Source organism: Pinus tabuliformis, chromosome 1_2 (genome assembly GCF_031772625.1).
Source record: "Pinus tabuliformis cultivar Carrire ecotype Pingquan chromosome 1_2, CPIR1, whole genome shotgun sequence".
Lineage (NCBI taxonomy): Eukaryota > Viridiplantae > Streptophyta > Pinopsida > Pinales > Pinaceae > Pinus > Pinus tabuliformis.
This window is the reverse complement of record NC_142298.1, coordinates 553157207-553301385: the sequence shown is the minus strand read 5'-3', so window position 1 is coordinate 553301385 and position 144179 is coordinate 553157207. Positions and strand designations below refer to the sequence as shown.

Genomic DNA, 144179 nt, shown 5'->3' with positions numbered 1-144179 from the left:
GAGGGGCAGCTCTAGAGGACCTCTAATGCGGACATAGCTGACGGAGCCTGGGCCAAGTCCTCAACAATGCTATAATGCTATGCAGCATGGGCATTAGGGTTGTAAGAAGACTTCCGGAGCACCCCTTTAGGAGGAGGTTGGATGACTGACTCAGTACCAGGTCACTCGATATGGAGCGGACCCAGCACTGGACAAAGGAGCACTAGAGGGGACCTCAGTTTCCTTCTTGGCAGGCGAAGGATACTCTTTTGACCAAGTACTGATATGGATGGGAACTATCCCAGCCATAAATACCTGAGAACCGAAGGGAGAAGAGGATTGAGATGGATCAACCACCATTTGAGTCTGCTGCGAGGGAAAAGGCTCTTTGAGCACTACGGGAGTCCCAGGGGCACCTTTTAAAAAACGACTAACTTCATACTAACTTGGGCAGTCTTTAGTATAGTGATCCTCATCGCAAATAAGACAATGATACTTAGGTTTGCGCTTGGCACCTTCCTCGATTGGAGGTTTAGGGGAATCTTGCTTCGGTTGATCAGCTTTATTCTTTCCTTTTCCCTTCTTCTTTCCTTTCGAAGTTTCATCTGCTGTGGTGGACAGGACGACGTTAACCTCGGAAGTGTTACCAAAATTGGATACAGCCTAAGAAGCATTTTCATTCGGGAAGTTAGAATTTTTCTTCCCAGGGTTCGCGGAAGATTTTTTAGAGGACGCATTGACAGAACCGATGACTCTGTCAACAGATGGTGTTGACAGGGCTTTAGAAGTTCCGGGTCACGGAGCATCAAGCAAATTATCATAAATCATATCGGACTGGGAGTAAACCAAGTCAAGATACTGAGCACACGCGCTAGCTTGCTCTTCAGTTACACATGCCCCCATAGCAATATCCCGGGCTATTGGACAAACAAATGAGGTTGTGAACCAGTAAGTTGGAAGCTGATCAGGGATCCAGAACTTAATCAAATGGTGACATCTCCTCCATTCATGGATATGATCGGAGATATGCATGGCAGTGTTCTGCTTTAAGGATGTCAGGAGATGCGTGCCTGTTTCATATCGAATCGGCAACTGAAAATGAGTTAAAATGCCATAGCCAGCGAGTTAAAGTCCTGAAAAGATCTGTGAGCTAGCTCAATATACCATTTTGTGGCAGAGCCAGTGAGAGTCCGTTGAAAAAGGCGGAGCCGGATTGAATCATCAAGCCATGAATTTTGATGAGCACCATAGGTGATAAGTCATGACATGATCTTGGGGATCTTCTCCAGCTTTACCATCAAATTTGGGACAATCACCAGGAATTTTAGTTGGAACTGGTGGCCAATATGGATTATGAAGAATGGGACATGTGTCAGTTTGGACACATCCGGTAATTCCGACATCACTACAAAGGGTGATTGAGGGTTAAAGGACATCTGAGGCTGCGGGTAAGAAGTAGCACCAGAGTTCCATCTAGTTCCTGGTTGCCCCCATTGATTTTGTCCAAACGGATTCATCCCATAAGGGTTTTGTCCGTAGGGATTTTGTCCATAGGAGTTATAATTGTAACTAGATGGTTGACCATGGATTTGACCCCCAGCATTCCACTGATTACCAAATTGTCTCGCAGGAGCAACATATGGTTGCTCGAAATTATGATAAGGATTAACTTGCAGCTATTGATAATTTTGGTAAGGGGCAAACTGAGTTTGCCCTTGGGACTGCTGAAAACCATAAGGCGGATGGGCCCCAAACTAAGCCTGGGGACCAGGCTACGTTTGATAAGCAGGTTAGGTTTGAGATCCAACATGAGTTTGGAGACCGGATTGGGTCTAGAGCCCAGACTGGGGCTGAAAACCGGGTGGAGGTTGAGAAGCAACGAGCATTTGAATGCCCGGTTGAGCAGGCCCAGACAGATGTCCTTGGGAAAACTGAGGCTGAGCCATCTGGCTAGAAGATTGGCCAGGTTGAGGTTGAGGTTGGCCCATTTTCCTAGAAGTTTGAACTTGCTAGGTATTGGGTTGACCTTGCCCAATCGAAGGTTGTCTAGACTGACTAGATGGTTGAGTAGGCTGAACAATTGGTTGGCCTTGTTGAATTTGATACTGACCAACTTGTCCAGAAGGGTGACCCTGCTGGGTACCAGGTTGGCCTTGTTGGATGTAAAGGTGTCCTGGGTTGGCAAAAGGTTGCCCGAAGTATGTGAAAGAAGACCCACTAAAAGCCGAAGGTTGTCCCTGGATGGGTTGTCCTTGTGGGCCGACAGGTTGCCCTGGATAAGGTTGCTTGTAATACGGTTGTCCGTAAGACGGCTGACCTTGATAGGGTGGACCTTGAAAATTTGAAGATTGTGCTTGGCCACCATGATAAGCGGTGGTACCCCAAGCGATAGATAACGGAACCGAAACCTCAACCGCAGGCTAAGAAGTTATGGGTCCAGGGTGGTAAATATGGGCTCCTCGAGAATCATAATAATGAAATGGATTTTGTGGATTCGGATTCTGAAGAGCTTGGAAATATTGATCATATGCCCCCCTGCTAGAATGGAACCAGAAGAAGGTGGGGCACTAAGGCTAAGTTAACAACCCCAAATGTGGATGCCGACAAGCCACCATTTGGAGGACCAGCTGAAGGTCCGGCAACAATGGTCACGACTGAAGATGCAGTGACGTCACTGACAACGGGATCTGAGGAAGCCACACAAACGGTTGGAATAGTAGGGACAAATGTGACAGTTACGTTGTGAATCTGAGGAGTAAAAGGTCCCGAAGTCAGAGTGATAGTACGAGGCCACATGGAACTTGTAAGGGGAGACCTATAACCTATGATATCAGCCAGAGAATTATAACGCAGAGGAAACGTAATACCAAGAGGAGTGACACGGAGGGGTGAAGTTTCTGTATGTACAGGGATTTCACCACTTGCCATAAAGGTCTCTTCACTCGTGACGGGGTTCGTTTCATCCGTGTTAGAGGAAGATATTGGGACCGAAACACCAGGAGGAGTAAGGGGAAAGTCTTCTTCGGAAGGCTCCTAGACGGGGTTCCAATGAATATCGTACGACTCATCTTCCAGAGTGCGAGAGTTAAGCAGTTGGATACTCAGAATGACAGGAAGAGTATCACTAACAACCGGTACCTTAGGAGCGACAGAAGATGGAGATCCTTGGTCACTTGGAATGGGAGATGGGATCAATGATTCCGCTAAGATAATTTAACTCAAAAACCCTAGGGAAAACTAATCGAGTAAGGAAGACAACCCTACACAAACTAAAATGCAACAAGATCTAACAGGGTAAGTGTGAACGTGGCCGAATAAATTTTAAGACACAGGAACAGAACTTGACCTTTTCATTTTTAGAGACTTGAGAAAAGGATGAAAAGATGACTCTAGTCACCTTCAAATATTTAATGAGCCTAAAAGGACAAGTGCTTAGATGGACCTTTTCTTTTAAGGAGTCTGAAAGGGAACGAAAGTGACTACTTTGGAGAAACTAGGCAAAAGGTTTACCAAACAACCTGTAAAATTGCATATACACCTTGGCGATCATATGAAGACCAAGGATTTTCCGTACTGTAGCCAATCTTCTCGAAGGATATATTCGGTGCGTTACGATTTGTAAGGCGGCAGACAAGGCTTCCTAAGTATATAGGATGATAACCTAGTGGGGTCTCCCAACATATACTCGACGGTACTGGGAGCACAATTCCATACTAGACCGTTATTGAGTCACAGAAGGAGGAATCACCCAACCTTAAGTGAAAACAATAGTGACTAGGTTTAACGACATCAGAGCACATCTCTAGCCGAGACCTCTAAATAATGTGCGTTATGTTCCAATGCATTGTTAAGTTCATTCAGTTCATTTTAGAGTTGATCTTGAATTATGTTTCAATTTCCGGGCCCTACCGTATGTATATCAACAAACCTAGGATGCAGCTAGAATGAGTAAAGCATATTTTACTTCAATGAACACCTACCTACAGGAGGGTAGAGAGATCATTCCCAAACCAAGAAAAACCAAGATCAGCTAAGAGACACAATGCATAAACACATCAATCCTATAGTGCATGGATACTACTGATGATAGATTTTAAATTTGCTTTCCAATTTCTCAAACATGAAAACTCGAAATGCAAATATACTTTCACTTTCATATACTAAATGATTGCAGTATTTTGATTTTGATTGTTTTGAATTTAAAGAGACAAACAAGCAAGTGTGAAACGATCGATCCCAACAGTTGTGATTGATGTTTGATAGGGAAAAGAAATCGAATCAATATCAAAGATTGGTTCAATAATTGTAACTAAAAATCAACTGGCAAGAAACAAGCAATGAAGAAGCCTCAAACAAATCAACAAGAAGGTTGCAGATGAACCTTGGGCAAACAAGCAACCAAGTCAAGTAATTCAAAATTTTGAAAAAACTAGGTCACAAAGCCAAAAATGCAAGATCCACTCAATGAAACCAAAGAAAGAGTATCTTAACCAGAAACAATTAAAAACAAACTAATGGGCAAGAGAAAGATAACAGGGGATCAACAAGACTGGTGAATTCAGGAGGTAGAATTGAAAAAACAACTCTACAGGAATCGTCGCGGGCATAACACCAGCAACTAGGGACGATTAGCCACTAGTTGTAGCAACAGAGTGACATCGTCGCGAGAGTACATGTCTCTTCCGCGACGGGCCGATTTTAGGAATCGTCGTGACTGTACGACAGGATTCAGCGACGCACAGAACTTTAAAACAGAGACAGGGCGATGTCGGCGCGACTGTTAAGATTTTTTCAGCGATGATCTTAAAAACAATGAAAGATGAACAAAAACTCCCAAACAAAGACCAGTCTATCCTTACAGATAATAAAGGGACTTCCCAGATTGACCCAGGTAACCCAAAAGACTGATAGTTTAACCCCAAAATTCAAGAGACACTAAATCAAAACCAAACAAGAGCAAACAAGAGAAAAACATGCGAAGGACTCCCCAGCAGAGTCGCCAAATTGTGAAGTAGGAAATTGTTCCCTCTGCCGACAGAGGCAACCCGTCTAGCCCTAGAGTGGGTCTAGTCACAACAAGGACAAAACAACAATTAATTCCCTTAAATAGTCATCGTTGGAGGCCTACCTCAAACTGGCGGTTGATGAAGTTCCATTGCGCTGCTCCAGCTTCCATTTCCTTCTCCTTAATGAGCAATCAACCTGAAACACCACAATAAAACAACAAATCACGTAGCCAAGAACAACAATGATCTATTTACTCATAAAGTCAAGAAATCATGAGCTATCAAGTAAATTACATACAAGACATAGGAAATCATCTTTGATTGTATTAATAATAAATCAAGAGCAAAGCTTACAACCAAGTCTTAACGTTGTTATCACTCAGATTTTCCTTGAAGTTGTTGGGAAGAGGAAAGGGGTATGATGTAACCACAAACCAACTTTTAGATACATAATCTAGCTAATCTGTATCCAGAGAGGGCTCTCTCTTTATGATTTAGCTTGATTTTGAAAGATATTAGGCTAGTTGTGAAGTTTAGGAGTTTTGTTTAAGTTTGGGTGGTGAGATTCAGTAGCAGAGGGGTAAAACTGAGTAGCTTAGGCCATTGGGCTAATGGAGTCAAAGAATGATGGCTTAACTAGATTTGGATTCTTAACAAAAGATGGTTTCACAGAGAAAGATGGTCAAACAGGGAACGAATAACAACTTGGAAAAAATGAAATGGGTTCAAAATGGGTGAAGGGCAGTTAAGAATCCTTCAGCCTCTTTAAAGAGGGAACTCTAATCATTACTACTAAAGAGGAGTTAAGTATTATGTAATAAATAATCAAAATGAACGAACTAGAAAACACGAGCAATTAAGATTTCACTGTTTATCCTAATTCAGAAGAAAACATGGAGAATAATAACGATTGAAAACAGAGTGCAATCAAGCATATTCTGAATTACTCTTTTTCGTTTATCATTCAGATATGAAACATAGATGATATAAGAAACAAGGCAAACTTTAAAACATAAGGTATAGAGGACTTATTGATCCGATATTTGATTCAAGAAATCTGTGGAAAGTCCTTTGCATCAATTCTTTATCCAACAAGTCATACAAAAGTTGGTCCAACAACACTTTATTCCAAAAAATCAATCTTACAACAATGTCTAAGAATCCACCCTCAATACTCCAAATGAGGGAGTATTTATACAAAAAAAATTACAATGAAATATCTCATAACAAAGTGAGATATAAACTGAGGTGACTAATCTATCTTTCAAGAAAATAGGGCTAGAAGACCTCGTAGATGACAGATAAGGAAACCAAATGGTTTGTTGTCCCTATTCTCGAGAAAGTGTTGGAGTTAGGCCCTATGATTTGGCCTCTTGCTATCCTTGGTGTAATTATGTGTTGGCTGCTCTGTTTTGACCTTCCTACTGATACACTTTACCTGCATGGCCCTCCCTTTCAATAAGTAATCTAATGAATTACTGTTTTGGCAAGCCTCCTTATCGGCAGGGCAGAAACAGGCTTCATAGGGCGGTCTTCCTTACCGCTATACGCTGGAATGACTATAGACACTGGCTGGCCACTGGAATTACACTATACACCGGCTGGTTTGATGCTCGAATGACTGTCGCTGGCATTTCTGATACTCTTTATCTGTTGATCTCTTTTCATCCTCTTTACCTTATTAATTGTAGTAAAAATCAAAATTTACCTTTTACCAAGAGTGAATTACAAAATTTCAAGCATTTCGTCCCACCATTTTGGCTGTGGTATTCTGGTTTTTTTAAGCTTTCTGAGGGTTTCATCTGTTTCTGTATATCTGAAAAATGTAGGCTGAATTGGGAACAAAAGCTTCAGTTCATGATCGACATAGAATAAGTTCTCTAGGCTGTCATAGAGAACTCTACCTGTAGGCAATGCTTTTATTCCTGATGCACTTGTTGATGAACCTGCTTGGTTGCCTGCATTATTATTCAATTTCTCCACATAATATTTATGCCTCATTAATCTGTCATTAATCACTAAAGGACTGGGTAGCCCTTTACCCTGCAAAATATCAAAATTCTCCATAAAAGCATTAATCTCTGCCTGCATGTCATGATATCCTCTTTCTAAATTCTGCATCAAAGTTTTCTTGGTTAATACCCTTTTGATTTCCAAAATGGTTTCAGTTCTGTCGTTAATGCCCAACTCTTCCAGCTTTTCTTTATTTCTAGTATTCAAAAAATGTATGAGCCTGTTGGCTTCCTCAGGCATTTTTCCTAATTCTGCTTTTGTTCTTTGGACTTCTTCTTGGGTTGTCTTCACCTTATTTAGTTCTGAAACTTGTAGTTTCAGGTCCTCCATTGACTTTATTAGCTCTTCTGTGCTCAAATTAGCAGTACTTCCCTGTGCTACTCCTGTTGTTCCTATTGTTGTTGTACCTGTAACTGCCTCTGTTGTGACTACTGGAATATTTGGTGTCAATGTTGCTCTAAGAGTTGATGGGACTGCTGTTGATACTACTAGTATCACATTGGGAGGCTAGGAGGTCGACTCTCCCTGATTGTCCTTCAATGCCTTTTCAAGTGCCTTTTCAGTATCATTTAATCATTCATTGATCTTTAAGAGTAAATCCATCATCTCTTCTTCATATTTTTGCTTTATAACCTCATCAGTCTATGGATGCCTTGAAGGTGGCAGTTTTAGTTGCTTCCTTAAGGCAACAATATCTTCATCTTTATTTTTGATAAAGGCTTCTGTAGCCTTTGCATCTTTGGGATCATGGCCCAATCCAATAATTATTTCTTCTAAGGATTTTATTATGTTATCTTTGGCCTGAGAGGAGGCCTTTTCCAAGTGTAGTTGAGCAGTAGTATTGTCCAAAGAATTTTGTAACGTTTGAGCCATCATTGCCTTGCCAGTCAAGGTTGAGTAAATCATTTCTCCCGTTTGCTTATGCAACTCAATTTGATCCAAAGGATGAATATCCTTTGCCATGACTTCAAATTTGTTCTAAGATAATCTGCTGTTGATCTAGGTTGCTGCACTTTTGGCTTAAAATAGCTCATTATCATCTTGCCTTCTTTAATGTCATAGGCTGACATCAATCTATGTTGATTGGTAGGAGCCATCTTTAAATATTGGTTATAAAACTGCAGCCTCAATGGATCATTCCTGGCTTTTATTTCTGTGAATTCTTTCTTAATATCTGAGGCATCAGTCCCTGGTGGCCTGAAAGAAGATATCTCTGCACTTTGCTGCCTTTCTAGCTCCTGCCTATGAGAGCTAGACGATGTTCCTCCTGTTGGGAAAGTTTGCTAACTTTCCACTCTTTCTTCCCTCTGACTATCTGTAATATATTTTGCAAATTCCTCCTCTGATAGGGGATTTAGTCTTTGTCTCTTTTTTCCAGGATGTCTTGAAGGTTCACTGGCAAGGGTATTTGTTTCCCGGTTTCTCTTTTTGTTTCTTTCCTCATTTAGAGGAGTTTGCATAACTAGAGGCTCTCCTATATTGATCTGAGTGGGAGGAGTCTATATTTGAGCCTGTTATCTGGAAGTTTCAGGCTGCTTGGACATTGTATGTTGTTCAGTGTGTTGAAGGCTGGTCTCTAATTCCTTACCCTTGGATGACCCTGTAGCTGGTGTATTTGTTTCTTGTGAAGGTTGCTGAGAGGTTCCAGCACTGGAGGCACCAACTCCTGATCTCTGAGATAACTTAAATGGTACCTACCCAAAAGAATCCAAGTCAAGTGTTTTCTCAAGATTTCTCATAACTTTCTCAAAATTGACCTGTTCACTATCATGCTCTACTAGGGTTCCTTCCCTCCATTCATCCATATTTGCATATTTTTCAATTTCTGGAACCATATGGTGAATATATGGGGACAACCTATTCTTCATTCTTCTATCACATATAAAGTTGTTAAGATCATATGGTTTCCACCCAAAACTCTTTTGTAAATTAAGATGCTCTTCTAAAAAAAATTTTGCTTCTTTCCCTGCTTCCCTAGTGTTGCAGACAAAAGGGCCTAGCTGGTTCTTGATTCTAAGCTAAGCTTTCTTCTTGGCATTACAAAAATGGACTAGGTCTGCATTTATCATTTGCCTAAAATATTCCAATGCAAAGAGTCTCATTGGAACATACTTTGGTAGCTTAAAAGGGTAGAGTTCACACACATAAATCCTGATTTTTGTGTGATTCTTATATAGGTACCAGTCACCTATCTTGTACTACTTGGAGAGCTGGAGGATTTTCTTCATATCACCATTTATCCTAGGAGGGGAAACTCCTGTCAATAAAGTTGTTGCTGGATGGATAAATTGGTCAATGAACTCATTGTAGGTGTAAGGGGTCTCAATGGAATTATTTAAGATGGGACTCTAAAAGATGACAGACCTTGGATTGCCTCTAGTGTCAAGTTTCTTGACAGGGAAAGGGAAATTGTCTGACTGATAATACAACATAAGATGCTAGATGAAAGTAGTGTAACTCCTTCATTGTCCAATCTTAGGAATTGGTCATGAATATTGGCAATATAGGTGGCATAATCATATTTAACAGTAGGGGGTTGTCCAGGACTGAAAATTGACAACAACACTAAAGTTACCTCATCAACATATTCTCCGGAGTTGAATCCCATGATGGAGGCTATCATATCAACAATAAGTTTTCCTGTATCTATAAAGAAAACCTGTAGATAAGGAGGTGGGCTTTTAGGCTGATGTTTAGGGTCCATGAACATCTGACAGATGCGAGTCAGTTCTGATTGAGACAATTGGGAAGATTTCTCAAGTAAGCATCCCATAGAAATGGGAGTGAGAGCTTGGCTGGAGTGGAATTGCAGCACTTGATTGATGGACTGAGTAGTTATAAGAAAAAGGATTGTTTGACTAGGGGACATGACTACTCTTTGGTTAGGGTCATAATTGGCACAGCAATGATGAATGATATCTGGGAAAACATGGACTGAAGGGAGGAAGTACATGGAAAGGTTGGATTCCCACAGTCCTAAGATGTCAGAGCCATTCAGATAACTATCTCTAGCCTGACAAAAGATCTTAAGGTGGTTTTCATTACCGGATAAGTCTTTTATCTGAAAATCTTTATCGGCGAGAGGTAGATGATCTAAATCTTTATGTGGAGCATTCATGGGTCTGACATTCAGAGCTATAGGGGTTTCCATCTCTGGTTCTTGTGGATTCAGAAATGGAATTTGGATTTTCTGTGAAAAAATAGTGAAAACAGAAGGTCTGGGAACCTCTATAGTGAAACAAAGAGTGAATTTATAGTGAAATTGGCATTTTTCTGTGGAATATTTAGTGTGAAACCAAAACTTACAGGGTTTCAGTGGAAATAGGTAAATACTTGTATTGGGGAAGTGAACAATGCAATGGCAGGTTGAGTAACAGGTTCCAGAGTGCGTTGCTACAAATTTTCTGACCCAGTGTGATTGGGATGTCGCTTTGCATGGGAACACAGTTTGCCGTATAAAACATTGAAAATGACATTTCATTGGTTTTATTCGCAAAATCTAGGTTGGCGGGGTTTTTTGTATTATCGGGCGGGTGACGTACGCAGGGAAATGACATTTTGTCATTTGTGGAGGGCGGTAAGCGGGATGGGATCGCACTGCTTTTGGGATCGGGTGGTATTTGGCCAGGAGACAGCGATCCCACTGATTGCACGACGCATGGCGGAGGTACGGGAGGAAAACCGCTTGGTGATCGCGCGTTAACGCGTGGTCACCAAGGGGGGCGTGATATTGATAATGACCATCAGATGATGGGGACAAGATCGAACGATGGATGGAAGCGAGGTACAGCGGAACTTTAAATGTGGCGGTCTCGATTTAATTAAAAAGTTAATAAATCATATCAGGGTTTTTGTGAATAGCGGGGAGGTTCTTAATTAGCCTTAGGGGTTAATTAATTCCTTTTTGCGGAGAAGGGAGATTAGGTTATTAATGAATCCCAGATTAAGCCATTAATCCCTTTTTAATTGTGTTTATGGTTATAATTAACCGGGGCGGGGTATATAATAATTTGGGGATTTTAATATATAATTAAATAATACGGGAAAGGGTGGAACTTTATTCGGGAGTTATATAATATGTGTTAAAAGTTAATATGACATAAAATGAGAATAAGCGCTAAGTAAAACATTAGAGAGTATATTTAACTTAGGCTTAAGTGAAAAGGGGATTTATGTAATATTGTGTAATCTTCCTAAGTAAAATGGGATTTTACTTGGGAAAAGACTTATGATAATGAATGAATGATTATTTTAAGTACTTTAGGCTTTTAAATTATTGGGTCAAGGGTCCAGTCCCTCCAAAAGTCAGAGAAATGCTCTGAGCCCCTTTAATTTTCAAAGACCTTAATACTTTAGGGGGAATTAGTGAAATCTTTAGGGAAAAATGTGAAGGGAAGTTAATTATTTGACCTTGTCTTGCTTGAATTGCATCAAGTGTAATGTCTGCCTTGCACTTGTGATAAAAGTGAAAATTAACACATTTAGAGACATTATCCATCACAAGTAATTCTGCAACATCATCTACCTATTTTAGCATTACATTTTTTATTTCTTTATTAGGGTGCACTTGGACTGGCAAACCCTTATCACACTTTTTCTTTCACATAAAGAAATCTATCTACGTCTAACCTTATTACATCCAAGGGCTCAAATTAAACTGTTGAGCTCCTTTTATTCACTCTACCTATCTACTTATCTGCCAAGATTAAACAGTTTAGTCAGATTTTATTCTCTATCTCTAAAACATAAAATTGAAAATATGAACTAGTCAACTTTAAACTATTTGACTGTTCATCAATTGTGGCATAAGTTACAAGTTGCACACAATTTGTTTATTACGTAAGAGTAAAAGGTAGTGGCATTTAGACTTGCACACTTTCCTTGGTCTTTCTTTTGGTGGGGTTCATTTTCTTTCACTTTTTTGACCATTTCATTTTTTTCACCCTTTGATTTTTATTTTAGGGTATACCCTCTTTACATTTTTTATTTTTTTATTTATTTTTTGACAATATGGAAAACCTTTGCAACAAGTAAAGGCATGAACCTATTACATAGCCTATCAAGTCAATCATGAAATATGACACCTATTGGTATAGGAGCATAACACTGGCTCCACTTGGGGATGGCTTTTCCTGGTGGAAAGTCAAGAACAGTAGGTCAGATGGCCTCTGAATGACTTTGACTGTGCTCTGAAATCTCCTTCTGCTTGTTTCTTTATTGTATGTATGACAGTAACACTTCTGAAGCTTAGGGCCTTCTCTTCGGGCTTCAACTCTAGCAAGTTACTATCCAAACCAAATTGTGACGTTACCAACGATATAGTATGTACATGTTAAAATCAGAATACATTAAAAGGTAGGATCATAGTAATGTTTCAGCATCATGCTATTAACTGGCCCTTCTTCTGTTTCTATGCCATCCAAGTTTTTCAGATAGTAAGTATTGTTCCCTTGTAAGGCATGGATAATAAAAGGTCCTTTCCATAGGAAGTCAAACTTCCCATGTTTTCCCTTATCCTCTCTCCTAGAATCCCATCTTAAAACTTTGTCTCCAAGGTAGAAATCTTCTGCCTTGGTTCTTTTATCAAATATTTTCTTAAGCTTCTCTTGTAACACTTGGGATCTCTGATACACTTCCTCTCTGGTCTATTGCAAATGGATAGTCTAGTTTATCCTCCTTTGAATATCATTAGGTTCCACTTGAGCTTCTTGAAGTAATTTCATTATAGGAACTCCTAAAGATGAAGGAAATATAGCCTCCATGCCATAGACTAATTCATAAGGACTAGTTCCAATAGATTTCTTGGTGGTGAGTCTATCTGCCCATAGTGCATTAATAAGTTTCTTGTGCCAATTTTTCTTGTTTTCCTCCAATAATTTCTTAATAATACTAATTAGGCTTTTGTTGGAAGACTCAACTAGACCATTACCTTGAGGGTAATAGGCTGTGGAATGGCCTAAGGTGATATGGTACTTATTACAAAAACTTATCAATTTCTTCAATTTGAAGGCAACAGCATTATCAGTTATGATTTTCTCAGGACAGCCAAATCTAGACAATATGTTGGTTTCTAGGAATCCTATAATCAATGTGTCATTGGCTTGTCTGAAAGGAATGGCTTCTATCCATTTAGTGAAATAGTCAGTGGCAGTGAGAATCCATTTGTGTTGGCGAGAAGAGGGAGGATGGATTTCTCCAATGAAGTCCAGGCCCCATTGTTGGAATGGTTTTTCAATGGAAATTGGTCTCAGGGGTAAAGGTAATAGTTTTCTCTTGCCTTCAAAATTTTGACATTTATGGCAAGCAGTGACAAATTTCTTTACATCAGTGAACAAGGTTGAGCAATAAAATCCAGCCCTTAGGATCTTGTCTGCAGTTGATTTCTAGTAAAGGTGTCCACCACAGTCTCCTGCATGAAATTCTTGGAGAACCTTGTCAGCCTCTTCTTTTAATAAACAATTCAATAGAATACCTTCATGATTTTTCCAAAAAAGAGAATTATCTAAAATACAAAACTTTGAAGCTTTCATTTTTAAAAACATTTTCTTTGTTCTAGATAACCCTGAAGGAGCCTGCATGTTTAATAATACATAAATTATATCAGCATACCAAGGTGAATCTAAGAAGGCCTGGCTGATTTGTGGAGTCGCCATCTCCTATTCATTATCCAATTGATTAATATCTAGGGCTTGACAATTTGTTTCAGTCATGAGCTTGGCCAATCCCTATCCTTTTATAAGCTTTGTCAGTTTTATTTCATTATCATACTCCAATATAGTAGCAATCCATTTACCTCACTCTGAAGTCTTTAATAGCTTTTATAAGTGCAAAAGCTTGTTTTTCCATGATTTTGTATTTTAGTGGTGCATCCCTAAGTGCTTTACTAAAAAAGGCTATGGCTTTTTCACATCCTTGATCATCCTTTTGTAGTAAAACAGCTGCTATGGTGTGTTTTGATGCAAATGAAAATATCATGAAGTCTCTATCAAACTTTGGACTTCTAAGGACCGGTGTTCTGGTCAAATCCATTTTAATTTCTTCGAAGGCTTGTTTGGCTTCAACTGTCCATTTGATATTTGAATCCTTTTTCAACATATTATTAAGCAATCTAATTAATTCAGCTAAATTAGATAAGAATCTTCTCAAAAAGTTAATCTTTATTAGGAAAGCTTGAAGTTCTTTGACATTTCTAGGGTGGGGTATTTGCAAAATAACTTCTATTCTAGCAAGATCAATTCTGATGCCATCTTTGGAGATGATATGGCCTAAAAGTTTGCCTTCCTCTAGACCAAACAAGGACTTCTTAGGATTTAAATAAATACCATATTTTCTGCATTTTAAGAATACTTGTCTAAGATGATCTAGATGTTGTTGATCTGATTTAGAAAAAACAGTTAAATCATCTAGATATATAACTAGAAAATCATGAATTTCTTTTGCAAATGCTATGTCCATTGCTCTTTGGAAGGTTGCCCCTGCATTTTTAAGTCCAAATGGCATTTTGATATACTTGAATGTGCCCCATGGTGTTGAAAAAGCAGTCTTTTCCTGGTCATCAGGATGAACCAGATTCTAGTTATAGCCTGATAACCCATCCAAAAGTGAAATCCTAGAAGCGCTTACTACCCTTTGTAAAATGTGATCCATCTTGGGTAAAGGGTAATTATCCTTCAAAGAAACCTTATTAACATTTCTTAAATCAACACATAATCTGATTTCTCCAGTTTTCTTCCTAGTAGGTACTAGATTAGACACCCACTCTGAAAATCTGATAGGAGCAATTATCCTTGCTTCATACATTCGTTTGATTTCCTTTTCAATTAAGGGAAGCAGTACAGGGTTAATTCTTCTGAGCTTTTGCTTGAATGGTTTTTGATTTTCTTTCAGAGGTATGGTATGCTGAATTATGGAGGTGTTATAAGATTTCAGGTCTTCATAACTCCAAGCAAAGACATCCTGGAATTCTCTCATTAGTTCAACATATTTGAGTTTTTGGTCAGGGGGCAAAGATTTAGATAACTTTACCATTTTAGGATTTTCTTCAGTTCCCAAGTTATAGTCCTCAATATCTGCTTTTAATGGTTCCATCTTAGGTTTCTTTGGAATATCGTTAAAATCAAAGAGATCTTCTAAAGGGGTTAACCCCTTAGGCAAATGATTGTCTTTTAAATTGATAACTTCACATTCTCCTTCAATAATCTCATCAATATCCATTTCTTTAAGGTCTTGCATTTCTTTGTTGGTAAATTTTGTTGGATGAAGCATTTGAATTGCACTTTCTGTTGAAATGTCTGTTTCTATTTTATTTGTTTGATCAAACTCACTAACTGTATCTACATCTATGTTAATGCTAGAAAATTCTTCATCTAAGGTTAAGAAATTGTTAATCTGCTTATCACTATCAAACACTTGCCAGTTCTTCAAATTTCCAGGTATAACTGGTCTGTGTCTAATCTCAGTTGTGAACTGATGATTAGGTTCGAATGGTAATATGCAGGTGCTGGCAAACATTTCCAGACTATGAGCTTGCAAGTTATGTTTTCTTGGGATTTTGGCAAGCTTAGTTTCCAGAAATGTATTGATAATCTCTATCATTGTATCTCTGTAATACTTCAATTTGGGATCATTTGTTGAATACTGTCATTTAATTTGTTGAATTATTAACTCAGAATCTCCTAAGACAGATACCCTAATTGCTCCTAATCTTTTAATCAGTTTAAGACCTAGCAACAAAGCTTCATATTTTGCCATATTATTGGTGCATCTAAAGTTTAGTATGTAGGCATGGCCTTCAGCATGATCGTTTTCAAGATTGTGCACCCAAACTCCTTCTCCTACTCCTAATTTGTTAACTGAACCATCAAATTCTAAGTGCCAAGGAATTTCATGTTCATAATTGGTATCAGGAGTTTCAGGAATCTGTTTAAAAGGGAGATCTGGTTTTTTAGTTTCTTCCAGTTCTCTTGGATGTCTGATGTTTCATTGTTCTCAGGAATTTCTTGGATTTGAACACTAGATTTTTCATTTGTAATTTCTTTTGGTTCTATTGCTAAAACTTCCAATTCATTTGAGGAATCACTTTCAACATTGTAAAGAATAAAAGAATCCATATCAGAGTGTACTGAGTAGATAGGGAAATTTTGAGGTTTCTCCTGGCTACTTACCACGTATTTCATTAAGGTTTCTTTGTATAGTTTCTTAGGCTGACCGAACACTGAAATAGTAGCATAAGACATGTCCAATTGTAGAGATCCTTGAAGCTTTGCACTCCAAGACCTGGACAATAACTTGCCATACTTTGGTGGAATATCTGCTACTACTATGTCCATTAAGATTGTTTTGGCAGGATATTGAACTAGTGATACGAACAAGTCTTTGATTAATCCTAAACATCTGACATGACTTGAATCAAAAGAAAAGAGGTCTTTGTATGGCCTGGTGATGTCTAGGTCTAATTTCTCCATTACAAATTTAGGCATTAAGTTATGAGATGCACCAGAATCAAACATGGCATTATGAAGTATTTTATCATGTATGTTCAAACTTACATAGAAAGGAGGGATTCCTCCATCTACTGTTTTTCCATTCACTCCAGGGACGAAGATCAATTCAGGCTGGTCGTCAAAAACATTTATTGAATCTTCATTAACAGAAATTTTGAATGATCTACTGATTTGGCTTCGGTAGACATCATGTTTAGCTAATTCAGATAACATAACAATTATTTTTAATTTGCCTACTTCAGTCTCCAAATTAAAAGGTTTTTCAGTTTGATTTTTTGTATTTTGGACATTTTGGTTCTCTTTATCTTCTGTATTCTCTGTGTTTTTCTCCCTTTCAGGAGTGGGGTTATGGACTGAAGTTGTTTCCAAATCAACTTTTGGAGGTTCTTCCACGTTTTCTTTAGAAGGAAAAGAAGTGGAGAGTTGTCTATTATTTGGTTGATTATCAGATACATCTTCAATAATTGGGTTAGCTGGATTAGGATCTGTTCTGGAAAGAATATGTACAGGGGTGGAATTGGTCTTAACTTTGTTAGGTTGTTTTGTAGCTTTATGTTTATTGGTTTCAGGGATATCTATTCTTCTGCTCCTCAGATTATATTATTTTTGGACCTCATAAATGGTTGTATCATATCCCTCCCTGAAGTAAAATGATTCACCTGACTGAGTTTGGAATTGTTTAAGGATGTGAGCTTCTTGATCCTCTTGGGTCAATAAAACTTGTTGTTCGTTGTTGAGTCCCATCAAATTGATTTGGGTATCTTCTGTTGGTTCAACAAAAGTTGAGGCTTTAGCATAATTTTCTTGGAATGGGGGCCTAATTTTTTGATCAGGGCCAGTGTTTCCAGTGTTCTGGTTTTGGTTCTTCCTGAAATTTGGATTTCTCCCAGTATTGCTTGGTTGACCATCCCAAGGGGATTTCCTTTCAATTGTTTCTACTCTATCTCCTAGCCTATCCATTCCTTTAATAATAGCATCCAGTTTCTGTTCAAAGGCTGAGGGTTCTTCTTTTAAAGGTATCCTCCTTTCACTTCTGGCTTTAGCTCGTTTGGATATCAGGTTGGCTTCAACACTGACAGCTATACTTTGCATATCTTCTAAAGTTCGAGGAGCTCTTTCCCTAAGTTGGTATGCCATATCAGAATCAAATCCATCAGGGAATTTGATCAATGCCAAATCTGGAGGAGGTCTGAGGTTTTGAGGGATAGCATTGTAAACATTATTGAACCTAGTGCAGTAATCTTGTACAATTTCTTGTGTTCCTCTCTTCAGGTTTTCATATTTTGATAAGATCTGGAGAGGATCTTTCTTCTTTTCCCATCTGTTCAAGAATGTTGTATAAAGGGCTGCTAGGTCATTGATATTATTTGCAGGGAGGGCTCTAAACTAGGTTCTAACATCTCCAGTCAGACTTTGAACAAATATTCTCATTCTGACATCATCTGTATCTATTTCATATATCTCAAAGTAGTCTGTCATCTTTTTGGTATGTTGTTGTGCAGTGTAAGTGCCAGAACCATCGAAAGGAGTGATTTTACTTTGATAGTCTTGGGGCATAGCCCCTGGATTGGCTGGTAATACCAGAGGAGTATATATGTTTGCCATTGCAGTAGATAAGGTTGAAACAACAGCTGAGGTTGGTCTTGGAGTGGTGGATAGAGGGGTGGAACGGATGTTTGAGGTTGATATGTTTGAGGTGTTGTTGATGAACTTGGAGAGGCTGAAGTGATCACAGAAAGGTTTGGTGTTCCTTCAGAGGTAAGCTCAGATTGTATGGAATTCTGCAAATGTCTGTCAAGATGTGAAGTGACAACCTCAAGTTGTAAATCTTCAATAAATAATGGGTCATGAACTGTGTGGGCTAACCCAGAATCAGAAAAGGTTACAAATAAAGAGGTCTCAAAATACTCATCAAAGGATTCGTCCTCAAGGTAAATCCACTTCACAGGATAGGATCTTGATCTGTATAGAGGCCGAGAACTAGCAAAACTCTCTTGGCTTTCTTGTCTCCTAAGAATCCTAGGGATCAGATTAGGGTTTTCAAACATAGGTGGTGGGTTTGGATCAGGATTAGCTCTAGTGTAATGAGTCCTTTCTGAAGCCAGGTTTCTAGGTAGGTTTTGGTTTTTTCTCTAAATAGGTTGGACAATACAACTTCAACAGTTTCTTTAAGAGGCTTTAGGTATGGGGTTTGAACTTTTTTAAAAACTTATTTGACAAGAGGAACTGATCAACTATTTGAAACCAGATGTTCAATCCATAAACTAGACCAGAGATAGACTGAAGAAGCATTCATTTATTTATGCAATTGCAAAGCAATAGCAATTCAAAGGCTACCTGGTTAACTTTAGGCTCCGTCTGTAGCTTATAAAGTAAACAATAGTAACAAGCAAATTATTCAGGTACCCAGCGGATTCGCCACTATGTTATCACTCAGATTTTCCTTGAAGTTGTTGGGAAGAGGAAAGGGGTCCAAGGTAACCATAAACCAACTTTTAGATACAAAATCTAGCCAATATGTATCCAGAGAGGGCTCTCTCTTTATGATTTAGCTTGGTTTTGAAAGATATTAAGCTAGTTGTGAAGTTTAGGAGTTTTGTTTAAGTTTGGGTGGTGAGATTCAATAGCAGAGGGGTAAAACTGAGTAGCTTAGGCCATTGGGATAATGGAGTCAAAGAATGATGGCTTAACTAGATTTGGTTTCTTAACAAAAGATGGTTTCACAGAGCAAGATGGTCAAACAGGGAACAAATAACAACTTGGAATAGATGAAATGGGTTTAAAATGGGTGAACGGCAGTTAAGAATCCTTCGGCCTCTTTAAAGAGGGAACTCGAATGACTACTGCTAAAGAGCAGTTAAGTATTCTTTAATAAATAATCAAAATGAATGAACAAGAAAACAGGAGCAATTAAGATTTCATTGTTTATCCTAATTCAGAAGAAAACATGGAGAATAATAACGATTGAAAACAAAGTGCAACCAAGCATATTCTGAATTACTCTTTTTCGTTTATCATTCAGATATGAAACATAGATGATATAAGAAACAAGGAAAACTTTAAAACATAAGGTATATAGGACTTATTGATTCGATGTTTGATTCAAGAAATCTGTGGAAAGTCCTTTGCATCAATTCTTTATCCAGCAAGCCATACAAAAGTTGGTCCAACAACACTTTATTCCAAAATAATCAATCTTACAACAATGTCTAAGAATCCACCCTCAATACTCCAATTGAGGGAGTATTTATACAAAAAAATTTACAATGAAATATCTCATAACAAAGTGAGATATAAAATGGGGTGACTAATCATATCTTTCAAGAAAATAGGGCTAGAAGACCTCGTAGATGACAGATAAGGCAACTGAATGGTTTGTTGTCCCTATTCTCGAGAATGTGCTGGAGCTAGGCCCTATGATTTGGCCTCTTGTTGTCCTTGGTGTAATTATGTGCTGGTCGCTCTGTTTTGACCTTCCTACTGATACACTTTACCTGCATCTGACACTCTTTATCTGTTGATCTCTTTTCATCCTCTTTACCTTTATTGGCTGTAGTAAAAATCAAAATTTACCTTTTACCAAGAGTGAATTACAAAATTTCAAGCATTTCTTCCCACCATTTTGGCTGTGGTGTTCTGAAGCTTTCTGAGGGTTTCATCTGTTTCTGTATACCTGAAAAATGTAGGCTGAATTGGGAACAAATGCTTCAGTTCATGCTCGACATAGAATAAGTTCGCTAGGCTATCATAGAGAACTCTGCCTGTAGGCAATGCTTTTATTCCTGATGCACTTATTGATGAACCTGCTTGGTTTCCTGCATACTTATTCAATTTCTCCACATAATCTTTATGCCTCATTAATTTGTCATTAATCACTAAAGGACTAGGTAGCCCTTTACGTTGCAAAATATCAAACTTCTCCATAAAAGCATTAGCCTCTACCTGCATGTCATGACATCTTCTTTCTAAATTCTGCATCAAAGTTTTCTTGGTTATTACCCTTTTGATTTCCAAAATGGTTTCAGTTCTGTCATTAATGCCCAACTCTTCTAGCTGTTCTTTATTTCTAGTATTCAAAAAATGTATGAGCCTGTTGGCTTCCTCAGGCATTTTTCCTAATTCTGCTTTTGTTCTTTGGACTTCTTCTTGGGCTACCTTCACCTTATTTAGTTCTGAAACTTGTAGTTTCAGGTCCTCCATTAACTTTATTAGCTCTTTTGTGCTCAAATTAGCAGTACTGCCCTGTGCTACTCCTGTTGTTCCTGTTGTTGTTGTGCCTATAACTACCTCTGTTGTGACTACTGGAATATTTGGTGCCAATGTTGCTCCAAGAGTTGATGGGACTGCTGTTGATACTACTAGTATCACATTGGGAGGCTGGGAGGTTGACTCTCCCTGCTTGTCCTTCAATGCCTTTTCAAGTGCCTGTTCAGTATCATTTAGTCGTTCATTGAGCTTTAAGAGTAAATCCATCAACTCTTCTTCAGATTTTTGCTTTATAACTTCATCAGTCTGTGGATGCCTTGAAGGTGGCAGTTTTAGTTTCTTCCTTAGGGCAGCAATATCTTCATCTTTCTTTTTGATCAAGGCTTTTGTAGCCTTTGCATCTTTGGGATCATGGCCCAATCCAATAATTATTTCTTCTAAGGATTTTATTCTGTTATCTTTGGCCTGAGAGGAGGCCTTTTCCAAGTGTAGTTGAGCAATAGTATTGTCCAAAGAATTCTGTAACCTGTGAGCCATCATTGCCTTGCCAGTCAAGGTTGAGTTAATCATTTCTCCCATTTACTTATGCAACTCAATTTGATCCAAAGGATGAATATCCTTTGCCATGACTTCAAAATTTGTTCTGAGATAATCTGCTGCTGATCTAAGCTGCTGCATCTTTGGCTTAAAATAGCTCATTATCATCTTGCCTTCTTTATTGTCATAGGCTGACATCAATCTCTGTTGATTGGTAGGAGCCATCTTTAAATATTGGTTATAAACCTGCAGCCTCAATGGATCATTCCTGGCTTTTATTTCTGTGAATGTTTTCTTAATATCTGAGGCATCAGTCCCTGGTGGCCTGAAAGAAGATATCTCTGCAGTTTACTACCTTTCTAGCTCATGCCTCTGAGAGCTAGGGGATGTTCCTCCTGTTGGGAAAGTTTGCTGGCTTTCCACTCTTTCTTCCCTCTGACTATCTGTAATTTCTTTTGCAAATTCCTCCTCTGATAGGGGATTTAGTCTTTGTCTCTTTTCTCCAGGATGTCCTGAAGGTTCACTGGCAGGGGTATTTGTTTCCCAGTTTCTCTTTTTGTTTCTTTCCTCATTTAGAGGAGTTTGCAAAACTAGAGGCTCTCCTATATTGATTTGAATGGGAGGAGTCTGTATTTGAGCCTGTTCTCTGGAAGTTTCAAGCCGCTTGGACATTGTATGCTGTTCAGTGTGTTGAAAGTTGGTCTCTAATTCCTTACCCTTGGATGACCCTATAGCTGGTGTACTTGTTTCTTGAGAAGGTTGCTGAGAGGTTCCAGCACTGGAGGCACCAACTCCTGATCTTTGAGATAACTTAAATGGTAACTGCCCAAAAGAATCCAAGTCAAGTGTTTTCTCAAGATTTCTCATAACTTTCTCAAAATTGACTTGTTCACTATCATGCTCTACTAGGGTTCCTTCCCTCCATTCATCCATATTTGCATATTGTTCAATTTCTGGAATCCTATGGTGAATATATGGGGACAACCTGTTCTTCATTCTTTTATCACATATAAAGCTGTTAGGATCATATGGTTTCCACCCAAAACTCTTTTGTAACTTAAGATGCTCTTCTAAATTTTTTTCTGCTTCTTTCCATGCTTCCCTAGTGTTGCAGACAAAAGGGCCTAGCTAGTTCTTGATTCTAAGCTGAGATTTCTTCTTGGCATTACAAAAATGGACTAGGTCTGCATTTATCATTTGCCTGAAATATTCCAATGCAAAGAGTCTCATTGGAACATACTTTGGTAGCTTAAAAGGGCAGAGTTCACAACCATAAATCCTGATTTCTATGTGATTCTTATATATGTACCAGTCACCTATCCTGTACTGCTTGGAGAGCTGGAGTATTTTCTTCATATCACCATTTATCTTAGGAGGGGAACTCCTGTCAATAAACTTGTTGCTAGATGGACAAATTGGTCAATGAACTCATTGTAGGTGTAAGGGGTCTCAATGGAATTATGTAAGATGGGATTCCAAAAGATGACAGACCTTGGATTGCCTCTGGTGTCAAGTTTCTTGACAGGGAAAGGGAAATTGTCTGACTGATAATACAACATAAGATGATAGATGAAAGTAGGGTATTTGAAGACTCCTTCATTGTCCAGTCTTAGGAATTGGTCATGAATTTTTTTGGCAATATAGGTGGCATAATCATATTTAACAGAAGGGGGCTGTCCAAGAGTAAAAATTGACAACAACACTAAGGTTACCTCATCAACATATTCTCCGGAGTTGAATCCCATGATGGATGCTGTCATATCAACAACAAGTTTTCCTGTATCTGTAAAGAAAACTTGTAGATAAGGAGGTGGGCCTTTAGGCTGATGTTTAGGGTCCATGAACATCTGACAGATGCGAGTCAGTTCTGATTGAGACAATTGGGAAGATTTCTCAAGTAAGTATCCCATAGAAATGGGAGTGAGAGCTTGACTGGAGTGGAATTGTAGCATTTCATTGATGGACTAAGCAGTTATGGGAAAAAGGATTGTTTGACTAGGGGACATGACTGCTCTTTGGTTAGGGTCATAATTGGCATAGCAGTGGTGAAAGATATATGGGAAAACATGGACTGAAGGGATGAAGTACATGGGAAGGTTGGATTCCCATAGTCCTAAGATGTCAAAGCCATTCAGATAACTATCTCTGGCCTGGCAAAAGATCTTAAGGTGGTTTTCATTACCGGATAAGTATTTTATCTGAAAATCTTTATCGGCTAGAAGCAGATAATCTAAATCTTTATGAGAATCATTCATGGGTGTGACATTCAGAGCTATAGGGGTTTCCATCTTTGGTTCTTGTGGATTATGAAATGGATTTGGGTTGTGAAAAAATAATGAAAACAGAAGGTCTGGGAACCTCTATAGTGAAACAAAGAGTGAATTTATAGTGAAATTGGCCTTTTTATGTGGAATATTTATTGTGAAACCAAAACTTATAGGATTTCGGTTGAAAGAGGTAAATGCTTGTATTGGGGAAGTGAACAGTGCAATGGCAAGTTGAGTAACGGGTTCCGGAGTGCGTTACTGCAAATTTTCTGACCCGGTGGTAGTTGGAAATCTTTAGCAGTTGACTGGGACATCGCTTTGCATGGGAACACAGTTTATCGTATAAAAGATTGAAAATGACATTTCATTGGTTTTATTCGTAAAATCTAGGTTGGTGGGGGTTTTTTGGATTATCGGGTGGGTGATGTAGGCAGGGAAATGATGTTTTGTCATTTGTGGGGGGCGGTAAGCGGGATGGGATCACACTGCTTTTGGGATTGGTGGTATTTGGCCGGGAGACAGCGATCCCATTGATTGCACGACGTGTGGCAGAGGTATGGGAGGAAAACCACCTGGTGATTGCGCATTAACGCACGGTCACCAAGGGGGGCGCGATATTGATAATGATTGTCAGATGATGGGGACGAGATCGAACGGTGGATGGAAGCGGGGTACGGTGGAACTTTAACTGCGGTGGGCCTGATTTAATTAACAAGTTAATAAATCATATCGGGTTTTTGTGAATGGTAGGGAGGTTCTTAATTAACCTTAGGGGTTAATTAATTCCTTTTTGCGGAGCGGGGAGATTAGGTTATTAATGAATCTCAGATTAATCCATTAATCCCTTTTTAATTGTGTTTATGGTTATAATTAATCGGGGCGGCGTATATAATAATTTGGGGATTTTAATATATAATTAAATAATACGGGAAAGGGTGGAACTTTATTCGGGAGTTATATAATATGTGTTAAAAGTTAATATGACACACAATGAGAATAAGCGCTAAGTAAAACATTAGAGAGTATATTTAACTTAGGCTTAAGTGAAAAGGGGATTTATGTAATATTGTGTAATTTTCCTAAGTAAAATGGGATTTTACTTAGGAAAAGACTTATGAGAATGAATGAATGATGATTTTTAAGTACTTTAGGCTTTTAGATTATTGGGCCGAGGGTCTGGTCCCTCTAAAAGTCAGATAAATCCTTTGAGCCCCTTTAATTTTCAAAGACCTTAATACTTTAGGGCGAATTAGTGAAATCTTTAGAGAAAATGTGAAGGGAAGTTAAATATTTGACCTTGTCTTGCTTGAACTGCATCAAGTATAATGTCTACCTTGCATTTATGATAAAAGTGAAAATTAACACATTTAGAGACATTATCCATCACAAGTAATTCTGCAACATCATCTACCTACCCTACCTACTTTAGCCTGACATTTTTTCTTTCTTTATTAGGGTGCACTTGGATTGGCAAACCCTTATCACACTTTTTCTTTTACATATAGAAATCTATCTAAGTTTAACCTTATTACATCCAAGGGCTCAGATTAAACTATTGAGCTCCTTTTATTCACTCTACCTATCTACTTATCTACCAAGATTAAACAGTTTGGTCAGATTTTATTCTCTATCTCTAAAACATAAAATTGAAAATATGAACTAGTCAAGTTTAAACTATTTGACTGTTCATCAATTGTGGCATAAGTTACAAGTTGCAAACAATTTGTTTATTACATAAGAGTAAAAGGTAGTGGCATTTAGACTTGCACACTTTCCTTGGTCTTTCCTTTGGTGGGGTTCATTTTCTTTCACTTTTTTGACCATTTCATTCTTTTCACCCTTTGATTTTTCTTTTAGGGTATACCCTCTTTACATTTAATTTTTACTTTTTGACAATATGGAAAACCTTTGCAACAAGTAAAGGCATGAACATATTACATAGCCCATCAAGTCAATCATGAAATATGACACCTATTGGTATAGGAGCATAACAGACGTCACAAGCCTTCTCGGAGGGTCCAGCCAGCATGTTTCTTCAAGCATTCACTCTCAAAGATGGGTCTCCCAAACAACAATATCTCTCTCTCACTCACAAGCTTTAATACAAGGTTAAGGGCACTCCACAACCTCTTGCAAACTATTTAGCAATCCCACACTTGTCACACTCACACCAAAGCTATCTACCAAACTCAAAAGCAACAACAGCACTGTACAACCAAAAGAACTAGCAGATCATAGCAATGGTGAGTGATTTTATAGGAGAAGGAGTCTCCATGAAATGAGGGAGAGGGAGCTTATCCTCAAGGAAAGCAGCACAAAAGACGGAACTACCATCCCAGAGGGGGAAGGGCGACCCAAACTGACCCAACAACCAGGTCTAGAGACATCCAGAAGGCTGACTATTGGAACAAATTCACCCAATCTGGATCATCGTTGGTCGTGAACTAAGCCTCAGTGACGACATCGCTAGGAAGCAATGTATGCAGACCGACTGTCGCTAAAGATAGTTAATAGCCTCGCGCCGGGGCTTGAAATCCGACCGTCGCGGGAAACAGGTGTACTCCCGCGACGGGGTCACGATGGGACCGTTTATGACAGAGGTCCGTCATGTATATTAAGTGTATTCTCGTGACAAGGCAGAAAACTTAGGAAATGAGGGTCAATTGGCAACATTAGAGAGCATTTTCTTAAACTTCTTGTATTGGTGGGAAGATATGAGCATGTTTATTTGACACATGACACAGTAGAGGCACTGGGATGAAGACAATGACAAATTACTGTGTAACAGCACTGCAAACTAATATATCCCAACCAAGCCCCTGATCCCAGCCCCGCTATGACTGGCAATTGCTATGGCACTGCCCCCGTCTGTCAATGAACTGTTTCTCGGCACTGCCCTTAAGGCACGTACTCCTGGTCACGGAGAGCTGGTCACATACAACTATTGGGTACGTACTATGGGTCACGTAGAACCTGGCACGAACACCTATCGGGCATGGGGGATGGAAACTGGTGGGCACTAACGACCTCCTGGGCACTAACAAAACTGGTAACTGAAGGTTGTAGAACACTGACCTATTATAGGGAAAGTTCATGAAATGGCCTATTGAAGTAATAAAAAGATGACTTTGAGTACCGCGATGAGCTGTGTTTCCTCGGCCCCTCTAAAAAGGAGGTTTTGCTAAATGAAAACAGCAAATGCAAATATTTTCTAGAATCTATTCCACTGCATGATACTACAAGCTCTACTACAAGCCTTAGTCTTGATAGTAGCTGTACTACTTGCACTTTAGACTAGAGTAGCTTCCTCCGTCTGTAGAGTAATTGGACTTACTAGCCCTGTAAGAACTACTAGCCCTATAAGAAGTACTAGCAGCTTTAGTTTATGCAGTAGGTCTACTTGCTTTAGTCCACATGCAGTAATGCTCATATCCTGAATACAGGTGTATAAGTATTGCCATTAGTCCCATGCCTTAAGCCTTAAGATACAAGCCTTAGCCTTAGCCCCATGGACTGCCCTATGGACACTACTTTCTTTCTTACTTGCCCTAAGGCCCGTAGAGTCAATAAATCAGATCAATAAAAAATCCTAAAAATCTCATAGAAACTCCATCCAATCTCATGGCATTATGATAACAAGATCTTCTAATTAAGCATACCCAATTTTTTTTAATCAAACGACAATATTCTCTACAACTACCTATATTTTAGTGTAATGTTTAAAAATATATTTGCTTTTGACACATGAAATCAATACGATGACAATGTGGTATACACACATATTAATTAAAAATATAAAAAAATTGCCATCTCCATATATGTACCATTTCCTTCCTACACATTCATACATAAGATAATATTATTCCTTTGGTAGTTTCCACAATAACCTTCTTGTTGGTTGTTATTGCTTGATGCACAATTTGTATATCTACATTTCTTTCTGTTGGTTGTTATTGCTTGATGCACAATCTGTATATCTTTATTTCTTTTAAAAGTGATTAAATTATCAAACTTGAACTCTTGCAAAGTATGAGTAATGAGCATTCTATGAGAGGATTCTACCTAGTCAGAGAAAGAGATCTTCCTTTTTGTAGATGTGTGAAATGATCGCTCCAACACTCTGAAGTTTGACTGAACAAACAAATTCAAAATGGGTATCTTATGCTCAATCAACCACCCTATGATTGGATGATCCCTCCAACGCTTTGAAGTTTAAATGAATGACCAATTTAACAAATCCAAAATGGGTTCCTTATGCTCAATCAATCACCCTATGATTAGACTGCTAGATTTCTCATTAAGCCATAGGTACGAATTTCCATCAGGTGGGGAAGAATGAGCAGGATGGTAGTCTGAGAGGACAAAATTAACATAAATCTATACAAGTTCCAGATATTCGAAGCTTTGCCCAAGGTGCTGATAAAAATCCCAAATGGAAGCCATCAAAGATGGTTTCACTGAGAGAAATCAACTGGACAGTGGGAATAGTAATCAGGTGAGTAGTAAGAATGACCTTGTTCCTGTTCTCTCTCAAATGCATAGGAAATTCAATTCTACAAGTGTTTCTGATTTTGATTGCAATAAAGGGCAAGGGGGTTGTAATCAAATTCCAAGGGAAGTAAGAACAGAAAGAACCCAAGTTGAGAGAATGGGTAAAGGTCAAAACCATTGTTCAATACATAGTCCTTCATATCTGCAAAGAGAAATGAATTTCATTGCAAGCACTAATTGGAAAGCTTCAATGAATAGTGAAGAATCCAACGTTGGCAATGGTCAAAATGCCTGTCCACTACATTCATCTATGTTGAGGCAAATGCCCATGAATATGAATTCAAATTCGACACCTGTTAATTAGAACCATTGTGAAAGGAGAGGGGACACTGAGAGTTTTCAAATGGGTGGGAGCCAAATTCAAAATCACCCTCAGTTGCATTATTTTACTATTGGACAATTGCCTGTGAAAACTAACAACAAAAGCAAACAACCACCTATAGAGCTTGTAACTTTGAGAGCGAATAACAGTTCACTGGCTATAATGAATGTATATGGAGGTGAAATTAATGTTGGGGATAAAGAAGGAAGAGGGGATCATGTAGGATTGGTTACAGTGAAGTCAAATTGTGGAAGTGAAAGCACAAATAGGGCCAAAGAAGGAAAAGGGAATTCTGTAGGATTCGTTAGAGTGAAGAAAGAGCATGGAAGTGAAATTACTATTGGGGACAAAAGGTTTATAGTATCAAGAGTCAAGTACCCAATGTAATCAATTGAGATATTCTCTTGCTATGAATTTGATTCGTTTCAAGGACTTGACTGTGCTTGGAACTAGTTCCATGCTATAGACTACTGGTAATTTGCTTGCAGAAACATAAAAATATAGAAGAAAACAAAAGTATGGTGTCAAAGAGACATGTTATTCATACCACTAAAGAGAATGCATCTTCTTTGAGTCCAATCCTTTCCAAATTTTTGCATCTTATTTTTGTTTCAATTTAAGCTTTACATTTGCATTGTTCACATGTTTTAGTTTGGTCTCTAGAATGCGAATTTGTCCTTCTGAGTTCTTCAAGTTTGAATTATGGTTGGATTGTTAGATTTCTCATTAAGCCACATGTATGAATTTCCAACTACAAACCAAATATCCAGAGCATTGGTCCCCGAAACATAATGTGTGTTTTTTTCCATCCAATAATTTACCCAAAAAGGGTGTAACCTCAATTTCATAGCTGGGCAGATCAAATGACCCAATACCAGTAACAGGGCGCCAGAACAATAGATTGATCCCTCCCGTGTAAACCACAGGAAAAGGCCACACAACACCTACAATGACCCCATCGTTGAAAACCACTACCTCTCTAAAAGGTCCATTACCAAGTGTGCTACTCAATTTTTTTGCCTCAATATACACATTGGGAGGATTGGACTATCTAGACTCATCACTATAATGAAAGAAACAAAAAAACTCCAAAACTGCCTTGTAAGCGTTAGGTGGTATTTGCAATGACTTTGAATGCATATGAGATGAATTTATTTGAAACCAGGAAATAAAAAGGTAGATGTCAACGTGCATGATAATTGACAATGTGTCGAGCAGTGGAAGATTAAGGCTTCAAAGATTAAGCCATGTTGCACAATAATTGACAATGTGTCGAGTAGTGGCACTATGACCTTTCAAAAGCATCCGCTTGCCAATTTCGAATGTTTAATATGGATTCATAAATTCTTTGTAAAAATATAAAGCACAACTATGTTGTTGCTGTTGTTTTTTTTTTTAATATGGTTCATTGGTAGACTCTGTTTAGTTTCCATTTGTTACAGACATTGTACTTTGGTAATGATACCTGTGGCCACTCTAACTCTTGCTATAGTCGACCTTCGTATACATTAGGAAGTCTCCACTTCATTAGTAGTTCAAGCAGGTACATACAAGGAAAGTCAGTTTGGAACTCATGACCATCCAATGCTATTTTTGCAAGGTTTTAATGGCTCTTCTAATTTCAAAGGAATCGTGAATGAATGAGGAAACAACCCTCTCCAATTCCAAGAAAATAATAGAATAGTCAGTGATTTCCTAATTTCCAGTTAATAATCTTCTGATTTCGAGAGATTTAGCATCCACAAGTCATTGGAAAGCTTTTATGATAAGCATTTAGGGCTTGATTTGTAAACTCCGCTTTAGATGTTATTGGACTCAAGTGCTCATACAAAAATTCTAGAAATGGAAGGCGTTAGATTCCCCTCTTTTTTCGCCTCCCTCGTCTTTATGACATGTATGCATACATTTTATATAAATATACATGCACTATACAATCTCACCACACCATCTTCGATAAATTATCCAAGCACAAGAATATTGAAAGTAGGTGTGCCTTGGAAGAATGTGTTCACATAATTCATCTCAGTAGAAAGAACCAAAACAAACTTCACTTTCGGGGGATTCTGCGTGAAGGTGTTTGAAGCAGCTATTAAAACACAACCAGGGATTTCATATTTTGTCACGAATCCATCTTCATAGCAGAAAACGTTTGTCCATGAATATGGGTAAGAAGGATATGCATTTCTTTCCAATGTAGAAGACGACCAGAGGAGTTGGATAAGCCATCATGGGATGCCTACATAGGGATTCGATCAAGGGACTTTTTAGTGGACATGGAGTTATATGTGGACATGGCGTTGTGTATTGCAGAGAGGAAAGGCCAAACCAAATAAAAGACTCTTGAAAACCAACGACAACAATTCGTATGGAGGTGACAACAAGGTATGAGGGCTTGACGTCATTGTTGAAATTGTCATGACCAACGACACTTCACACTTCCACGTGTCAAATTTTAATTTGTGAGTAAGACGAAAATGAACGTCTCCCATTGGCTAGGTGAATAGTATCTTCTCACCCAAAGGCCGCAAAAAAAATGCCTATCAACGTAATTACAATAGTTATAATATAATAATACCCCATACCTTCAAATGAAAATGCCCTAACTAAATATGAAATTAGCACTACACCATTTCGAAAAGGGAAAAAAAAAACTTTATCTAGTGCTTCTTCTTTTAACCAACAAAATTTTAAAATGTTTAATTTAAATATTTTTCTTTTTTAAATACTTAATTTAAATATTCTATTTTAAAATGTTTGAATCATATTTTTTATCAATATTATTTAAAGTTTGATTAAAATTTTAAGAAATAATTAACATTATAAATATCATTTTTAAAATTACAAAATATAAATATAATAAAATTTTAATAATTCTAAATTTATTTATATATTTAAAAATACAATTTAAATAATAAGAAATTATAATTTCCAATTATACAATAGAACTTTTATAATAGCTTAAATTTTTCATAAAGCCGGTCTAATGGTTAAGTGTGGAGGTTTGGTCCCCACAATTTATTTGTAACTTAAATTTTTCATAAGACTGGTTTAATGGTTAAGTGTGGAGATTTGGTCTCACAATTTATTTGTGGAAGTGTGGTCCCACAAGTCTCACAATCTAAAACTTTTTGGGAGGCTATATAGTCCAACTAGTGGAAATTAAATCCCACCAGTCTTGTGATCCAATCTCTAACAAAACTATATACACTTATAAATAACTTTGAACCTAATTTCTTACCTTAAAAACACTTCGGAAAAAAAAAAGAAATTTAAATTGTTTTTTCCTCATAACATTAAATAGAAAGATATATCTACCTCAAAATTAAGACGTTTATGGAACCATTGTACACTCTAAATTAAAGTGGAACATTCATAAATTCTAAAGCACCTCACTTCTCCTCCCGCCAGAAGCCCAAAAAGTTTGGGCATGATCTTAATTTCCGCTGAAATTGTAAGAGGAGGGAAGTGATACACGTGTCAAACAACAGACGTGCGGGAGGTTTATCTCGTTTAGATTATAGTAATCGAAGCTAAATGCTTTCGCCCTTCACGCCAACTTTAATCTTTGAGACATTTATTTTTGCCTTTGCCTGCGTGATGGCAATGGTAGCAGCAACTGCACCTTCTCGTCTGGCTGACCTTCACTCTCATTTCCTTCAGAACTCCCATGCTGTCCTATGCGCTCCACTTTTTCCTTCACTGGTTAAGAATAAGAAGTTCAATATAAACACACAGGTGAGGGCTCGGAAAGTAAATGCAGGCACAGTTGCGGTTGACAACAGTAGAAGTCAATTGCGGGGCAGGTTCTATTTCAACATCACCGGCTTCCCATTTCCTCTGGGTCCATTTCTCAGTCGTCCCACTCTAAGGAAAGAGGTAATCATTTATTCATTCTCCCTCAAAACCTTAATTTCATTACAGTAAATGTGGGGGCCGATGATTGATTATATCATGATTACAGAGGAATCACCATCATAAGTTCTGAAACTTTATCAATAAGTGATGCCTCTGTGCTCCTCTTGAACTTGCCATACAAATTATTGTACAATTGTCCAAATACTTTCATACCCACTGTTGCAGCTGTTCAAATTTTGCTGGAAAAATTGAATTTGGCATTCACTGAGTATATTGCTATCTGGTGGATTGCCTAGAGTACAGTCCTCTCGCCAGTTGTCCAACTGGATGACCTTCTCTACCAAGTGTACAAGTTGAACACTACTCTCATCCCAAGCTACCATAACCACACTGAGAGAGTCTTGGCATTCAAGAAATCACTTCTTTAGCAATGGTAGCAGTCTTGTTTAACTCTCAAAGTTACTCTCCATCTCTCTCATCCTCTGGTTAAACATTTGGACTTGTTTCTTCAAGTGCTTATTCTCTTCTTGAAGTTGAGCATTGATGGCCTACAAGTCTTCCAACATCTCTCCGTTTGCTTTACCCATGGTAAGTTTTCAAGGTTCTGGCAGCAGCGTCATGGTCAATGATTCAACTGCTTTGATACCATATGATCCATAAAGGAGGGACTTATAGCTCTCTCACTTTTCCAACACAGATCCTCCTTGAAGTTAACTTCTGATCTTTGTTTCTTTGTCTTGTACATACTACAAACATCTCTATCCTTGGTGTAACCTGCACATAAAAACCCACTAACATTGGCAATACATGTCAGGATATTCAGTTGGTTTCTTTGGTGTTTATCTTTAGGTAGGCACACAAAAATTGGTTATATATTTCTCTGGTGTAGCCTAGCACTTGTTGGAAATAATACTGAGAGGGGGGGTGAATCAGTATTATCAGATCAATCAAACTTTTCAATTCTCAGAAACATATACGCTACTTCAGTTAGGTGAACCAGCGTGTACACGCTACTGTGATTAAGTAAAACAGCGTATAAGAAGAAAACTCATAATTTAGTTAGCTTATTCTTCAGTTAAGTTCATCAGGACATTATTCACCACATTAACAGTAAGCAGGTGCAGTATAACAGAACAGATCAAAAACCACACACATGAACACCAAGATATAAGGTGGAAACCCAATGTGGTGAAAACCACCTGCTGCAAGTTGTCTCTATCTTTCTTTAATAAGAAACTTCAGTTTACAATATTTTGTACTGGTGCAGCCTTGTACCAGTACGCAGGCTACAACCTGCAGAAGGCTACAACCTTCTCTCGTTCTCCAAACTTCCTTGGAAGGGAGCTCCAACCCCCTTTGCTCTTGTACTAGCCAAGATACTAGTACGTAGGTGCTGGCCTACAATCTTCTTTCTTTCAGGTACCACCTTTCATACATTTTCAGACTGGATATTCCTGAAGCACATCATTCAATCTGTAGAACCCAATTCATTCAACTTTCATAACAGATCCATGAAGCATAAAACAACCAATACTAGAATTATCAAACTTTGAATCACTGAACCACTGAACCCTGTCAATCACCAGATACCAGAACCCAGAGCAGTCTACAGAACTCTGCAATAACAGTCAGATCCAACTGCAAACCCAAAAATCAAGCTTTAAGAGATATACGCTACTTCAATGAGCGAAACCCGCGTGTACACGCGTTTTTACTTAAGCCAACCTGCGTACAGATCTAAAAATAGATTCTCTCAACTTGCAGCTGTACCAGACATCAGTTAGATCCAGAACATAATATTGCGACAGTATGCAGATCTAGAAATACGCATAATCAACCATATCATAATAGAGCATTTCAAACCATTAGATCCCGATTTGTCCTTAGATCTAGTCTTCCATCCGCCGATGTGATTTCTCCTTAGCTCATATCAAGCAACCCGAACCCTGCATATCAGATCTCTTTCTCTCTTAGATATTCAAGCCTTGTCAAAAGATGATTTTGCCTAATGATCTTCTTCTCCTTATATAGCCTTAGGCCTTGCTCAATACCAAGAGCCAAAACCATAGTAACACAATACCATCAACTTTAAAACTAGGGATCGACACGCCCGTCGAGACATAATGGTCCGAAATCATAGGCACAACTTCCAAGGACTAACCACCATGGACCAAAGGAACCTTTCCACATACACGCGCTTTTTCTGAATCTAACTAGCGTGTACACGCGACTTGGGCTTAACGAAACAGCGTGTATGAACTTCCTTGGCATGCTGTACTGAGATCTGTCTTCTGATTAAGTTGCCATCACCTGTACCAACCTCTGAGCACCTGTACCAACCTCTGAGTGAGTTGCCATCAAGGACAACACTTGAATCATAATGCCAACAGCACTCTCATGAATGGACATCTATGTCTATTTCCTAGCATAAGAATAACACTAGCTACTCAACACATCATTCAGGCTAATTTTTTGAATAGAAGCCACATCCAAATATTTACAAATTTTAGTTATGTGGTTGAGCTGTGCGATGAAGTGCCTGGATCTAATTATGAAAGAGATGGCTGAAGCCAAAGAGTTCTACATGTTTTCAGCCCTTATTCTCTCACGAAGCAAAAGAATGAGCACCTATGTTCATTGTTTAGTTAGACAGAGCCCCACTCAACAATGTTCTTATCCAAGGTAATGCTTTGATTCTTAATTGCAAAACAATACATGAATGTGCATACACTTGTGCTCTGAGTTGAGGCATCCTATTTTCATCTATGCTCTAACAACCAACACATATATCTTCAGATTTTGAGCAGCAACTTAAATATCATTGATCTTTTAAGCAACCTATATTCTCATGCAATTAATTACCAGTGTTGTTTATATCACAAGTCATAACTCCTTTCCCACAATAGCCCAACATATATATTTGGTAGAATTCCCTGCTCAACATCTACAACATTCAACCATCACAAAGCTCTAACCTAGAACTAAAAGGTTGTGCGAATGGTTCCACTATATGGTTGTGGCTTTCCACAACATCCAAGCAAAGAATCAGTTGGGGATTTAATTAGTAGTCTGAATGGAGCAACCCATATCTGCATGTCATTTTATTCTAACGTCCCAAAGAAATGAAGCAAACAATTATATTCTTTTTTTAAAAAGAAGTGAACAAGGGTTTTGTATTGATAAAACTGGATTATGGGCCAAAACCCTTACAAGATCCTTTTTTTCTTTGATAGTGGAAATATTCATCAGACCATACAAAATTAATGCCAACTTTGGAGTTTCATTTCTTCCCTATGCTAAAATACATGTCTACTTTTGACTCGACAAAAGATCCCAAGTATGAGAAGGTATTTACAATGCAACATGTAACTTCAAAAAGTTTTAACAAAACCAACAGACCCAACCTTAAATTCTCCCATCAGCAGCGACCAACACCAGGATTGTCATTCCTCTGCGAGCGACAAGACATTTTCTTATCAGAAACCGCATTAGAGTCAATGCCTTAAAGGTCGAGCTGAGCATCACGAGCCATAGAATTATCCAGAGCAGTGACCCGAGTGCTGAGAGCAATAACTTCCTTGCGCAATTCATTCAGAGAAATTTCCAGACTACTTAGAAGCAGGAGGAACTTGGCTTCCAAGAGGAGTTGAGAAGACTGTTGTTGTCTCTTTGCTATTTTGTCCTGTTGTTTCTTGGCAACCCGCAACGCCTCAACCGATTCCAAAAATTTATTAAACAACAAACCAACATCAAGGCTCTCTGTAAGTGAGGGAGGACCTGCCATCACAGGGGAGAGCCGATGAACTTGTCTTGAAAAAATGCCAACAATCTCAACCCATGCCACAAGACCAACAAGGAAAACCTTCCCATGAATTTTATGTAGAACCACATACACCACTATGTAATCAAGATTGAAACACTGCTACGAGCCAGATTGAGGAAAATTTTCCATATCCAACCCAAAATCCTCCGGAGGACGATGAATAGACTGATGATTGAAAGCACAGGACGACATAATTAACTCCAACCTACTGCTTGACGAATGATACTCCATCGCCATAGTGATTTCCAGCCACTCCCACCAAACGCGACTCAAATGCTTCTGCTTCTTTGAGTTTAGGAGAGGATGGGTTATGTGACACATAATAAGATGCATGGGACACTTGGTGGAAACCATAGCAGACCAACATCAGAAAATAATAAACCTCTAGATCCTGATGCCACTTAGCCTTATAACACGAGCCGAAGATCAAACTGAATGGGAGGCTAATGTCCCATCCCCACGACAAAACAAATTTCCGTATGTATCAAAATTTAAATGAGAACATAATCATCTTATAACTCTCATCATATCTAAGGTATATGGTCAATTTTGATGTTTCCATGATTCGTCTCTAATTTGCCTTGCCCCAAAGTGGAGCGTTTCTTTTACAAAGCATTAACCACTGAGTTTAGATGTCTTTAAACATGAAAAAACTCTAAGCACTCAAACTGAGAGGCAAGAAAAATAATCCTTTGGAGAGTGGAAGGGAGATCTGAGCACGACTCCATCCTAGCCTTGACCACTTGGTGAATAATAATCATTGAATCACCGAAGACCAGAAGATTGGTGACATTCCTTGCCAACGTTGTTTCCAGACCTTTCCATAGAGCAAGAAACTTGACTTGATTGTTTATCATGTGACCAAGACCCAATGTGAATTGCGCCACAATTTTTTTCGTTGGGGCTAAATAAAGTCCCTCCTGCTCCTGCCTCGCCCAATGAAGCAAACAATTATTAAAAGTAAAGCATCGGATTATAATGAAATGCTCAGAATAAAGAAACCAAATGGTGAATGGAACGACTTTACCAATGCCACACATGCTCCATATATATATATATATATTCAAACAGAGGACAAAAATTGATTAGTTAAATGATCTTCAGTTTTAACCAAGCCAAACAACATTTAAGTGCCACAACAAGACAATGTTTTAATGCCAATCATTGCCAACCACTACAATGTACTATTTGAAAATGTATGCAAATATATTTATTTCTTGTGTATGGTTGTACAATAATAGACTAAGTGCATCCTCTATTTCTAGCCAAAAAGACCCTTTGAGTGTGTAAGTACAAAAAGAACTAGGGAGATCTGGGGTAATGGGAAGGGGAAACAAACCCAACCTTTCATTTCTCATTCATCAATATTTTCTTTTCTATGTTAATTAATTCAAATTTTCTTCTCCTTTTTCTTTTTCCACTTTTTTACCCACCAAAAGTGGGTGACCCCATAGGAGAAATTTTTTCTCTCACCATCTCTTCCAACCAATAGCCAGTAGCCCGTGATAGTCACTAGTAGCTGATGACGATGTGCCATTCATATCTCCACTGCTTGCATCAGTGATATGTTTCCTTTCCCATTTAGCAAGAGCACATGTTGGAAGGTGGGCTTCCAATCAAAAGGTGCTTTATTCATTTTGCAATTGGGTGCTTATGCTTGTTTGTATTTTGGGAATTTGACATGGGTTATGGGGTCACCAAGAAGGAGGAGGCGTTTTTGTAAAAAATCGGTTACCCGATTCCTACTGAAGAAAACTGATAATATTTCACCTACTTGTTAAATTACTTGAACAAGTTACTTGCAGTTTTCTACGACAAATACTGAAATACATACATTCTAGCCTACACAAAATAAAATACTGCGGAAACTAAATACTGCACTGGAGAGAAATAAACACATACATCAACACAGTGGTTTTTGGACAATGTCCCCGAAAAAACCCAACTTGGGAAAACTGGTGCAACAACTGAGGGTTTTAATTATTATGCAGTAGTAAATCTGAGTACAAATCGTTGGATGCCCAAACTGGCTATCTGATACAGAGAAATACTGGCAAAAAGTTAGTGAGAAGAATCTCACACTAATCCGGGAGATCTGACTCTGATCAGGGGCTTGCTAACTGGCCCCACGCTGCCTCTACGCAGCTTCTGCGTCAACCCTACACAGATCTACGTCACACTGGCTAGGCTCTCCGTCAATCCCTTTGCTGACCTCCTGCTTTCTGGAAATTCGACGTCTTGGGACCTCCGGTTTCACACCCCGACTTCTGACACTGAATCTCGTCTCTCCCAGTTGGAATTAGAATTCCCTTTGAAGCTCCGCACTGCCTCTGCGTGGCACTGTGCTGCCTCACTGAATTGCTCTCTGCCTTCTCTGCCTTGCACTCCCTGGATTTGGAAAACTTCCTCCGGTCTACTATCCCTGCCCCTCTCTCATTGCTTCAACTTTACTGAATCACTTCTGGCAACTCACAACTGCTACTCAAGAAATCGATTCTCTAGCAAAATCGAACTGCTCAAGTGTATTTCTCCAACCACATCGAACTCCTTATAATCTCTCGTTGGAGTTCCATTGACCTGGATTAAAACATAATCGATGGCTAAGATTAACTTGGAGTTGATCCTCGTCTTCTTCTAGAAGATCCACGCTTGATTTAATTAATACCCTTTAACTAACCAGATTTCCTAAGCTTACACTTAGGGAACCATTTAAAAAAGTTAATTATTTTAATTAAATTATCTCTGGGTGGAATTTCCAGAAACAATTTCTGGGTTTTGGAGAATGCATGTGTCTTAGCCTCTTTGCAAAGTTTCAACACTAGAGCACATCCGATACTACAAAAATCAACAGTTTTGGCTGTGATCTTGTTGCCTCACCTTAAATGGGGGGTTAATCTTTCATCCTAGTCTAGTGGGACCTCCCCAAATGGCTTAATGGGTATAGGAGGGGCACTACTTGGGAAAACCCAATTGAGATAGCGTAGTCCCATCTTCCCTATTCGATACTTACCACTTTCCATCTCACATTACAAGCCCCATATTCCATCTCCCTTCTTCGGGTTCAACTGACCATTGGTTCTCTAGGATTTGGCACCATACATCCTCATACCTGGTTAGGGCCCAAAACTTGGTCCTAGGAGGTTGATGTATCTAAAAGAACAACAAAAAACATATGATGGCTGCAAGCACAAAAAAGATCAAAATGCAAAAGATGGCCAGGACATACACATTAGCACGTGCGCAAAAGCCTAGCATGAGCTCTACCTCACTCACTATGCCCATCACCCAGTTCCTGAGCACACGTTGCTCTTCATATTTTGAGAAGAAACCCTTGCATGTCCCAACCCCTGGTGAGTAATGAGTTGCCTCACCATTAAGGGATTAACCACTGCTATATATCATACAAAGCAAGCTTTAACCCTTTGAGCTATGAGTAGTAATACAAAGAAAAATTAAGAAATAGTAAAAGACGCACAAGAGAGGTGGAAAAACAAAGGCCGAGTTGGTAACTCATGCATCCACGATTTCTCCCTCCCCACAACTACACACTCAGATGAAGAGCCCATCATAGTTGGTCCCTTTGACCATGGCACTCTGCCATGAAGTCGTCTCCCTTCCATTCCATCATTATTTACATGAAACATATCAATTGAAGGGTGGACCAAGGACATGCCACTTCCCCTTGGGGGTAGGACACACCTAATAGGGTGGTCTATTAGCCACTCCTACCTTCGGAGGTAACACCATTGCGAGCTCAAAGCCCTAATTTTGGAGGGGGAAGCCTTGTTTGAAGGGTCAAATTGCCCATTACTTTCCAACTTGGTTCACTTAGATGCAAAAATGATTAAATGTACCTAATGATGTGGTTTCTAGCATTGGATATTGTGTGTAATTGTCAGGTGGTTCCATAGCCATGGCTTGGACAACTTAATTGGGGCCCAAGTCTTTTAGAGGAGCATATTGACGTCCACACGTGGAGTGTTAAGAGTCATGGGACTCCAACTAGTAGCAGAGCATCATACATATCCATGGGCACCTCCAGCACCCACAACATCCCAACACTTTTCCCTACATTGATGACTTTTATGGGATGATGCACCTGGACCCAACATGTCCCCAACCGACTTAGCACTTCATGAGGGGTTGGCAGCTGATCTAGGGCCCAGAGGAGGATGGTTTCACACCTTTGAGACATATGAGGGATAGCACCACCTTGGGACCCCTAATGTTGGAGTAGAGACAAACATTTTGACCACCTGGAGACCCATGAGACCACTTTTGTACCCCAAAAAAGGAAACTGGGGTCCATAGGGGAGCATTGGCAAAGACCTAAGGGCCAACCCTTAGGAAGTGATTTTATAGGGCTTCTACTCACATCTTGGCACCAAGAAGCCTCAACGCTAGCTCTAGAAGGGCTCATGCATACATGGCATCATCATTCTCTCTTTCATGACTCACACGTGTGGGCAAGAGTTACGTTTTATCATTGGCTGCTAGGTTGGCTTGCGACCTAGCTTGTGATTAACACATTATTTTATGGTTTTTTAAAGGCATTAGACTAAAATAGACTTTATGACTCCTCATATAAGTAGAGGATACATTCATTCTTGTAAATCATCATCACAACTTGGAAATTTCAGCATCTCTTGAGAATTTTGACCCTCTTTTCTTGTGGTAGAGATCAGATCTATGAATTCATTTAACATTTGGAGCTATTGTCTTGGATCAATGGATGGAAATCTTTGCATGTTATCTTGTAAGCAAGCTTATTGTTGAATATTATTTTCTTTACGTTTAATGTATGAAATATATTGAATCTAGGGTTTTCTATTGTGCCCTAATTTATTGAATATCTATTGAAAAGTATCTAGATGTCATTATTGCATGCATTACTCATTGAATAACATGTGAATGATAATCCTAGTGGTGAACTTTGATTAGCTCTCCCATGAAACTCCTTGATTCATTGCATAGGTAATTGTTAGTGTTTTTGATGCCAAGGCATCATTTATCCTTCCTCCTTAACAACTTTTTGGTCATTTAATCAACTCATAGACTCCATCCACCCAAGAATAAGGCACTGACCATCCTTTGTTGATGTTCACTTTAACTTTTATCCATAAATCTTTTCTCTCTTCTCCTTGCCCTAATTCGACCCCTTTAAGGCCAAGCAACCAAGCTAGGGCTTGGTGCAAATTCCTAGGGAAGAGGAATTTCTAGGGTTGGAGAGTCCAAATGCAAAGAGGATAGTAATTGCCACACGATCCTTTCTTTTGTAGGAAGTCACTTCAATTTCATCCATAAATTTCTCTGCCCTAGCTACTAGCCCTAAGCTAACCCTAGTTTGGATTTAGCTTCAATTTGGGACTTCTTGAGGGTTTCATGTCCCTTGTTCCTATTGAAAACCATTATTGGAAACCCTTTCTCCTTGTCATGACCTTTGGCCATCCCAACACTCAACTCACTTAACAAGCCATAGGTCTCGTGCCTCATGTTATAGGTCTTTATAAAGAAAGCGAATTGCCTCCTATTGGAGCGTTGAGCTTGACTTGTGCCTTTCTTGTAGAAGGCCTCCTTAAGTCACCTTGTACCCCAACACTCAACCTATCAATCAAGCCCTAGGTCTAGTGCTTTCAACCCTAGGTCTCCACGAAGAAAGAAAATTGCTTCTCATTCAAGCCTTGGGCCTAAATTGTGTCTTCCTTGTGGAAGGCCTTTTCAAGTCATCTTATACCTAGACCTTAGAATACCAATTAAGTGACCTTCTTGCATATAGAGACTCCTCCCATTGGTGAAAATCCGTAAAGAGCAGGGGGTTTTCGTTGTGGTAACAGTGGGCCACTACCCCATTGTTGTCACTTGGTCTAATGTTAGCCTTGTAGGGTACCCCTCTCCAAGGCTTGCTAGATTTTGCGGTAACACTCCTTACTTTGGATTGTATTTTACATAGTTACTAACCTTCCTAACCTTCCTCAATCGCCGAATTAGGCTTGTAGGTATCGAGTCTTACAACCATTTGCTTGTTCGAATCCATTTCCGATTAAACCAAAATCAGATTTGAATGCCACAATGTCGATGATTGTAAACTTTTCAATGAACTAAAAAGATAGCTAAAGCACTGACTCTTCATCAATCATGCTAATTCTTCACATGAACTTATTCCTGATTCCTTTTTTATCAGGGAATTGCTTTGTAGGAACAACATGAACTTCATGGTCTTGTCATATTTTCCTTTTCAAATTTACCCTTTGTTCTTGAATATCACAAAGTTTTTTCAAGATCCTTTTTTATTTTGATCAGTTCATTAATGATGATTCTCTCTGAGCCTTTTTGTACTTGTTGTTTATTAAAATAGTTATTTCTTGATTTATATAATTCCTTTTTACTTCTTGATTTATTATGCTTGCAGGTATTGAGTCTTACAACCTTTTTCTTGTTTAAATCCATTTCGGATCAAGCCAAAATCAGATTTGAATGCTACAATGTCAATGATTGTAAGCTTTTCAATGAACTAAAAAGATAGTTTAAGTACCGATTGTTCATCAATCATGCTAATTCTTCACATGAACTTATTCCTGGCTTTTTTTATGCCAGGAAATTGCTTTGTAGGCACAACATGAACCTCACGGTCTTGTCATATTTGCCTTTTCACATTTACCCTTGCTTCTTGAATATCATAAAGGTTTTTTAAGATCCTTTTTTATTCTGTTCAGTTCATTAACGATGATTCTCTCTGAGCCTTTTTGTACTTGCTGTTTATTAAAATAATTATTTCTTGATTTATATAATTCCTTTTTACTTCTTGATTTATTATGCTTGCAGGTATTGAGTCTTACATCCATTTGCTTGTTTGAATCCATTTCGGATAAAGCCAAAATCAGATTGAATGCTACAATGTCAATGATTGTAAGCTTTTAAATGAATTAAAAAGATAGTTTAAGTACCGATTCTTCATCAGTCATGCTAATTCTTCACATGAAATTATTCCTGCTTCTTTTTATGCCAGGGAATTGCTTTGTAGGCACAACATGAACCTCATGGTCTTGTCGTATTTGCCTTTTCACATTTACCCTTGCTTCTTGAATATCACAGTTTTTTCAAGATCCTTTTTTATTCTGTTCAGTTAATTAATGATGAATCTCTCTTAGCCTTTTTGTACTTTTTTATTAAATTAGTTATTTCTTGATTTATATCCTAAATTAGTTATTTCTTGATTTATATCCTTCCATTTTACGAGTGTTGAACCTTTCCTCTGCCTATTCCATACTATTTTGGTTTGATAGAAAACCCATTTGAGATGTTCCAACTCAAGCACATTGTCTTCTTCCATAATTTCTTTATTTGGTCTATCAGTCCAAGAATTTGTTGGATACACATTTATATAACATATGCGAGCATTATAATGAAGAATATTATTTGAGTTTCTTGTACTGTCACGTGCCTTATATTGCAGAGTAAAAAGATTAGTGATAGATAGGATACCAGGAAAGTCCCTGATATGAGCGGGCACAGGTCTTCCAACTGTAAAAAGAGAAGCAAGGCTTTGTCAAAAAAATTTTAAATTCTGTTAAATAGTAGGAAATCCAACTTGTATAATTTCTGAAAGTGGTTTGGCCTTAAATAGGAGATGTCTACATGTATTTGACATCTAATTAGTAACTGATCTATTGAAGAAGAGGAGTTTCGACAGTTAAATTTCTGATTAGCTACATAAGTGGCAGTTAAGACATACAAACTAAAATACAAACATTAAGATTATAACAAATGACAATCATAACTCTAGTTTCCTGGAATGAATTGGTCATGAGTCCCCATATGCTTTTGAGTTATTGGATTTTGTTTGAGTCCTTTCCATTAATCCAAGCTCACATGTGATTGTGCTTCCAACTTTCTCTAGGTTGTAAAAGGAATGATATGGACATTTGAACAAGAGCAGGCTCTAGGCTTTAGCAGCGTTGCAACCAATATTCGCATGACAGTTATCAAACTCAAATCTGGAGGCCTCTGGGTTCACGCTCCAATTGCCCCCACAAAAGAGTGTATTCAGGTGAGTTTTCTAGCGGGCCTCATGATCTTTAAACTAAGCGTGAATTATTAAATTGATTCTATGTTTATATTCTTTCCAAATTCAACTTCATTATTATATTTGTGCAACATTAAGGGATCATTGAGCCGAGAGGCTCATTCTACAGCCCAGTATGAGGGTGATGTGTAATTCCGTCCGTGTTCAACGTGGAGTTAACATGTGTCCCTCTTAAAATAAAAATAAAATATTCTCTAAATAGAAAAGCAATGTCTGATATATTAAAAAACAATGTCTACTATATTAAAAAAACAAAAATGAATATACTATGCATGTTTAGTTAGTTAAACATATGACGTAATATAATTTCATGTACAGTATTAGAAGTAAAAAAATTTGTGAGTAAGATGTTTAAACCTTATACTTTCCAAAAATATTTCAGCACGGGATTTAATAAATTATTTGAAGATCTATGTTAACTAATTTATGTTGATATCAACTTCATATATATCTATATATAGAAAAAAATGTAAAAGAAAATATTTTAATGTTGTATATAATAAAATATTCAATATGGGTTATCAATAAAATATTTTAATATGAATTAATATTGACATATACTTAAAAATATATTAATAACAAAAAACCATTTTAATATGCATTGATAAAATATTTCGATACACATGTTATGTAAAATAGTTTAATGTCAACTATTTCACACGTGGGAAAACCTATCATAACCTGTCAACTATGTATATATTATATATTGTTTTAAAAAAATTATGTATATATCAGGTAAAGATATTGAAAAAAATAATTTTTTTATGGTTAAAACATTTGAAGTGGTCTTAATATTTTACAATTTGGTTTTTTTATAAGTATATATTTTTTGTCGAAACCCAACAAAGATTTTTTGGATATACAAGTTAAAGTTATGTACTCTATATAACATTCAAAAATACAATTTAAACATTGAAAAAATACACATTGTATATTTCACTCTAAAAGAAGTTTGCACTTGAAGAAATTTGATCCCTCTCAGCTCATGTTAGATCCATGCAAAAGATGGATCTATACTAGTTTAAGCTTAAGTAAAAGGACAATCTAGATTCTCAATTCTTAGAAATTAGGAAAAGTTAATGGAAAAAGAGATTCTGATGTTTATGTTGTTCTCGATGTATGCTGACTACTCCCAAATTGAGCAAGATGTCTCTTGCCCCATTTTTCCCTCTCCATCCCTCATTACTTGCACCCTTACCCTACCTCCTTCTGATTCGCCTCCTACTTCCTTGCACTTGGTCCTTTCATTTAGTGGGAGATGATGGCCTTGAGAGTTCTTTGCAACTCAAAATTTGTCGGGAGTTAGAGACAAAAATAAGGAGATAGGTACCAATAGTAACTGCCCCCTTGATATGAACATGTTAACAACAATTTATGATACTTACATACATGTAAAACAAACAAGAAAGCAAGTATACAAGCACAAGAAGACATTGCCAAAACTGTACACATGCTCTCTCTCTCTCTCTCTATATATATATATATATATATAAGCCCCAAGGGTTAGCTCAAGTGGTCTAGAGCCAGACATGAAGTTCTTTGATATTGTTGCTAGTTGTTGCTGATCATGGGTTTGACTCTCTTCGATTCCCTTAGGGCAAGGCCTTGTAATCAGGGCCAATGGTTTACCCAGTTTACCATCCACGAAATGTGGGGAAGTACTCCGGGGTTTTCCATGCTTTCATTCCAAGTATATATATACAAAACCATTGGAGAGGGATCATCTTTGACCAAGGGTCTGAGATGTACAAATATAAAATACATAAGTAGGTGATGGCTCTATTATCGCACAATATTGCACCCTAGTCAAAGTCTTCACAAGGTACAAAGGATGAGTGTAACATGGAAGTGTTGCTACTGTCACCTAGACAATGACTTCCCTCTTTTTAGTATGGGACAAACCCAACACAGGGGGGTTTTCCCTAGTAGCAACTAAGTCTAAGGTTACTTATGTTACTACCCAATTACAACCAACCTATTATGATGTGAGCGTTATGAAGTAGGTTTGTTACTCAAGGTAAATTCTACATTTAGGTGATGAGATTTTTAGGGTTGTTTTACGTGTCAGTAGATGATTATCAAGTGAAATTCATTCCCAAAACATTCCAGATCTGAAATTTAATATTGGCTGTTATACAACTTGCTTTAAAGATGTAAGAATTGCAACAAGACAAATAGTAACGTCAGTAAGTTTCAGCCCCTTAAACAGATTTGAAAGAGATGATTTTTATGGCTAAAATCACAAGTAAACCTAGAATTCATGTAACTTGCTAAATCCGAAAATTTAGGGGAACATAACAACCACAAAAAGTAAATTGTTTCATTGTTAAAATTCAGAAATATGGAACAGCAAGACAAATTTCACTTGATAGATGATTTTCGATCCACACACAAGCAAAACTAGCTAAGACGTCTAGGGTTTTATGGCTGAATATTTAAAGGCAGTCTACAAAACTCAGATTTACCCTACAACAGAAATAAAATTTGGATTTTGATTTTATGATTGACTAAATAAGGAATAGACTAGTACATGCTTGATTTATTGGGCATATGGGTCAACTAAGGCTCCTCCTAAGCAAGTGTAAGTGAGACTAGGGTGTTAGTTAGGGATTTCCACTGCAAACCCTAGCAAATCATCCTAGTGCCTTACAAGCTTCAAGATAATCAATGGGAGGATCCTCCACTAGAAATCCTCCAAAAGCTTTGAGAAGGGACCTATCAAGAAGAGAAGAAATAGGGCACACCACCAATACTAGAGAAGCACCACTACACTTTCAACAATTCAAAATAAAATTTCTCAAAGATCTAAAGAGACCACTTACTCATCAAATTGGTTCATCAAAACCATTCATCCATGAACATCCATTAATTACAAAGCATCCACAAGACAAAATTCTCGAAGATAGTGCTCTAGCTAGCCATCCATAGCATAATCCAAGAAGTAGATAGAGTTTTCTCCACAAGTACTAGCAAACAATTACAATAAGAGATGCTTCTCTTTTTATAGGCAAGAGACCTAACAACCCTGTCAATATAAAAAAAAATATTCTCCTAGATCTGGCCTAGAAAAACATAAAACACCATTATCTCCTCACAAGCCATGGAGATATGGTCAACAATGAGTAAACTATGAAGTGGTTATGCCAGCTATAAAGTAATATCCATGATACATGAGTAAATGAGTCAAAAGATCCTCAAGATGGTCCCCAAATTGAGTAATGCTCAAACACCAAGTCTCCCTCCTCAAATGCATGAAAGATGGCCCATGTGTGGTATAAGTGGGTTCCAGGAGTGGACAACTCACTCAACAAGGCAAGAAACATTGTCCAAAAGTGCAACATTCCCCTCCAAATGTGGAATGATCCTCTCAAAAGATGGAACAACCTCTTAAAAGGCCCTGTTGACCCTGCTGCCTACACCTACCTACAGTTAGTGAGAAAAGCCTTTAACCCCACAAGGTGTGGTTGGTGGCAAGGAACTAAGAGAAGGGATTGTCATGTTATTTTTTGTAGCATCGATGTGTTCTAGCCACAAAAGTCGGTGGAGAGGCTAGAATACATGAGATCTCCAAAACCCAGAAATCGTTTCTGGAAATTCCGCCTAGAAATAACTTAATTAGATTATTAACTAGTTTTTAAATATTTCCTAAGTCTAAACTTAGGGAATATGGTTAATTAATCAATATTAATTAAGTCAAGGCGAGAATCATCTAGAAACTCACACGGATCGATCCAGAGATGATCCTAGCCATCAATTATGTTTTAATCTTGGCCGTTGGTACTCCAACAAAGGATTACAAGAGGAGGTCGATGTGGTGATGGAGAAATCACTCGAGACACTTTAGTAGTAGTAGCAGTCAGTTGCTAGAGAGAGAGCTAGAGATCAAAATAGTGAGAGAGGGGCAAAGACAGTGAGGCTGGTGGAGGCATTCCAGATCCAATGAGTTCATTTGTAGAGGTAGAAGAGCCACAAAGAGGTTGATGCTCGGGCAACGCAGCAACCTCTAGAGGCAATATCGATTTGCTGAGAGGGAGAGACGTCTTTAGTTCTAGAGGCCGGGAAGGAATCCCAGAGTGTTGGAGAAGCATATTTCCAATCAGCAGAAGGCAAAACGGCTTCATTAGAGACCAGTCTGAGGCTAGACATCTAACAGGCTGCGCAGAGGGTCAAGGGGCCAAATTTCTGAAGGCAAGTCGTGCCGGGAGTTTGCTTGCAGGGTGAGGAAAATTCCTCACTAGATTTTCACTAGTATTTTTTCTCTGTAGGATTGCTAGATTTTGGTATCCAGTTGTACTCAAAATTTCTCACTATTGCGTAATAAAACCCTCAGCTGCTGCACCGATTTTCCCATGTTGGCTTTTGTTGGGGACTTTTGTCCAAAAATAATTCTGTTAATTTTATGTGTGCGCTAGCATTTCTCAGCTTACAATGCATTATTTTTCTGCAATATTTTATTTGTGAAGGTTGCAGTGTATTTATTTCGATATTTGTCGTAGCAGATAAATTGTTAATTAATTAACAATTAGGAGAAATAATATCAGTTGCTGCAATAGGGTTCCGGTATTGGAATTTTCACATGGTATCAGAGCGAGGTTGATCAACGGGAGAGTTTAGAAGTGAAAGAAGGAATTTCATTGCTCAGTGTGAGCAGCAGGCCAAAATTCCCAAGGGCAGTGGAGTCATTTTGCTAGGAGGCCGAGTACTTGAGGAAACTTGATTTTTCAGAGCAGAAAAATTCGATTTTCCATATCGAGTAATTCTAGAGGTAGAGAGAGTAGCTCAGATTTTTTCATTGGGCAAATCTCTAGTTGGACGTAGAGAGTTTTGTAGCAGTTCGCTAGAGCAGATCCAACGTCGGGTGGAAGAGAAAGAAGCACACATAGTTGAGGGAAAATTTTCCTCAGGGAACTTCTAGTCTGAGAAGTTCGATTTTCCTTGCAGTTTGGCAGTAGTTGTGCGCAGATCTTCTCACTCTAGAAGGGAGTGCGAGTAGCAGAGCAACAACTAAGTAGAAGTAAAGAGGGAGTTTTCTATAGTTCGTTGAGATGGCCACTGAGGGCTTCGCGATTAGATAGGTTGGATGGAGCTTCCAACTATGTCATCTGGAAAGCTAGGATGTCCTCCCTTCTAGATGAATATGGCCTGGAAGCCTATGTTGATGAAGTGGTGGTAGTTCCTCAAGATGCAGATTAGCTGAAAGAGTACAGAAAGGAGATGGCATGGGCGAAGCGATTGATCCTAGACGAAGTCCGGGATCATATAGTCTCGCATATAACTGGCAAAGATATTGCCAAGCAGATGTGGGCTTCTCTCGCCACGTTATATCAGGGTATTTACAAGTAGCGGAAGATGTACCTCGAGGAGAAGATGAGACTCATTCAGATGCAAAAAGGGAAAGGCACAGACCTCTTCCTCACCAGGATTCAGGAGGTCTAGGACTAGTTGTCAGCTGTTGGGGCAGTGCCTCAACCTACAGAGCTAGTGAGATTGTTACTCAACAATGTCTCCGAGGACTGGTAGGTCTTTGTCCAAAGCATATTGGGCAGAGACAAGTTACCAGAGTGGGATAGGATGTGGGATGACTTGCAACAGGAGGAATTGAGGCGAGCTCTTCTAAAGAGCTCCATCAGTGACAACAACAACAGATTGAAGCAGGTGAAGGAGGAGGAGAATGTGGCCCTCGCATCTAAGGGTCCCAGTTAGGGACAGGGGGAGCAGAGGAAGAAGAAGAAGGACCTGACAAAGGTCAAATGCTTCAGGTGTGGTGAGCTTAGTCACTACAGTACCCAATGTCCTCTCAGGAATCTGGACAAGGAGGAGAAGCAGGACCAACAGGCAGCTTCAACAGAGATCAATAGAATTTCCTCTAGGATGGAGGAAAACTTTGCCATGTTTGCTGATATACCTCCAGGAGTGAGGTGGGGAGATTTGGTGTTGTATCCCTAGAGCGTTGCAGATGGGTAGGATCCTTGAGGAGTCCACCTCATGGATCATTACCTGGCTACGAGGGCTCATAGTATTCAGTAGCTAGATGAACCAATGACAGTTGATGCAGTTAGATGCCAGAGTGACAGTTGTAGAGACTAGTAGTAGTCAGATGCTGGGGAGCGTAATGTAGAGTTGGCAGTAGTGAAGTTGGCACAGTGTAGAGTTAGTAGTAGCGTAGAGTCTTCAGTGGATAGCGTAGAGGCTAGTAGCAGTCAGAGACTCGGGTGACATATGCATTATACTGATCACAGTTGATTCAATATTTTGGATGGTTTTCAGTTGCAACAACAACAGATGAGAGGGAGTTACAGTGTAGATGCACTGTTGGCAACAGTACAGGAGGGTCAGTGGCAACACAAATGCAACAAATATCAGAGTTGCGTAGTGGTTGGTGGGCAACAACAACCAAACATTAGCAGCGTGACAAGAGATGATACAGAGACAGTGTGTTGTGGCAGGGAGTGTAACACTAGAACACATTCCTCGCTAAGAGGGAGTGTTAGTTTTTGTAGCATCAGATGTGTTCTAGCTGTGAAATTTGGTGGAGAGGCCAAAACCAAAAATCGTTTCTGGAAATTCCGCCTAGAAATGACTTAATTAAATTATTAACTAGTTTTTAAATATTTCCTAAGTCTAAACTTAGGGAATCAGGTTAATTAATCAATATTAATAAAGTTAAGACGAGAATCATCTAAAAACTCACACGAATTGATCCAGAGATGATCCTAGCCATTGATTATGTTTTAATCTTGGCCATTGGTGCTCCAACAAAGAATTATAAGAGGAGGTCGATGTTGTGATGGAGAAATCGCTCAAGACACTTCAGCAGTTCGATTTCTTGCCAGATCGATTTCCATAGTAGTAGCAGTGAGTTGTTGGAGAGAGCTAGATATTGAAGCAGTGAGAGATGGGCAGAGACAATGAGGCTAGTGGAGGCATTCTAGATCCAGCGAGTGCATTTGTAGAGAGGCAAAAGAGCCATAGAGTGGTTGACGCTGGGGTAGCGCAACAACCTCTAGAGGCAAGATTGATTTGCTAAGAGGGAGAGACGTCTTCAGTTCCAGAGGCCAGTAAGGAGTCCAAGAGTGCCGGAGAAGCATCTTTCCAGTCAGCAGAAGGAAAAACGACTTCATCAGAGACCAGTCTGAGGCTAGACGTTCAACAGGCTACGCAGAGCAGTGCAAAGGTTGACGCAGAGGGCTAGAGGGCCAAATTTCTGAAGGCAAGTCGTGCTTGGAGTTTGCTTGTGGGGTGAGGAAAATTCCTCACTAGATTTTTGCAAGTATTTTTTCTCTGTAGGATTGCCAGATTTCGGCATCTAGTTGTACTTAGAATTTCTCACTGCTGCATAATAATAAAACCCTCAACTGCTGCACCTGTTTTTCTATGTTGGGGTTTTTCTGGGGACTTTTGTCCAAAAATAATTGTGTTAATTTTATGTGTGTGTGCTAGCATTTCTCAGTTTCTAGTGCATTATTTTTCCGTAGTATTTTATTTGTGAAGGTTGTAGTGTAATTCTTTCAATATTTTTCATAGCAGATAAATTGTTAATCAATTAACAATTAGGAGAAATAATATCAGTTGTTGCAATAGGATTCTGATATTGGAATTTTTACATGTCATCTATTCCCAACTCTCTTCGTTTAAGCTATCTTCTAGGTTAGCTATGGGGGTGTTCCCTAAAGGAAAACTAAGTTAAAGATGTGGGGTTTCTAGGAAATTGTTAAAGTGAAGTTGATTTCTTTTTTAAGATTACAAGCAAATATGATGTGAACAACATAAAATGAAATAACCATTAACAACCATCAACACATGAGATAAGCACAAGCATATGAAAAACTAGTGCCTTTTAAAGTATTGCTCAAAAATGAAAGATATCTGCTTAATATAAATGAAATGCTTTTAGATAAAAACACAAGTAATCGTGAAAGTGAAACAAGAAATTGTTAGCACAATAAAATAATCAATACAAGATATAAGGATGCCTCCAAGATATATGATCAATTTCTAAATCAAAGCATACAATGATATCTTGCAAAAGGAAAACAATCAATATTCTACTTGCAAAATATAGATGAAATAATGCTTGCCAAAACAAAGTATTCAATTCAAAATTCATTCATAATGACAAGTATAATGACCAATTGCAAGTAGAACCATAAGATGTGTTAAAATGAAATGCACCTATACTAGATTTGGATGCAATTATCTTGGTTATTTTTAATCTAAAATTCCTAATCTAGGTGAGAAGTCCTCCTCTTGAGCTCTTACCAAAGGGTAAAAATTGGGGCGACTATAAGAAAGAGGGGGCGAGGGCATAGAGGTGTCATTAACGATAACCGTACCCTGAGTCTTAAGACTCATCGTGTGTTTTCGTTCCTACAAGGGGACAAGCCACCTTCATAACTGCAGGGTCACAACGCTTTTACCTTACTTCGTACCAAATGGAAGAACTTTCCAAGAAAGTCTTTTTTCCCTATGATTTCTATCAACCAAGCTTATGCTTGGAGGTTGATTTTAAATGTGCAACTAAGTTAAGATGCCTACTATGATGTGCAAGTAAATTTGCAAGTTCTAAGTAAAATATAGAGATGCTTTAAACACAAGATTGCATAAGCTTTATAACATGTAAAATTGTAAAATGAAAGTATTTGCTTTGACTTATGATAAATTGATGATCCACCAAAAGCAAACTTGAAGCTTATGAGCAATTGATTTGCATGTAAAATAAATGGCAATGCTTGTGAAAAATAAACTCAAGATTGTACTCAAAATAGCTTTGCAAAAGAAAGAAACTTCAACTTGAGAGATTAGCTTGGCATAAAATAAATCGTTGCTTTGGAAAGTGAAATTGGCTAAATACACAATGCATCAAAATTTAAGATGTGAAATTGTTGCACAATAGTGAAGAAGAAGTTAACTTTAGACAATACCCAAACTAAAATGTATCAAGTTAAAGAGATGCTTGCATAAAAATGAATTTCTATGAAATAACGTGTAACTTGTGACTTGTACCAATTAATGTAAATGGCAAGCAAATTGTAATGAACTTTAGCAAATTAAGTGAGATGCATGGTTGTGTTAACTAGCAAATTAAAATATGCATGTAAGTGAGAAAAGAAGCTAGAATCAACAAATCAAACCAACCACAAGTTCTCTCCCAAAGTGGAGAGATAGGGATGCCAGTGGGTAAAACCCACGCTCCAAAAAATCAGAAATTTTATCAATTAAATTACAGGAGGCAAGGTCTCATGAAAGCCTCCTCCAAGCTTGAGGAAAATCTTTTACAATGAAGCCTTTAGACCATAGGCTTTTCCTTGATGAGTTATTGCTACAAATAAGACCAAGGAGGGCCTTGAAATCTGAAATTTCAAAGGGACTGCTTTAGATACAAGAGTTACATTTAAGAAGAAGAGGAATTTACACCAAAGCAAGAGAGGCTAAGCCTCTTTAATGTTGAGAAATCAATGCTAGTAGGATTAGGGTTAGATTTATCTTTCTTGATAATTACTTGTGAATTATGTTGGCTTCTTTTAGTTATTTGTTATATTGTCTTTCATCAAGAAATTACCAAATTATGTGTGCATGAAGATCACAAAAACACAAGACACAAGATGTAGGCACTCTGCCAGCGAAAAGCCTTTATCTAGGAGAAAACCCAGTAAAAAACTCTTCCTTCAATAGTTTAGCTTGAGACTCTTCAACCTAGACAAAGACCTCCTCCACACTAAGCCAACCTCTCCTTCAATCCAACCTTCGACCTAGTAGCAACAACACTTCAACCCTAGTAACTTCGACTTGGCAACTTCCAACATCAACAACAGGTTTGACTTTGACAAGGAGACTTTGATCTCCTAAACTAGCCCACACGAGAGAGATAGAGACACCAAAACTTCGATTTTGTTCTTCCCTTCCTTGACACAAACTCACGCTACTTTTGGCCACTTTCTTCACCTTTGCACTTTTCCTAGCTTCCAACGTCTAGCTTCAGATATCAAACTATGTGTGAGAGAGTGAGATGCTTCAAATGAAGTCGAACTGCCTTGTATATATAGCCTTCCAATGAGGTCAAATTGCCTTCCTCGAGGCCGACTTGATCTTCTTGAGGCCGAGTTGGTGTGGAGGTTACATAATTCATTTTTGACTAAAAAATAATTCTTTTTACATCATTCTAACGCCTAAGAAGGGTCTCATAAAATATGCACTCTAATGACTGTTTATTAATCCTAAGAGTCCACAATGGGGACGTTGACTAATAAAATGATGACCCAAGCATGAAACCCATGCTTAAATAAGTCATGGTAACAATAATAAAAATTCTTTTGACAAATACATTTTATGAAGACCGAACCTAGTTACATTTTTCAACACTCCCTCTTAACTAGGGAGGTATTCATAAGGAAGATCTCAAACTATACTAGATTCTTGACTAGGGCAATTTATCCAAGGTCTCTCAATAGTTTAGGCACCACAATGCCACGGACTAAATTCCTGACCAGGGCAATCTATCCAAGTGGGACTAAGATGGACTAAAGCTTTCTACCTCTCTAGGTACCATCAAGCTTACTTGCTAACCATCAACCCAGGGATTTACGTGCGTATCCGAGGTCAGAGCTCTATGACCAACGCCACCCTTCCTACTTCGGGAACTAGACATCGACACATAGTGCCGACCAAATGTCCTCCCAGGCAATGTGTCTCACACACAAGGCCTCAACAAATCTCTTCCAAGATTTTATCATCATCAACAAAATCAACAATATCAACTAAACCAAGCATGCTTCTAATATATTCAAACTTCTTATTAGGAAGAGACTTTGTTAGTATATCAGCTACCTAATCGTCTATTGGGACATACTGTAGCATCACGATCCCATCTTGCACCAAGTTCTTAACATACTGTAATATCCCGTTCCCGGGAAATCCCTCAAACCCAAGCAAATTCCAACCAAACACGTCCAAATGATATAGTGACCGGGAAACTCAAAGTGATAAAAATAACAGTGGTACAATATATAATAATGTGAACATGAAATATAAGCAGATACTCAAGAAATGCAGAGAGAAATGCTAAGCCATTTTATTATTTTGAGTAATGGAAAGAGTACAAGAGGTGATCAGACAGGTAGCACTTCGACTTGCACAAGGCAAGTGAAGAAATACACTCAGAATAGCAAAGGAATGGCTTCTCTCTGAACTGCATCCAAGCTACTGGAGAACTGCCGTGCTGTTGCCACTACTGGAAATCAAATGAGGATTTGGGGCTGTTCCCCTCCTCAGAAAATGCTGAAACTCTGGAATCAGACTCTACTCAAGAAACCCAGAAAAACCCAGAAAGCTTTTCTGAAATAGCCGACCCCCGAAAATCACCCCCTTTGGGATCTACGCTGTCCCTCAAGGCTCTACGCTTCCACTGAATAGAATCCTCCAAAACTCCACCTGAAACTCTGCCAAAATCCTCCAATATGCAAGGGCTGATCCCCTGCTCAATCTCCCAGCTCAAATCCTTCGCAAAACCCTCAATCCGGAACTCCCACCAAAAGAACTGCGTCCCTCTCTCAAGACTGCACAGTTATCCAAAATGCTCAGTTCCTCCTCCCTCCAAAGATCAATCCTCCTGCAAAAGACTGCTGAAAACTACCTTGCCCGAGCAGGCACTCGAAGTCCCCCAGGGCTAAGGGTGAGATCTCCGAACAGAGACACTCAATGCACTAAACAGTGCTGCAGACCAGCTAAACAGCCAGCGTGCTCTAAGTCGAAGTGACTAGCTCAAATGCACATAATCGAATGACAAAATGAGGAGGCTCCCCTCTCCTTTATAGCGTTGGCCTCTCTCAATCCCAAGGCCCACCTCCTCCAACGCAATCCCTTTCTTGCCACGTGTTCCTTTCCATCTGCGCAGTCCCTCCAAGTGTTTGCGTGGTCCTTTGGCCCCCTTGGCTCCCCTTTAAGTCACAGTGTTGTGCTACTAGGAAGTGACTTTATTCTAAAGGTGAGTTATGTCCCCCTTTTCCTCACCTTTTTATTTATAAATAACTATAGAAGGCAAAATTGAGCAAAATCGAATATTCCAATTAGCCATAGCTAATTAGGAATATTATAGTCTCCCCCGGCAAAATGTTGCTTGTCCTCAAGCAATTGAAGTGATGGATGCTGCAAAATTTTCTCACTCTCCCAAGTGGCATCCTCATCCGGTAAATTCTTCCACTTCACCAAGAATTCCCGAACTGTCCTGCTCCGTAGCTGCCTCTCCCTGGTATCAATAATAGCCTCTGGTTGCAACACCAAATGCCCCTCATCATCCGTGGACGGTAGCTCATCTGTCACTGTCACATGCTGTCCCAATGCCTTCTTCAGGCACGATACATGAAAGACGTTATGAATCTTGCTGCCTTCGGGCAGCTCTAACTCATACGCAACCTGTCCAATCCTGTGTATCACCCTGTATGGTCCATAAAAGCGAGGCTTGAGCTTTTCAGCCCCTTTCTGCTTCAGTGACGATTGTTGGTATGGCTGTAACCGTAGGTAGACCAAGTCCCCTACCTCAAATTGTCTCTCCACCCGACCCCTGTCGGCATACAACTTCTGCTGGTTCTGTGCTGTAGCCATATTATCCTTGAGAGCTCAGAGGATATCCTGACTCTCTTGGATCCAAATCTTAGCTCTCGGAGCCTTGCTAGCACCAAACATCATGTCAGCAAAAGATAAGGGATGATATCCACACAAAGCATAGAATGGTGACATACCAATGGACATGTGATGTGTAGTGTTGTAGCAGTACTCCCCCAGATGTAGCCACTTCAGCCATGCTCACTGCTACCCACTGACATAGTTACGCAAGTAGCCCTCCAGCCACTTGTTAACTATCTTTGTCTGCTTGTCCGTTTGTGGGTGATAACTGGTACTCGGTGTCAATTCCGTCCCCACCAACCGGAAAAGCTCCTGCCAGAATCCGCCCATGAAACGGCTGTCCCTGTCAGTGGTGATGGTCTTGGGAAGACCATGTAACCTGAAGATCTCTCTAAAGAACAGCTCAACCACCTGTGCTGCTGTGTAGTGTGCGGATATGGCGAAAAAGTGTGAGTACTTCGTTAGTCGATCAACGACGACAAAGATGCAATCCTTGCCCTGTACCATGGGCAACCCTGTGATGAAGTCCATCGAAATACACTCCCATTTCCCCTCTGGAATGGGAAGAGGATGCAATAATCCTATGGGATGGCTCATCTCCCCCTTGTTCCTCTAGCATATTTCGCACTCCCGGACATGCTGGAGTATGTCCTCCTTGAGGCCCTTCCATGAGAACCTCTCTCTAATGGCCCTGTAGGTTTTGGTAAACCCCTGATGGCTTGCCAATGGTGAATCATGTGACACCTGAAGTATCTTCTTCTTGAGCTGAGATCTCTCAGTCAAGAAGATCCGGTCCCTGTAGTAGATGATCTCATCGACCACCCTGTACTTGTCATCCGCCACCTGCCCATCCAGAACCTCACATGCAAATCTGTCCTTGGAGTACTCTACTAAGAGTCAAGCCCTCCAGTCTGCGTCCAAGCTCATAAGAGACAACGTGGCTGGTCTACGTGAAAGGGCATCTGCTACCACGTTGTTCTTACCCTTGACATACTCAATGTCAAAGTCATATGCTTGGATCTTACTGATCCACTTTCGCTGCCTCTCCTGCAGCTGCTTCCGCTACAAAAAGAACCTGAGGCTGTTGTGATCAGTCGTCACCTTGAACCTGTTACCCACTAAATACTGCCGGAACTTGGCCAATGCATGCATGATGGCTAGCATCTCCTTGTCGTATATAGAATACAACCTCTTGTGCGGAAGGAGCTTCCGGATTTCAAAGGCTATAGGGTGACCACCCTGCATCAATACTGCGTCGATCCCCTCTCGCGACGCGTCACACTCCAAAACAAATGGCTGTGAAAAATCTGGCAATACAAGCACTGGGCAGCTGCTCACACCTCCTTGAGCCTGTTAAAGGCTCGCTACATTGTATCCGACCAACTAAATGCCCCCTTCCTCGTCAAATCTGTTAGGGGTGCAGCAAGATGTGAGAAACTCTTGACGAACTTCCGGTAGTAAGTACAAATACCAATGAATCCCCGAAGTTCTGTCACGTTCCTCGGCTTCGGCCAATCTCTGATGGCCCTAATCTTCTCCTCGTGGACTCTCACTCCGTCCACCCCTATGATGTGTCCCAAGTACAACATCTCCGTCAATCCAAACTCACACTTGGAGAGCTTGGCATAGAACTGCTGCTCCTCCAAGATGTGCAACACTGTCTCAATGTGTTGGAGATGCTCCTCCCAAGTCCTGTTGTAAATGAGTATATCATCAAAGAATACCAACACAAACTTCCTCAAGTGACTGCGGAAGATGTGATTCATGCAAGACTGGAATGTAGCTGGGGCATTGGTTAGCCCAAAGGGCATCACCAAAAACTCAAAGTGCCCATAGTGACACCTGAAGGCGGTCTTGGGAATGTCCTGTTCCCTCACGCGAATCTGATGGTACCCAGATCTCAAATCAATCTTTGAGAAGAACCGGGCTCCTCTCAACTCATCCATCAACTCATCGATCCTGGGTATGGGGTACCTGTTCTTCAGGGTCTTCTTGTTCAGGGCCCTGTAGTCAATGCACATCCTCAATGTGCCGTCCTTCTTCTTCACCAACACCACGGAAGAAGCAAAAGGACTCGTGCTCGGCCGAATGTGCCCAAGAGCCAGCAACTCTTGAATGGCCCGCTCAATCTCATCCCGATAGGCCTTGGGATGCCTATAGGGGGTAGTAATCACTGCCTGTATGCCCTGCTCAAGCTCAATGGTGTGCTCAAACCCCCGGTCCGGTGGCTGTCCTGGCAGAATCTCCCCAAATACTATGGCATACCGGTCAAGGATGGACTGTATCTCTAGGTGCACTGTCTGCCCTGTAGTCCCTGCCTTTGATGCACGTAGCTCCACTGCCCACTCTACGTCTCCCTTCTGGAAGACTGCCTCCATCTGATGAGCCGAAACAGTTTGAGGCAGATATGTGTGCTGTCCCTGTATCTTCTCATGCTTCCCTGTCTTCTCATCATCCCGCTCCATCTCTAGGGTCTTCCAATCTGTCGTGACCTTCCCTAGAGTGAGAAGCCACTGAACACCCAATATCATGTTGGTGTCCAGAATATCGACCACGAAAAAGTGGTCAGTTAGTGTGTAGGTGCCCATCGTCACTGATAACTCTGGAACATAACGAGCACACACCATGGTCTGATCTCCTGGGACCAAAACTGAAAAGCCATCGAAGCTCTCTGTCTGTATACCTCTTCGCTCAACCATCTGTGCATCGATGAAGTTGTGGGTTGCCCCACTGTCAACCAAAATTGATACCCGCTGGCCACGTACTGTCCCTCGTACGCGCAACGCAAATATTTGGGGACTCCTCGCAACGCTGCAAGGGCCCCTTCGGTAGGTGCAAAAGCTGCACCACCTGCTGCTGGTGGTGGAGGTGGCAAATGATCCTGCGCGGCATGACTACCTCCTGCCTCCACATCATCCTCCTCATCCTCTTCCTCGCTGCTCTCGGAGAAGACCTCAATAAAATGTGCTTTGCCAGCAGCACATCTATGCCCAGTGCCCACGGCTCCTGACAGGTAAAGCACAACCGTTTCTTCTTCAACTCCCTCTTGGCATCATCATCAATCTGTGATCGTCTTGGATTCCCCTTTGGAGACGGAATCCTCACATCCTTCCCCTTAGGCTAGAAAGCCTGTCTCTGGGGGCAAGGTGTCCGGGTCCTGGGTAAGGCATCCTGTAAGTCTCGGGTCCTGCTAATAGCATCCTGGAGTGTGGCAGGTCTAGTGGACCTGACTAGACCCCAAAGTGGCTCTGCTAACCCCTCAACATACATATAGATCCTCCGTGCCGTGGATAGATCGGGCACCATCACTGAAACCCTTAAGAAGTCTGCAATGTAGGTCTCTGGGTTTCCGGTCTGTTTGAGCCTCGTTAGCTCAAAAAAATGCTGTTCTGGATCCCTCCGGTCAAACCTCTCTATCAGTCTCCTGGTGAACTCGGCATATGTCGTCATTGTGGAGTGTCCGAACAACCAGTCCTGGGCCTCACCATCCAAATGTAATGTCGCCACCTTGATGGCCTCCGTCTCCGACATCTGGTTAAGCTGGAAATAGATGTCCTTCTACACCCAAGACTTTGCCGAACTGTTTGATGAGCCATCAAACGTAGGCAAGTGAAATCTACTAGCTGTGCGGTGGGTGTCTCCATCATGATAATGCTAGTATTCTCTATGATGGTCACAGGGTCTACCATCCCGCTGCTGTTGAACAAAGTCTCTGAATGAGAGAGCATCCCTGAACTCCTGCCCATAAGCCTGGTACTCTGCACAATAATCGCCCATATGACCGGGCTCTGCCTCCTACTGTGCTCCGGTCCCCATATCTGCTCCTAGGAACGTGGGCATGGTAGAGCGTATAGGGGCATGTGAGGCCACCTGCTGAGTAGTATCACGTTGAGTGGCACCCTGCTTTGGCAAATGGTGAGATGCACCCGATCCCTCTCCAACCTGGAAAACTCGTGGGCTCTCACGCTGTCTAGCCTCCACTGTTGTGAATCTCTGCCCCATCACCTCGATCTGCCTCGATAGATCCTGCACTGATTTGAGGAGCATGTCTGCAAATTTCTTCCCGTCATCATCTGCCATCGGTTCCTCCTGCTTTGCGTTCACCACAAGCTCCTCCTGTTCTGTGTCCACCACCCGAACACAGTTTCCTCTCCGTAGGTGTTCTCCAACCTATGCCCAGTGTCTCTGTATCTCCTACCTCTATAATAGATGTAGGGCTTTTCCCCCGGTGTCATAGATTGCTAGCTCCACAGGCTGAGCCAGATCTATGCTCTCATACGACTGTAATATCCTGTTCTCGGGAAATCCTCAAACCCAAGCAAATTCCAACCAAACACGTCCAAATGATATAATGACCGGAAAACTCAAAGTGATAAAAATAACAGTGGTACAATATATAATAATGTGAACATGAAATATAAGCAGATACTCCAGAAATGCAGAGAGAAATGCTAAGCCATTTTATTATTCTGAGTAATGGAAAGAGTACAAGAGGTGATTAGACAGGTAGCACCTCGACTTGCACAAGGCAAGTGAAGAAATACACTCAGAATGGCAAAGGAATGGCCTCTCTTTGAATTGCGTCCAAGCTGCTGGAGAACTGCCGTGCCGCTACCACTACTGGCAATCAAATGAGGATTTGGGGCTGTTCCCCTCCTCAGAAAAATGCTGAAACTCTGGAATCAAACTCTACTCAAGAAACCCAGAAAAACCCGGAAAGATTTTCTGAAATAGCCGACCCCCAAAAATCACCCCCTTGGGGATCTACGCTGTCCCTCAAGGCTCTACGCTGCCACTAAATAGAATCCTCCAAAACTCCACCTAAAACTCTGCCAAAATCCTCCAATATGCAAGGGCTGATCCCCTGCTCTATCTCCCAGTTCAAATCCTCCAGAAAACCCTCAATCTAGAACTCCCACCAAAAGAACTGCGTCCCTCTCTCAAGACTGCGCAGTTATCCAAAATGCTCAGTTCCTCCTCCCTCCAAAGATCAATCCTCCTGCAAAATACTGTTGAAAACTACCTTGCTCGAGCAGGCACTCGAAGTCCCCCGGGAGCTAAAGGTGAGATCTCCGAATAGAGACACTCAATGCACTAAACAGTGCTGCAGACCAGCTAAACAACCATCGTGCTCTAAGTCGAAGTGACTAGCTCAAATGCACATAATCTAATGACCAAAATGAGGAGGCTCCCCTCCTTTATAGCGTTGGCCTCTCTCAATCCCAAGGCCCACCTCCTCCAACGCAATCCCTTTCTTGCCACGTGTTCCTTTCCATCTGCGTAGTCCTTCCAAGTGTCTGCGTGGGTCCCATCTCTGCGTGGTCCTTTGGGCCCCTTGGCTCCCCTTTAAGTCACAACGTTGTGCTACTAGGAAGTGATTTTATTCTAAAGGTGACTTATGTCCCCCTTTTCCTCACCTTTATATTTATAAATAACTATAGAAGGCAAAATTGAGCAAAATCGAATATTCCAATTAGCCATAGCTAATTAGGAATATTACATATAGTGGAACTTATTGTTGATATGCTTTGTCCTAGCATGAAACATGTGATCTCTAGACATCTTGATACAACTTTGATTATCACAATTAATCACAGTACGATCTAGAAGCTTCTTGAACAAATCTGTCAGAAGCTTTCTCAACCATACAACCTCCTTTCCTACTTCACATGCAGCCACGTACTCTGCTTCAACACTACTCAAAGCAACAAGATCTTGCTTTCTACTCATCCATGAGATCATGGCAGATCCCAAACTAAAGCATCGTCCGGTAGTGCTTCTTCCAACAGTCTCACTGCCACCCCAATCAGAATCTATGAAGCCAATAAACTTGACTTCCTTGCTATTGTACTTTAGGCAGTGATGTATCGTACCACAAAGATATCTCAATATATGCTTGGCAGCTATCCAGTGATCATGATGAGGCTCCAACTGAAACTGACTGAGTATGTTCACAACAAAGTATATATCCGATGTAGTATTTACCAGATACATCAGAGAACCTACCAACTGACAATAGGATGTAGGATCTACAAGACTTGAGTTGGAGCTCCTCAACTTCTTGAGCTTGGTGATCATAGGAGTAGTCACGGGCTTTAAATCCATCATCCCAAATTTCTGCAACAACTTGATGATATACTTTCCTTGCCCCAAATATATCTCCCCAGGATTTTGCCATACTTCCAGACCTAGGTAATAGTGCATTAGGCCTAGATCCTTCATCTCAAATTCAACTGCCAACATTTTCTTGCATTCTTATATTCTTCTCTACACACCTGTAATGAATAGATCATCCACATACAATAGAATAATGTCTGGTTCATTATTCAAAACCTTGATGTAGAGGTTTGGATAAGTGGAACTCTTCACGAACCCAATTATTAGAAGGTATGCTTCAAACCATACATGGCCTTTTTGAGTCTACAAACATGAGTACCTCTGCCCTTTACCTCCAAGCCTTTGGGTTGCTCAATGTATGCTTCCTCGTCGATGATCCCATTCAGAAATGTTGTCTTCACGTCCATTTGATGGATGTTCCATCCCATTGTAGCAGCCAATGAAACTGAAGATCCAATGGTAGTATTCTTTGTAGTGGATGCAAAGGTTTCTTCATAATCTATGCCTTCCTTTTAAGAGAAACCCTTTGCAACAAATCTGGCCTTGTATTTATCTAGGCTTCCATCTACAACGTGTTTGATCTTGTGGATCCATTTTGAGGTGACAACCGATTTGTCACTAAGTCTAGGCACGATTTCCCAAACCCCATTCTTCATGATGGATTGATATTCTTTCAGCATAACTTTCTTCCATACTTCTTGATGAGCAACTTCTTTAAATGTAGATGGTTCTGCTTCAATTAGTCTTGTCATATATGCAGCATATCCATAATATCTCTTCAGCCTTTTGCTTTCCCTAAAGGTTCCTTTCGCAACTCCATGCCCTTTAGCATCTTCAAGAGTAGCTTTTAACCAATTTGGCCTCTTCCTTTTGCTTGATATGACCACAGGTTGAATAGGCTCACTTGGTCCTTTTACTTCCTCTTGAATTATAGAAGGGTTGTTGGGTTGTACTTCTTCTTCTTCAAATATGGGTAGATCTTCATCATTGGAATCAATAGGAATATCCTTTGATGTTTTGTAGGCTCGATTCTCATCAAATATAATGTCCTTGCTTAATTCAATGTGTCTCCCTTCCTTGATGTAGATTCTATATGCCTTTGAGGAGAGACTATAGCCAACGAAGATCCCTTTGATGCTTGTAGAATCTAGCTTCTTTTGTTTGTCCTTTGGAATGTGGATATAGGTAGGACTCCCAAAGATTTGGAGATGGTCCACACTTGGCTTCTTCCTTGTGAATGCTTCCTCGGGTGTCATATTATCAAGAATTCTATGAGGACTTCTATTTTGAATAGATACTACTGCCATTGCTGCTTCTCCCCATAGAAATTTTGGTAAGTCTTGATCAAGGAGCATTGTATGTACACCTTCTTCAATTGTCCTATTCTTTCTTTCGGCCACTCCATTTTATTCGGGATAGTATGGAACAATAAGCTCCCTCTTAATTCCCGCTTCTTTACAATATGCAATCAATTCTTTAGAATTGTATTCCCCACCATTGTTAGATTTCAAAGTTTTTATCTTTCTTTCGGTTAGGGTTTCCACTTCGCATCTAACCTCTTTGAATTTCTCAAATACTTCATCCTTTTTCTTGATAAGGTAGAGCCATGTATTTCTAGAGTGATCATCAATAAATGTTACATAGTAAAGATGATCTCCAAGTGATTTGTCAGACATGGGCCTACACAGGATCTTGTTTTGTCGGTCTTGATCATGATTGTTGTTGTGATTTTGTTTTGTCGGTGAGGATCATGATTGTTGTTGTGATCCTTTAAGCCAACGAAGTGATCTTCAATCTTCTTCGACCTTAGCTTCGATACCATGTTGACAAATCAATGCCAGTAGGATTAGGGTTAGATTTCTCTTTCTTGATAATTACTTGTGAATTATGTTGGCTTATTTTACTTATTTGTTATATTATCTTTCATCAAACAATTACCAAATTATGTGTGCATGAAGATCACAAAAACACAAGACACAAGATGTAGGCACTCTGTCAGGGAAAAACCCCTATATAGGGGAAAATCCAGTCAAAATCTCTTCCTTCAATAGTTTTGCTTGAGACTCTTCAACCTTGACAAAGACCTCCTCCACACCAAGCCAACCTCTCCTTCTTCGATCCAACCTTCAACCTAGCAGCAGCAACACTTCAACCCTAGTAACTTCGACTTGGCAGCTTCCGACATCAACAACAGCTTCGACTTTGACAAGGAGACTTCGATCTCGTAAACTGGCCCACACTAGAGAGAGAGAGAGAGAGAGACACCAAAACTTCGATTTTGTTCTTCCCTTCCTCCTTGACCAAACTCACACTCCTTTTAGCCTCCTTCACCTTCGCACTTTTCCCATCTTCCAGCTTCCAGCTTCAGATATCGAACTATGTGTAAGAGAGTGAAATGCTTCAAATGAAGTCGATTTGCCTTGTATATATAGCCTTTCCATGAGGTCGAATTGCCTTTCTTGAGGCCGACTTGGTGTGGAGGTTACATAATTCATTTTTGACTAAAAAATAATTCTTTTTACATCGTTCGAAAGCCCAAGAAGGGTCTCATAAAATATACAATGACTTTAATGACTCTTTATTAATCCTAGGAGTCCACAATGGGGGCTTTGACTAATAAAATAATGACCCAAGCATGAAACCCATGCTTTAGTAAGTTATTGTAACAATAATAAAAATTCTTTTTGACAAATACATTTTATGAAGACCAAACCTAGTTACATTTTTCAACACTTAAGCCCATGGCCAAGAGAGGAAATTAGTCTTGAATTGAGAGCCCAAGGTCCTGCACACAACTTGTTAATAGTTTCAAATGATAAATCCCGCAAGCTGTCACAAGTAACAAGTTAGAGAGGGTTGCAATACAAATCAAGTGTTAGCTATAAATAATCAATAAAATTACAAATATATGTTTACAATATAATCTACAAAGGCTAAGCTAAAGAGTATGAGTGAACTCTCTTCTTTGCCTAACCATGATTTAGTTCTAAAATAACAAGATATTAGCAATTGAAGCACGATATTTGAGAAATAAGTATACGAGAAGCAAGAGATATGAGACCAAAGCTCAAAAGAAATCCTTGCAAGATAGATTCGAATGATAAGACTTTGGCAATTGACAAATGTGGGTTCTCGTTGAGTACTTTCACATGTGGGTTGGTTCGCCCGGGAACTTCCCCTCACGCTTGAAGCTTGATCAAATAAAATTTTTCTACACAACTTCACATGAAAATATTAGATCCACATGGGCTTAATCAAATGTAATGAAGAGAAAATATTAGAGATATATTTGACATCAACTAAAACATTTCTCTATCTAGAGCAAATAAATAATCCTTATGCTAATGTGAGATGGCTACACATCAACATAACTCGAAAAACATAATGGAAATAATCACATAATGAAATAAGTAGAAATAGAAAAGCAAAAACATCAAGAAATTACCATACATAAGGAGAAAAACACCTCAAATGTAACCCCAAAGTCTTTTGTATTAATTTGCAAAGAGTGTACAATCCAACAGAGTATCCTTAAGCACAATAGCTCGTATTCCATATGTACACAATAGCTTTTATTCTAGATTACATAGTGAGAGAACAAAACTCTTATTATATAGAAGCTTGGGAGCCAATCCCAAGGCAAATGGTGACAATCCCAAAGCAAATGAGTGGCAATCCCAAAACAACTTCATGCAAATTTGAATTTTCCAAGTGGCATCAAGAATCCCTCAAGCAAAATCAAATTCCATGATGAAATGACAAGTGTCTATGGGTTGGAACCAATGTGGGGACAATTTCCCACAAAAATTTCCACCAAATATTCTTCCAAATCCACCCAAATGTGCATTAACTTCACAAATCTGAATTTTCTATGTAAGCAACTTCCTCATTTATTTCCAGAAATTTGATTTCCATGAGCACATGTCCTTTCTTTGATTTTAGGAGTCCATATCACCTTGGGACTTCACTTTAACTCCTCCATGATTTTCCACCTCATTTCCACATCATTTGGCATGTGTGGATATTTATTTTTCCCCATTTATTTAATCGCTGGCTTAATTTATTGCCACTTTTTCCACTAAACTTAGGAAAAGTGGGTTTTGAGGGTCCAAAACACATTTTTAACCCCACAAAGTGTGTCTTAATAGAAATTTGAGGGTGAGAGGTGCAATTTTTATTACTCATACCTCATACAACTTCTCTAGACATCACCTATTACATTTTAGATACAATTTTTATTTCAAGTTCCGCCCTACGGGAAATTAAAAAAATTAAAAAATGACCCTCTAGAACTAACCAAATTCCACAATTTTTTTTGTGTGATCTAGTATGGTAATATACATTGACCCTAGACACTAGGACTCACCCAAGGCCTCACCATCAAGCCGTACTCCAACTTTAGGGTATATTTGGAGGAAAAAAATCAATTAATTATTAAGTTCTTGTGAGGAGATGATAATTAACCAAGTGAAAAAAACCTCTACTCACTTGATGATAAGGTCCCAGGTTACCCAGGCTTGTTACATGACTTGACTCCTCATACTAGTATCACTTTCCATTATCTCCGCAGGGCCTATGGAATTTGGGTACAACAAAAAATGATAAGAAGAAGAAGTAGAGTTTAAAAACTCTAATAGTATGATGATCTCTAATGGTACAAACAACTTTTGGTACATCCTTGGGCTTGGAGTCTTCAGATATTCCTCAGGTGCCACTCCAGTGGTCAACAAGCCCCAACAAACTCCTCCAAAGGTGTAAACGACCTCATCCAACTATGCAATAGCCTTGTCATCGTCACCCATGCAAGCAAAATGATCCATGCAACATATCACAATGATCCATGTAGTGTACAACATCTAAGGCAAGGCTCACAACAATCACAAATCTTGAGGTATGTGCCACGGATCCCAATGCAATACACAAATCTCGAGGCATGTACACAAATCCCAATGCAACATAAATAGTGATTCATATTAAAATGAAAATTGTATTAGGTAGAGAAACATTAACTACCATCTTCTATCTTCACATTAACTCAGAATTCATACCATTTGCCAAGTTATAACATGATGGGGACAACGTCAACCCCTATTACATGTGCCAACCCATAAGATAAGAAGTATTTCTTAGGATACTAGGTTAGGAGCATGTGTAGTGATAGATGGTATGACTTGTCGGGTAACTTCATGAATTGAATTATATAACCAGGTAAGGTCTGTTAAAGATATTCATCCACATGAGTGTCTTTAAAACAAGAGGGAGCACTTTTTCATTGAGTTATACTTTCCTTGGCATTGTTTCTTACTACCCTATTTTCCCTTTTTGTTTTCATTTCACTTAGTTCTTTTTCTTTATATATGAATTGTCAAACATATGACTTGGGGTGATGACCTCATAATGAGGGGGCATTGTTCAAGCTTCATTTTTTGGCTTTTAAATTTTTATGTTTTGCTGTGTTGCCCATCAAGCTGGCATATGAATGTATATGTTAGAATGAATTCGATTTGTTGGAAGGAAATGGTTTTCAGGATAGATAGAATGAGGAAATACGGTTTCCAGATCCCTTCTTGGAAACACCCAATTCTTTATTATGCTGAAGGAATTTGTCATGCATTTTTCTGTGATATAACCTAGTGCACCTTCAGAACAGTCTTACTGACTCTCCACCTCCTGAGATAATGTGCTTAATGATATTGAAGAAGGCTGATTTTATTGAAAGGATGAAAATAGTTTTTCCCCTCTGCTTGTCAAGCCTTTGTATCATCTAGCTATACTACCAAAACTGAACCTTCATTAAATGAAATTCTGGAAGCAAGTCCCAGGATATATGATCTGTAATGAAATCCTGGATTATATCCTGTGTACATAAAGAGGTCCAGAGAGAAATGTTTCAACATCCAAAAGAATTTCTGCATTTAACTTCATCAATGATGGTTGGATATGAAGATATATCTGAGTACTGTAGCAGAAATGCAGGTCCCATAAATAGCATGAGAAGCAATGAAATAAATTACTCAGTTGTCTCATTATTTGAAGGTCAAAGTTATGATTTGAAATTGATTTTCTGATAAATCTCGAGTGAAGTTGCAGCACTGTAAGGTTCCTCACTATAGCTTTTGGTGGAGTTTACAAAGTTTACCATAATAACAGATGCAACTTCTCTGTCTCATCTGAGCAGAATGCTATGGTAACATTGGAGGAATGAAGTTCTATTTGTATTGAGAGTAAGGTGATTAATGTCAAGACACATGCTGAAGTAAAATCGAAACTGTGGATACTCAGGACCTTCTTATTGGTGCGGAGGCACATTCAAGATCGATCTTTAGGCCAGCAAATGTATGATCAGGACGTTGATTTCTAGCCTATAGACTATCATTTCATTCAAGCAGTTGATAGATGTACTGGAGACAGCCATTGTCTTGACCACAATTGTTCTTCCTATGTCATGATCTCAGCCATAAATGGTCCTCTAGCAAGATCTCAATGGACAATTGGGCATATCTCCTGCAGGTGATAAGGAAGTCTCATTCACTAAAGTACCCCAACAATCAGGAATCAGGATTGAAAGGCGTAGTGTCTACACTTTAAGGATCGAGGCATAGAGCTGTTGAGATCATGCACATGAGGGGCGTTGTTATTTGGTTAATAACTTAATACCTTGATTTTGACTTGCACATTTTGAGGAGGATTTTGGGCCTTACACTTGTTTTATGGAGAAGATTTGGAGGAGCTACCCCCTTAGAATCGTTTTGATCATGGTTTGGAGGATTTTAATTTTTCCATCATGGGAAGCCCACATTTCCGTACATGGAGAAACTTTTGAAGGTTTACTTGCACATTAGTGGAGGATATGCTAGTGGATTGACCCTTCCTGGAAGATTTTCACCTTTGAAGACTTCAGCGCCCACTTGGAAGAAGATTTGAAGGGGCTGCACCCTTTGGAGGGAGTCTTTTATGATTTGTGGAAGTGTGTCATTGTTGGAAGCTGATTCTCCACTTGGAGGATACTTGGAAGTTGTACTTCCATATTTTGTGGAGGAGATAAGCCCTTGGAAGGCCTTTGGGGGTTGGACACGTCACATTGGAGCCATTACTTTCTTTCATTTCTAGAGACATCTCTCTCTTTGGGCCCTGGGGCCTTTTGGGTCTTGACCATTGTAAATGTGGCTAGACCACTTTAATTTTATTGTAATTTAGATTTTAGCTAATTGAAGAAGATGTGTTCTATTCCTCCATAGATTAAATTTCAGGCTATGTTGCAGGAAACATAGGGCAAGGGACGTTTCCGTACGGAAACGAGTACGAAATGCTGAAACGCATGTGGTACGGCCCTGAAATGCGTTTCAGGCTGTACGTTTCAGCCTGAAATGCATGTGGTACGGCCCTGAAATGCGTTTCAGGCTGTATTGCCACGTTTCAAGAAACTGAAACGTGGCCAGTGTTATCACCCCAAGAAACTCTCCTAGGTTGTATCTCAGAGATGCTCGGGAACATTACAAACTCAACAAAAATGTTGGAAAATGGTGGATGAATGAAAGAAATGCTGCATATTCAAGCCAGATAACCACTCCTACTATGCTTGACCCTAGACATGGGTGAACACCCCTAGACTACAAGGCTTTAGACCACCAATTACTCACAGTTTAAGGAAAATGTGATGATGGAGAAGACTGATCACACCAGCAGATGCACAGGACCCTGTGATGGCCGGCTGCAACCAGTTGAAAGGTCTGTAAATCTGTTTTCTAATACACAGACAGGATGACAGGTCTCTTGCATTAAAATAACAAAAACCTGCAAACAAATTCAATGATACATGCTAAATCCTAACACAGAGGTGGGATGACAGCCCCTCTAATGCTAAACATTAACAACATATGAATAAATGCAAAACAGGCACAGCTTGGAACAAGAAGAAGAAGTAGACAGTGAGCAATTAATAGCAAAAGAAGCTTGTATTAGTTGGAAATGAAGACCAGACGCTGCAGGTATCACAACAGTTACAATCTCCAGAAGTTGAACCTTACAGCAAAATAACACTCATCAACCTATTACATCGTGTGTCTGGGTATATATAGAATCTGTTTACAAAAATTGCTCTGCTAAGCTATGCGTGGAGGTGTCTTAATGGACCACCAACCACCTTTACATTCAGATATGGGTCTTTGCTGCAGATTGACTGCTTTAATGGATGAATTTAATCTTTCTGGTGCTCTGCAGTCCTTCCTGCACAGGTAGAGTGTAATATGTACAAAGCTCCATGACTGATTAATGAGGTTATCTTCTCGAGCCCTGTATCGTTTGTCCTTCGGCCATGCTGCTCTTTAAATGTAGTTGCTGAGGTATTACTGTGTAGGTACAGGGCAGCTGATGGCTTCGTCCTTCCTCTGGCAGCAGAGAACAGTTGGGAGTTGAGGTTTCATGGTGGAAGAAGGTCAAACAGAAAAATCGATCTCAACCGTCGGATCGCACAGATTAACTGTGGAGATCGCTAGATGAAAAGTATCGGGAGTTAGTAGATGGCGAATGTGGGCCGTTGGATCCACAGATGGACGGCGGGGATTACGTTAGAAAGAGCTACTGGGAGACATATACGCGGGAGCAACAAGGGCCGACGGATCTGGACACGTCAGATCTGACGGTGATCGCTAATGGAAGGCGCGCCACAGGTTAATGCGCGGGAGGACGTACAGGACGAGCGGTTTCGCGGGCGGGCGGTGTTCCCCGCACCGCTTATCGACCGACGGTGGTTTCCGTAATATGGGGCGCAATCCAATACAAATACGCCACGCGGCAACCAGAAACCACTGCCCCCGCGGGTTAACAGGTGTGCAGGTTGCGCGATCGGGGGATGCGTCAGCCGTTTGATCTGCGATGGACGGTCAGATGGAGGGGAAGATTCACGGTAGTTAATGTGCGGGCGGAGAACGTGGACATCGTTAGATCGGATGTGATCAATGGTGGAGATTTAAAACATGACAGAGGGCTATCTTTGGCGCGGGTTCATGTGATAAGCGCCCGGGAGCTAAAGCAAACGGGTTACGCAGAGTTTAAACAGGGTTTTATAGGCGGAAAGGAGGTGAAGCAGAGTGTTTAAACCGAGAACAGAAAGGCTTCAGGAAACAATAAAAATGGCGGGGCTGGAGAATGAAGGAGGAGAAGGTAGAAAGGCCTACTGCAAGCTTTCATTTCGGCCAAAAACCCACCATTAGACCCGAATTGACCTTTAAACGCTGAAAATTGATAGCAGAGTTAACATTGGCTCCTTCTGGGGATGAGATCCTCCCTGTGAGGTCTCAAGAACTGCAGACCAATGTCTTCATACCAAACCAGCTTTAAAAACATTTGCCTAGCATCTATTGGTATGGAGTCAAATTACGCCTATACTAAAACCTGCAAAAGAAACTGCTTACAATCATTAAGACCTGAAAACTTAAACTTCAAAAATTTCCCATTCGCTGGGCCATCAAAATTGTTGCCTATCATCCGGTTCATCATAGATCAGCAAGACATGATTTATTTGATCCTCTACCTCAAACAATTTAGGACATTTGAGCTTGATAGGTAGATATGGATCAAATTTCATCTCCCTTCTGCGAGCTCTCCTGCTTGGATGTTCTTTATGAGAGCCTTTGTACACCTGCTGGATAACCATGGCTGCTGTGTACTTGTTTGTGTCTTTTGTTGTCTGCACAACTAATATGAAAGATGCACCACTGTATTCTTGTGCAGGGGATACAGGGACATTATCTGCTCCTTCATTTTTCTTGAAACAGTCCACATCCAAGCAGGAGTTCCAAAACTGCACATCCTCTTCCTCGATCAACTGATAAGCTGCCCTTTCAATCTGTGGGGAGACCATCTGAGCAGGTTTCAGACTATCAAGACTGAGTTGATCAATCTCAGCCTTGAGCATTGAGCTATTGCCTGCCTCAGTGTTCAAGGGGCAACTTAGAGGGATTGTCACTTCAGCAGATAGAGAGACAAAAGATGATGGGGAGCTTTCTTCTCCCCCCTTAATCACTGGACTGGGGACCAAAGCAGGCTGGAAAATTGGCAGATCTGCATAGCCATGTGAAGATGTACTGACCTTAGGCTCGAATTCTTGGAAGAAGGGATTTGCTGCTGGCTGCCACTGTTGGTTAACTTGTTGTTCTGCAGTTACAACAAATTGCTGAGCAGTGCCTTTGGATATTGCTTTCTCATAAGCAGCCCTTGTTAGGAAAGGAGCACCTTCCAAAACATAGACCTCCTCCACTTGCTGCACTTCTTTCATGACTATATTCTGTAAAAGGGGCCCCACCCCTTTGTCTTCATTTGAAATCTTATTTCTTTGCAGAATCCGCAAATGCTCATTTGCTCCTCTATATGGATTTGGAATTGAAAAAGAAAAGTCATAAGGAGCTCCTGCTTTCTCAAAATGCTGCTCAGCCTTTAGCTTGGAAACTTCAGAGGTCAAAAACTCAATCATCCTAGCTAATTCATCTATTTCAGAATCATAGGATGAAGAGGATTCATCTCCCTATCTTCTTCGTTCAGCATCACCTTCGAGTCCTTCTGCAACAATAATATTTGCTTCTACTTCAAAGGCTGCAGCTTGCATATCAGCCAAAGAAGTGCATCTTCTTTCTCTTAACAGTAGGCAGAATTGGGAATCGAAAGCATTAACATAAGTAAGCACGACAGAAGCAGGGGTGGGTCTTATTTCAGCTGGCATTCTGCTGTACATATGATTGAATCTGATGTTAAATTCAGACAACAACTCACCATCTTCTCTCTGCAAGTTCCCAAATTCATCATGATAAAAGAGCAGATCTTTATTATTTCCCCAGTGCTTTAAAATACATCATCTAGGGCCTCAATGTCTGCAATAGACCTAGGGGGTAAATTTCTAAACCATTTTCTAGCTTCCCCTTCTAGGCTTTGGACAAAAACCCTCATCCAGACATCCTCTTCATTGATATCCAGGTTATCAGCATAGCTATAAAAGGTCTCTAAATGCTCTTCAGCTGTTACTCCTTTTGCACCAGTAAACTTAGGCATAAATTCTTGATAATCTCCTGTAGGCATGGCATTCAAAGGGGTAGGCAAGACTAAAGGTCCATACCTAGCAGCAACTATTCATTCTATCTTTGTAAGAGCTTGCTGGCTTGCCATGACTGAGGTATACGAGAGGAATACTGGTGGACTGAGTGGAAGGGATCAATGAAAAGAATGCCAGAAACAGAGGAATATGATGGACAACATGGATGCTTCTTTCAACTGAGGTTCAGAAAGGGAAATGAATAACAAGGAGCTGTATGAATCTCTTAAGGTATTTCTACACTAGCAGAGATACATAAAAATTCCAAGGCTTACCTGATCCTGATGCTCCTTACTGTGATATTTTCTTCTGTTGAATGATCTTCTCAGGATCAGGCACTGGTTCAGCTGATGATTTCTGAAGATATCTCTGAACATGCCTCACCAACTACGCCAGAACTGCAATGTGGAGTCGCCAAAGGTTGGTCTTCCTCCAATGGAGTCGCCAGATAGATGATTACAACCAAATTATGTGCCCAGACCTTGTCTATCATCAAAATCTGGAACTGTGTCGTTTTCCTAGGGAAGCTGAGCTTCAATTCTCCTCTCCCCGGCAATGGCGCCAATTAATGTTATCACCCCAAGAAACTCTCCTAGGTTGTATCTCAGAGATGCTCGGGAACATTACAAACTCAACAAAAATGTTGGAAAATGGTGGATGAATGAAAGAAATGCTGCATATTCAAGCTAGATAACCACTCCTACTATGCTTGACCCCATACATGGGTGAACACCCCCAGACTACAAGGCTTTAGACCACCAATTACTCACAGTTTAAGGAAAATGTGATGATGGAGAAGAATGACCACACCAGCAGATGCACAGGACCCTGTGATGGCCGGCTGCAACCAGTTGAAAGACCTGTAAATCTGTTTTCTAATACACAGACAGGATGACAGGTCTCTTGCATTAAAATAACAGAAACCTGCAAAAAATTCAATGATACATGCTAAATCCTAACACAGAGGTGGGATGACATCCCCTCTAATGCTAAACATTAACAACACATGAATAAATGCAAAACAGGCATAGCCTGGAACAAGAAGAAGAAGTGGACAGTGAGCAGTTAACAGCAAAAGAAGCTTGTAGTAGCTGGAAATGAAGACCAGACGCTGCAGGTATCACAGCAGTTACAATCTCCAAAAGTTGAACCTTACAGCAAAATAACACTCATCAACCTATTACATCGTGTGTCTGGGTATATATAGAATTTGTTTACAAAAATTGCTCTGCTAAGCTATGCGTGGAGGTGTCTTAATGGACCACCAACCACCTTTACATTCAGATATGGGTCTTTGCTGCAGATTGACTGCTTTAATGGATGAATTTAATCTTTCTGGTGCTCTGCAGTCCTTCTTGCACAGGTAGTGTGTAATATGTACAAAGCTCCATGACTGATTAATGAGGTTATCTTCTCAAGCCTTGTACCGTTTGTCCTTCGGCCATTCTGCTCTTTAAATGTAGTTGCCGAGGTATTACTGTGCAGGTACAGGGCAGCTGATGGCTTCGTCCTTCCTCTGGCAGTAGAGAACAGTCGGGAGTTGAGGTTTCATGGCGGAAGAAGGTCGAACAGAAAAATTGATCTCAACCGTCTGATCGCATAGATTAACGGTGGAGATCGCTAGATGAAAAGTATCGGGAGTTAGCAGATGGCAAATGTGGGCCGTCGGATCCACAGATGGACGGCGGGGATTACGTCAGAAGGAGCTACCGGGAGACATATACGCGGGAGCAACAAGGGCCATTGGATCTGGACGCGTCAGATCCGACGGTGATCGCTAACGGGAGGCGCGCACAGGTTAACGCGTGGGAGGACGTACAGGACGGGTGGTTTTGCGGGCGGCCAGTGTTCCCCGCACCGCTTATCGACCGACGGCGGTTTCCGTAATATGGGGCGCGATCCAATACAAATACACCACGCGGCAGCCTGAAACCACTGCCCCCGCGGGTTAACAAGTGCGCAGGTTGCGCGATCAGGGGATGCGTCAGCCGTCCGATCTGCGATGGACGGTCAGATGGAGGGGAAGATGCACGGTAGTTAATGTGCGGGCGGAGAACATGGACACCGTTAGATCGAATGCGATCAAGGGCGGAGATTTAAAACATGACAGAGGGCTATCTTTGTCGCGAGTTCATGTGATAAGTGCCCGGGAGCTAAAGCAAACGGGTTATGCAAAGTTTAAACAAGGTTTTATAGGCGGAAAGGAGGTGAAGTAGAGTGTTTAAACCGAGGACAGAGAGGCTTCAGGAAACAATAAAAATGGCAGGGCTGGAGAATGAAGGAGAAGAAGGTAGAAAGGCCTACTGCAAGCTTTCATTTCGGCCAAAAACCCACCATTAGACCCGAATTGACCTTTAAACGCTGAAAATTGATAGCAGAGCTAACAGCTAGTACGGCCTGAAACACGTTTCAGGGCCGTACGACTCATGTTTCAGCTTTTTACTTGTGTTTAAAAAAAAAATAAAATTGTTTTCTAATTTATTTTTAGGTTATCTTAGTGACTTCTAGTTGCTTCTAGATGCCTGTCTAAAGTTATAAAAGTGAACTTTTGCCCTAGTGTTGATATGCAGTTCATGGTAATGTTAAATTCTCCTTTATTGTTCATTTTCATCATTTTACTTAAATTTTTAACATTACCATGAAATGACTCAGGATGTTTGAGAGTGGTTTCGCCCTTATTGGATTTCATATGGAGAAAGTAGAATTTTTGATCTCACTCAAAATCCAGCAGACTTATCTGTTTTTCAAGATTTCAGGATTGGGGGGATTGCAATGTTTCCATTGGATTTTATCATGTACTAGGGTATGGAACTTGTATTTAATCAAGAGAACCAAGCCCTCTATGCAGGGGAGACTCCCAATAATCAAGAGCATGTAGGGTATTAGGGTATGAAACTTGTATTTAATCAAGAGCACTAAGGTCGTTCAGCTATGTAGGAGGAGACTCCCAATCAAGCGCGAGACAAGAAATTAGAAATTTCTCGTGGCTAATTTTGATATTTCTATTTTCATTATGTGATCATTCATGAGTAAATGTGATGTAAATTTAGAGACTTATAGTTTATGCATTGACAATTGACAATTTTATCATAATGTAATAAATTAGAATTTATCATATATGCTTTATGATTGCACATATTTCTTAAATGTCCTAATATATATATATATATATATATATATTCGCGTTTCCCCGTTTCCAAAATTTGGGTAGGTTGCGTTTCATATCGGTTCCCATTTCGGAAACTCATACCCGTTTCCCCGTTTCGTGCAACCTAGATTTCAGGGCAGATTTTCAAATATTATCTTTTATTGTAAGGAAAGTTGAACATCACTCTATAAATAGAGATGCACTTCTTCGTTTGGGGAGAAATCCCTTAACATTTCTGAAATTTTGTTGGAGACTTTTATCTTTTTCTTGTGCTATGGATTGTTTGCTAGGTTTCTCTCTTGAAGGTGTTATTTTGTGGGTATTTCTCAATGGATGGATGATCAATGGGTGAATACTTTTGTTTGTGATTTGATGAGTAAGTGGTCTCTTCATTTCCTTGCGGTATTTTCTCATGAATGGTTATAGATGTGGTGTTATTCTCTAGTGGTGGTGGTGTGCTCTCTTCTACCTTGAATAAATCCCTTCTTAAAGATGCTGGAGGAATTCTAGTGCAAAATATTCCCCTTGACCTTCTTGAAACTTATGAAACAACTGTGGAGATCTATTAGGGTTTGTGGTGGGTTGCCCTAATTATCAACCTTAGGTTTTGTTACCCATTAAAAGTGTAGAAAATCCACGAAATTCTGCAATTGCTAATATGAGCAATCTGAAATAAAATTTCTTCTCACATAAACACAATTTCTCTACTAGATGCAACGAAATAGGAACAAAAATAAAAGCACAGTTACGCAATTCAACAACACAGAATTGTCTAGGGAACCCAACTGGGAAAACCCTTTGCTTGTTATTGAGAATTATTGAAGAAGGTTGAACAATGAATCTCATACAATACAATACAGTTTCATTAGAGAACAATCATGTTCTCTCTGCTTACACTAAGCTGAAACACCCTTGCTTGCACCTTGATCCCTGCCTCCTAACCCAAGGAATTCGTCCTTCTTCAAGCTCCCACAAGCCTTTCCTAGGCTTGTTCTCCTTCTCTCACAAGCTCCACGCACAAACTTGTGCTTCCTATTGCTTGGTCTCACCAACACGTGCTCACCAAAACAATGATTAAACTTGTGCCTTCGTTCCTCCTTTTAAAGGCAATTCAAATGGTTAAAATTAGTGAGTTCTATATTAAGTAAGTTAAACTGGTGGTGCACAAGTTAACAAAGGCTCACTACTAGTGTTAACTCGCCCTTCCTAAATTTTAGGAGGCTTACTCAAACTCTTGGTCATGTTCCCAATACAACTCACACTACTAATCTTAGTGTGAACTAGGGCGTGGTTTACAGGAGATATTAATCTGTAAAGCCTTCCTTCTCAGATACCAATAACTTTAGCTTGATCTATGCTTGAGTCTTTACCCAAAACAACTACTTTTCCATCAATGAAGGCTACTCTATCTCCTTTGTCTTCTAAACTTGAAATAGAAAGTAAATTTTTGTGCAAACCTGGAACAAATAGAATGTTGTTGAGGTGGATGTTGCTTCCATCTTCGAGTTTTATGGAAGTTGATCCAATGCCCTTCATAGGATAGCTTTTGTTGTCTCCAAGTTCCACAGAGTAAGCGGATTTTCCTTTTGATAAGGTCTTCAATCAGTTGGAGTGGCTAGTCATGTGCCTTGATGCACCACTACCAATTACCCAGATGCCTTCGTCTTGGAATGTACTAGAGAGAGACGAGAAGATACCTTCATCTCTTTCATTGATGGATGCCTTCTTTGAAGAGAATAAGAAACTCCATGCTCCCATGATACCTTTCTTGACATGGTTTGCAATTTTCTTGATGACCTTCTTCATTGTAGAGGATATCTTCATGATGCCTTTACAGAACCAAAGCTCTGAAACCATGTTGAGAATTCAACAGGGAAATGAATATGTTAATTCTCTTAACTTGATAACTATTTGTGTTATCTTTTACTAATTAGCTTTATTCATTATTATTCTTTTACTAATGTGCAATACATCAAACAACTACCAAAACAATAAGAACAGTGACACAGTATATAGGCTGCAAGCAAGGGCCAAAACCCCTCCTCTTGAGGGGAAAACCCATAAATCTCTTCTCTTCTTATAGATATTTCAATTGACGAATACCATGACCTAGAAACTTAGACAAATACCCTCTGAGATCAAGTCTACACGGCCTCCTGCTGTAATATCTTCGACCTCCCAGTAGATCTGAAATTATGCTCCCCAACAACTGCTGCTGCTTCTCTTAGAGACTTCGATCTCCCTCTAACAACCTTCCTCTTGACTTTTCTTGTCCTGTCTTGAGTCTTAGGGATAATAAGATGCCCTAAGAGACCTTCGCTTGCCTTCCCTTCTCTTTTGTTTCCAAGATCCAACCACAAAAGATCCCAACGCAAAAACCCTAACTTTGATCTTCCCAAGAGAGATAGATAAGGCTCAGAAACACTTCCACTTCTTTGACTTCCTCTTATTTGCACTTCCTTCTTCGATTCCATCTTCTTCTACTTCTTCGCATATCAAGAGATGAGTGAGTGATTCAAATGGAGGACGAGTTCCTCTCTATATATAGGCTTCTTCAAGGGTGGACATGGCTCTTCATGTAGGCCGACTTGATCTTGGAGGTATTTTGAAATTGTTAAAGATAAAATAAATTTTTCTTTATAATTTACAATGTGCCCATAGGGTCTTCAATATATGACAATGACTCTTATACCTAGGAAAAACCCTAGAAGCACTCAATGGGTGCTTGACCTATAAAATAAAAGAACTTGAGCATGAAACCCATGCTCCAATAATAATAATAACTTCTTTTCATTTTATATTTACAAGAATACATTTCATACTTATGAAGACCGAACCTAGTTAAACATTTTTCAACACTAGCCCTCTAGAGGGCCACATTGGCACTTGTAGGGTGAGCGTTGAGAGCAATTGGCCTCCACCATAGCAGATATCACTTCATGGATCCCCAGCATCGCTCATTGATTGCTCGTGTTCCACCTGTGGATGAGGATGATGCACCTGGTTCATCAGGCCTAGTCGGCTCCACAGTTGCACCATACACTTGGCAGATGTTCCAGGGTCCAGATGAGGATGTGTTTCACTGCATGAGACGAAGAGGGGGCTTATGTCATCATCCTAGCCCTTACAGATGGTTTACAAGGCAATTTCGATCTACTTGGAGACCCATGAAGATGTCCTTGTGCCCCCCATATCCACTTGGGAGCATGACAATGACCTGCTTGGAAAACAAGGGGCCAACCCCTTATCCAATATGTTTGGAGTCCATTTTCTCATCATGGCACACTTTGGGCTTCATTAGGCCTCCTCAAAGGCCCAACGACTCATTTTATTGATCATTCTACCCTCTTGAGAGACTTATTTTTATGTTATTGAGCTATCTTGGTGGGCTTGTCACCAAGGGATGTTAGTATTGCACATTATTTTATTATTTGGGGCTTAATTAGGCCAATTAGACAAATCGAACTCATTAGAGATGGTATAAATAGATGAGAGGTGATTCATTTCTCTCATCATCACTTGGATTTGGGTTTAGTAGCTACTTGGAGAATTTCGCATTCCCTTTTGGAGGACGAGTTTGGTTTCATGGATGAATTTTGATGTTTGGATACTATTCTCTTGATCTTGGAGCTTCATTCTTGTCATGATTTGATGATTGGATATACTCTTTGTACATGTAAGTGATCTCTTTTTCATGTCTATTCTTATATTTATCATATCACATGAATGTTGCTGGGATTTTCGCTATCTAGGTCTGAAATTTATTGCTATTCTATGCGAAATTGTGGAAATTTTGATCTTTTGAAGCATTGCATCATTGCATGTGTCATGTATGAATGGGTGAATGTTCCTAGAGGTTATTTTTGTTGAATATACCTTGATAAGTCATCAAACATTGCACATCGAAGTATAAAGTCCTTGGGTAGCTGCTCTCATGCCCTAATTGCCATGCGAAGTTGCCTAAAGGCCTCCTTGATTGGGTATAGTCTCTCCAAATCACAAATTCACCTTGACTCCATCTCTCCCAAAGGCAAGGCACTAATCCAACCATTGGTGGTCACTTAAAGGAACATATTTCTCACTTTCTCCTTCTCTTTCTAGGCCTAGCCCTAATAGGTCACCTAGGGCATCCAACGAATTTTATTGTAGCCATCCAAACACCTCAATTTTTGGTCCACTACTGCGTTGGGGTTATCTCTAGAGGCCCTCCAAATTTGAAGCAATTCCAACAGTGGGATCCCGAGATATAGCAAGCCATAGATAAGAGACCATTTCTTGGCCTAGGTTTCCCTTGGCTAGTGTCCTCATTTGGATCATTGTATTCAATCCTCGAAAGAAAATTTGTCCTTGATCCTCTTCTCCTCGCTAATTAGGTCAAGCCCCTCCTTGATTGATCAACTCCATACCCTTGACGTAATTTTGGGTCGACTTGGTTATGTGTGGTCCCACAACATTACAACTCTAATTTCACAAAGATCACATAAAGGCCAATTCTCCATAAAGATTATTGGGTATAGGAACCCTCTTCCTAAGACATATTCCCAAACCCTAGCTTCAAGAATCCTCTTAGCTCGTCCGAGAGAGCCTATCACCATGCTTTTCCAACAAGAAAGCCACAAAATTGAGTCTCTCTTGTGAATAGGCCTTGGGAATCACCCTTCATCCTTTCATTAACATATTTGTTCTTGTGATTCCCTTATACCAGGTCTCCTCCCCCATCGGTAAAAGTCCGTAAAGAGCAGTGAGCCTTAGCTGAGGTGACAATGGGCTATAGCTCCGTTGTTGCCCCTTGACCTAGTAGTTGCTCTATAGAATCCCCTCCTAGGACCCCTGCTAGTTTGAGTGGTAACATGGCCAACTCCCACCTTCGCCAACTTCTTATCTTCCAGGATCTTCCAAAATGCAAGTAGACGATAAGCTGCTCTAGAACCGAGCTGCCACTCTCGCTCTTCTGAAGGATAATCTCCATCAAGTGCGAACCCGGATGAAGCAACAGGCTAACCAACATTGCTCAGAAAGGTCTTTTCAAGTGGGTGACCAAGTGTTTCTTCAACTCCAACCTTATAAGCAGACATCTCTCAAAGAAAAGAGTTTCAAAAAATTAGCTTCGAAATTTTATAAATCTTGTTACTCACCACCTGTGGGTAGTGTATACAGGAGTAATTTTTTCTCCTAGATGGTCCTCAGCCGGTAGCCAACAACCCCTTGTAGCCACCAAATAGCTCGATGTGCCATTATCTCCACCACTTGAGCCAGCCATGTGGTACCTTGCCAACTTGTTATGATTGTATGTTTTAAGGTGGGCCTTTTGACCCTGAAGGTATGCCAACTTTTCATTGGTGTAGTGACTAATTGTCCTTACTTGTCATGGGCACTTTTGGGCATGGATTGGTGGGGGGATACAGCAGAAAGAGTGGGCTAGGTCTGTACTCTTGTCTCCATTTCCCGATTTCGTGGTTAGCCTTGTATCCTAGTCCCGTGGGATCTCCTTTACTGGCCACTAGCTTTAGGGTTGGCACTACTTGGAAAATCCCGACTTTGGTTGTGTGGTCCCGCTTCTTGACACCACATACATCACCCCCTTCCACTCATTTTAGCCCTATTCATCTCTTTTCCCATCTGGGTCCATATAAGGTTAGTCTCCCCCTCCCCTTGTCCACACCTTGGGTCGAGCCTAAAAGGATGCCCAGAGGTTGATGCAGCTAGAAAGAAAAGAAAAAGCATAATTTGGCCACTCTTAGCATTAGTAGGAATTGTACCACAAAATGCAAAAGATCGCCGACACATATAAATTTAGCACGTGGACAAAAGCCAAACATGAGCTCTACCCCTTATCGATGGCCATCACCCTGGGTCCTATGGGCCCTAGATGAGCGCCTTCCATCATTAAGGAACCTATGATTGTCCCAACCCTTGGTGGGCAATGAACCGCCCCACCTTAAGGGGGTATCAACTACCATATACTACACATCATGCTCTCATCCCCTGGAGCCCCGAGCAATTATGAAGAAAAATCAATCAGAGGCAAAAGGCATATGAAGAATGGTGGAAAAACAAAGGCCGGGGTAACACATGTACCACGATTTGCTCCCTCCTACACTCACATAACCAGGTGTGGGCTTCCCTTATTATAGCTAACCTTGTACCATGACATGTGGTCTGGATGAATCCCCTGATCCCCACTTTGTTCCATTACTATATCATTTGCCACCTACCACTTGAGGGATGTACCATGGACATGTCACCCCCTTTAAAGGTTGAAACCGCCTAATAGGGTCCTTGATTAGCCCCTTATTGAGCTTAGAGACACCTGTATATGCCAAAGCCCACTATGGAAGGGCATGCCACCATGAAGTGCCCCATTGATTCCATGAATTGTAAGCTCTTTTACTTGATTATTCTAATGATTTGTTGTATTGGAGGGCAAGGGGATGCATTGGATCTTATGTAGGATTGCAGGTGGGTCTCCATATTGGGTTTGGTCACCCTATACAAGGTCCTAGTCCTCCAGCCACAGGGGCACTTGTAGGGTGAGTGTTGAGAGCCATGGGCCTCCACCATGGCAAAGAGTACCTCATTGATCCCCAACACCACTCGTTGATTGCTCGTGTTCCACCTTTTGGATTAGGATGATGCACCTGGTTCACTATGCCCAACCGGCTCTACACATGCACCATACACTTGGCAGATGGTCTAGGGTCCAGAGGATTTTTTCTACTGCAGAGGGAGGGATTATGTCATCATCCTAGCCCTTACAGATGGTTTATAGGCATTTCCGATCCACTTGGAGACCCATGAGGATGTCCTTGTGCCCCCACACCCACTTGGGAGCACCACAGGTTCTTGCTTGGAAAACAAGGGGCCAACCTCTTGTCCACTATGTTTGGCATCCAATTTATACATCATGGCACCCCTAAGATTTCATTAGGCTTCCCCAAAGGCTCAACGACTCACTATATTGATCATTCTGCCCTCTTGAGAGGCTTATTCTTGTTTTATTAAGCTATTTTGGTGGGCTTGTCACCACAAGTATTGTTATTATGCACATATTTTATTTTAGGGGCATTATTAGGCCAAATTAGGCCATTCAAATCCCTTAGAGGATTGTATAAATAGAAGTGAGATGATTCATTTTCATCATCATCACTTGGATTGAATTAGTATCTCTTACGAGATTTTCGCACTTTGTGTTGGGATAAATTTTTGGAGCTTTTCTTGATGCACTATGATGTTTGGATCTCGCTATTGTCTTTGGAGCTTCTCTATTGCGAAGTTGATAAATGGATATACTCTCTCATGTAAGTCGAAATTTTGATGTTATTCTTGTTATCTTATTGGTTACCTGCATGTATGTTGTTATCTTTATTCTTGTATGGGTTAAAAGTAATGCAAAATTCTTCTGGGACCTTGAATAAGTGATTAAATGCATGCGTTGACCTTTAAGGGATCGGATGAATGTTCCTAGAGGCACCTCTTAGGTTAAAGACCTCGAAACTTTGTCTGCTTCGTAAATTTGAAGTATAAATCTCTATTGATCTAGTTGCTGCCCTTGGAGAGGCTAGAAAATATCAATGAGGGCACCTTAGCTCACGAAATTCCATGATCGATGTGTATCTTGACTCCATTAAGTCCAAGCAATAAGGCACTGATCCTCGTATCCCTTTGGTGGTCAAAATAACATTTCTTTTCTTCATTTCTTCCAATTCTAGGCCTAACCTAGAAGGTCTCCTAGGGCATCACATGAAATCATTTGTAGCCATCCAAAACCCTTGAAATTTGTACCACTACTACATGTAGTTTGCTCAAGAGGTCCTCCAAATTTCAAGCAATTCCGATGGTGGAATCTTGAGATATAGCAAGCCCTAGCCACAAGACCATTTCTTGCCCTAGGTTGATTTCTTGACCATTTCTGCAACTCTAGCCTTGAGGACAATGTTGGAAACACTGAGAGGGGGGTGAATCAATATTTCTCTTCAATTAGTAGTTTTAACTTCACAGAGCATTAATTGTCATTAAAATTAGATCAACATAATTCAACATCACATGAATAGTAAACAACACCATTCAACAAGGCACAAACATCAAGACAGTGTAAAACAAATTTTTAGGTGGAAACCCCTCCGGGAAAAAAATCACCGAACACTTCTTAATATTTGTCTTCAATAAAGTTTACATCAATATTTTCCGCTCCAATTGAAGGAGGCTCCAATCCCCTGATTTACAGGCTCCAACTTGAAGGATGCTCCAATGCCCTCGTTTACAGTCTCAACCCCGTAGGATGCTCCAACACCCTGTTTACCAGCTACAACTGGGAGGGCACTCCAATGCCCTATGCAAGTTCCAACGTGCCCTAGCACCACCTTGGCGCCCTGAAGTTTTCTCAAGCTTCAACTTGAAGGAGACTCCACTCTCCTACCTTGCACCACCCTGCCACCCTAATCAGCCGGTGGACCATGTTTCACAATTTTCACTCTGGATCCACCTGTGCTCAATAATCAATACAAAACGTCTTGCAATAACTTGTACCGTATAATTTGCACTCACTGTCTTACAACCAACAAATACTACCACATAACATCTTTTTAACAAATCCAAGTTCACAATCATACAATCTGTTCTCCAAACTTAAGGATGTGCAATACATATCTGCCCTCTGTTGATGACCTTGCCTCAAAGATGTACCTTTGCCACTTTAGGGAAACAAGTCTGCTGTTGCACCAAAGGATACTTTTGCAACATAGGTTACTAACTTCTTTGTTTCAATATCAAGATTGCAAAGTCACAACTTCTGCAGACCCACAAACAACATTGACACCTTCAAGACATATAATAAAGACTTTTAACAAGGTTTATCTCTAAATTCCAATCTAGCTTTCATGTCTTCAACAAGGTTTATCTCTAAATTGTGATCTCGATGCTTCTTCTGGATTTTGATTTGGACTAAACATGTGTCCTCCAAACCATTAATAACTTAGATGTTCTACAATTTTCCCATTTCAAGTAATGTTTCTACAAATTCCCACTTCCATCAATAGCGTGACAAATTGTATATTTGCAAGCTTCTTATTCATTATTTATTTGACAATATGGAAGCATGAGTAAAAAGAATTTTATAAAACAATCAATTATTTGAACTTGACCTTGAGACCTTTCGTTACCGTATCATAAGTAGATACCAACTCCACTGTCCAATGGGCTCGTATTTTTTACAAAGAGCGAGAGGCGGAACACCAACTTCATGCGGAGTGTGCATTGTATGATACGTATATAGTAAAGATCAAAATGACTTCGACTCGTCAAGCAAGCGACTTTCAATATAGGTTGTTATTGTGAAATATGCGCTTTGCCAATAAGTGTTGTATGTGAACCTGCCTGTATGTGGTCACTAGATATGCCTCGACATATCTATTTTGGGCGTAATAACCCCTGCTCTACCCACGACAGATGCCTCAACGAGTCAAATAACGTGAAATACTTCTTGCTGTATGTATAATAGAGTTGATGAGTATGGATATCCCTAATACTAGTTTGTTTGAGTGTACAACAAGTGAGAGGTTACAAGACAACCTCACAATAGCTCAAAAGATAACAACAAATGCCAGAAAGCCACATGTGTGGGAGAAAAACCTCCTCCATTCTGACATCATCCTCCAAGGGAGCTCAAAATGCCACAAACAAGTGACAAAATTGTTATGAGTGCCCCATACTCTAAGAAATAGCTTAAAGTCCATGGGTATGTCTCCAAAGTGCCTCCAAATCCATGACGTCATCACCTAGGTGCCCCACGTCACCCTTCTAAGGGAAAAAGGTGTGATGTGGTACTGATATGCTCAATTGTTGGGGTTGATCAGTTATGTGCAATCCCTCCTCTTTCATCTCAAGGATAAATGCCATCCTCTGGGCTCCACAGCAAGTAATGCTCATCAAATAGTGTCAAGGCCAGCCAGAGGGCATCTTGAGTCTATTTGGGCACATTGTTAATGAATCTAACACCAAGCCTTAGTGGCTCAATGTTTCAGTATCTTGGGGTACTTTGGAGTGTCAAGTACCATGTGGAGCCATCTCATAGCACAATGCTTTGCTCTGGAGGGGCAATGTTGCATTAACAAGGTAATATCTACTCTCTGGAATGGGTAAGACGACCTCTGGGACATTGATGAAAGGGATGGAAGTCATCTCTCAATAGGCCTCTACTGCTATGATAACATAACCTGAAAAAACCTTACTCAAAATCAAGTGAAATTGTCAATCATTAGGGACAATATCCATTCCATCATAGTGGACCATACCTAATGTTAGGGCACAAGCATACTTCACACAATGCTCATCTTCAAATGTCTAACTAGATCAAGTCCCATAAACAAGTTATCTCATATTAGGGATGGTAGATCAATAACCCTGTTAAGTGTTTCTAGCCCCTAAGGGAAAGAGACATGTTCCAAGTTAGCCCATCAATCCATAGGTGTGTGTGAAAGATGGTGGTTGTGGAATGGGAATGACTTTAGGGCAATGTGCCATAGCCATGTGACTAGCTAATGGAGGTCCAACATCCCGAGTGTAGAGACGTAAGGAGGCAACAATCGTGGAGGCATGAGTTACCCCTTTCTTAGACTTGCTTTTTCCACTCCTCTTGTGCGCCTTTTACTTCTTTATGATTTTCCTTTATTTCAGTGCACAAGTCAAGAGCCGAAGCTTGCTTTTGAGATTTTCCATTACCCCTTAAGGATGAGCCATTTTATTTCTCATCATGTTGGAACAATACAAGAGTTGCTTTTATGGATGAAGCATCATGCATGCTAGGCTTTTGCCCACATTCTAAACAAATGTCCTCGCCATTTTTGCCATTTTTTTTTCTTTCATTGTGGCTTTCTAATTCTTTTATATTTGTTTTAGCCACATCAACCTCTAGGGCTAAGTTTTTCAGGCCCATACTCAAGGATGAGGATGAAAGGTGCCAATCCTAATGACCACCAGCTCGAAGAATGAAGATGAATAATGGGGCAAGATTGAAAGTGGTAAGTATGGAATATCCAGGACATGCTACTTCAATTAGTGCCCTTCCTAAATCCCTTAGGCCTCAAAGGAGGTCCCACTAGACTAGAGTCAAAGACTAACCTCCCAAGTGACAAGAATGCAATCAAAATTGGTCAATTATCTAGTTTGCCCATTCATCTATATTAGTATTCCCATAACATTAAATAAAAATACATGATTGCAAAATGGTTAGTGTACCTGCCGATGGATGACCCACCACCTTTCAAGAAGGAATTCTAGATGGGAGAGAGAAATATGACCAAATCAAGAAGTGGAGAATCCTGGCATCATGTTATGTGTTGATTATATAGGGTTGTTGGCTAGCTAGCTATCCAAGGAGGAGAAAAGTTTTCTCCTATGGGTTACCCGCCTTTTGGTGGGTTACAAGGCCAATAATGTTCTCTTAAGAATGGATAGGATTGAGAAGTTGGGAATCCCTTGTTGTACCTATACCTCCCACAACATCCAAAGTCGATGAATTGATATTGAAGGGAAGAAACTTGGTAATGGGTATCTATTCATGAAATTTTGACTAAAAACAAAGAAAGGTGGTGTTGATGATGATAGCTTGGACAAGTCCTTCTGCATAGGCAAGGTGTCAAGCATGTAGAAGATGTCCAAAATCCTCTTTAGATACTTGCTTGTGTTGAGCAAGTGATTTTTATGCTTTATTTCATAAGTTTAATTTAGGAAAATCATTTTAATTAATTCATTAGTTAAAGTTGGCTATTAAGCTAAGGTTTCTAATGAAAAAAGAATTTAATTCATTTTAGCGAATTAGATCTAATCTTTATCGTTGATCTAAGTGGGTTAGGATTTAATCCTATCCATCCATCACTTTGGAGATTGAGGTTTAAGGATTTGGCTTAATAAAAATTATGAAAGAATCCTAAGGGAGAGGTGAAGACACGTCAATTCTTGGGAGAATGATTTTCTCAAGCGAGTGAGAGACTCAAGACTGAAGAGAAGTGAAAAGTGTGCAACTATAGGATTCAAGTGAGCGCAATTTTGTAGGTTGAATGCACAAGAGGATGGCTGAGAGTTCTTTGTGGTCAGGTTGAGAGTGCGTCGTGTGGAGGTTGAAATTGTTGAGGCCGAGTTCCAATAGAAAAGTCGAGAGTTTGGGGAGGCCATGAGGGCTGATACTAGACTTCTAGAGGGGCCAAGTTGCCACAGGAGTGCCAAATTTGTGGAGAATAGCTAACACAAGTGTAAGTCGAATCTCTGAGGGGGACAAGTTGCCAGGTTCCATCATTGTATTTTTTGTGTATTCTTTGAGGGTCGAATTCCTTGTTAAAGGAGCCCTACTTTCCTAAGTAATAGAAAAGTGAAGGAGAATTTGTTGGGAAAATCACCTGTGGAGTTTTGTGACTAGTCTTTTATAAATTTTTTTCTTCTACAAATTATTTAAGTTAAATGCCAGTGTTTTTTATTCAACAGTTTTCAGAAAAAATAATTTGTTGGGTGAATATAATTTTCTGGGTTTAAAGTAAATTGTTGAGAATATTAAATCAAATTTGGTATTAAAATTTAACATGATATCAAAGCACTAAAACTTCGAGGATAGAGGATCTATTTGTCACAAGGTTTTACAACAACAAAATAATTTTCCAACAGATTATTTTTCTAGCGTTTGAGTATTTGATTTGGAAGTTGTGAGAATCATTGCAATAGGGTTGAGGTTTGAAGACCAGTTGGAAGGTGCATCCAACTACAGTCCTCGGAAGGAAAGGATAGCATTAGTGTTGATGGAGAATGAGAATGGTTAAGTCAGGTCCCACGATGGCTTCCTCTTGATGTTATAATGCTCAAGGATGATGGAATTTCATAGATGATACAAAGACTATGACATCCTGCATGAAGTAAACCCCTACCACATCATTAATCATTTGCACCAACTGATTGATGGGTTGGCCTAGAAATTGTTCCTCTGTTTAGGGTTGGAAGCACCAAATAGGGCATTTGGATAATCCTCCCATATCTAAGGATGGTAACTTGTTTACAAATCATAAGTTAGGAAGACATTTGATGATGATGCATGTGTGGAGTACTTTTGTGCTTATTGCATTAAATATGGCCCATTATGATACTCTTGTGGTTATTTTTGTTGAAGAATGTAACTAGTGTCAGTCTTCATAATTATATGTAAGTCATGATGTAATGTAGTTGTCAAAAGAAAATAAAATGGAATTTTATTGACTTATTAAAGCATGGGTTTCATGCTTTGGTCAATGGTCAATAGGTCAAAGCATCCATTGTGTGCTCTAGGATTTTATTTTAAGTCAAAGTCAAAGTCATAAACCCTTCTTGGGTTTTGCATGTCAAGAAATAAAATTATTTGTTGTAATTGAGTCATTATTTCCTCCACCATCAAGTTGGCCTTCCCTCGGATCAAGTTGGCTTCAAAAGGGACAACTTCAAACCACTATATATACCAAGCATTCGACCTACTTTGGATGATGAGAAGCATGGATTCGTTCTGCAATTAAAGTGCCAAGAAAAGGGTGCGAAGTCTAAAGGAATAGGAGAAAAGGTCAAGCAAAGGAGTGGGAAATAAGTCTAAGCAAAAGACAGAAGTTTATGCCACAAGTATGAAGGATCCATGACCTAGTTGCAGGGGACGAAGGTTTAGAACATATCTCAGAAATTGCAAGACCGAAGTGGAGAACCGAGCTTCAAGATTGCAGAAAGAGCTTCAAGAAAGGAAATGTTAGGACAACTTGATGTATCTCCATGTGAGGTTGACTTGATGGATGGAGGAGAATCTTTGTATTGGTAAAAAGGTCTAGGTTGTCTCAATTTGATTTTCTAGTGGAAGAGTTTGACTGGGTTTTCCCCTTCATAGGGTTTTGCCTTGGCTGAGTGCCTACATCTTGTGTTCGTGATCTTCATTGTTTGGCATTTGTCTTGATGAGAAATATATAATAATCGAAAGAAGAACTAATAAGAAAATTCACAAGATAATGTCAAAGAAAAACAAATCAAAATAATAAAAATCCTAATTAAGCCACCCAAAAGGATTTCTCAACAATTTTACCTATGTTGATGATCTCACTTGATTTTGAGGGTATGTTTTAGATGCTTGCACCTAGGTGCAGTTGCCATCCCTTGAGGGATTGTATCAGATTTTTCCAATATTTCAAAGAGGATGTACAACCCCACATGATGACCATTTTTGGCATCAAATGTAGGACACTGACCACCTTTAAAGGACCATTGACCTTGGGATGTATCCAACAATGATGGTGACCTTTTCCTCTCCCTATAGAACCTAAAATTTTGTGCATTTGGACCAATATGTTGCCTAGAGAGTTTGTACCTTATGTTGATTTGGGGTAGCATCAAATGTGCTCTAGCCATGAAAATTGGTGGAGAGGCTAAAGCACATGAGATCTCCAAGACCCAGAAATGGTTTATACAGATTATACCCAGTTTGCGAGATATTAAAATAATTAATATTTTTAATGGAGTTCCTAAGCCTAAACTTATGAAAAATAAAATATTAATGGGTATTAATATAAAACTGGGTTAGAAGGTTCCAAAAGTAATGGATCAAGCCAAATATAATCTTAGCCGTTGATTAGAGATTTAATCTCGATCTTTGAAGGACCAACATGAAAAGTATAAGAGGAGGCTTGAGTGTTAGTTGGAGAACACACCAGAGTGATCAGTGATTCGTTTTGCTAGAGTGGGGTTGCTACTAAAAGTCGAATCAGTGATCAACAACGAAGGGCAGTGACTACTGGACAGAGAGGTAGAGACAGTGCCGAGAGACCAGCACAGAGGCAAAGAGCGAGAATCAACAGCCAGCGCAGGCCACGCAGAGCCTAGCAGAGATAGCGAAGAGGCCAGAGGGACTATGTCATCCATGTAGAGAGCAGCTGGAGTGATGCAGAGGGTCATAGAGGCTACGCAGTGCCTCAGAGGGCTGACACAAAGGGGTTTGGGGCTGACGCAGAGGCCAGAAGGGCCAGCGTAGTGCTTCAGAGTCGTTAGAGAGGGTTTCGTGGGACAAGTTTTCTGAATACTTGTTTTCGAATAGAGAGGTATTGCTGCTAGTTATTTTTCTCTGTCGGGTGAGCCAGTTTGGCACCCAGTTGTACTCAAGGAAATACTACATAATAATAAACCCTCAGAATAGCTGCACCAGTTTTCCCGCATTGGGTTTTTCTAGGGATGTTTGTCCAAAAATAACAATGTCACTTGTGTGTTTGTTTTCTTTCAGTTGTTGATTTGTAGATGTTGAGATTGTATTGTGTTTATTTCGTTATATATATGTTTTAAATAACTTGTTCGAATTTAACAAGTAGAAGAAATAAACCAGAAGAATAAAGAATAAATTTCTAACGGATAGACTTAGAAATTTCAACATGGTATCAGAGCATGGTTGCAGATCATAGGAAAGCTGAAGGCATCAACTAAGGAGAGCATTTGCAGTAGAATCAGCTGTCCCAAGTGATAGAAGTTGATCCTTGTAGAACCGACAGAGGAAGGGTTGATGCAGAGGGACTGCGTCATCAGTCTGGGCTAGAGAGAGGTCAGCGCAAAGGCTGAGGAGGGCAAAAATAGGCTCACGCAGAGAACTTGCAGGCGGAAAGTAGAGACACTTAGCAGGAGTCGAAAGGACAACTTCCAGAGGGAAGTAGAGACACTCAGAGGAGTCGACAGAGAAGAGCAGAGAGTTGGCCGTGAATGGGCTGAGGGATTAGGACAGGTTGAACGGAGCATCCAACTTTGTGTTCTGGAAGGCCAGGATCCTGTCCATTCTAGATAGACATCGCATTAAGGCCTTCGCCTTCAGAACAGTGGCGATCCTAGTTGACTCAAATGAAAATGAAAAGTATGAGGAGGCAATGGCCAGGGTGAAGTGTGTTATCCTTGATGGGGTCAAGGATCATGTGGTCCAACATATTGCCAAGAAGGACACCTTCTAGCTCTTTGAGGGGAAGGGGATGACCTTACTTGAGCTATGCGCAGGCTTTGAGGGGAAGAAAGAAATATAGGGGATGACCTTGAATAGTGAATAGTTCCTCTCCCTTTGGAGCTGCTCCTCGAGAATAGGTCCCATCCTTATCATGATTGGCCCAATCATGAGAGAAATATCATGACATGATCGGGGCGACCCCGATCATGAGTTAATAGGAAATCGGAAACGTACATTGCTACGGCAAATGAAATGTGGGAAGCCCTGAAGAAATTGTACCAACATACTTCTGTGCAGAGGAAGATTTTATTTGAGAATCAACTGCGGTCATACCAGATGCAGAAGGGGGAGCAGATAGATCACTTCCTCGGTCGGTTGAAGGAGATCCGACACTAGCTGACTTCGATAGGGGCCACACTGGATGAGGAGATGTTGGTGAGGACCGCACTTAATGCAGTCTCCGAGGAGTGGGAGACATTTGTCTAGAGCATACTGGGCAGGGCGGATCTTCCAGATTGGGAAGAATTGTGGGTGGCTCGTCGCTAAGAGGAGATCAAGCGGTTGAGCAAGACGAGAAGTAACAGTAAGGCAATCAGGATCAAGAAGGAAGAGGAAGAGGATGCAACTCTAGCATCTGCGGGAAAGCATGAGAAGAGGAAGAAGAAGGACCTCTCCAAGGTCAACTGCTTCCATTGTGGGGAACTGGGTCACTATGCGAACCAGTGTCCGAGAAGAAGAACAAGGGAGAGGCGTCTGACTCTAAGGCATAGCCAGCGAAGGCGGAGGAGGTTGAGGAGGATGGCGATTGTGCCATGAGAGCTCACGTACCTCTAGAGAAGAGGTGGTGAAACATCAATGTTGATTTGTAGTAGCATTGGATGTGCTCTAGCCATGTAAATTGGTGGAGAGGCTAAAGCACATGAGATCTCCAAGACCCATAAATGGTTTGGACAGATTGTACCCGATTTGGGAGATATTAAAATAATTAATATTTTTAATAGAGTTCCTAAGTCTAAACTTAGGAAAAATAAAATATTAAGGGGTATTAATATAAAACTGGGTTAGTGTAATATCCCTAACTCAGAATATTCCTCAAACCCCAGCAGAATCTCAACCAGCAAAACGTACAAGTGGTATAGTAGCCGAGAAAATCATAGAGATAAAATAACAATAGTATAACAACAATAATGTATATATGAAATATAAACAGATACTCAAGAAATGTAGCGAGAAATACTAAACCATTTTATTATACTGAGTATAAGAATGAGTACAGGAGGTGATCAGGAAGGTGGCACCTCAACTTGCACAAGGCAAGTGAAGAAATACACTCAGAATAGCAAAAGAATGGCATCTCTCTGGATTGCGTCTTAGCTACTGGAAAACTGTCGTGCTGTTGAAAATCAAATGAAGGTTTGGGGCTGTTCCCTTCCTTAGAAAAGGCTGAAACTCTGGAATCGGACTTTACTCAAGAAACCCAGAAAGCTTTTCTGAAATGGCCGACCTCCAAAAATCACCCCCTTGGGGATCTGCGCAGTTCCTCAATGCTCTGTGCTGCCACTGAAGAAACCCCTCCAGAACTCTGCCTGAAACTCTGCCCAAAATCCTCCAATATGCAAGGGCTGGTCCCCTGCTCAATCACCCAGCACAAATCCTCCTGCAAAACCCCAATCCAAAACTCCTGCCAGAAAGAACTGTGTCATCCCTCTCAGTGCTGCGCAGTCATCCAAGATGCTCAATCCTCCTGCCCAAAATGTTGCTAAAACTACTGCAAAAATACTGATGGAAATACCTTGCCCGAGCAGGCACTCAAAGTCCCCTGGGGCTAAGGGTGAGATCTCCAAACGAAGACACTCGATGCACTAAATAGTGCTGCAGACTAGCTAAACAGCCAGCGTGCTCTAAGTCGAAGTGACTAGCTCAAATGCACATAATCGGATGCCAAAATGAGGAAGTTCGTCTCTCCTTTATAGCCTTTGCCTCTCTCAATCCCAAGGCCCACCTTCTCCAGCGTAATTCCTCTCTTGCCACATGTTTCTTCCCTTCTGCGTAGTCCCTCCAAGTGTTTGTGTGGGTTCCATCTTTGCGTCCCCCTTGGCTCCCCTTTAAGTCACAACGTTGTGCTACTAGGAAGTGACTTTTATTCTAAAAGTGAGTCATGTCCCCTTTCCCTCACCTTTTTATTCATAAATAACTATAGAAGGCAAAAATAAGCAAAATCAAATATTCCAATTAGCCATGGCTAATTAGGAATATTACAGTCTCCCCCGGCAAAATGTTGCTTGTCCTCAAGCAACTGAAGTGATGGATGCTGCAAGATTTTCTCACTCTCCCAAGTGGCATCCTCATCCGGCAAATTCTTCCACCTCACCAAGAATTCCCAGACCGTCCTACTTCGCAGCTGCCTCTCCTTGGTATCAATAATAGCCTCTGGTTGCAACACCAAGTGCCCTTCATTATCCATGGGTGGTAGCTCATCTATCACTGTCACTTGCTACCCCAATGCCTTCTTCAGGCATGATAAATGAAAAAAGTTATGAATCTTGCTGCCTTGGGGCAACTCCAACTCATATGCGAATTGTCCAATCCTGCTTATCATCCTGTATGGCCCATAAAAGCGGGGCTTGAGCTTCTCAGCCACCTTCTGCTTCAGTGATGATTGTTGGTATGGCTGTAATCGTAGGTAGACCATGTCCCCTACCTCAAGCTGTCTCTCCACCCGATCCCTGTCAGCATACGGCTTCTGCTGGTTCTGCGCTGCAGCCATGTTATCCTTGAGAGCTCGGAGGATATCCTGACTCTCTTGGATCAAATCTTGGCTCTCAGAGCCTTGCTATCACCAAACATCATGTCAACAAAAGATAAAGGATGATACCCATATAAAGCATAGAATGGTGACATACCAATGGTCATGTGATGTGTAATGTTGTAGCAGTACTCTCCTAGATGCAGCCACTTTAGCCATGCCCTCTGCTGCCCACTGACATAGTTACGCAAGTAGCCCTCCAGCCACTTGTTAACTATCTCTGTCTGTCCGTCTTTCTGTGGGTGATAATTGGTGCTCGGTGTCAACTCCGTCCCCACTAGACGAAAAAGCTCCTGCCAAAACCCACCCATGAAACGGCTGTCCCTATCACTGACGATGGTCTTAGGAAGACCATGTAGCCTAAAGACCTCTCTAAATAACAGCTCGACCACTTGTGCTGCTGTGTAGTGTGCGCATATGGCAAAGAAATGTGCGTACTTCGTTAGTCGGTAAACGACGACAAAGATACAATCCTTGCCCTGTACCATGGGTAACCCTATGATGAAGTCCATCGAAATACTCTCCCATTTCCCCTCCGGAATGGGAAGACGCTGCAATAAACCCGCGGGATGGCTCATCTCCCCCTTGTTCCTCTGGCAAACGTTGCACTCCCGGATATGTTGGAGTACGTCCTCCTTGAGGCCCTTCCATGAGAAGGTCTCTCTGATGGCCCTGTAGGTTTTGGTAAACCCCTGGTGGTCGGCCAATGGTGAATCATGTGATGCTTGGAGTATCTTCTTCTTGAGCTGAGATCCCTCAGTCAAGAAGATCCGATACCTGTAGTAGATGATCTCATCGACCACCTTGTACCTGTCATCCGCCACTTGCCCATCCAAAACCTCACATGCAAACCTGTCCTTGGAGTACTCTACTAAGAGTCGAGCCCTCCAGTCTGTGTCCAAGCTCATAAGAGACAACGTGGCTAGTCTACGTGAAAGAGCATTTGCTACCACGTTGTTCTTACCTTTGACATACTCAATGTCAAAGTCATATGCTTGGATCTCGCTGATGCACCTCTGCTACCTCTCCTGTAGCTGCTTATGCTCCAAAAAGAACTTGAGGCTGTTGTGATCAGTCCTCACCCTGAACCTGTTACGCACCAAATACTGCCGGTACTTGGCCAATGCATGCATAATGGCCAGCATCTCCTTGTTGTATATAGAATACAACCTCTTGTGTGGAAGGAGCTTCCGACTCTCAAAGGCTATAGGGTGTCCTCCCTACATCAATATTGCGCCGATCCCCTCTCCCGACGCGTCCCACTCCAAAACAAATGGCTGCGTGAAATCTGGCAATGCAAGCACTGGGCAGTTGCTCATAATCTCCTTGAGCCTGTCAAAGGCTCGCTGCGCTGTATCTGACCAAATGAAAGCCCCCTTCCTCATCAAATCTGTCAGGGGTACAACAAGTTGTGAGAAACTCTTGACGAACCTCCGGTAGTAAGTACAAATGCCAATGAATCCTCGGAGTTCTATCACGTTCCTCGGCTCCGGCCACTCTCTAATGGCCCTGATCTTCTCCTCGTGGACTCTCACTCCGTCCACCCCTATGATGTGCCCCAAATACATCTCCTTCAACCCAAACTCACACTTGGAGAGTTTGGCATAGAACTGCTGCTCCTGCAAGATACGCAACATTGTCTCAATGTGCTGGAGATGCTCCTCCTAAGTCCTGCTGTAAATGAGAATGTCATCAAAGAATACCAACACAAACTTCCTCAAGTGACTGCGGAAGATGTGATTCATGCAGGATTGAAATGTGGCAGGGGCGTTGGTTAGCCCAAAGGGCATCACCAAGAACTCAAAGTGCACATAGTGACACCTGAAGGCGGTCTTGGGAATGTCCTACTCCCTCACGCAAATCTGATGGTACCCAGATCTCAAATCAATCTTTGAGAAGAACTGTGCTCCTCTCAACTCATCCATCAACTCATCGATCCTGGGTATGGGGTACCTGTTCTTCAATGTCTTCTTGTTTAGGGCCCTGTAGTCAATGCACATCCTCAATGTGCCGTCCTTCTTCTTCACCAACACCACGGAAGAAGCGAAAGGACTCGTGCTCGGCTGAATGTGCCCAAGAGCCAGCAACTCTTGGATAGCTCGCTCAATCTCATCCCGATAGGCCTTGGGGTGCCTATAGGGGGTGGTAATCACTACTTGTATGCTCTGCTCAAGCTCAATGGTGTGCTCAAACCCCTCGTTCGATGGTTGTCCTGGCAGAATCTCCCCAAACACTATGGCATACCGGTTAAGGATGGATTGTATCTCTGGATGTATCGTCTACCCTGTAGTCCCTACCTCCGATGCATGCAGCTCCACTGCCCACTCTATGTCTCCCTTCTGGAAGACTGCCTCCATCCGATGAGCTGAAACAGTCTGAGGTGGATATGTGTGCTGTCCCCGTATCTTCTCATGCCTCCCTGTCTTCTCATCATCCCACTCCATCTCTAGGGTCTTCCAATCTGTCGTGACCTTCCCTAGAGTGATAAGCCACTGAACACTCAGTATCACATTGGTGTTCGGAATATCGACCACGAAAAAGTGGTCAGTCAATGTGTAGGTGCCCATCGTCACTAATAGCTCTGGAACATAACGAGCACACATCATGGTCTGATCTCCTGGGACCAAGACTGAAAACCCATCGAAGCTCTTTGTCTGTATACCTCTCTGCTCAACCATCTGTGCATCGATGAAGTTGTGGGTTGCCCCACTGTCAACCAAAACTGATACGCGTTGGCCACGTGCTGTCCCCCGTACGCGTAGCGTCAGATACTTGGGAACTCCTCGCAACGCTGCAAGGGCCCCTTTGGTAGGTGCAAAAGATGCACCACCTGCTGCTGGCGGTGGAGGTGGCAAAGGTCCCTGCACTGCATCACTATCTCCTGCCTCCACATCATCCTCATCATCCTCATCATCCTCTTCCCCACAGCTCTTGGAGAAGACCTCAATAAAATATGCTTTGCCAGCAGCACATCTATGTCTTAGTGCCCACGACTCTTGACAGGTGAAGCACAATCGCTTTTTCTTCAGCTCCCTCCTGGCATCATTGTCAATCTGTGCTCGTCCTGGATCCCCCTTTGGAGGTGGAATCCTCACATCCTTCCCCTTAGACTGGAAAGTCTGTCTCTGGGGGTAAGGTGTCTGGTCCTGGGTAAGACATCTTGTAAGTTGCGGGTCCTGCTAATAGCGTCCTGGAGTGTGGCTAGTCTAGTGGATCGGACTAAACCTCGAAGTGGCTCTGCTAACCCCTCAACATACATATAGATCCTCCGTGCCGTGGATAGATCTGGCACATCACTGAGACCCTCAAGAAATATGCAATATAGGTCTCTGGGCTTCCTGTCTGTTTGAGCCTCGTCAGCTCAACTAAATGCTACTCTGGATCCCTCCGATCAAATCGATCCATCAATCTCCTGGTGAACTCGGCATATGTCGTCATTGTGGAGTGTCTGAGTGTAACCATCCCATGAAACCACCAATGTTGAGCCTCACCATCCAAATGCAATGTTGCCACCTTGATGTCCTCTGTCTCTGACATCTGGTTAAACTAGAAATAAATGTCCAGCTTCCCCCCGAACTGTTTGATGAACCATCAAATGTAGGCAAGTGGAATCTACTCGTTGCACGGTGGGTGTTACCATCATGGTAATGCCAGTACCCTCTATGATGGTCGCGGGGTTTATTATCCTACTGGCGCTGAACAAAATCTCTGAATGAGAGAGCCTCCCTGAACTCTTTCCCATAGGCCTGGTACTCTGCAAAATAATCACCCATATGACTGGGCTCTGCCTCCTGTTGGGCTCCGGCTCCCGTGTCTGCTCCTAAGAAAGTGGGCATGGTAGAGCGTGTAGGGGCATGTGAGGCCACCTGTTGGGTAGTATCACGCTGCTCTGGCAAATGGTGGGATGCACTCGATCCCTCACCGACCTGGAAAACCCGTGGGCTCTCACGCTGTCTAGCCTCTACTGCTGTGAATCTCTGCCCCATCACCTCAATCTGCCTCGACAGATCTTGTACTGATTTGAGGAGCATATCCGCAAATCTCTTCCCGTCCTCGTCTGCCATCTGCTCTGCGTCCACCACAGGCTCTTCCTGTTCTACGTCCACCACAGGAACACAATCTCCCTCTCCGTAGGTGTTCTCCAACCTACATCCAGTGTCTCTGTATTTCCTACCTTTGTAACAGATGTAGGGCTTTTCCCCCGGTGTCATAGATTGCTAGCTCCACAGGCTGAGCCAGATCTATGCTTTGATACCACTGTAATATCCCTAACCCGGAATATTCCTCAAACCCCAGCAAAATCTCAACCAGCAAAATGTACAAGTGGTATAGTAGCCGAGAAAATCACAGAGATATAATAACAACAGTACAACAACAATAATGTATATATGAAATATAAACAGATACTCAAGAAATGCAGCGAGAAATACTAAGCCATTTTATTATACTGAGTAGAAGAATGAGTACAGGAGGTGATCAGGAAGATGGCACCTCAACTTGCACAAGGCAAGTGAAGAAATACACTCAGAATAGCAAAAGAATGGCTTCTCTCTGGACTGCGTCCCAGCTGTTGGAAAACTGTTGTGCTGCTGCTGCTGCTGAAAATCAAATGAAGGTTTGGGGCTGTTCCCCTCCTCAGAAAAGGTTGAAACTTCGAAATCAGACTCTACTCAAGAAACCCAGAAAAACCCAGAAAGATTTTTTGAAATGGCCGACCTCCAAAAATCACCCCCTTGGGGATCTGTGCAGTTCCTCAATGCTCTGCGCTGCCACTGAAGAAACCCCTCTAGAACTTTGCCTGAAACTCTGCCCAAAATCCTCCAATATGCAAGGGCTGGTCCCCTCCTCAATCACCCAGCACAAATCCTCCTGCAAAACCCCAATCCAAAACTCCTGCCAGAAAGAACTGCGTCATCCCTCTCAGTGCTGCGCAGTCATCCAAGATGCTCAATCCTCCTGCCCAAAATGCTGCTGAAACTACTGCAAAAATACTGATGGAAATACCTTGCCCGAGTAGGCACTCGAAGTCCCCCAGGGCTAAGGGTGAGATCTTCGAACGGAGACACTCGATGCACTAAACAGTGCTGCAGACTAGCTAAACAGCCAGCGTGCTCTAAGTCGAAGTGACTAGCTCAAATGCACATAATCGGATGCCAAAATGAGGAAGCTCCTCTCTCCTTTATAGCCTTTGCCTCTCTCAATCCCAAGGCCCACCTTCTCTAGCGTAATTCCTCTCTTGCCACGTGTTTCTTCCCTTCTGTGCAGTCCCTCCAAGTGTCTGCGTGGGCTCCATCTCTGCGTCCCCCTTTGGCCCCCCTTGGCTCCCCTTTAAGTCACAACGTTGTGCTACTAGGAAGTGACTTTTATTCTAAAAGTGAGTCATGTCCCCTTTCCCTCACCTTTTTATTCATAAATAACTATAGAAGGCAAAAATAAGCAAAATCGAATATTCCAATTAGCCATGGCTAATTAGGAATATTACAGTTAGAAGGTTCCAAAAGTCATGGATCAAGCCAAATCTAATGTTAGTCGTTGATTAGAGATTTAATTTCGGCCGTTGAAGGACCAACGAGAAAAGTATAAGAAGAGGCTTGAGGGTCAGTTGGAGAACGCACCATAGTGATTAGTCATTCAATTTGCTAGAGCGGGGTTGCTAAGCAAAGTCGAATCAGTGATCAGCAACGAGGGGCAATGAGTATTGGACGAAGATGCAGAGGCATTGCCAAGAGATCAGTGTAGAAGAGAGAGCGAGAGAAGAAACCAAAGCAGGCCACGCAGAGCCCAGCGGAGACAACGCAGAGGCCTGAGGGATTGCATCATCCACGCTGAGAGCAGCTGGAGTGACGCAGAGGGTCCCAAAGGCTACACAGTGCCTCAGAGGGTTGACGCAAAGCAACAGGAGACTGATGCAGAGGCTAGAAGGGCCAGCACAGAGCTTCAGATTCGCTGGAGAGGGTTTCGTGGGACAGGTTTTTTGAAAACCTGTTTCCCAATAGAGAGGTATTGCTGCCGTGTATTTTTTCTCTGTCGGGTGAGCCGGTTAGGCACCCAGTTGTACTCAAGGAAATACTACATAATATAAACCCTCAGAATAGCTGCACTGGTTTTCCCGCATTGGGTTTTTTCAGGGACATTTTTCCAAAAATAATGGTGTCATTTGTGTGTTTGTATTCTTTCAGCTGATGATCTGTAGATGTTGTGACTATATTGTGTTTATTTCGGTATTTAAATGTTTTAAATAACTTGTTCAGAATTTACAAGAAGAAGAAATAAACGAGCAGAATACAGATTAATTTTCTAATGGATAGACTTAGAAAATTCAACAATTGAGCTATAGTTAGGAGGACTACAAGTTATGAGGGGCAGGATCCTTGAGGTACCCAACCTCTTGGATTATACCTTGTTATGGGAGCCCCGAAGAGACAGTAGCAGGATTGGCGGATGTCGGTACCACCGGATGCGAATGAAGCGGCAGAGAGTGCTATAGTGCAAGAGTCCCCGGTCAGCGCGAGGCTACCAGGCTGAAACAGTGCGAGAGGCACGAGAGTGTTGCAACGGTGCAAGATGGCACAAAGAGGGTTGCAACGTGCGAGATACAGGGAGTTGTTGCAGCAGCGCAGAGGTCAGTAGAGGGAGCACTTGATCACGACAGAGAGAGCTTCAGCATCGAGAGTATTTCTAGCCTGACAGGGATGTCAGAAGTTGGGTGGATCAGTGACTTACTTCTCAGTAACTGAGTCGTAGTGCAGTAGCACGATGCAGCATGATGAGAGGGGGATGCAGTGTAGATTCAGTGTTGGGAGGATGGACCAGCAACAACACGAATGCAGAGGACGCTGTTGTACGAATGTAGCAGCAGCAGTGGCAGGGCCATGGGTAGCAGTACAGGATGCAGCAGTACAAAGGATGTTGGGTGTGGAGGACTAGCATCAGCACAGGTACCGATGCCAGATAATCTGAGTGATGCTCAGTGAGGAGTATTACTAGAGCACAGTCCTCGCAAAGAGGGAGTGTTGATTTGGGGTAGCATCGGATGTGCTCTAGCCATGAAAATTGGTGGAGAGGCTAAAGCACATGAGATCTCCAAGACCCAAAAATGGTTTGGACAGATTGTAACCGGTTTGGGAGATATTAAAATAATTAATATTTTTAATGGAGTTCCTAAGTCTAAACTTAGGACAAATAAAATATTAATGGGTATTAATATAAAATTGGGTTAGAAGGTTCTGAAAGTCATGGATCAAGCCAAATCTAATCTTAGCTGTTTATTAGAGATTTAATCTCGGTCGTTGAAGGACCAACATGAAAAGTATAAGAGAAGGCTTGAGGGTCAGTTGGAGAACACACCAGAGTGATTAGTCATTCGTTTTGCTAGAGCGGGGTTGCTAAGCAAAGTCGAATCAGTGATCAACAACGAGGGGTAGTGAATACTGGACAGAGAGGTAGAGACAGTGCAGAGAGACCAGCGCAGACACAGAGAGCGAGAAGCAGCAGCCAGAGCAGGCCACGCAGAGCCCAGCAAAGACAACGTAGAGGCCAGAGGGACTACGTCATTCACACAGGGAGCAGCTGGAGTGATGCAGAGGATCCGAGAGGCTGCGCAATCCCTCAGAGGGCTGACGCAGAGGGGTTTGGGGCTGACGCAGAGGCCCAAAGGGCTAGCGTAGTGCTTCAGAGTCGTTGGAGAGGGTTTTGTGGGACAGGTTTTCTAATTACCTATTTCTGAATAGAGAGGTATCACTGTCGATTATTTTTCTCTATGGGGTGAGCCAGTTTGGCACCCAGTTGTACTCAAGGAAATACTGCATAATAATAAACCTTCAGAATAGCTACACCGGTTTTCCCACATTGGGTTTTTCCGGGGATGTTTGTCCAAAAATCACGGTGTCACTTGTGTGTTTGATTTTCTTTCAGCTGTTGATCTGTAGATTTTGAGACTGTATTGTGTTTATTTCGTTATTTATATGTTTTAAATAACTTGTTCGAATTTAACAAGTAGAAGAAATAAACCAGAAGAATACATAATAAATTTCTAACGGATAGACTTAGAAATTTCAACACCTTACAGATGACGGGATGCCCCCAGGCTGGCATTGTACCTTCTTGATGGATGATGCCTTATTGTTGAGCTGATTTGATGAGGACGATGACCTGTGACCCCTTTGGAGGGGATGGTACACTTGCGTAGATGATGACGTCATGCTCAAGCCTTGTGATTTCCCCTTCGTGTGGCTTGGAGTGATGACGTGGGCTTGGTTGTGATGATGTGTTGACGAAGAGGGTTTTTCTTAATGATTTGACACCTTGATTAGGAGATGGCCTTTTTGAGTGACGAGCGTTCTTTGACCCATCCATAGCACATTTTGATTGAGATACTCACTTTTGGAGGATGACATAACTCTTCGAGGCCTTTTTACTCACGTGTAAATAAGAGGCTAATTGTTACGTTTTATCATTGAGATAACTATCTTTTAGTTTGGCTTGTGACCTACCTTTTTTTGGTAAGCAAGCCAAAATCTTTATATTTTCAAAAATTTACATAAGGTACAAGCATGGAGGTTTGGAATAGTCTGTATCTCAGCTTTGTTTGCCAATAGAAAAACAAAAAAACCAGAAAAACAAGTGCGTTCTAAGGATAATATTGAGGAGACCCCCAAGAATTCTGAACCACAATGCTGACAGAACGACACGAAGACTGAGTAGACATGACTGAAACTAAGTAAACGAGGTCAACTAAAATACATGTAAAAATGAGACTCTTAGAATGTCTGTCCTTAGAATTTAGCATGCTTGATAAGGTGTTGTTCCTTGTCCTTGGTTGCCTTGGTCTGGATGAGATGCGCTTGCTCCCTTGGGACATTGTCTTGCAAATCCTTTTCCTTCCTAGCTTTCTCCTGTTGCTCCAGGTAGAGGAAGGGGTCGTCGTATCCTTTCAAAAGCCAAGGGGGATGCTCCCATTTAATGAACGATTTACCAATATAGGAATTTGCCTCCATTTATGAGGGTTCTCCCTTGGTTGGACCCTCAGCGCCAACCTGACTTTCTATTTTCGTCGCCTGTCCTATTGGTACAGGAGAGCTATGACAACCGACCAACTTTTGTTTCTTAGCTTGGGGGTTTGAGTGACCTGGACTAGAGTTTCTTTGCCCTTTATGTGAGGATTTCACTGCTACAGTCCTTGCATTCAAATTGGAGGACATCAGAGGAGGGCGAAATGGCATTCCAATTGCTCTGGACAGATTTATTAAGGTAGTGTGTGTGTGAATAAGGAAGGAATTTAGTTCAACAATTCTGCCTTCGACTCTTTCACTGGCTTGTTCCTACTCCTAGAGTTGTCTACCAAGCAAATTTCGAACAACCCATTGGCCATTGCCAATGCTCCTCTTTTGAGTCTTCATGGTCACAACGAGACGACGGATGTGCATGGGCATGTCCTCATTGAATTTTTCTTCACGCTAACCATGCTAGGAGGGAAAGGTTGTTAATTTAGGGTAGCATCAGATGTTCTCTAGCCACGAAAATTGATGGAGAGGCTAAAGCACATGAGATCTCCAATACCCAAAAATGGTTTAGGAAGATTCTAAACAATTTGGGAGATATTAAAATAATTAATATTTTTAATGGAGTCCCCAAGTCTAAACTTGGAAAATAAAATATTAATGTGAATATAAAACTATGTTAGAAGGGTCCAAAATTCATGGATCAAGCAAGATCTAATCTTAGCCGTTGATTAGGGACTTAATCTTGGCCGTTGAATTGTCAACGAGAAAAGTATAAGAGGAGGCTTGAGGGTCACTTGGAGAAGACATTGAGTTGATCAAGATATTGATTTTCTGGGGCAGGGTTTGCTGAGGAAGTTGAAAGAGTGATCAGAGTTGCCACTGAGGGGCAGTGAATACAGAAGCAGAGAGGCAGAGATAGTACTAGGAGGATTAGCGCAGAAGTTGGGAGAGAGGGACGCAGAGCCAGCCAGAGGTTCATGCAGAGGCAGCGAGGAGTTGCACAGTGCCTCAGAGAGCCAGTGTGGGTGATGCAAAGGCTCTAATGGCTGATGCAGTGCCTCCAGAGGTTGACACAGGGTGAACAGGGTGACACTGGGCCAGAAAGGGCTAACGCAGTCCCTAGAGGCTGACGATGGGGTTTCCGTGGGGTAGATTGGAGCTGGGAGCTATCGGAGTGTTTATACGGGGTTTTAGCTGAAATATCTGCTTCCTAGTAGGGAGGTACTACTGCCAAGATTATTCTCTGTTGTGTGAGCCAGTTTTGGCACCTAGATTGTATTCAAAAACTACATAATAATAAAACCCTCAGATAGCTGCACCTGTTTTCCCGCATTGGGTTTTTCCGGGGACATTGGTCCAAAAACAATGGTGTCACTTGTGTGCTTGTTTTGTTTCCTTCAGTTGATGATCTATAATGTGTTGAGCATGTACTTGTATTTATTTTCAATATTTACATGGTAAATAACTTGTTAATTAATCAGAAAAGTACATGAAGGGTTTCTAACAGTTAGACATAGAAATTCCAACATGGTATCAGAGCGTGGTTGTAGATCACAGAAGAACTGAGGAAATCAGCCGAGCAGAGCAGCAACCTCGGAAAATAGTTGTCCCGAGTGACAGAAGCTGTTCCTAGCAGAGAAGCAACAAGGAAGGGGTGACACAGTGCCTGCGTCATCAAGTTTGAGCCAAGAAGAGGATCAACGCAGTGGCAAAGGGGAGCAGACTCAACCTACGCAGTGCTCGGTCATCTTTCTCAGTCTGGAAGGATTGAAGCTCGTAGCCAGGAGGTGTGGATTTTGCTAGCGTCGGGATTGCGTAAAGCCTAGAAGCTCTAGCCTTTAGTTTGCTGGGGCTTTAGGAGGCTATGGGTAAGTTGCAGAGTGAAGTTAGTGGGGTACTGTAGTCAAAACAGTACCTAACAGGGCAAGACCAAGGAGGAAGGAGTTATTACCGAGGATTTCTAACCAAGAAATCTGGATCAGTGGTGCAGTTGCACTAACGATTGGAGTGGGGGCATCTTGACATTGGCAGAAGGGTTTCCAAGAGGGAAATCGAGGTTGAGAGGGAGTCACACCAAGAACTTCTAGGAGGGAAGTAGAGGAGCAGCGAGATGGCAGTGAACGGGGTAAGAGACCAAGACAGACTGGATGGCGCCTCAAACTTCGTAGTCTGGAAGGCCAGAATCTTATCTTTTCTAGACAGGAATTGCCTCAAGCAATTCACCTTGAGGACAATAGCGGTCCTAGTTGACCCGACTGATAACGATAAGTACGAGGATGCAATGTCGAGGGCCAAGAGCATCATCCTTGACGGGGTCAAGGACCATGTAGTACCACACATTGCCAAGAAGAATACGACAAATGAGATGTGGGAGGCCCTAAAGAAGTTGTATCAGCATATTTCCGTGCAGAGGAAGATGCTACTAGAAAATCAGTTGTGGTCATACTAGATGCAGAAGGTAGAATAGATCGACATCTTCCTCAGTCAATTGAAGGAGATCCGAGATCAGCTGACTTCCATAGGGGCCACACTGGATCAAGAATTGATGGTTAGAACAACCATGAATGCAGTCTTAGAAGACTGGGAGCTGTTTGTCCAGAGCATACTAGGCAGGTCGACCCTTCTAGATTGGGAGGAAATGTGGGCGACTCTTCGCCAAGAAGAGATCAGAAGGCTAAGCAAGGTGGGAAGCAGCGGCAAGGGGATTAGAATCAAGGAGGAAGAGGAGGATGCTGCCCTAGCATATGAGGGAAAGTAGGAGAAATGGAAGAAGAAGGACGTCTCCAAGGTCAAATGATTCAACTGTGGGGAACTGGGTCATTATGCGAGCCAGTGTCCGAGGAAGAAGAGCAAAGGAGAGGCTTCCGAGACCATGGTTGCGCCAGCAACGATGGAGAAGGAATTGGAGATAGATGATGACTGTGCCATGAGTGCTTACATGCCACTTGAGTGGAAGTGGGGAGACATCGAGCTATAGTCAGATGGGCTACAGACGATGAGGGGCAGGATCCTTGAGGTACCCAACCTCTTGGATTATACCTTTGCTATGGGAGCCCCGAAGAGGAGTAGCAGGACTGGCGGATGTCAATAGAGACGGATGCGGATGGAGTGACAGAGGGAGCTACAGTGCTGGAGTCCCAAGACAACGTGAGGCAGCAATGTGAGATGCATAGAGTTGTTGCAGCAGTGCAGAGGTCAGAGAGGGAGCACTTGTCAGTGACAAAAGGAGCTTCAACATCAGGAGTGTTTCTAGCCTAACGAAGATGTCAGAGTTGGGAGATTAGTTACTTACTTCTCAGTAACTGAGTTGCAGTGCAATAGTTAGCAGTGGTAGTGCTATGGGCAGCATGATGAGAGGGGTTGTAGTGCAGAGGTAGCAGTGGCAGTGGAAGGGCCATGGGAAACAACACGGATGCAGAGGGAGCTGTTGTACAGATGCAACAGTGGCAGTGGCAAGGCCATGGGTAGCAGTACATGATGCAACAGTGCAGAGGATGTTGGGCAGCAGGCCTAGCATCAACATAGGGACCGATGTCGGATGATTAGGGTGATGCTCAGTGAGTAGTATTACTAGAGCATAGTCCTCGCTAAGAGGGAGTGTTGATTTGGGGTAGCATCAGATGTGCTCTAGCCACGAAAGTTGGTGGAGAGGCTAAAGCACATGAGATCTCCAATACCTTGAAATGGTTTAGGTAGATTCTAAACATTTTGGGAGATATTAAAATAATTAATATTTTTAATGGAGTCCCTAAGTCTAAACTTAGGGAAAATAAAATATTAAAGTGAATTAATATAAAACTGTGTTAGCCATTGATTAGGGACTTAATCTCGGCTGTTGAATTGTCAATGAGAAAAGTATAAGAGGAGGCTTGAGGGTCACTTGGAGAACACACTGAGTTGATCAAGATTTCGATTTTCTGGGGTAGGGTTTGCTGAGGAAGTCGAAAGAGTGATCAGAGTTGTTGCTGAGGGGCAGTGAATATAGAAGCAGAGAGGTAGAGATAATACCAAGAGGATTAGTGCAGAAGTCGGGAGAGAGGGACGCAAAGCCAGCCAACGGTTCACGCAGAGCTAGCCAGGGCTCACGCAGAGGTAGCCAGGAGTTGCGCAGTGCCTCAGAGAGCCAGCGTGGGTGACGCAGAGGCTCTAAGGGCTGACGCAGTGCCTCTAGAGGTTGACGCAGGGCGAGCTAGGGTGACGCTGGGCAGACGCTGGGCCAGAAAGGGCTGATGCAGTCCCTAGAGGCTGACACTGGGGTTTTCGTGGGGCAGATTGCAGTTGGGAGCTGTCGGAGTGTTTATATAGGGTTTCAGCCGAAATATCTGCTTCCGAATAGAGAGGTACTACTGCCGAGATTATTCTCTGTTGTGTGAGCTGGTTTTGGCACCCAGATTGTATTCAGAAACTACATAATAATAAAAACCTCAAATATCTGCACATGTTTTCCCGCATTGGGTTTTTCTGGGGACATTGGTCCAAAAACAACGGTGTCACTTGTGTGCTTGTTTTGTTTCGTTCAATTGATGATCTGTAATGTGTTGAGCATGTACTTGTATTTATTTTAGTATTTACATGGTAAATAACTTGTTAATTAATCAGAACAAGTAGGCAAAAATAAATTAGAAAAGTACATGAAGGGTTTCAAACAATTAGACTTAGAAATTCCAACAAAGGTTAGCGTCCACGACCTCTGCCACCTCGTCTGGCTTGTTCCTTCTCCCTCATCATAATTAACATAACTGTGTAATCGTTGCCTTTGACTTGAAACCACTAGAGACTTGTAGAGGGAAAGGTTAGCGTCCACGACCTCTGCCACCTCGTCTGGCTCGTTCCCTCGCCCTCATCATAATTAACAGAACTGTGTAATCATTGCCTCTGACATGAAACCACTTGAGACTCGCTATCTCTCTTGACCCTCAACGACCATCCACTTGCAGAGCAGAGTTGAGGGAATAAATGCCAGCATGAATGTCAGAATCCACAGTGATGGCAGAATTCATCTTGCACTCGTATTTTAATTGCTCTGTCTTCGCTTGAACCTCCATCGCTTGGCTATAATGAATGTGGACTATGGTGAATGCAGGGAACGACTGTCACCCAACCATCCTCATTAAGTTTTCATGCGGAGCTGGCATGCGACAACTTGCCCTCCTTGTTTGCTGCGCGATCACCTGGATCTAGGGACAACTTGTGACCTACTTAACTTGTAATCACATACTCTATTATTTTTACGGATTTTAGCCAATTTTAGATCTAAATCAACTTGGTTTCCCTCTATAAATAAAGGGAAATAGATTTAGGAGGAATCATTGTAACACACTCACTCATGAATTAGAGTGCGCACTAGTAGCCTCCTTTTCTCTTGGATGCAATGAACATTGACGTAGCAAATTATATTGGGGAGTATATTGTGATTGGAGGGAATTTTCTCTTGGATAATGAAATGATTCTATGGTGATTTTGTGCACTTTTATTGTGAGTATCTTTTTCCATTTGGCAATTGTTGTATAATTGGGGTTTTGCTGAAATTTTCATCTTAATGTATCAAATATTTTATGGATCTAACATCTCCTTTTGCAAAATTATCACCAAGTTTCCATCAAGGCATCGTAGTATAGCTTCCTTGCTCTTAAATCTCCAGTTGATTGAAAATCGCTAGGGTTTTGATGGAGAGAAATTTTCTCTCATAACTTATTCCAATCAGTCTTCTTCCATAGACCTCACCCTTTGATTCCATTTGCCTAAGATTGAGAAAATGCATAGTCTATTTAGTGTGTCAATTCTTTAAAATTAAAACCCTAATTTTTTTTAATGTTTTCTAGAGTAAATTATGACTAGGTTATTGCAATATTTGCATTTAATAGCATAAAATACCTCAGACCTTATAGTCCTATGGTTATGCTTTCCATATATTAAATTGAAAAAGAAAAATATCATTTAATGCATTTTTCAGCCACCTTTTTAGGGCTGACATCAAGGGTTTCATAGTTGTTTTATGCATTTTCAGTCATTGAAAAATTGTTGCAACCTTTTTTTCCTTATCCACTTATTCAATGACCTTTGTTCACTTATTATTTCTCATCATTTATAGGTTGTTTTATAATTTCTGTCATATATTTTGCATGTTGTAAATTTTATTGTTTATAAACCTTAATTTATAACAACAATTGATAATTTTTTTTTGTAAGTCAGATGTCTCCTCCCAGAGCGCATGCTTGGCAGCCCAGTGAGGTTTGAACACAGGCCGCCTTACTAACAAAACCTTTTTCAACTGGTTGCGCTGCGGGGACTCGACAACAACAATTGATAATTTAAAGGTAGCATGTGTTTGGGATTTATTTGAGTCTCTCCAAGACTATTCAATCCCTATAGATTTAGCCATAGCTCCTTTGAACTCATTACCTTGAATCATCTCTCGCCTCAGCTGGAGCCTTACTTTATACTAAATATCGTCTTTGAGTATTTTATTTAGTAGAACCCTTGGATGGTATTTAGCATGGAAATTCTTGGGTTATCTAATATCTGAAATCTACTAGGGAAGTGCCTCCCTTGTGGGGATAATATCCATCCACAAAACAATAGGGGAACAATTACTAAGGTGACATTGGTGGTTGATCCCATTGTTTCTCTTAATCTAGAGTGCTTAATAAGACTTTGCACGAAGGTGCTAGATTTTGTGGTAACATGCCTAATGGTTAAGAGCGTGTGTTTCCTCCTAAGAGGTCACAAGTTCAATTCTAGATGGGTGTTAGAGTATGTACACATCCATAAACTTTATCAAACAAATTATTTCATGGAGGTGGGTCCTTTGTCCCACAAACAAGGGGGTCTCATGCACCAATTTGGTGTTTTGCTTGACTGTGACTTTAAAATAAGGTTATTATTATTATTACTACTACTGTTATATCTTTACTATGTTGCATGAGAACCTGCCCCCCAAAAAAACTTGCATACCTTGTGTTTCTCATTATGGGGACTTGTGGACCCTTAGGAAATGTCCCCAAGATGTTTTAGGCAAATTTTAGGGATGTTCTGGACTGATTTCAAGGATGTTCAGGGCAAATTTTAGGGATTTTTTAGGAATACTCTAGGGATAACCTTCAATTCTGACAATCATGGACATTGATAATTGGAAAATATGATCATTTACTCATCCATTAATTTTGTATTACAATGAATCTAAATTTGTTGTATAAATTGTATCTCAAAACATGGGTTTTGTATGGGGGGTTTCAATTTGGGTTTTTAGTGATTTAAATATTGTATTTCAACAAAAAAATTATAACAGGAAAAGCCTCCATGTTAATAAAACACGAAATGAAGCATGTAAAAGGGCTGATCCTTGTCGTTATTGCTCTTGTTCTTCTCATTTTTTGGGTCATCTCAACCTTTACATATTGTACTTTCTAAGTGTCATTCAAGTCCAGTGCTTCCACCATCCCAACCTCAAGCCTTGTGAAAACAATTAGACAGTAATGACTTGGATTGAGTACTGAATGTCTGAAGAAAGTCATATTCGATCACCTTCTTAATCTAAAATATGGATCTATTTCTCTACAAAACCAAAGTAATTTATAGTGGTTTTCAACATGACCATAAAATTCTGCAAAATCTATTGAGAAAGGAATGCCTTTTTTCGTTTTAACATAATCATCATTAACAAGAAATATGAGGAAGAAAAACTGCTATAGAGACGATTCCTTGTTGCATAGACCCTTCATAGATCTTATTGCAAATTGCAAATAGTGACACTTAGTTTCCTAAAGCTAAACTGCAATTTGTTCATGTCTAGCGGCTAATAATGGAATGTCACTCAACCCTTTTTTAAATTGCTCGAGATTTTTCAGAATTGACAAGTATAAAGGTTGTACATAATACTATATAATATAGCTTGTTATGCTTACAATCCTGAAGAAACGATGAATGTTAATAATGATCAGAATTTTTAATTCTCTCTCTCTCTCTCTCTCTCTCTATGTGTGTGTGTGTTATTGCCAACCCCAACCCATCGTCTATTGAAAATTTTGGGGGTCTGATCTAACCGTCCTAAACGGACACGTCCCCCCATCCCCACCATTCCCCCACCCTGAAAACTGGTGCAATAGAGTATCTTTATTGGCTAATAGCATTTCTTCATCTTTCTGGCATATGACAAGGATTATAAAAGAAATAAGAACGACATATGCACCAAAAATTCTATGCTAAAATTTATTTGTATTTCTATTGGATTGAGGAGTATGGCCATAATTCATAATCTAACCAAGTACCTATGTGGACCACCTTATTTTCTCATGACATAGCATAAGAGAGTAGATAATTATTAAAACATGGAAGTTGTATTGCTTGTCATTTTCCTAGAAGCATAGGAAAAGTAGTTTTTTCTTGCATCAATTTCCTTCCTTATTTTGGGCTCTAATGGATTATCATGCTTTTATCGTATTATTGCGATTTTTTAAAAGCAATGATATAATCGCCCGATTTTTACGCGTTTTTATTTATTTATTTATTTATGTTTATTTTTTTGTCACGATTCAATATGGTTTTTATCGTCAGGCCGGCGGATAGTGGGTTATTAACACCAAAAAATGTTTTTTTTTTTATTCATTTCATCAGACAGCAACATCGGTGGATTGGGAGTGACCTAGGAGAAAAACCTTGGTTGATTGGGCGCTGATTGGAGGAGAAAACGACTCAAAACCCCCAATGGATTAAGAGCTGAGGAGGAGAGGATCAATTTTCTTCGACAAACCGGTATGGGCACCAAATTTATGTGTTTGTTTTGTTTTTTTTTTTGTTTTTGGTTGGGTTTGGATAACCCATTGGTTTATCCAATATTTTTGAGTTGATTTGATGGTGTTTTTGTTTGTTAAATTGTCAAAAATTCAATGTGTTTTGTCATGTTACTCATGTATGTAATTTTGTTTAATTTTTGTAACTTGGAATCCTTATTTTTCCATAGGTTCACCATTCAACTTCAAAGTTCAAACTTCATCTTACAAATTTAAAACTCAAGAGTCAAGAGTTCAACCAAGTTACAAACATGCCAAGGAAATTGGATCCTCTGTGTGAATTTGGTGAACTTGATGGAGGGTTTGATAGAATAAACTTGTTTTGCAAGTTGTGTGGGCAGCATATGTCAGGGGGGTTATAGATTGAAGTATCACCTGGCACAAATCCCTGGATTTGATGTAGGGCCTTGCTCAAATACAAATCTGGAAATCATCTGAAGAGCCATGAGATCATTGGAAAGTTTAGAGCACAATAGAGAGGCCAAAGCAGAAATGAAGAAGCAACTAGCAAAGAGGGTGTTAGGCTCAGGTGAACAAGGAAGTGGCACTGGTTCTACTTCAGCATCAATATCTACAACCAATCCGGTAGCTGCCTCATCATTTTTTGTTCCTAGAACCACGCCTGGTTTAGAACCATCTATCACTTCAATGCTTAAAAAATTTGAGAAAGAACAAGTTGACAAGTTGTTTGCCAAATTTTTCCTTTGGAGTGATATTCCTTTCAACGTTGCAAGAAATAATCCATTTTTCTAGCCTATTCTTGATGCTATTGCAGGTGTTGGCCTAGAGTACAAAATCCCTTCTTATGATGACTTTAGAGGCCGGATTCTTCAAAATGAAAAAGTTGTTTGCACCAAAAGCTTGGAGGAGTTTAGGGCATCATGGGCACAAACAGGATGCACTGCGATGTCAGATGGTTGGACCGACCAAAAGGGGAGAACCCTTATAAACTTCTTGGTTAGTTGTTCCAAGGGGACAATGTTTATGAAATCTATTGATGCATCTCACATATCAAAGATGCAAAAACTTTATGTGATTTTCTGGATGTGTTTATTTTGGAGGTGGGTGCAGAACATGTTGTCTAAGTCACAATGGACAATGCTGCAAATTATGTTGCTGCTGGCAGGATGCTTATGGAGAGGCATCCTACTTTATTTTGGACACCTTGTGCTGCAAATTGTATTGACTTGATGTTGGAGGACATAGGGAAAATTTCCTTTGTCAAAGATATTGTTGAGTCATCAAAAAGCATTACAAAATTTATATGTAATCATACATCTGTGCTTAGCTTGATGAGAAAATTTACCAACAAAAAAGAGTTGGTGCGCCCCGCCATTACACAATTTGCCACTAGTTTCATATCTCTTCAATCCCTCTTGAATTCTATGTGGGATGTGAAGAGAATGTTTCTTTCAGAGGAGTGGCGTGCTTTGACAATGAGCCGCAAACTAGAGGGAGAGGCCATATGCAAAGTAGTTTCATACCAGGAAGAGTTCTGGGCGGGAGTGCAGGAGGTGTGCATCGTTACTGAACCTTTGGTAAAGGTTCTTCAATTAGTTGATGGTGAGAAGCTCGCAATGAGCTATTTGTATGAGGCCATGGACAGGGCCAAAGAATCCATTCGGGCCTACTATGATGATAAGGAAGATGAGGGGTTTCAGAGACAACTCTCTTATGGGAAGTGATTGATGAACGATGGAACAACACATTCCATCATCTCATTCATGCTGCAGGGATCTACCTAAACCCCACATTTTCTTATCCATGTGGGTTTGTATTTGATGTTGAGATCATGGATAGATTCTTAACCTGTGTTCAGAGGATGGGGCAATCTCCAGCAGAACGTACAAAAATCTCCAAAGAAATTGAGACATATAGGATGGCAAGTGGCACATTTGGCTTTGACATGGCTGTGACTGATAGGATGACTAAAATGCCAGGTATTGTTTAGTTTGTTTCAAATTTCATTGTCTCTTCAAGTTCATAACTTCATACTTTGCTTCAACTTTCAAATTTCATTTTTTTCTTATGTTTATTTAAAATTTTATTTGTAATTGTGTTGTAGATGCATGGTGGAGAATGTATGGTGCCAAGGTACCATTTCTGCAAAATCTTGCCATTCGAATCTTCAGCCAAACATGTAGCTCCTTAGGATGCAAGCACAATTGGAGTGTATTTGAAAAAATACACAACAAGAAGCGCAACAGGTTAAACGTAAAAGTTAAAACTTAAAATTTTGCAAATTTCCAAATAATTTTTTGAATTCATTAAACAGTATTTTTTTATAATTATTATTTCATGATCTTTGTACAGGTTGGAGTCCCAACGACTTAATGACATGGTCTACGTCTACTACAATCTTTGATTGTGGGTGAGGCAGCTTGAGAGGATACCTGATATGGAGGCCATCTCATTGGATGGGATTGACACCATTGCTGCATGGAGGGTTGAGGCTGAGAGGCCTCTCATGGAGTCTGCTAATGATTGGTTAGAGCAGGAGGTAGTGGAGGGGGAGGAGGAAGAGGAGGAGGAGGAGGAGCAACAGGAGGAGGAGGTGACACCACCTACCCGGGCTACCCCTGCCACCAGTACTGGACGTGGTCTACCTCCTATAGCTCCTAGTTCTTCAACTTCTAGAGTACAGCAGAGTCCACTGCCAACTCCACCGACATCTATATCTAGAGAGAAAAGGAAAGCTATTGCATTTTCTCGCAAGAGGGGCAGAGGAAATTAGTAGTATTAGACTTTAGTTATTTGGTTCATTTCATTGCATACGACATTATGACTCATGATATGAGATACATTATTATATTTTATGTTGATATTTTGAGGCTTAGTTAGGACTCAGGAGTCATGACTTACTATTCAGGTCCCAGGACATGATTCACTGTTATGTGTGATGTAGCAATAGAAATGATATTACACATCTTATATATTAGTTCTTTTATCATATTTATGTGTCAATGTATTTATTTTATGTTGTAGATGCTTCAAATATTAAAAAACTTGAAAAAAAATGAATATTTTTGTATTTTACGATTTTTCCCCGATTTTTACGATTTTTTCCGATTTTTTCCCTTCGCCGATAATATCCCGATAACGATAACTGCAACATTGATAATATGTGCTTATACTTGAAGACAGTCTTCTAATAGTCTTATTACTCTTCAAGATATGTTTTTATGATTCTTGTATGTCTACTTTTGTGCCCACTCAACTGATTGGGAAAATTGTAGTATTTAATTTTGTAAATGCTATTTGTTTTGGAGGGTGGCAGCTATTGAAAGAGTTGGAGGCTCCTGTTGAACACATTATTCTTCCCACTTTTGCATATGAACACAAAATTTTTGTGGGACCGTTTTCTAGAAAATTCCCTCAAGCAAATATCTGGGTGGCACCAAGACAATGGAGTTGGCCAATAAACTTGCCACTTGAGTTCTTTGGAATATTCGGTGCTAGAACACTCCGAGATGAGGACAGATTAACTCCATGGTTTGATGAGATTGAACAGAAGCTTCTTAGTTCTCCTGAAGTTGGTAAGCTCATCTTACTTTATTCAACTTCATTTAGTGAATATTGATCATTGTCAGTAAAATATCTTGTTATTTCCTACTACTCTGTTGCTGCTTGCTTTTGTTTTGGTTCATTGATTCAATATGCTTAGCTTCTCAAGAATTAATTTCTTGCCTAAAATGATTTGATTATTCTAGTCTGGATATTTTCCTTGGTTAGGATCAAGTAACTTCAGGCTTATAGAGAAGAATTACAGGGAATAGTAGAGGAATGGATTTAAAGATGAACTTAAGTCATTTGACAGCTTCTCTGGGAGTAACTTTTTGTAGTCTAATCTCTCAATTCTTACAATTTTATTGAATATGAATATGATCTGACATATATTTTTGTCATACATGGCCACAGGTATTGGGCCTTACGTGGAGGTTGCATTCTACCACAAAAGATCTCGAACATTGCTGGTAACTGATGCAGTAATCTATGTGCCAAAGCAGCCACCAGAAACAATCAGCAAAGAGGCGCTTCTAGCAGCAGCTAAGAATGGATTAGCAGTGAGACTGTTGAGCAAAGGGAAGAATGTTCCAAATGAAGCTGTTGTTGACAATAAAAAAACACGGCAGAAGGGTAAGTTAGATTCCCCAAAATCTAGATAGGAAGACAGTCCAATGCAGTTGTCCATAAAACGTTTCCCTTTTTGTCTTGTTTTCCACACTGCTCTACTTCAGAAATGTTGCCTTTGTGTTTCTCATGTTCTTTTCCAATTTATATGTGAAATTGATAAACTGTAGTTGCCAGAGTTGATATTTACTTCACGTCTTTTAGGGCCATGATAACAATGTAAAAAGTGCTCATATGCTGATATCTTTTAAAGGCCATACGATGAGTGTAAAATATTGAATTGAGTCATATTTTATTTTTCATAATCACAAATAGTGGCTTTCATTAAAAGATAGCTATAAGCATTAGATTCTGTTACCTGGAGGTCTTCTATCATTCTTAAACTCAACCTTTATGAATTATTGAACCGAGTCGTGAGTTTTATTTCACTAAAAAGAGGGTGCTTGATCAGCTTGTAGAAGATGGAATATTGAATCTTACATATATTTGTTGTATAAAGTCCATCTTATATAAGTAACATTATGTTTATTGCTTTAAAGTTGAGAAATGGGATTCTGTATTTGGGATTTGTGATTTGGAGGTAGTGCCATTGATATTCATTGATTTAAATGTTGCTTTATCCCTGTTCGAATACTTGTTTATTCATTCTGTCCAAGCACTTTGCAGGTTGGGAGAGAATGGTTCTTCAAATACTATTTTTAGGTCCATCGGATCTTCTTGAGCCACAGAGGACATTTACACAGATGTCACAGAAACTCATTGTCTCGCCAATTGTCAAAACACTGGTCTTCAGCAAAGTTCCGGAGAAGGTTATTTCTGCCTCTGTTAAACGTACACCTATACACCTACAGCTGCACATATTTACACATCCACATGTGCCCACACCTTGGCACAACCCTACGTGTACCACAACGAGGCATCCATAGAATACATATATTTCGAAAATATCCTATTTGTGTTCTTCTCGTCCAGAGTGCACACATCTATACAAAGCAACATTTCTTGTCTCATTTTATTCAGAAAAGAACACAATTACCTTACTGCTCATCTCTCTGAGTAACTGTTAGTCTCTCTCAGTTTGTTGTATGATGAAATTCTTCCTGGATCAGAATCAGATGATATGCATTACTGGATGAACTTTGCAGGTAAAGAATTGGGTTGATCGCATTGTCGCCGATTGGCCTTTTAAGAGAATCATTCCAGCTCACTTTGCTGCACCTGTGTCTGCTAGTCCGGCAGATTTCAAGGCTGCCTTTGCATTTCTGAATGACCTTTTGGGCGAGAAATTGAGCGTGGGCCCTATTCTCTCTTTATCTCTAAGCACCATCTTAGGGAGGGCTGCTAGCTACTTTCCTCCAGATGACATGAAAACACTGTCTTCTCTTGATGAGTTCCTAGTAGCTGTAGGTGCAGTGAAGAAGACGGTTTCAGGAAGAAAGCAATGAGCATGCATATGTTTTCTGACTAGTCTTCTGCAGACCCTAGCTTGACTCCTCTCTTAAAAGATTGTGTCAGTGTAGACTGACAAATTCCATTGACAATGTGTTTATTTTAAACCTGTGTATCAAAAAGTTCCTGTTTAACTTCATGATGTTCAGGGTTCCTTAACACAACTTAAAGAAGAAACTGGTACTGGGATTGGGCTTGTGCATTTTCTTGCCTCCAAGTAGACCTTCCATGTGACCTTTTCCCATTTTAAAGAAACGACTTTGGCTACTGAAACAAAGTGATGGGTTTCCCTCCAGTTTGAAGCTTCAGAAAGAACTACATATGACTTGACTTGAAGAGCCACCTTTCAGCTTTTGGGCGTTCCAGCCATTGTTTTGTTAAGCAATTCTATCTTACAGGTGGAGCTTGCTTCAAAAGTGATACATTTGACTGTTTTGTTCATGCAATTAGTCATTGTGCGATTAACATGAACCTGACTTTGGTTCAATAAAAAAGGCTACAATTGTACTTGACAAAATAGATTAATGAAAAATCATTCTGTATATATTTTCTGTTGTAGGAGATTATCTTGTCTCAAGACATGTGAATGATCGTAATTAAGTAGCGGGAACTACAAATGTCTTGGATACAAATTTTACTGAAAATCATTCTGTATATATATTTTCTGTTGGAGAAGATTTTCTCCTCACAAGACATTTGAATAATCATAATTAAGTCGCGGGAACTGCAAATATGCCTTGGATACAATTTTACTAAGCTAAAATGTCTTCTGTAGTTTTTCATTTATGTTTTGAGCGCTTTATGATACATTCATGAATTCTTATCTGTAAGAAATGATTTAAACATTTTAACCTCCATGTATGACATACATAAATCACATCCTTAATGCAATGAAAAGCATGTTTCTTTTCCCTAGGACCATGTTAGCTCCATATTATTTGGAAATATACTCAGCTTGGCCTCATGAATGTGGTTTCTGTTTTGTCATTGGGCTTACCACTTTTTGTCAGTTTTCTTGGAATGATTCTAATTGGAGCATACTCAGAATAATATCTTATTGAAAATCTGTTCATCATCCTAAAAGGTGGGCTATCATGCCTGGAATCATTTAGATGCATTTGGTTGGTCTGTCAATTATCTGTATTCTTTGAAATTCAAGGTTAGCTTAACCTGGAAGGTATTTTCAAAGAAATTATCTGAATTCTTTCAAATTCAAGGTTAGCTTAGCCTGGAAGGTACCTTCAAAGAAATAACACATATTTTCTATGTTTGACCAAGTTTGCAGGATGAGGGGATGGGGGCAGAGGTGGACAAGCTTCCGTGATGGTTGGAGTGACCCCCCAAATTTCATTTGATGACACAGGAGATGGTAGGGTATAGGGTATAGGGCAGAGTACAATTCTTGTTCACCTCTTCACGTGGCTATGTAGCCTCCCAGTGGATCATTCCTTCAAAATTTGTGTAATCTGTTGGAAATATTGAGAGGAGGATGAATCAATATTTCGTTCTTTTTAACAATTTAGCCATAACATTTAAACATTAATCAGTTAGCAAAACCATTCAACAATGCATATCATCAAAGATAGTACACAAGAGATTTTTAGGTGGAAACCCTTCCGGGAGAAAAACCACCGAACACTTTTAATATAAGTTTAAGGGTTACATCAATAGGAAGATCCAACTTCCAAGATTCTCCAGCTGCAATTGGAAGGAGGCTCCAACCCCCTAATTTACAGGCTCCAACCTGAAGGAAGCTCCAACTCCCTGGTTTTACCGGCTTCAACTGGAAGGATGGTTCGACACCCTGGTTTTATCAACTCCAAATAAAAGGATGCTCCAACACCCTGCAAGCTCCAACTTGCCCTTGCAGCACCGTGTTGCCTTGAAGTGTTCTCAGGCTCCAACCTGAAGGAGACTCAAATCTTCGTCTTGCACCATGCTGCCACCCTGAAGTGTTTTTAGGCTCCATCCTGAAGGAGACTACACTCTCCACCTTGCACCACCCTTCCACCCTACTCAACAAGCCATCACTTGCATTGGGGGCTCCAACCATCAATTCACCACAGCGGACGATATTTCATATATTTTCAGATTGGATACACCTGTGCTCAATATCAACATAAAAAAAAAAAAAAAAAATCTGCTGACTTTGTCAATCTGCAATATTGGCACAAGGTCATCAACAACAATATCAACTCTCTCAAAAGGATCAAAATCCTAGTTGAACAATCCAGGAGGACTCTACACTGTTTGCTCAAACAAACTGTTGGGCAACATGTATATCCAATGGAAAACCCTAATAGCATAGAGATAGATCCACAACAGGTCTCTTTTGTACAACCATTGCTCTGATCAGATGTCAGTAAAATGCCTCTGCTTATCAATATCATCTCAACCTGCAAAACGACCTCTGTCCAAACCCTAGTAGTACTAAGCTTTAGTCAAACAATTTTAGGGTTGTAACGATATGTATAACAATATGAACCCTCTTTCTATTCATTAGTACATGCTCATGTCATTAATAGTGCAAACAATGTCCTCTCAGTTCAGGAAACCCTTCACTTAGTAAACTCTCAACATCAACTACATATATTTTAACATTGTCAAACAAGGCAGCTGCTCAAGGAAATACTAGGTGTTAGTTTTTGTAGCATCAGATGGTGTTCTAGTCTCGAGACTGTGGAGATGCTAAAACACATGAGTTCTCCAAAATCGAGAAATCGTTTCTAGAAATTCCACCTAGAGATGGCTCACTTAAATTAATTGACCATAATTAAAAATTTCCTAAGTCTAAATTAGGAAAAATGGTTAATTAATTTTAACTAATTGAAAAAGGTGAGAATTCTTTAGAAACTCACGCAGATCGACTTGGAGATGATCTCAACAATGAATTAAGTTTTAATCGTGGCCGTTGGAGTCCCAACTGGAGATTATAAGAAGAGGTCGATGGGTAGATGGAGAACACACCAGTGCAGATACTCAGTTGCCTAGGCAGTTCAAATTCCCAGTAGCAGGAGTGATTCAGCAGTGGAGATCGAGCTAGTGGGTGAGTAGTAGGTGGCAGAGGGGCAGTAGAGCAGTATTCTGGAGGAGTTTCTAGTTCCAGAGAGTTAGAAAGAGGGGGTCGAGTTATTCTCCAGGAAGCAGCTCAAGGACTGCGCAGTTGCTTTAGCGGAGCAATTTGATTGGACTGAAGGGAAGGTTTTTTTCAGTTCTAGAGGTCGAGAAGGTTTTTCAGAGTGCCGAAGATACAGTTTCCTAGTTAGCAGTAGGTAGGATGCCTTGATTGGTAGTAGTTCCGGGCTGAGCGTGAGAGGGTCTACACAAGGGTGTCACAGGGTTTGTGCAGAGTGTGAAAATTCGTACACTTGAAGGAACCCAACTGCATCAAAGCTGAATCTACTTCAACTACTTGATTTTTAAATTACATTCATCAAGTTATTCTTTTGAATACTCAAGAAAATTACTTCTGTAGCCTACACTAATTAAATATTTGATCTCATGAAACAGAAAACAGAGCAAAGAACAAGATACATAGGACACTTATTTTTGGACACAATAGTCCCCGGAAAAACCCAATGTGGGAAAACCGATGCAGTAGTTCTGAGGTTTATTATTATGCAGGAGAAATATATGAATACAAATCTAGGATGCTCATCTAGCAATCCTTTACAGAGAAAATACTGGCAGAAAATCTGAGTGAGTTTTACCTCACTTCACCCGACAAAATTCTAGTTGATCAGACACAAGACTGGCTAACCCCGACTATTTCTACGCTGGCCCTGTGTCACCTTCTCTGCCCTCTGCATCAGCTCTCCTGACTGTTCCAGCAGTTCTTGGCAGTTTCGGTTGTTCCCGTCAGTTCTGGATTTTGCGTGACAGACAACTTTTCTGCGTCAGCTCTCTCCGCTAATGTGCTGCCTCGGCGTCAACTCTCTCGGCTGTTCTGGTAGTTCCGGCAGTTCCCGACAGTTCTGGCTGTTCCGACGGTGCTAGATTCTGCGTGACATGCAACTTTCTGTGTTAGCTCTCCTGACTATTGCGCTGCTTCTCTGCAAGCTCTCTCCGCCTCTCTGTTCTGTATTTTCCGGAAAATCCTTCTCCCAGATTCTCTTTGCCCTTAGTTGCAAGATCTCCCCAAGCGATTTTTCTCCTGAGAACTGCTCACCTCAGAAAATCAATTTCCTCAATCTCTGTGCGTGTGTTTCCAAATGAACCCTAAGCCTCCATTTTATGCTTTTCCTGTTAGAACTTCAACGGCCGAGATTAAGTCTCTAATCAACAGCTAAGATTAAAACATGACTTGATCTGCCTTCTAGATCATTCTCACCCATATTTTGATATATCCATTAATATTTTAATTTCCCTAAGTTTAGACTTAGGAACCCCATTAAACATATTAATTATTTTAATAAAATACAATCCGGGTGGAATTTCATGAAATGGTTTTTGGGTTCTTTAGAACTCATGTGCCTTAGCCTCTCCACCAATTTTCAAGGCTAGAGCACTTCCAATGCTACCAAAAAACTAACACTCCCTCTTAGCGAGGAAAGTGCTCTAGTGACAATGTCCACCTGCAAGCTGCTTTGTTTCTGAAGCACCTCATTTCTACACTGTTGCTGCCACCAACACTATGCTACTGCTGCTACTGTATTGCTTCACATGACACTGCCATTGACACTGTTGCATCTGTACTACAACTCTCTCAAATGCTGCATATGCTATGCTGCTAGCACTGCCACTACTAACATTGCATCCGTATTACAACTCAATTGCTGAGGGAAGCAATTGAAAAACATCCAAAATTAGCTGAATTTAACTGTGTTCATTATAATACAATGAATGTTGGAATCTAACAGCTGTTGATTCTGACCCTCTGAATCTTTTGCACTACTGCTGACTCCTGCACTGTGCCAACTGCACTGCTGCCAACCTTGCTTTGCGCTGATCAGTGTCCGGTCCCCAGTTACTGCATCTGTTCTCCAAACACTCCACTGCATCATTTGACACTAAGTCCATCTCGTTATTGCTGAATCTTGGGCTCTCGTAGCAAGGAATTGATCCAAGAGGTGAACTCCTCAAGGATCCTGCCCACATGTATGTTGGAAAATACTGAGAGGGGGTTGGATCAATATTCCTTAGCAATTAGCACTTTTAAATCTTTTTAGAGCATTAGTTAATCTTCAATTATCATTAATGTTTATGCAGTGACAATAGTGAATAAAAGAACACAAGAGGCACAAAAATTTTAGGTGGAAAACCCTCTCCGGGTCAAAAAGCACCGAACACTTTTCTAATAATTCTTTAATCTTCAACTCCAATTGAAAAGAAAGCTCCAACTTCCTAGAATCTAGAAAAGCATTCTTCTCCAGCTCCCACTGGATGGACGCTCCAACACCTGAGATTCTTCAGTAGTCAACTGAATAGATGCCCCAACACCCAATGAGCTACAACTCACCCTAGCACCACCCTACCACCCTGAAGTTTTCACAGGCTTGAACTTGTTGGTGACTTCATGCACCAGCCTAGCACCACCCTACCACCCTACAGAAGAATAAAAGAAGAATGGACTCCCATACCAAGGAAAATGGTCCACTTTACAATGATATAGAATGATGTAGAAGAAGACGACACACTAGACCATAACCCCAACTATGACACAACCACCTAATGATGATCCTAGACCTCTCGACATTGCCTCTTCAACTCTTGGCAGATAGACACTCGTACAACTTTACAAAGATGCTTTTACAATGACTCTATACAATGATACTTTTACAATGTTTGTATCTAGTGCTGCCCACTTGAAGACTTCATGTGGTGAACTTCTTGTTGCTGTTCTGCACCTTGATTGCTGCTCTTGTCATGCTACCCTTTCTCATTTTTCAGAACATTAGATTATGCATTGAGTCTTCTCTTGATGAATATATAGTACCTGCAAAAAGTCTTCAAGGAAATACCCGTGACATGATAATAGCAAAACTTACCTCATCCTGCAGAGCATATGTCAGTGCTAAACAAAAACAACAAACTAGGATACAAAGAACCTAATGTAATTAAGAGATGAACACGCATATACAAAAGATACTTACTTGTAGCTTACCTCTGCTGCATCATTTTGCTGCACCTTGCTCTTTGTTGCCCTAGAAAGTCTGGTCCTTTGCACCCCTTGACAACACTTGATCTAGCTTTTTTTTCTTTCTAGGAGCACGATATTTAATCTGATGTATCTCTGCGATTTCAGATCCCCAACATGTGATCTTCGGTCTTGTAGAACTCCTCTGAGTCTTCTTTCCAATGCCACTGGTTTGACCCAATTTGGACTCTTCAAGGCAAAGTTATGCCCAATCTCTCACAATGACCTAATTATGGACTAGTTCAGTAGAGCAAACTTGTATGACGTGCCACATGTCACTGTTTCCTCTTTCGACTCCGAAATTGATACACAGAAAACTACAGTCCGTGCACTATTCACCACTTTTTACAGAATTCCAATCCTCTTCTCAGAGAGAGAGTTATGACGATTTTCCCAAGGTCACTTCTTTGAGATGAAATTCGACAACCTGCAAAAACCCTAACTTCCACAGATCATATCTCCGAAAATATAGCGAACCAAGATTTGAAATTCGGTCGCGACGTTCATTAGGATTGCGAATCAAATGGGTTTTAATTTCATAATCTAAGACTTCGTATAAATGAAGTTATAGTGAAAATACCATGATCACTACCTTTGGAGGATATATGAGATTTCTTTTTATAGAGTTGAGAGAGGCTTCTATAGAGAATGTTGGAGGGATTTTACGAGCTTAAAAAATGATTGATTAATGACTATTCAATGACCAAAACCAATTATGAGTGCTATGCCACAACCCCATAGGATTTTAGTCCACTAACTAGGGTTACTAACTTCAAACATGAATATTTCTCAAATCGTGAAGAATTACTTGGCGTGCCATATATCAATGGAAACATCTCGAGTAGAATCTATTTAGAAGATCCTTGACTCAAAATAAAGTAAGTTGTCGAGTCAAAATTCCCTTGCAAGATTAGGGTAGCCCCTGGTGCTGCTTGGGTTGACATCAATGACAACCTTAGATCATCTTTAGATCAATCCTCTTGACTACAACTCAATATCACCCCATCTCTCTCCTGGAGATGCATGGGCACTCATGGAAAACTTATCCTCATCAATCTTTGTTGAAGCAGCCTTAGGATCATGTTTCTCATCCTTGTCCTTTTTCTTCAAAGGACATTGGGATGCATAGTGGTCCATCTCGCCACAACTGAAACGTTTCACCTTCGAAATGTCCTTCTTCCACTTCGGCTTCTGCTATCCCTTCAATGCTAGAGCTGCGTTATCCTCTCGTTCGTCTTTGTGCCACTCCCACTGCTTCCATTGAGGTTGACCTTCATTAATTCCCTCATTAACTCCTTATGTTGAAGAGGCGCCCACATCTCCTCCCACGAAGGTAGTTTTTCTCTACCCAATATGCTTTGGATGAAAACTTGACATTCATCCAAGACTCCATTCAGGGCTATCCTCACCATTGTGATTGGCTAAGGAGTGGACCCCACTGCAGCAAGTTGGTCTCTAGTGTCCTGAAGATGCTGAAGATAGAGGTTCACCCCTTCTCCTTTCTGCATCATAGTCCGCTGCAACTTCTGCTCCAAACACGTCTTCTGTTGTTCGAAAGAGTCTTCATACAGAGAAGACAAGGCTTCCCAAATCTCTCGGGCTGTATCCTTTCCCTGCAAGTGTGAGACCACATCGTCTCGAACTCCATCGAGAATGAGCCTCTTTGCCTTCCCCTGCTTGGCCTTGTATTTCTTCTTTTGATCGTTGTCAGCAGGAACAACTACAACAATTTTGACGTAGGCCTCGAGATCATATTTCTCTAGAAAAACTAAGATTCAGGTCTTCCATATGACATAGTTGGAAGCACCTTCCAACCTGTCTTGATCTCTGAGCCCATGCGATGTCATCTCACCCAACTATCGAACTGACTCCTCTAGTCATTGCTTAACACTGCTCAGTTGCTCAGCAAGTGAGAAATTCGAACTTTCTGGCGAAAATTTATTTGAGGAGAAAATTCCACTTCTATGTGTCTTCGTTCTTTTCCAACGGATTTTTGCACCGACAAAATCTACGCCCTTTAAGCAATGCGCCGAGGCTTTGCGTCACTCCCTCTGCCTTTGCAAACCCACGAACTGGAAATCGTACCTCTCTGTCGACTCACTCAAAGAGAGATTTCCTCGGTTCTGCTTCCCGGCAAGGACTGTGCAATCCCTTCAAGGGGATTCGAATTGCTGCCAAGTGCAGCTTTCGGCCTCACTGCTCAGCACTTGATCTGCGCTTTCCGTTTCAAAATCAATGCTTTGATACCATGTGAAAATTCCTACACTTGAAGGAACCCCTACTGCAACAAATCTGAATCTACTTCACGTACTAGATTTTTAAATTACATTCATCAAGTTTTTCTTCTGAATACTGAAGCAAATTACTTCTATAGCCTACACTAATTAAATATTTGATCTCATGAAACAGAAAATGGAGCAAAGAACAAGATACATAGGACACACTTATTTTTGGATACAATAGTCCCCGGAAAAACACAATGCGGGAAAACCGGTGCAGTAGTTCTGAGGGTTTATTATTATGCAGCCAAAATATCTGAATACAAATCTAGGATGCTCATCTAGCAATCCTTTACAGAGAAAATACTGGCGGAAAATCTGAGTGAGTTTTACCTCACTTCACCCAACAGAATTCCAGCTGATCCAACATAAGGTTGGCTAACCCGGACTATTTCTTCGCTGGCCTGCATCACCTTCTCTGCCATCTTTGTCAGCTCTCCTGGCTGTTCCGACAGTTCCTAGCAGTTCTGACTGTTCCCGACAGTTTTGGATTCTGCATGATAGACAACTTTTCTGCGTCAGCTCTCCCGACTACTGCGTTGCCTCTGCGTCAACTCTCCCGACTGTTCTGGCAGTTCCTGGTAGTTTTAGCATTTCTAGTTGTTCCGACAGTTCTGGATTCTGCGTGACAGACAACTTTCTGCATCAGCTCTCCCGACTACTGTGCTGCCTCTTTGCAAACCCTCTCTGCCTCTCTATTTTGTATTTTCCGAAAATTCCTTCTCCCAGATTCTCTCTGCCCCTCAGCTGTAAGATCTCCCCAATCTATTCTCATCTTGAAAACTTCTCACCTCAGAAAATCGATTTCCTCAATCTTGCTGTGTGTGTTTCCAAATGAACCCCAAGCCTCCGTTTTATACTTTTCCTGTTGAGACTTCAATGATCGAGATTAAGTTTCTAATCAATGACTAAGAGTAAAACATGACTTGATCCGCCTTCTAGATCATTCTCACCCATATTTTGATTAATACCAATTAATATTTTAATTTCCCTAAGTTTAAACTTAGGAACCCCATTAAAAATATTAATTATTTTAATAAAATACAATCTAGGTGGAATTTCACCAAACTGTTTCTGGGTTCTTTAGAACTCATGTGCCTTAGCCTCTCCACCAATTTTCAAGGCTAGAGCACTTCCGATGCTACAAAAAAGACTAACACAGAGCATGTTGGACGACTTGCTTTTCAGAGGCAGTCAGATGCCAAGATTGCTTGGAGAGAGGGTAAAATCCCTTAGTATATTTTTGTCGCTATTTATCTTGGGTAAAATCGCCAGATTGGTGACATTTTATTGTACTCAGAATTTCTGCCGCTGAATAATAATAAAAACCCTCACTTCTGCATCGATTTTCCCACCTTGGGTTTTTCCAAGGATATTTGTCCAAAAATAACATTGTCATAATTTTTGTGTGTGTGCTAGCATTTCTCAGTTTCCAACATTTTTATTACCACAACGTTTATTTTATTTTGTGAAGAAATGAGAGTGTGATTAATTCGATATTAATCAGAAAATTAATAAATTGAATAATTAGTTTGGAGAATTAATTCTAATTGCTGCATTTCAAGAAAATTTCACGTGGTATTAGAGCATATTTGACGGACAGGGAGCTCAGAGGCGAAAGAGAGAAAATTTCGTTGTTCAGAGGGAGTAGTAGGACGAAATTTTTTGGGGCTGCACAATGCCTAGCTAGGCAGTGCGAATTGTTGGGCAAGGGTTCAATTTTCATTTGCACGGTGGCAGAAAATTTGATTTGTCTAGAAAAGCGATTCCAACAGGCATAGGGAGCAACAATTATTATTTTCAGAGAGCATATTTCTTGTCTGGGCACTATTAGAGGGTTTGCAGCAGTTTGTTAGGCCAGATTCAATGCGAGGTGGAAGAGAAATTGCACACACAGACGAAGATTTCTCTCAAAGGATTTATAGTTACAAAAATCTGTGTTATCCAGTTACAGAATGCCATTCAAGTTTCCCAGACTAGCCAGTTCATGTTGTTGAGTTACAGTTCAAGTTCTAGTCACCAGAGAAGGACTTTCAGATTGGTAGATCAAGTAGTTTATAAGTGCAACTGAAGGCAGAGCAAGGCAACAATAATAGTTTTGTGCATTCTAGGAGGGAGTGCAAGTAGAAAACAGGTAGTCAAACAGGAGAGACGAGGAGATTCCTGTTTATTTTCTCCAGTTAGTTTAGTTTCATAGATTTTCCATCTTTCTAGAGATGGTCGTACGAGATTGCCAGAGCAGTCCATGCAAGTTATCCAAAATGCAAATTTGGGCAACAGTTCGACTTCTAGTTGCCAGAGACAGGTGCCAAAGGAAGTGCGAGTTGTCTAGTGTGAGTTGCAAAGCGAAGAAAGGTCCCAACCAAGGACAAGGCTCGAAAGGAGATAGTGGAGCACCAAATCAAGGTAGAGGTGGAGCTTGATACTTCAGTGTGTCAAGAGGGGCAGGGTTTAGTGTAGATGCAACAAGGAGATCAGTTAGATAAATTCTAGTTGTTGCAACAAGACCATGCCTTTGCTATGGGAGTCCACAGTATCACAGTAGCAGGTTCAGTGTTAATAGATGCAACCATTGATTTAGATGACAATTGCAGATCTAGTTGCAGTTAGTACGCATGAGACAGTTGCAGAGCTATATGCAGTGACACAGGCAGTGCAAATTGCCAAGTTGCAGGTAGTAGGAGCAGTTCCTGCAAGAGAGGTTTCCAATTTTCCGTAGGAGGAAAGGAGGTTGAGTTTTATAACAGATGAATCTGAGGGAGGTAGTATTAATTGGCCAGATGTAGAGAGCAAGGTACAATTCTAGCCAGAGTCAATCAGTCCATGTTGTAGAGGTTACAGATCATATACTGGTAATGTGAAGATATCTGAAGGCATAATGTGTATGCAACAAGAGGCAAAGTGTCTATCAGAAAGAGTTTGCGGTGACAAGATTGATTTTATCCCACAATAGAACTACGCAGTCTAGTCAATATGCAACCATAATTGCAACTAGAGAGGTTTTTGCTGGAAGAAAAGAGAGAATTCCCATAGGGAGATCAAGACTCAGCGGGAGTCTAGCTTCAGAGGGGGTAGCCTTATGGAAGCTAGTGCTTCAGGATTTGGGAAGATCACACTCATTATTGCAATAATTGCAGCAACAGTGCAGAGGCAACAACAATAGTATGAGTAGATCAAAGTTTAGAGTTGCGCAGTGCTGGGTAGGGTCCATCTAGGTAAGCATCGAATGGTGTTTCCTCATGAATCATTACCCTTGCTACAGGGGCCCACAAATTTAGTAGCAAGAGGATTAGTGCCAGTAGTTGCAGTCAGATTCCAAAGTGATAGTTGCGGACTAGTAGCTGTCATATGCTGAGGAGCGTAGAGCAGTGTTGATAGCAGAACAATGTTGTGAAATCTAGGGCATCATATGGATTAGGTTCTTTGGGTAGATTTATCTTATACTTAGACATTTTCTTGTGATTTCTCTTTTCTTCTTATTAGTTATTCTTTCAATTTATTATGTTCTTTTCATCAAACAAATGCCAAACAATGAATATCACAACAAGGGGCACAAGATTTAGGCACTTAGCTAGGGAAAAACCCCTATCTAGGGGAAAACCCAATCCAACTCTTCCACTAGTATATTCAAATCAAATTGAGACAAACCAAGACCATAGACCAGACCAAAAGACCTTCTTCCTCTACCAAGTTAGGCTTCAATAGAGATTCTTCATCAATCTTTCCAAAAGTCAAACCTAATCAAAATGCAACTTCATCTTGAAATATCTCGGACCTGCAACATCTCAGATACCTCAGACCTCGGACTTGTAGTAGCCATATCCGACCTGCAATATCTCAAAACATCTCGGCCTTGTAGTAGCACATGTCGCAGAAGATTTCTTCTCTTTTCTTTCTTAAATTCATACTTCTCTTTTTACGTGAACTACAGACTTGAATATGCTTGTCATATCTCTCATCAAGTAGGTCAAATACCTCTTTATTTATAGTCTCTTGAAGATAGTCAAATTCTTCATGAAGCCAACTTGATCTCTCTTTGGGGCTGACTTGGTGGAGAAGGAAACATGACATTTTGACTCAATAAAATTTTCTTTCTTGACTTTGAGGAGCCCAAGAAGGGTCTCTTACAAATAATGACTTTGACTTTGACTCAACAAAAATCCTAGAAGCCTTCAATGGAGGCTTGACCTATTGACCATTGACCCAAACATGAAACCCATGCTTTAATAAGTCAATCTTTCTTTAATAAGAGAATACTTTTCTTTTCTTTTGACAAATACAATTATGAAGACTGACACTAGTTACATTCTTCAACAAGTAAGAGGCACAATAACAAGTCAACAACAACACAGATTTCTCAATGGACAGTGCAAAGGCTAGTAGTAGTCAGATACTCAAGAGACAATTGCAACACAGAGGCACAATTGATTCAGTATTTTGGATGCTTCTCAGTAGTAGCAACAAAAGTTGAGAGGGAGTATTATTTGGCTTGCAGTGCAAATACAAAGTTGGTGGCAATACAAGATGTATAATGCAGTGTCAACAACAATGCAAATGCAGTAATTTGGTTTAACTATAGTCAGTGGCAGATAAATCAGGGTTAGTGCAGTAGTTGGTGGATAGTGGCAAGCAACTACAATTATCAGACATCATCAACATGGTTGGAGGATGTTGCAGAGACAAGGTTTTGTAACAGTTGTGCAACACTAGTTGGAGAGAACGTCGTCCTGGCTAAAAGGGAGTGCTATTTTTTGTAGCATTGGATGGTGTTCTAGTATCAAGACTTTGTGGAGAGGCTAAAACACGAGTTCTCCAAAACCGAGAAATCATTTATGGAAATTCCAACTAGAGATGGCTCAATCAAATTAATTGACCATAATTAAAATTTCTGAAGTCTAACTTTGGAAAAATGGTTAATTAATAGTAATTAATTGAGAAAGGTGAGAATTCTCTAGAAACTCACACAGATCGACATGGAGATGATCTAAGCCATTGATTAAGTTTTAATCATGGCCGTTGGAGTCCCAACTGGAGGTTATAAGAAGAGGTCGATGGGTAGATGCATAACACATTAGTGCAAATACTTAGTTGCCTAGGTAGTTCAAATTCCCAGTAGCAAGAGTGATTCAACAGTGGAGATCGAGCTTGTGGGTGAGTAGCAAGTGGAAGTGTTCCAGAGGAGTTTCTAGTTCTAGAGAGTCCGAAAGAGGAGGCCAAATTATTCTCCAAGAAGAAGCACAAGGACTGCGTAGTTGCTTCAATAGAGCAATTCGATTGGGCTGAAGGGAAGTTCTTTTTCAGTTCCAAATCGAGAAGATTTTCCAGAGTGCCGGAGATACAGTTTCCTAGTCAATAGTAGGCAAGACGACTTGATTGGCAATAGTTCTGGGCTGAGCATAAGAGGGTCTGCGCAAGGGTGACACAGTGTCTGCGCAAAGTAGGTTGGAAAACTTGCTTTTTAGAGGTAGTCAAGTGTTGGGATTGCTTAGAGGGTAAAATCCCTCAATATATTTTTTCTAGTATTTCTCTTGGGTAGAATCGTGAGTTTGGCGACATTTTATTGTACTCGAAATTTTTGTTGCTGCATAATAAAAACCCTCACTGCTGCACCAGTTTTCCCACCTTGGGTTTTTTCGAGGACATTTGTCCAAAAATAACGGTGTCGTAATTTTTGTGTGTGTGAGCATTTCTCAGTTTCCAACATTTTTATTTCTGCAACATCTATTTATTTTGTGAAGAAATTGCAGTGTGATTAATTCGATATTAATAAAAAAATTAATAAACTGAATAATCAATTAGGAGAATTAACTCCAGTTGTTGCATTTCAAGGAATTTTCACACTAGGCTCAACATTTACATCAATAGTATCAGATTTACAGGGCACCAATATGACATCCATGTGACCTTACTCAACATTCAACAATATTAGTCTTGTATACAACATTGTTACCAAATCATAACCTCTAGCCTCAACTTTGCACCAGTTCAATCATTACAACTCTTCCAACGACATTCAACACTCTACCCTTGCCACAACAGTAATATAGAACTTATTTTTAGTCTCACTAACAACTATACATATTTACAATAGAACTCTTGAAGTGTATCACTCAACCCAACGATTTACACCATGTCAATCTAGCTTTCAACAATGGTGTAAGAGTGTTGAAGAATGTAACTAGTGTCAGTCTTCATAATTGTATTTAAGTCATGATGTAATATAATTATCAAAATAAAGAAAAATAAATTTTATTATTAAAGAAATTGACTTATTAAAGCATGGGTTTCATGCTTGGGTCAACTGTTTTTAGGTCAAAGTCTCCATTGAAGACTTCTATGGTATATGTCAAGTGTCCTTGTCCATGTCATAATGTAAATAACCCTTCTTGGGATTTATTTGTTAAGAAATAAATTTATTTTCATGTAAATTAGGTCTTTTAGGCCTCCTCCATCAAGTTGGCCTCATTAGAAGAATTTGATCACCTAGGACTATATAAGCAGCAGTGCGACTCATTTGGAGGAGATCTCTTATCAAGTTCATATTGCAACTTCTGGCTAAGAAAAAGGCGTGAAATTCAAGGGACAAGAAGGAACAATGTAGCGAAGAAGAAGGAGGTCATCATCTTGCAAAATAAACCAAAATTTCTTGCTCTATTCCACACGTGCGAAGTTCTGAAGTGTTGTTGGAGGGCCGAAATTACAATCTTGAAGCTTGGCCTAAATTTTGATGTAGTAGGTCAAAAATCTATCTTTGATGTAGTATTGTTGCAATTAATATTTGAAGGTTGGAAGAATAGTTTGAGGGCTGACTTGGTGGAAGAGGAAGGTCTATTAGTCTAGGGTCTTGGTCTATCTCATTTGAATTATTGAAGGAAGAGTTCTTGACTGGGTTTTCCCCTATATAGGGGTTTTAGCCCTGGCTGAGCGCCTACATCTAGTGTCCTTGATCTTCGTGTTTTGTTAATTGCTTGATGAACTAAGATAAAAGAAGAACATAAGAAATTTAATAAGAACACAAAGACATCACAAGTAATTATCAATGAAAGAAAACCTTTCTTCCTTTCCGATTTTATAACATGGAATCAGAGCTAAGGTGAAGAAGAAGGAAAAAGGAATCTTGAAGATCTTTTGAAGAAAAGGAGATTGGAGGAAGGTCATTAAGGAAAAAGGATCATATAAGGAGATAAGCCTACTATCTATTGGAACTATGTCAAAGTCAATGAAGGGAGAAAACAAACTAGAAGGAGCCTCCAACTACAGGGCATGGAAAAAGAGGATAGATCTCATCCTAGAGAAACACAAAGTTTTAAATCTTGTTCAAGGAAAAGTCAAGAATCCTATTGACGAAACAGAGAAGTGAAGTTTAGAGAAACCAAAATCTTGGAGTGCTTTTGCATCAGGAATCAACAGTTGGAAGGATACTCCAACGTTTGAACAAATGTGGAATGCATGCAGTCAAGAAGCCCGAATATTATTGTTAAACAACAAGACAAGAGAATCTGAAGTCAAAGACTTATTTGCTAGAGACTCTTATGGATACTATCCCTTGCATATCCTTCTACTTTAAGTCTTGCAATGTTTGTCCTTTATGTTTTGATTTCTAGAACTTGTAGGTCTAACATGTCTTGTTAGAGCATTTTTGAATTATGCTGATAGATTGTAGGTATCCCTCAAAAGGATTGGGTTAAGAGGGAACCTCCACCATTTTACCAAAAGATAAGTATCTTGTTCCTTGTCTCCTCTTTTATGTTTGGTTTCCCTCTCATGTCAAGATTTGTTTGTATTATATGCTAATAACCTTTTATATTCTCATTAGTTAGGAAAGCTTGTTGAATGTTCAAAGGTTATGGAGGAGGCTTCAAAGAATAGACTCGAAGCATGGAAGAAGTTCTACCCTTCAAGAATTGATGTTCTACAAGGTTTGTTAAAGGTATGTATTAAACTACAAGCTTTGTTATAAAGTTCTATTCATGTAAAAGGTATGTTCATTCTCTTTTAAATTTTGCTTCGCGTCACTGACATCATTATGTCTAGTGTTTTGAATCACAAATATTCTTGTTAGGGTGATTAATCATTAGATTGAATCTACCCTCATTATATTATCATTCATGTGGAACCCTAAAAAGGTTCAATATAAAACCCTAACCTAAGGGTATGTCAATATTTATGAAACCCTAGTCTATTTAGGGCTATTGATGAAATTTAGAAAACCTATTCATTTTATGTTTAAGGTTTTGGAATTGTTGTGATAGAAACCTTGGATCTTTAGGGTTTAGTAAATTAGGGTTTATAAGCAGAACCCCTGTAGTATCTATGGTAATATCCTATGCATGAAACCATGGGTTTATATTCGTTTGTATGATCAAAACCCTAGTCTAAATGAAATTGTTGTATATCTAACTTTGATGTATTACTGTTTGTGTCCTAGATTTACCTAGTACGTATGAATATCAATACGAGAAGCTAATGCATGAAATCCTAGATATATATATGCGTGTATGCTAATTGTTGTTGCTCATGTTTTAGTTTGTAAAATCTAGGGTTTGTAACAAAAATCTAGTAGAGATTGATATTCTAGAATATGATAATATTATTTTCAATATGATTGAGCTTTGATGACAATATCTAGCGTTTTCCCTAGTAGTGTTTGACATGTAAATTTTGAAAATTGTTGAAACCTGATGCATAGTAGAAATTGTTATTTGATTGAATTACTAATATCTAAGGCTTTGTGCCTCAAAGATAAAAGCTAGGGTTTGCAATAAATCATAGTAGAGTTTGTCATATATCTCTAAAAGTAATGTTGAGGCCCTAGATATAATGAGACCGATATCTTGATTGAGTTGTTGATGTAGTCTAGGGTTTGTGAAAAAACCCTAACAAGAAGTTGAGTATGTAACTCTTGTTGATTATGAACCTAACTAGGTTTAGGTATTTAATGCGTTCATTGTATTGACATAATTTTGGTATAGTTAACTTCATGCTTCTATATGTTTATATTTAGTTGTACTTTCTATTAAAGTTTTAATGTACATAATCTTCAAGATGATGAAGATGTTTGTATAAGCATGATGAAGGAAGTTATGACGATCAAGATGACCTTGATACCATAAGAAGGAATGAAGCTGTGAAAGGTTCTTTAATGCTATAGAAGAAGAAAGTGGTTGACCTCCCTAAGTTGAGAAGGAGCTTGGATAAAAGAAAAGGTATATCTCCCCAGTTGAGAGGGAGGGCATATTATGGCAGCCATGATGAATACCTTGAAGAAAGAATGAAACCAAAGGATGAATGAATGTACCGTTAATAAATGTTCATGAAGTCACAAACAAAAGACTTGAGGAAATCTAAAGATGTATTTGGTGTTGTTGAAGAAATGAAAGAAGAAGAAAGCTTTCGACAAATTATATATGGATAACTTGATATAAGCAACATCCGAATGAATGAGGAACCCAAAGGTTTGTGTTTACTTGTATGTATTTTTGAAAGTTTATTATTGATTGGGGTTGTGCTTGTACAAGTAAATCTCTCGCTAAAAACCTTGAACACTTTGAAAGCATGCTTGGACAAATGGATATGTCCTATTCAGTTTATTAAGGAGAGATGAACCATATAATCACGGATGCTTGGGAGGACATCTGGCTATTGATCAGTGGTTGTCATTGATGTCAACTCAAGCAGCACCAGGGGTTACCCAATTTTGCATGAAAATTTTGACTTGACAACTTACTCTTTTCTGAGTCAAGTATCTTCTAGATGGATTCTATTCATCGAGATGTTTTCGTTGATATATGGCACGCCACGTAATTCTTCACGGTTTGAGAGATATTCATGTTTGAAGTTAGTAACCCTAGTTAGTGGGCTAAAACCCTATGGGGTTGTGGCATGGCACTCATAATTGGTTGTGGTCATTGAATAGTAAATAACTAATAATGTTTTTTTTGCTCCTAAAATCCTGCCAACATTCACTTGTTGAGGACCCTCTCAACTCAAGACATTCATATAAATAACGACCCTCACATCCTCCTCTAGTAGGGATTTTGTGGCTTCAAACAGGTCATTGTGGAATTTTCACTATAACCTTTTTTCTGCGAAGCTTCAGAAGCTGAAATTAAAACCCGCTTGAGCCGAAATCCTGATGAACCTCGTGACCAAATTTCAGATCTTGGTTCACTATATTTTCGGAGATATGATCTGAGGAAGTTAGGGTTTTTGCATGTTCTTGAATTCCATGTCAAATAGGTGACGTTGGGAAAACCGTCATAACTTTCTCTCTGAACATTGGATTCAAATTTCGTAAATAGTGATAGAAAGAGAACACACTGTAGTTTGTTGGATATCGTTTTCAGGGCCGAAGATCCAACAGTGACACGTGGCACTTTGTACAAGTTCACTTTACAAAACCAGTTTATAATCAGGTCATCGTGGGATATTGGGCATAACTTGTTCTTGAAGAATCCAATATTGATCAGAACCGTGGGGTTGGAAAGAGGACTTAGAGGGCTACCAATGGACGAAATTTCAGACCCTAGAGATCCGAAATTACATAGATACAACAGATTCAATATCGAGCTCCTAGAAGGCAAGAAAAATCATGCATTCAAGGATCACTACAGTAAGGACAACACATCAACAGTCAAGGGTAAGTCTCTTACAACAAGGTATGTATGATTAGTGTTTACATTTAAATTTTGAGTATCATCTCTGACATATGTTTTTGTAGGACAATGTAAGTATATACAGGGTCTTGGTTATATCTCTATGTCTCTATATGTCACAGTTAGTTTTTTGGATGTCCTATTCTTGATACTACACATTTGATGCTACATATTCTTGATGCTACACCAAGTCTGCTAAATCTATATGATGTTGTAGGTTCATGTTACTTGTCTTGTCATAGTGGATAGGATGGTCTCTGTTGTTGTACTTAGAACTTGGTCCATCACAAGTCTAGGGTCTGTCATCAGTTTTTATTGTATATATCTTTAGGTTAGTTTTGGATATGGTCTTGCATAGAGTCTAGACATATATCAAGAGTGGGAGACTTTGTCTACTGCTGCAACAAGTCAACAACAAAAGTTATAAGCACACTTCAAGTACACATTGTAATTTTAATTTGTGTTTATTCATTATTATGCACTTACATGTGTTTTGCAAGCAGAGGTAGGTTGAAGGGTATTTTGTTTTGTTTTGGGATTGGTTTTGTTGGGCAAATTTTGCATACAGGTAGAAGAAGATTCAAGTACAACATCAAGCAAGAATTCAAGAGCAGAAGTATCACAAAGGAAACATTGCAGCGGGACATCCTTGAAGACATGACAACCATCCAGATATTGTGAAGTATTGTTAAGGCCAAGAGTCATCATCGTAAAGTTGTAAAAGAGTCATTTGTAAAAGAGTAATCATTGTAAAAGAATCATTTGTAAAAGAGTCATCATTGTTAATTTGTAAAAGAGTCATTTGTAAAAGAGTCTTCATTGTAAAGATTGTAAAAGAGTCATTTGTGAAAGAGGCATTTTGCCTAGAGTCGAAGAGGAAATGTTGGGAGGTATAGGATTTACTGTTGGGATGATGTCATGGTTGGGTTGCAGGTCATAGAGTGATTGGGTATTTGGTCAAGTACATGAAAATCATTGTATATTTTATTGTATCTTGGATTGTTGTCCTTGGTTTGGGAATCCATAGTCTTGTCTTATTTTAGTCATTATAGGGTGGTAGGGAGGTGCTAGGCACGTGTATGAAGTCGCCTACCTGTTGGGGCATGTGAACACTTCAGGGTGGTAGGGTGGTGCTAGGGCGAGTTGTGGCTCGCTAGGTTGTTGAGGCATCCATTTAGTCGATTACTAAAGAAACCAGGGTGTTGGGGCTAGAGAAGAATGACTTTATAAAATTCTAGGAAATTGTTGCTTTCATTTCAGTTGGGGCTGAAGATTAAAAAAATTATTAGAAAAGCGTTCGGTGGTTTTTGACCTGGAGGGGGTTTTCCACCTAAAATTCTTGTGCGTACTGTGTTCTTATATTGATAGTTATCACTGCATAAACATTAATAATAATTGATGATTAACTAATGCTCTGAAAAGATTTAAAAGTTCTAATTGCTAAAGAATACTAATTCACCCCCCCTCCCCCCCTTAGTATTTCCAACACTAGCTAGCCTATGTGTTAATGTCTAGGTCCCAAAGAGGGAGGGTGTCGTTGGTCATGGAGCTCCGACCTTGGATACACACCTAGATCCCTGGGTTGATGGTTAGTAAGTAAACCCGATGGTACCTAGACTAGTTGAAAGATTGGATCCATGTTAGTTCCTCCCGGATAGAATACCTTGGTCAGGTTTCTACTCTGCAACATTGAATGTGCTAGAACTCTTCATAGTTCATTTTGGAGATCTTCCATGTACCCAAATATAGATGTGTAATTATGAATACCTCTCTAGTTAAGAGGGAGTGTTGAAGAATATAACTAGTGTAGGTCTTCATAATTATATTTAAGTCATGATGTAATAGATTTATCAAAAGAAAGACAAAGACATTTTATTATTAAATCATGGGTTTCATGCTTAAATCAATTGTTCTTAGGTCAAAGTCTCCATTGAAGACTTCTATGGTTTATGTCAAGAGTCCTTGTCCATGTCATAATGTGAATAACCCTTCTTGGGATTTATTTGTCAAGAAAGAAATTTATTTTCCTGTAAATTATATCTTCTAGACCTCCACCAAGTTAGCCTCATGGAAGGACAAGTCGATCTCATTAGAAGAATTCAATCAGCTAGAAGGACTATATATAAGCAATAACTCGACTCATTTGGAGGAGATCTCTTATCAAGTTCGTATTGCAACTTCTGGGCAAGAAAAAGGCGTGAAATTCAAGGGACAAGGAAGAAGAATCTAGCGAAGAAAAAGGAGGTCATCATCTTGCAAAAGAAACTGAAATTTCTCTCTATTCCACACGTGTGAAGTTCTAAATCGCTGTTGGAGGGCCAAAATTACAATATTGAAGCTGGGCCTAAATTCTGATGCAGTAGGTCGAAAATATGTCTTTGATGTAGTATTGAAGCAAGGTTGATGCATTATTGTTGCATTTAATATTTGAAGGTTGGAATAATAGTTTTAGGGTTGACTTGGTTGAGGAGGAAGGTCTGCTGGTCTAGGGTCTTGGTCTATCTCATTTGAATTACTGAAGGAAGAGTTGTTGATTGGGTTTTTCCCTTATATGGGGGTTTTAGCCCTGGATGAGTGCCTACATTCGGTGTCCTTGATCTTTGTGTTTTGGTTTTGGTAATTGCTTGATGAACTAAGATAAAAGAAGAACATAATAAATTTAATAAGAACATAAAGATATCACAAGTAATTATCAACAAAAGAAAAAAATTCCGCCTTTCCGATTTTGTAACAAAAAGTTTAAAAACATTGTCACTGCAAGGATCATACTTCAAAACTTCCTCTGTTGATACATGCAAGGATACTTCAATGTTTTATCACTACTTAGATTATGCTCTTCAAATGTTGCTATCGATTTGAATCTAGGATTGCAATGTACATAGCATAACAATTAAACAATAGTGTAATTCTGCTTCATATCTCAACAAGTTGCAATAAGGCATACTACATAGGATGATCAGTTTCAGATAGGCCAAGTGATTTGTCCCTGAAGATGCCCCTTATTACCTTTGTCACACCTCTCAAATACTGTGTTTTTTTGGTATTGATGCACCCCTTCTCTCTAGATTAGAATGGTCCTGGAAACACTTCAACTCAGCTGTAATATTTTCTCAAATCAGGCCTTGAATTTACTCTCAAAACAAGTCTTAAGTAACCTTTCTTATGCGGCCTCCACAAGAGTATTGAGTCTCAGGTTTGTGATCTTGAATAGACCTCGTTGGTCGAAATGAGATTGCTTTGCAGAGCTTAATTTATTGATAAACAAGCCTCGGTTTGAGTCATAAAACACCTTTGTACTGAACTCTTCCCTAGCCATAGTGGGGACCGAATTGAGATTTGGGAACTGTCACAAGGAGTGGTTGAGACAACCCCTAGAACAGGTGCAAATCATAGAACTAGGTCTTGAAAAACGTCTTGAATAGATCTTAGATTCATCAGAAAACTAATCTTCAATTATGACATTAATCTGGCCTTCAATCAGTCCATAGATCCAACGAAATTTTACCTTAGATGTGCCTTTGAAAAACCTTTGAAATCTCCACAAATCTCTATAGAAAGGAGGTCGAGATAAGCCTAAGGTTTGATGCACAATAACCCACAAGAATATGCAAAATATGGCCTCAGGAGGGCTGAAAACTAGACATAAACATGATTATGATTAGGCCTAAAGGGGGAGGGGGGAGGGTGGTGGGTGAATTTGCCTTGGAAGATGTTGGTCTGAGCCTCATAACAAACCCTTCAAATTCCCACAAAATATCCTTATTCATGTGCAAATATGTCTAAGAGGTCTATAAAAATGGAGGCCAAAAATATTTGCTATAGTCCAACGAATAACCAGCAAGAAAAGTATAAAAATAAATGCCCCAAAACCCTTCTGAACTCAGCCTGGTGCTTGAATAGTGGTTCTACACTGACCTCAGAAGAAAAATGATTAAGATATTCTTATGATTTGATGGCAAATGGAGGAGCACCAAGCTCATATTTATTTAGGAGGAGGAGGGATTCTAGAGGGGTCGACTTGTCCATTAAGCAAGGAGTAGACCTATAATGTTTGAAATTTTAAAAGGATAAATTTAAACTTTTAATAGGTCGACATGATATCCAATGAGGGATAATTTCCACAAATGTAATTTCTTTTAGAGGGTTGACTTAATCCTCTTTAGAAGCTGATCTTAAATGAATTTATTTACTAATTTGAGGACAGAATAAGGAAGCTCAAGACCCATACAAATTATTCAAGGATTATTTAAATATTAATGACAACATTGATCAATTATACAATTGTCTTTAAGCATCCATTAGGGCATCATGACCACACTTTCGAGGTGCCATCTTTGACGAGGCATATCTCCTCAACAATTAGGATTTATGTGGCGTGCCATCTACCGTACGAATCAACATGATGAGTTCTATCAACTGATGGTTGCCTTGCATGTAATTTCATTGAGCTTCTCATCCAAATTCTTCATCAAAAGTGGGGCATCATGACCACACTACAAGAGCTTCTCATCCTTCTAGGGCTTCTTGACTAGTGAAACTTCCAATCAATGCAATCCATAGACGAATATTAAGAGCGTTCAAAGATTGATGTTGGCATATGACAACACCATTCAACATAATATTTAATCTTTACTATTTATGGATTATATTATTAAAAACCCCATTACTACATGTACCATGAAAATGAAGAATATAAAAATCCAACCCACACAATAGTGACAATGTGTTTGCAAAATAAAATTTACTTTAACTTTATGGCATATAGTGATCTCACAAAGCAACAACTTGAAAGAGAGGAGAGGCTAGGTTTTTATATTTTTTCTTTGAACGACTAGTTAACAACTAGTTTAACTTTCTCCCATAAAGTAATTTTTTACTTGTCATCCATATGTTGGAGACCATGTAAATTCAACAAAATAATTTTTATTACAATGAATTTGTTCGCTTAGGGGTTTGATTTGGTTTACATGGCCTTTATAAGCCTAATGTTCCATTTTGATTGGCCTAGAAGATGAAGAGATGAATAAAGATGGTCCAAAATGCCCAATGACCCACTCTAGAGGTTCAACATTCCACCAACAACTAGTTAAGAAGTTTGACATGCTTGGAAAGAGGTTTGACTTCGTCCCTTGAGGCTCATTTTTCTTGCTAGAATAATATGTTGGCTCTCCAACAACTTCTTTTGTGTCCACATGGTGACAAATGGTCCACTTGACCCAACGTCTTATTGAAAATGCAACAAGAAAATTCTAATTTAATTTTTTCCTTGAATTAAATTAGGAATAAAATTGTAATTCCACATCACAAGACAACTTGTACGAGTTAACTAAGTTAATTTGACTTAGTTGGCTCAGTTAATTCGAGTTGAGGGTGTAACTTGAGTCATGTAAAGTGTTTCCTACATTATAGGAGCCCTGGTTGAGTTTATTTTGAGTTGTAATTAATTAATTTAGTTTAAATGAGTTAAATTCAGTGAAACTAGTTCCAACTGATGGAGGAACTAGTAGGAGGTCAAACAGTGGGGTGTTGCTTCATGTGGTCAACTAGTTAACTGATGATTCACTCATAAATAATTCATGATGTCAGATATGAGTTATCCAATTGAGGTTGGAGTTTAGGGACAATGTACTATTAGTTGTATAATCATGTGTATTGTACAAGTGGTGCACACAGTGAGAGGAAGGCCTATGATGGATTGCGCAATTCCAATTGAGGAATTTCCCTAATTAATAGGGGCTAATTCCCAAGGAAACAACGCAAGGAAATATGGACTTAGACAAACCAAAATTTGGTTAAGTATTGGTTTGGGCTTGTCTGGGAAGCAGTGAGACAGATAAATATAGTGTAGAGGTTGCTCAGGCTT

At 40.2% G+C, this 144179-nt stretch overlaps 2 protein-coding genes across 2 annotated transcripts; both read left to right on the top strand.

Annotated features, from left to right (window-relative positions):
- The first annotated feature begins 31913 nt into the window (after positions 1-31913).
- Positions 31914-119804, top strand: LOC149206780 (lysine-tRNA ligase). Its single transcript, XM_089395575.1, has 6 exons — positions 31914-32260; positions 43960-44109; positions 116944-117202; positions 117585-117803; positions 118464-118606; positions 118943-119804. The coding sequence occupies exons 1-6, from the start codon at positions 31919-31921 to the stop codon at positions 119240-119242; spliced, it is 1413 nt and encodes a 470-aa protein (XP_089251701.1). The 5' UTR covers positions 31914-31918; the 3' UTR covers positions 119243-119804.
- On the top strand, positions 113850-116918 carry LOC149206781 (uncharacterized). The gene is made up of 2 exons (XM_089395576.1): positions 113850-115873; positions 115980-116918. The coding sequence occupies exon 1, from the start codon at positions 114758-114760 to the stop codon at positions 115349-115351; it is 594 nt and encodes a 197-aa protein (XP_089251702.1). The 5' UTR covers positions 113850-114757; the 3' UTR covers positions 115352-115873; positions 115980-116918.
- Positions 119805-144179: the final 24375 nt, after the last annotated feature.

What these genes read in the sequence shown, in the direction of transcription:
- LOC149206780 (XM_089395575.1), top strand. Translation starts at nt 31,919, where the DNA reads ATGCTTTCGCCCTTCACGCCAACTTTAATCTTTGAGACATTTATTTTT. An exon ending in CCACAAAAGAGTGTATTCAG is followed by an intron (nt 44,110 to 116,943) that starts GTGAGTTTTCTA and finishes GGAGGGTGGCAG; the next exon opens with CTATTGAAAGAGTTGGAGGC. An exon ending in TCTTAGTTCTCCTGAAGTTG is followed by an intron (nt 117,203 to 117,584) that starts GTAAGCTCATCT and finishes ACATGGCCACAG; the next exon opens with GTATTGGGCCTTACGTGGAG.
- LOC149206781 (XM_089395576.1), top strand. Translation starts at nt 114,758, where the DNA reads ATGGACAATGCTGCAAATTATGTTGCTGCTGGCAGGATGCTTATGGAG.